The sequence below is a fragment of the Gobio gobio genome, assembly GCF_949357685.1.
Source record: "Gobio gobio genome assembly, chromosome: 19".
In the NCBI taxonomy this organism is placed as follows: Eukaryota; Metazoa; Chordata; class Actinopteri; order Cypriniformes; family Gobionidae; genus Gobio; species Gobio gobio.
Genome location: NC_137112.1, coordinates 7505705 through 7649883, shown reverse-complemented (window position 1 = coordinate 7649883; position 144179 = coordinate 7505705). Strand labels below are relative to the sequence as shown.

General features: G+C 40.0%; 6 protein-coding genes across 7 annotated transcripts in view; 4 read left to right on the top strand and 2 right to left on the bottom strand.

The window, feature by feature from the left end:
• ptprga (protein tyrosine phosphatase receptor type Ga) overlaps positions 1-22570 on the top strand; it is a 427225-nt gene extending 404655 nt beyond the window's left edge. The window contains exons 17-29 of the mRNA XM_079844385.1: positions 737-819; positions 918-1052; positions 1152-1286; positions 5127-5299; positions 5395-5530; positions 5627-5773; positions 6941-7034; positions 7870-7946; positions 8288-8416; positions 8638-8784; positions 10862-11004; positions 15727-15862; positions 20909-22570. Of these exons, the coding sequence (XP_079700511.1) occupies positions 737-819; positions 918-1052; positions 1152-1286; positions 5127-5299; positions 5395-5530; positions 5627-5773; positions 6941-7034; positions 7870-7946; positions 8288-8416; positions 8638-8784; positions 10862-11004; positions 15727-15862; positions 20909-21055 (1682 nt within the window). The 3' untranslated portion in view covers positions 21056-22570. The remainder of the gene's footprint in view (positions 1-736; positions 820-917; positions 1053-1151; positions 1287-5126; positions 5300-5394; positions 5531-5626; positions 5774-6940; positions 7035-7869; positions 7947-8287; positions 8417-8637; positions 8785-10861; positions 11005-15726; positions 15863-20908) is intronic.
• Positions 22571-34661: 12091 nt separating this feature from the next.
• Positions 34662-64746, top strand: cse1l (CSE1 chromosome segregation 1-like (yeast)). The gene is made up of 25 exons (XM_079843826.1): positions 34662-34755; positions 35605-35694; positions 40625-40767; positions 40856-40957; positions 42945-43090; positions 45172-45262; positions 45373-45480; positions 45570-45662; positions 45786-45953; positions 46108-46237; positions 46320-46385; positions 46464-46666; positions 48660-48744; positions 49674-49735; positions 49831-49967; positions 50059-50162; positions 50258-50355; positions 50822-50972; positions 54172-54380; positions 54463-54560; positions 54645-54730; positions 54841-54922; positions 55875-56021; positions 62510-62741; positions 62825-64746. Exons 2-25 carry the CDS (start codon positions 35610-35612, stop codon positions 62912-62914), a joined length of 2916 nt encoding a protein of 971 aa, XP_079699952.1. The 5' UTR covers positions 34662-34755; positions 35605-35609; the 3' UTR covers positions 62915-64746.
• A 552-nt stretch (positions 64747-65298) lies between these two features.
• LOC307142752 (retinol dehydrogenase 10-like) lies at positions 65299-77859 on the bottom strand. Of its 2 annotated transcripts, none has more exons than XM_079843822.1 (6): positions 77310-77859; positions 69780-69878; positions 69530-69678; positions 67383-67514; positions 65848-67266; positions 65299-65572 (listed from the first exon to the last, which is right to left on the bottom strand). In XM_079843822.1, the coding sequence occupies exons 1-5, from the start codon at positions 77757-77759 to the stop codon at positions 67143-67145; spliced, it is 954 nt and encodes a 317-aa protein (XP_079699948.1). In that variant the 5' UTR covers positions 77760-77859; the 3' UTR covers positions 65299-65572; positions 65848-67142. The 2 variants fall into 2 exon arrangements, with proteins under 2 accessions (XP_079699948.1, XP_079699949.1); XM_079843823.1 differs by having other exon boundaries at positions 66617-67266; positions 77310-77847.
• Positions 77860-83584: 5725 nt separating this feature from the next.
• On the top strand, positions 83585-89959 carry LOC307143144 (dual specificity tyrosine-phosphorylation-regulated kinase 4-like; the record flags this gene model as incomplete). The annotated part of the gene is made up of 12 exons (XM_079844448.1): positions 83585-83629; positions 85187-85288; positions 85506-85569; positions 85706-85842; positions 87277-87407; positions 87580-87720; positions 87854-87992; positions 88991-89072; positions 89199-89371; positions 89458-89518; positions 89624-89732; positions 89821-89959. 12 exons carry the CDS (start codon positions 83585-83587, stop codon positions 89957-89959), a joined length of 1323 nt encoding a protein of 440 aa, XP_079700574.1.
• A 7972-nt stretch (positions 89960-97931) lies between these two features.
• LOC307142754 (retinol dehydrogenase 10-A-like) lies at positions 97932-109226 on the bottom strand. Its single transcript, XM_079843825.1, has 2 exons — positions 108706-109226; positions 97932-99008 (listed from the first exon to the last, which is right to left on the bottom strand). Exons 1-2 carry the CDS (start codon positions 109153-109155, stop codon positions 99000-99002), a joined length of 459 nt encoding a protein of 152 aa, XP_079699951.1. The 5' UTR covers positions 109156-109226; the 3' UTR covers positions 97932-98999.
• Positions 109227-140158: 30932 nt separating this feature from the next.
• Positions 140159-143182, top strand: LOC307143153 (uncharacterized protein). Its single transcript, XM_079844457.1, has 2 exons — positions 140159-141831; positions 141929-143182. Exon 2 carries the CDS (start codon positions 141942-141944, stop codon positions 142914-142916), a length of 975 nt encoding a protein of 324 aa, XP_079700583.1. The 5' UTR covers positions 140159-141831; positions 141929-141941; the 3' UTR covers positions 142917-143182.
• The last annotated feature ends 997 nt before the right edge of the window (positions 143183-144179 follow it).

The following is a 144179-nucleotide window of genomic DNA, read 5'->3' as shown; positions in this document are numbered from 1 at the left end:
GACTGCATTGTGCCAAGTGTAAAGTTTGGTGGAGGGGGGGATTATGGTGTGGGTTGTTTTTCAGGGGTTGGGCTTGGCCCCCTTAGTTCCAGTGAAAGGAACTCTTAATGCTTCAGCATACCAAGACATTTTGGACAATTTCATGCTCCCAACTTTGTGGGAACAGTTTGGGGACGGCCCCTGCCTGTCCCAACATGACTGACCAGTGCACAAAGTGTCGGTCCATAAAGACATGGATGAGCGAGTTTGGTGTGGAGGAACTTTACTGGCCTGCACAGAGTCCTGACCTCAACCCAATAGAACACCTTTGGGATGAATTAGAGCGGAGACTGAGAGCCAGGCCTTCTCGTCCAACATCAGTGCCTGACCTCACAAATGCGCTTCTAGAAGAATGGTCAAAAATCCCATAAACACACACCTAAACCTTGTGGAAAGCCTTCCCAGAAGAGTTGAAGCTGTTAGAGCTGCAAAGGGAGGGCCAACTCCATATTAAACCCTACAGATTAAGAATGGGATGTCATTAAAGTTCATGTGCAATGTGGCAATATAGTGTATTTTGAGAATGTTCAAGTGAGCGTTTTGTGCTTCATTGAAGGTAATATTTTGTCATAATGTTTCCACAGTGTTTTAAAATCTTTTCGTTTGCATGTTTAAATGCAGATTTTCATTGTAGTCTCAGACTGTAGGTCAGACATCAGACGTGCCTCTCACTGACCATCTGTCTTTCTTCCTCCAGACGACCACAGTCGAGTGAAGCTCAGGCCTCTGGCAGGAAAAGACTCCAAACACAGTGACTACATCAATGCCAACTATGTGGATGTGAGTGATGTCTGAAGAACACATTGATGTGAGGGCTTTGGTGTGAATAGTAACTTGACTGTGTGTGATGTATATTTCTGTATCTCTCTCCGCTACAGGGCTACAATAAACCCAAGGCCTACGTCGCAGCTCAGGGTCCTCTCAAATCCACATTCGAGGACTTCTGGCGGATGGTGTGGGAACAGAACACCGGCGTTATAGTCATGATCACTAACCTGGTGGAGAAAGGCAGAGTGAGTTATGACAACCATTACAATTTCGAAATCATCAAGTAATCATTCATTTCATACGGCCTCTATAAACTTTGTCCTCTTTTTGTGTGCGTCTCACAGAGAAAATGCGACCAGTACTGGCCGACAGAGAACAGTGAGGAATATGGTAATATTGTGGTGACGCTGAAGAGAACCAAAGTAATGGCGTGCTACACACTCCGCATCTTCACTATCAGAAACACCAAAGTAAAGAAGGTAAACAGTTTTCATCTCGCCTCCCTCTCTCACGCTACTTAAACCAAAAAAACACTGAAAATGGATCATTCAACGAAACGAGTGCCATTATTTAATACATATATGTTAGAAATGACTTTAGCAATGAATAGCTGATGCCAACTTTTATTATGGTTAATATAGACATTCTTCGAAACACATTAAAGGTGCACTATGTAAAATTTTTGCAGTAAAATATCCAAAAACCATTATGCTGCGTTCACACCAAACGTGAATAGAGCGTCAGGAGCGAGTGATTTCAATGTTAAGTCAATGGAAAGTTGATTGGACGCGATTCCGCCTCATTCGCGCGCCCAGTTCGCGCAAATGACGCAAATTGGACACGAATTGAGCGTCTTGCGCGATACGCACGCATCACGTCACCTCAGCTCCGCCCACGTCCCGCCAAAACTGCTCTTCAGAATCCTATGGGTGACGTCACGGACACTACGTCCATATTTTTTTACAGTCTATGAATATGAATGAGTGCGTTGCTGTTGCGTTCAAGGAGCGGCGGGATCATCATCTCGGCGATTAAAAGATTAAGATCAACTCTGTTCTCTACATGAAGAAAACTCAACATGAATTAATACTTTTATATTGTTTTGGTCAGTTTTTTGCAATAAATACCTGTGACTGTACTTGTATTTGCCTGTTAGCCTACATGTTTTATATTGTTGAGAAGTGGATAGGTTTAGGGTAGGAGTCCTAGGGATGCCTTTAGCATCTTTAATGTGACGCGAAAGGCACTTGACCATGCTTTAAATTTTGACTCCTTGGGAGTGAGAACTGGTTGGGATTTAGTGTTTGATTTATAGTTTAATAAACCGTTTCTGTTTTGTAGTTCTTTTGAGTTCCCCTTATTAATCTCTTATTGTTCTCATCTGTGTCTTGCTAATCTAGGTCCCTGTGTATATAAGCCCCAGTGTTTTGTTGTGGGTTGTCAGTTGCTTGTTGTGTTCCTGCCCTTTGTGTTCCTTGGTTCCTGTTTGCTTCACTTAGTTCCTCTTCTCTTCCTGCCTTCCTTTCTTCCCTGTTACACAATGGCATTTATTAACACTTTGGTTAGTATTCAGAAAGACTCTCTTATGCTCATCCATTTTAAAATCACCTCATCAAACTGGAAAAGGCACTCGTGTAATAGAATGATCCATATATTAATAATGCATGGTTTGACCTGCTTTCCTTTACCTGTGTGAAGGATTGTGGCAGGGTTGAGCATTAAAAGCCAGAGGAAAAAGTCTTAAGGAGCTTATGCGAGGTCCTGGCCTTCACAGCGTCAGTGAGAGTGATCTGCTTTCTCCGTAAATCTCTTTCGTAATACACAGAGCCACACCAAGGCCTCTGGCGGCAAAGAAATGAGGCTCTTTTTATAGCAGCCAGTTAGATATGAGTTTTTGTGCGGCAAGGAAAAATGCATGTATGGTAATGTAAGCTTTAAAAAAGCTGACTCGCTTCTGTACTTCTCTACAGTAGTTTGAATGTCAAGTAAGGGTTATTTGAAGATATGCTGATTAATCAGGTGTTTGTCTGGTGCAATTGCGTTGTCTTTTTTTCCCCTGCTACTTGCCAGGGTTAAGTTTCTGAAAATATCCTCACAATTATAGTAAAAAAAAAACTGACTTGAGGACGGTTCTCACTAGTAAAAAAAAAATGTTAATAAATGGGTCAGTATTGCACATATATTACGCAGGGTTTCCTTGTGTCTTTAAAAAAAAGTCTTAATTTGACCTTCCTCAAGTTGAGGCCTTAAAAATGTCTTGATCACAGAGTCTTAAATTCTTAAAAAATCATGGTATTAAATCAGGGCCCTATGATTTCTGCCATGCGGACAGAATTGCAAAAGCCATTATTAAAATTAGAATTTACTGTATAATGCAGAATGTCACTTTTGTCAAAATTTGGATGAATAAATCAAAAGTAGGTCAGAACACTTAAAGGGACAGTTCACACAAAAAGGACAATTCTGTCATCATTTACTCGTGAATAAATGAATAAATCGCTTGATTCATATGGATTAGTTTTAGGATCTCTTTATGAACTTTTTGAAGCGTCAGAGTGGAAGCTGCTTAGACTGTCAATAGAGTGACAGTACAATTTAATCTAACCATTAAAGCAGAGTCCAGAAAACACACATTAACACATTTCATAGGGCCCTACATTTCATTGCAATGATTGTTCTTCCTCAGGATTTTTGTTTTCCAGTACAAATTGAAAACATCCTTAGATCAAGATACACTTGCAAACATGACAAATGCAAAATGAAGAAATTAAGTCTTGTTTTCTGAGAAACTGAACAAAATTAAGTGAGTTTGTGTTTAAAACAAGAACTAGTATCTGCACTTGGGTATGAAAATGACATTTGAATGAAGTTGATTTTTATGAAGACATTGGCAGATATTTGTGTTTTAATCATAAATCTTATCTCAAACTTTAAGCAATTTTTTATAAAAAATTAATCTGTTGGAAATTGTATTTTCAAACGTTGAAGTGTCACTAATACAACCCATTGTGTGCTTAGACATTTATATTTAGAGAACATATTGACGTGTTGTTCCCTTGAATTTATTCCTTACATTTTCTTTAATTGGTCTTAAAAAGGTCTTAAATTTACCTTCATAACACCTGCAGAAACCCTGTTAAGGCTTAGGTTAGTAAATGTGCAATAGAGTTTTTTAACTGTTTTTGTTTTGTATTTGTGTTGTTTTGCAGGTTTTTGTTTTGCTTTGTTTTGTGGGGGGGTTTTGCTTTACTTTGTTTTTTGTTTTGTATTTGTGTTGTTTTGCGGGGTTTTGTTTTTCTTTGTTTTTTGTTTTGTGTTTGTTTTGTATTTGTGTTGTTTTGCAGGTTTTTTGTTTTGTTTTTTGTTTTATTTTGTATCTGTGTTGTTTTATGGGTCTTTTGTTTAGTTTTTTGTTTTGCTTTGTTTTTTGTTTGTTTTGTATTTGTGTTGTTTTGCTTTGGGTTTTTTTTTTTTTTTTTTTTTGTATTTGTGTTGTTTTGCGGGTTTTTGTTTTGCTTTGGGGTTTTTTTTGTTTGTTTTTTTGTATTTGTGTTGTTTTGCGGGTTTTTTGTTTTGCTTTGTTTTTTGTTTTGTGTTTGTTTTGTATTTGTGTTGTTTTGCGGGGTTTTTTATTTAGTTTTTTGTTTTGTGTTTTTTTGTATTTGTGATGTTTTGCAGGTTTTTTGTTTTGTGTTTGTTTTGTATTTGTGTTGTTTTGCAGGTTTTTTGTTTTGCTTTTTGTTTTGCTTTGTTTTTTTGTTTGTTTTGTATTTGTGTTGTTTTGCGGGTTTTTTGTTTTGCTTTGTTTTTTTGTTTTGTGTTTGTTTTGTATTTGTGTTGTTTTGCGGGTTTTTTTGTTTTGCATTGTTTTTTTGTATTTGTGTTGTTTTGCGGGTTTTTTGTTTTGTTCTGTGTTTGTTTTGTATTTGTGTTGTTTTACAGATGTTTAGTTTAGTTTTTAGTTTTTTTGTTTGTTTTGTATTTACCGTATATTGTTTTGCTGGGTTTTTTGTTTGTTTTTCTTTGTTTTGTATTTGTGTTGTTTTGCGGGGTTTCGCTTTGTTTTTTGTTTTGCTTTGTTTTGTATGTGTGTTGTTTTGCAGGTTTTTGTTTTGTGTTTGTTTTGTATTTGTGTTGTTTTGCAGGTTGTTGTTGTTGTTTTTTTGCTTTGTTTTGCTTTTTGGGTCTCAAGTTGTTTTGTTTCTTGTTGTGGTTTAATTTAAAAACAGCAGACGTCTGTGCTTTTCTTCTTTGTCCTTTTATGTTGAAGAGTCATATATAGGCCTAGTTGTGAGAGTTTTGTCTGTGTATGTTTGCAGGGTCAGAAGGGTAACACTAAGGGCCGTCAGAGTGAGAGAACAGTCCTGCAGTATCACTACACTCAGTGGCCGGATATGGGTGTCCCTGAGTACACGTTACCTGTGCTCACCTTCGTCAGGAAGTCCTCTGCCGCACAGACTCCAGAGATGGGCCCCATGCTTGTACACTGCAGGTAGTACACACACACACACACACACTCTTCCACTGGCTAATTTATTGGCTAAAGAGAGCAAACAAAAACAGTTTTACATGTTGTGTTTTCCTCAGTGCTGGTGTGGGCAGGACAGGAACTTACATTGTGATCGACAGCATGCTACAGCAGCTGAAGGATAAAGGCTCAGTCAATGTGCTGGGCTTCCTCAAACATATACGAACTCAGAGAAACTACCTGGTCCAAACGGAGGTTAGTCACCGGTCCAAATCTGTCCTGTTTGTTTGTGTCATCTAGCATGTCTCATTAGCTCTCCGTTGCTTTGTTTGTCTGTCTCTGTGTGTTTAGGAGCAGTATATCTTCATCCACGATGCCTTGATGGAAGCCATTCTTGAGAAGGAAACAGAGGTGCCCTCCAGTCAGCTGCACAGTTACGTCAACAACATCCTGACGCCGGGCCCAGGGGGCAAAACACGACTAGAGAAGCAGTTCAAGGTGCGGACAATATCTTTCCTTATGCAAAGTCATTTCAACATGCAATTTCTGTCCAAACTGATTGCAGAACACATTCTCAGCATATCAGAGATATGCACATTTATGCGGAGAAGAACTTTTATCGCTTAATACTTTATCATTTCATACCTGCTTAGCACACTGTGACTTACAACCCAAGCCTGACAGGTTGTGTGGGTAAAATGTGTGATATGTGGTCTGCCTGAGTTTCATGAGTTTATAAAATGTTTTATTGAGCCCTGAAATCCTCACTTTTTATGGTTCCGTTTGGTTCGGCTCAAATACCTGAATATAAATCCAAATCACATTTTTTTAGTAGGCTACAACAACAACTGCATGACATATTTCATCCCTTTAAAGGAACACGCCACTATTTTTTGGAAAATAGGCTCATTTTCCAAGTCCCCTAGAGTTAAACAGTTGAGTTTTACCGTTTTCGAATCCATTCAGCCGATCTCCGGGTCTGGCGGTAGCACTTTTAGCATAGCTTAGCATAGATCATTGAATCTGATTAGACCGTTAGCATCTCGCTCAAAAATGACCAAAGAGTTTCAATATTTTTGACACAATGTAACTACAGAAGAGTGAAGTTTTAAATAGGAAAAATATCAAAACTCTTTGGTTATTTTTGAGCGAGATGCTAACGGTCTAATCAGATTCAATGATCTATGCTAAGCTATGCTAAAAGTGCTACCGCCAGACCCAGAAATCGGCTTATTGGATTCGAAAACTGTAAAACTCAACTGTTTAACTCTAGGGGACTTGGAAAATGAGCCTATTTTCAAAAAAAAGTGGAGTGCTGCTTTAAGTTTCAAAGATTGGAATTGCAGTACTTAATGTGATGAATCTTTAGTTTTGTGTTTGTTTTGTTTTAAGACATTTTTGTTAAAAATAAAAGGGTCCCAAACATTTTTCCATTGAGTTTTTTTTTGTGTTTTTTGTTTTATTTAGTTTTTTTGTATCATTTTCCTTGGGGTTTTTTCTTTTCTTTTGTTTATTGAGCTCTGAAATTCTCTATATGTATTGTTCATAAACAGCAACTGGACATATTTCATTCCTGTAGAATTCAAAAGGTTGGCTTTGTCTTATGTGATGTATTCATGCTACTGTAAAATAAAGCAAAAAATATTATTTTTCCTTTATGTACAGTTGGTGACTCAATGCAATGCAAGATTTGTGGAGTGCTTCAGTGCTCAGAAAGAATGCAACAAAGAGAAGAACCGCAACTCCTCTGTTGTCCCATGTGAGTAACATCAACTAAAATATTTCAGACAATTAAGGCTTATTAGCATTGAAGCATCAGGTGCCACTTAAAGGGTTAGTTCACCCAAAAATGAAAATTACCATATGATTTACTCCCCCTCAAGCCATCCTAGGTGTATACGGACGCCTTCCGTATTCAGTTTAAGAAGAAAGTGTAGCGCCTCTCGCAGTTTAAAACACTCACGCTATGTCCAACGTCATTATCGTGCCAGTTACGCTTTCTGTGTAAGTTGAATACGGAAGGCAGTCTGCCGGAGGCTAGATATTTTACTTTATAAAGTTTTAAATATGGATATTTTTCTTACACAAACCCATCGATTTGCTTTAGAAGGCTTTTATTAACCCCCTGGAGCCGTGTGGAGCACTTTTATAATGGATGGATGCACTTTTTTTGGACTTCAAATTTTGGGCTGCCATTATAAAGCTTGGAAAAGCCAGGACATTTTTAATATAACTCTGATTGTATTCATCTGAAAGAAGAATGTCATATACACCTAGGATGGCTTGAGGGTGAGCAAATCATTGGCTAATTTTCATTTTTGGGTGAACTATCCCTTTAAATGTAAATATAATAGCACATCCAATGTATTTATTGCGTATTGCTTACTGTGTACTGCTGTGTCTGTGGCCATTCTCTTTTCTGTTTTGTTCTTTTTCACATACCATGGCCCTTTATGACAATGATCTTTACAAATATTTTAGAATGCAACACATCTTTCAGAACGGTGCTTGCAGCACTGTTTGAGCTAATGAGATCACATCACTGACCTGCTCTCTTATTCTGCATCCTGATTGGCTGTTTTTGTTCCTCTCAGCGGAAAGAGCACGTGTTGGTCTCGCACCGTTGCCTGGAATGAAAGGCACTGATTACATCAACGCGTCTTATATAATGGTGAGCAGCCAACACCCCCACTGCAGTTAAACATTAACCTGTGCTGGATTTCAAACTAGCACTCGGTGTTCTGGGGAAAACTGTTGTTTTACAGTCGTTAGAGTGAACATTTGCACCTGTGCACTGGTTTTGAGCACACTTTTCTTTTCAAATGATACGTAGAAAAGGGTTTATGCATGGCTCAAAGGTGACAAGTCAATGAGGAAACATTAGGGAAACAAACTTCACATTGTAATTTTGCAGTTTTAACTACTACTAAGTGATATCCTAAGCCTTTTATATATGCTACCTGTTGTATACTGAAAGCCTAAATAATTTGAATGTTTTCTTACTACTACTAGGGCTACTACAGGAGCAATGAGTTCATCATTACCCAGCATCCCTTGCCTCACACCACTAAAGATTTCTGGAGGATGATCTGGGACCACAACGCTCAAATCATCGTCATGTTACCAGACAACCAGGGCCTGGTGGGTATTCAAGAGCATCCGCAAAGGTCCTTCTTGCCTTGAGTGATGTCCTGCCTCTAAGTAGGGAAGCTCGTGTAAATGTTATAGACTGTGCTCCTCGAGGTCAGCTGATGCCTTATTGTGAGCGGTGAATTATGGGAATTGGTTGTAAGAGCGTCAGTCTCTCTGAAATTACTCTTGAATTACTCTGTGTTGATGCTCACGCACGTTTGTTTCCGCAGGCGGAGGATGAGTTTGTGTATTGGCCGAGTCGAGAGGAAGCCATGAACTGTGAGGCGTTTACAGTCACCCTTATCAGTAAAGACAGACTCTGCCTCTCCAATGAGGAGCAAATCATCATTCATGACTTCATCCTGGAGGCCACACAGGTCTGTCTTTGGAGGAAAAGATGTGGATTGAAACTATGTAGAATATTTAAATAATTGTATGTACTTCATCTAATATTATGTTATAGAGATGCCACAAGTACATTTTGAAAATGTCACCACTGTTTCTGTAGTACTTGTAGTACCGAGTATATGCGTTTTGGTCGATCGGATCACAAGTAGACGAGGTAGACACGTCCCTTTACACCTAGTGTTTTAATCCATCTCTTTTGTCCACTTTCAACCCCTGATGTCCTGATTTCTTCGAGGGGAGGGTCTATGGGCGGGTAAATGTATGGGCTTTTTCAGATCTTAAGTTATCTGGCTATCACAAGACCAAGCTCAATCTTTTAAGATTGAACATTGGTCTGGGGAGTCTGCTCTGTATTTTCTACTGCACAAGAGGCGTGATCAATGGGCATAGTTCAAATGACTGCACGCAATTGGATAGTCCTTCAACCAATCAGACCTCAAGAGGCGTGATCAACGAGCAAAATTCAAATGACTGTGTACGCAATTGGATAGTCCTTCAACCAATCAGACCTCAAGAGGCGTGATCAACGAGCATAATTTAGGGCGTTTTCACACCTACCTTGTTTGGTCCGGATTTTCTGACTTTTCAGTTTGGTCCGAATCAAAATTGCAGGTGTGAAACCGCCCCCGTACGGTCCGGACCAAACAGACGAAATTTGGTCCGACGAAAAGAGGTCGTCTCGGTCCGGATCAAACTGAACAAAGGTTTGGTTCATTTCTAGTCTGAAAGCATTTTCTGTATGGTTCGGACTTTCAGACCATTTACAGGAAGTTCCTGTTTATGTTTAAATATTATAACGTTATTTTTAAATTCAATCTAGGCTACATTGATTATGAAAAGTGAAAATTTGCGCAATATGTCAGAAGACAGAAAGTCAGAAATAATTTTGAACGAAATTTTGTATGATTTTGCTTAGAAAGCATTTCTTTAATGGGAATTTCGTTTTGTATAAATTGTATCTTAATTTTAATCAACGTTTAATCAGATAATTGCCTGGATTTAATAAATAAGAAGCAAATAGTCTATAGCAGACAATAATCGCGGGAGCGATCACATGTGATTTACATATGAACAGGCCCGGAGATGATGGAAAAACATATGTAGAGCACCAGCTTTCGTTTCTGCTCTGACAGCCGCAAGACGAGCCGAGCGCTGTGAGTGTGTGTTAGAAACCAGGAATGGTGAGAGAACATTGTGCTTGGTACGTTTTTCCTCTTCAAACCAGACTTAGGTCTCCAGCCAACAACGTTTAAATCCTGTCTGGCTAGCGCGCTTCCCATAATGTTTAAGCGTTAAGGGCCCTATTTTAACGATATGAGCACATGGTCTGGTGCACTTAGTGCGTGTCCGAATCCACTTTTGCTAGTGTAAAGACGGGAAAAACAGCACGCCAGGCGCAAAGGGTTGTCCCTAGTCTGGGGCATGAGTCATGGGTGTGTTTTGGGCGTAATGTGCAATAAACCAGTCAGAGTCTCATCTCCCATTCCCTTTAAAAGCCAGTTGTGCTTGTGCAATTTCATCCGTCATTACTGCAAACATACTGCATAGGTCAGTAGGTGGAGAGTAGGTGTCTTTTGTGGCTGTTCGAACACATTTTCACTACCTCTGGAAGTGGTCTAAAGTCGACAAGCGCAAAACGTTTTAGAGCCCGTTTACACCTGTATTTAGCGTCGTCCGCTTGTGATCCGATCGACCAAAACGCATCTTATTACCAGAAGGAAACAGGGCCTATTATGGTCAACAAGGCTGCAGGCTTTATTTCATCAAAAATACAGTTCATACAGTAATTGTGAAATATTGTTACAATTTAAAATAACCGTTTTCTTTTTTTAATATATTTAAGAATGTAATTTTTTCCTTGATGGCATAGCTGCAGTGTCACATGATCCTTCAGAACTCCTTCTAATATGTGGATATGTTGTTCAAGAAACATTTATTATCATTATCCATGTTGAAAACAGTTGTGCTACTTAATATTTTTTGGTCGATTTTTTTTTTTTTAGGACTTATTTAAAACATTATCTGTCTCTTCCTTTCTCTCTTTAGGATGATTATGTTTTAGAAGTTCGTCATTTTCAGTGCCCAAAATGGCCAAACCCTGACGCCCCCATTAGCAGCACCTTTGAGCTCATCAATGTCATCAAAGAAGAGGCCATGACCAGAGATGGACCCACTATAGTGCATGATGAGTAAGTAATGCTCTTTTATTCAAAATGCCTCTGGCTTTAGGGGTTGGAATGAGAGAAACATTTGGTTCAATCACAGTTTTCACGATCTGATCGAATGGTCTGAAGCTCATGGCGCAGGTGCACAAATGGGAGGGGTGTCCAAAAAAGGGGGCCAGATTCGATGTTGTGGACACACCCGGGGGCCGGTTCCTTTTCTATTATATATATATATAGCATGTTTTGTTTCTTGGAAACATGACAGATTTGACAAAAGCTTGAGCTGACAGTAGAGTAGCTTGTGATAGGACACAGATGTAAATGTATAGATATTTAACAATATCTGTAAAACTTTCATCAACTAAAAAGTTTTAATGGGTGAAATTAAAATATTATTAGTGAATTAGAATAATCTTATTTAAATTAACGAGTACTCTATTTAGATCACCACAGGTAAAACCACAAACATGCTTTTCTTACTTAGTATTTGTCTTTTTTCCAGTCCAAATATCAAAAGATTCTTCAATCAAGATGCTTTTACTAAGGAAAATTACATATTGTGATGTACAAAATGAATTGAGTTTTTGCTTAAAACAAGCACAATTATCTGCCAATGGGGTAAGAAAAATAATATTGTTTCTGTTTGGGACAGAAACAAGACCCCATTGGCAGAAAAATTAGCTTGTTTTAAGCAAAAACTCACTTCAATTTTTTTTTTTTTTTCAGAAAACGAGAAAATATCTTATCATTTAACTTATCTAGTAAATGCATCTTGATTTAAGAATTTTTAGATTTATTTAGACTAGAAACAAGACAAAAATACTAAATAAGAGGATTTTTTGCAGTGCACACATGGCACCTCACTGCATGGTAAAAAGTTAAATATATATTATTTCTATATCTAGAATGGTCTTATGGTATTTAGTCTATAAACAAATAAATACAAATGCCTAAAACTGCAAGTTTATGACAAAAATAGTCTGTAATTTGGCCTTTATTACTCATTTAACACATGTCTACATTACAAATTAAATAAAATTAGATATTAACCTACATTTCTGACAAATTACCACGGTTACAGTTAGTGTTACCACAGTAAATCCATGATAAATGTTGGTGAATTATTGTTTGAAAAGTATTTTAACTGGATCGGCTCAGTGTTTCTCCTGATTTGCACGTTAGTATATGTTGATTAAGTCATCGCTGTTTAACTGGCTTTAAACTTTTTTGGAAAAGATTTTGATTATAAAGTACTTAAAATAAATGTTGTACTATGAAACATGACACCGCCCACTAGGGGAGGAGCCTGCTAGAAGAATTTAAAGTACCATTTCCATGGTAACGCAACGTCCAATTTCAAAACGGTTTTCACTGGATGAATTTTGAGTTCGTAAGCTTTTGAATGATACCCAATTTATGATAATTACTAAAATATATGATTCAAAAAAAGAGTGAAACTAGCAAAAGACACTTGCGTCGCGCTTGGCGTCGTATTGTGCCGGGTGTATGATAGTGCCTATAGTCTGTAGCATGTCAGAAATGGAACGTACTACAAAATTATTAATGTTTGGTGACTTGAGACTTCCTTCATACTTCATTTATGCGCTTACCATCGCCAACATAATACATATCTTTGTATAAATTCTCAAACATTCGCTCTTGGTACGTCCGCTTTTTGGCCATCCTTCATATTCAGCTCATTCGAGAAATTTGATGGAGGCTTCAATTCAGTTTCAATTTTCTGTGGAAATAAAAGGCCTTCCATTTAAGACTACAAAGAGTTCACATTCCTTCAAGCCAGAAGTATCTCTCTGTCGAACACCAGGGAGACGGTGAGCGCAGAAATAGCTCCACAGGAGAGCCAGATCTTCGCTTCTGTCAACAGCTTCTGCAGGAGGAGCATTTGACTGACTAGCGTATCTTCACCGCTAATGAACGCCATGCTAATTAAGACAGCCATCTTTTCGAAAGCTCTTGGGGTGATACCATAGTAACATTACATGTTTTGAAAAGCTCAATTAGTCTGCCGTGTTTATCAGATGAGGCAAGCAGGCCTCATTAACATAATGAATTAACATGAAGGGGCCATTCTTAGTCGATTTGTTGCAAAGTGATGTCTGCTAAAATTAAGGAATACTTGTTAGAGCTAATTGGATCACAGCACCTTAGTGTGGCAAACAATAGAAACGGTAATGGATTCAACTCCCATTGACTTAAATATAGTGTTTATGGTGGGAGACGTTGCACTGCTGTCAGAGAGAGAAGCAAGAACACGAGATGAAATGAGACAGAAAATGGCCTGTTCCATAATCTATAAAAATCTATACATATCAAATTAAAGTACAACTTTGGAATTTGGTGTATTGTGATACATTTTGCACTGTGTGTTTTATTGTAAATATGGTTATGGTTATACAGTGTAAAAAAACAAACAAAAGATCATTGTTATGACAACATATGTTTTTACATTGCTTCAACTCATCAAAATAAGTTAAGCAATTTTCAGCTTCTTTATAAGTTATACAAGATTCAATGCTTTTGTTTATAACCCTCATCCTTCCCTTGCGGGTCAAAATGACCCGAAGCCCTAAATTATACCTTTTTTCTTCTTTGTCCAGAAAGCTTATTTCATTTTGATAATATTTTTTTCTATTTTTTAAGTTATGACAACTAAATTTTAAGAGTTTTTTCGTTCTTTTTTATTTTATTTACCTTTAAATTACTAGATTCTATCAATAAATAATAAATAAATAAATAGTAATTTAAGCACACTCTTCAACACAATTTCATGCATAACCCTTTTAATTCAGCTCAAAATATCTAACATTGGGTGCCTTTACCGACCTCTTGTTGAAAAGTTATAATATAACATGATATTTCATGACCCTTGATGGCCATATTGTAGCCTGGCTCCGCCCTCCTACGTACTTCCACTCAATTTTCATTTTCCTTCAGTACTCCGTCTGGGATAGAGGTATATTCTCTGGTTTTCTCCGGTCAAATTTTAACCGGTCCAATCATCGAACAGAGGGAGTGGCTGAGAACGATGACGTTGATGTCGTGCGCTAGTTTGAGATGATATACGTCATGACCAAACGCTACCGGTTGGTTATGGCAGATCCAATAGTTTTAAACTTCAACAGTGTACCTAAAGTCAGTTTCCCTTCAGTATGCATTCACATACACATGTAGACATTATACAGTAATTTTTGGTAGCATTTGTTGTTTAAATTTTGAGCATTTTTAGGTTTTTCTATGTGTACTGAAGCAGTCCTCACATTCCATTCATTCCCATGGGGGTCAAATTGACCCGCGAGGGAAGGATTTATTACTTTTTTTTATTTCAACCACAAAACTCCTTGAATCCAGTCAATTGTTCGTGGTTGAAGTGATACACAAGTTCTAGTGTCTTGGACCACTCAGATGAACTCTCTCTTTTTTATTTTATTTTTTTTATTATTAGTTTCTCGCTCTATTATTAGAGGGAAGGATGATATTTAATTGAATGTATTAATGAGTCAGTTTAATGTAATTTAAGTTTAAATGACTTAAACATCCAAGTTGTTTGTACTTACAAAAAAAAAAAATATATATATATATATATATATATATATATATATATATATATATATATATATATATATATATATATATATATATATAAATAAAATATATATATATATATAATTTTTTTTTTCTACATCAAGTCAAAGCAACTTTTTTTTATAGTGTATTTATGGCCTGTTCATAATTTTTTTTTTTTTTTAAATAACAACCATAGTACCACACTGCCTTCATTTTTTTTATTCATTATTTATTTTTAATTTTTTTATTTAGAGGATTGGTTGAATTTCTTTTTTTATATAAATAAATACTTCACTACACTTTAAAACTACACTTTAAAGCAACCCTAATTTTCCAAGTCCCCTAGAGTTAAACAGTCGAGTTTTACCGTTTTCGAATCCATTCAGCCAATCTCTGGGTCTGGCGGATTCACTTTTAGCATAGCTTAGCATAGATCATTGAATCTGATTAGACCGTTAGCATCTCGCTCAAAAATGACCAAAGAGTTTCAATATTTTTCCTATTTAAAACTTGACTCTTCTGTAGTTACATTGTGTACTAAGACCGACTGAAAATTAAAAGTTGTGATTTTCTAGGCCGATATGGCTAGGAAATATTCTCTCATTCCTGCGTAATAATCAAGGAACTTTGCTGCTGTACCATGAGTGCAGCGGCGCAATGATATTGCACAGTGCCTGAAAATAGTCCCCAGCACGCTCCCTTTCAGGCGATCAGGAATATTGAAACTCTTTGGTAATTTTTTTGAGCAAGATGCTAACGGTCTAATCAGATTCAATTATCTATGCTAAGCTATGCTAAAAGTGCTACCGCCAGGTCATATTTTGCATGATTTTTTTGGCGAAAGAAATAAAAGGTTTGTCTTTGTAATCAAAATGAACAGAACGCGGGTCAAATATATTGTGTTTTTTATTAATTTGGTGCTATTATGCGCAGCTGAGTAAACGACACTTGGGTTTACTGTATGTGGCGGCTTTCTGCTGCCTGCAAACAGACTCTTTTGAGGAAACAGTGGATTGCCATTCATTTGCTGCCTTGTTTGCACTCGCTATGAGCGAATACACTGCAGGCTCACTCTCGCTCGTATCACGACAACAACACATACATATGTTTGTCCATTCAATTGATATAATATCATATACAGCTATGTTTGTGTGTGGACAGGTTTGGTGCAGTGTCTGCTGGGATGTTATGTGCTCTCACCACACTGTCACAGCAGCTGGAGAGTGAAGGAGCGGTGGGGGTCTATCAGGTGGCCAAGATGATCAACCTCATGAGACCAGGGGTCTTTACCGACATTGTAAGTGTTTATTATAGGTCAGATTTAAAGGTTTAGTTCACACACAAAAAAAACATCAAACCTAAATGACTTTATTTCTTCTACAAAAGGAACCTCTGGCTTGGTGAATTTAATTTGGTATTAAATTGACACTCACTTTAATGCCTAATAAGGCACCAAAATTCTTGCCAAAACTAAATTAAAACATTAATTTTTACAGAGCCCCACACATAACGTGGAGGAGGAAGAAATATGATTTGATTGACTAATTAGTTTGTTCCCGAATTAGAACAAATGAGTATAACGTTGCCACTATTTAACTAAAGTGAGGGAAATATTTCCACAAATTTTTTCCCACAACTTAATTCCCAAATTAGAACGAATTCATACAACTTGGCCTCAATTTAACTTTAACTTTTTCCCACAACGTATTAATTTGTTCCCAAATTGCAACAAATTAGTACAACACAGGGCTGTAAACACATGCTGTTTGTTGTTAGGATGGCAAACAGTTCAGATGGCAATGTACATTTTTAGGCTGTCAAAATTATGGCCAATCAGATCAAAGGCGAGGCTTAATGTTCACTGAAGGTGAACATTATGAGGTTTTTACAGTGAAAGAGAGGTACGATAAGCCTAGCTAATATTTGACAACTGTTTTTCGCAGGATATGTTTAATGACCAACAGAAACACATTCTGTGATGCAAACTACTGAACTTTTTTTCATGTAATTTAGCCATTTTGAATTGAAAATATGCAATCATTTAAACTAAAGGGTCATGAAACCCCCTGTTTCAGCAGCTGTCAGTTTTGAAAAATGTAAATAACTGTAAATAACTCAAATACATAAAGTACATATCCTGTGACAGCTATCATTTATTGCACTAATAAATGCACAGCCATCCGCATGTTCTCTGCATAGAAAATATACACGCTGTTGCATCATTGATAACTTTTGAGACTTATTTTGCAGCATTTTATGAGCCGTTTGATCGGTTAATGGTGTGGGTAGGGTTTAGGGGTGGGGTCGAGTGAAGGGGATACTTTTCATTGCATGGTTTATAAACACCCATCAGTTTGAAAACAACTACAAATTAAGAAACGCCCACTTTTGTTCTGCAGCGACCTCATACTTATCGTCTTCTCATAGGATAAGGACACGCAGTCTCATTAATAATTAAGCTATGCTTCTCATAGGATACGGACACCAGAGGTGGACAGTAACTAAGTACATTTACTTGAGTACTGTACTTAAGTACACTTTTTGAGTATCTGTACTTTACTGGAGTATTATTTTTTAGGGATACTTTTACTTTAACTTCACTACATTTGAAAGACAAATATCATACTTTTTACTCCACTACATTTCTATCAAAGTCCGCAAAGTCGAAAGTCGTTTCTGTAGCAGCTTTGAAAGTGGATGATTTTTTCTTCTTTAAAAGGTTTTTATTTATTTATGTAGGGTCATGTGAAGTTTCCTAACAATTTTTTGAACACTGATCAGTTTATAGCAAAATGGAAAAAGACGGTTCCTTGGCACAGTGTGAGTACCATGGCCATACTAAAAGTGTGTTTCAGTTTTCTCAAAAGATTAAAGATTAGTTTAGTTGGCATATACTTGACGCATGTCTCATAAAATGTAAAAAAATGTAAATGTCTGGGAGAAAGAGAAGAGTAAACAGTTGGGAGAATATCGGATGCAGTATCAGAGTATAGGGTCCATGCATTCTGCCTTAAAGTGACAGCAGCTTTGTAAAGAGCGTTGTTACTTTTATATAAGTATTGAAATTAGTTTAAGGTGGTCGTATGCTAGCATGTCGGATGGAGCATCACTGATTGGCTTAAACCACCATGGCATAGCGTGCATTTATACAACAATGCAACAGTAATAAAATAATGCATTGACATACAAAAGGAAATGTACTTTTGATACTTAAGTACTTTTAAAAACAAATACTTCTGTACTTTTACTTAAGTAAAAATCTGTTTTTAGAACTTTCACTTGTAAAGGAGTAATATTTGACCAGTAGTACTTTTACTTTTACTCAAGTAATAGAGTTGTGTACTTTGTCCACCTCTGACGGACACGCAGACTCATGAATAATTAAGCAAGGCCTCTTCTCATAGGATAAGGACACGCAGTCTCATGAATAATTAAGGACACGCAGTCTCATGAATAATTAAGCGAGACCTCTTCTCATAGGATAAGGACACGCAGTCTCATGAATAATTAAGCGAGGCCTCTTCTCATAGGATAAGGACACACAGTCTCGTGAATTATTACGCAAGGCCTCTTCTAATAGGATAAGGACACGTAGTCTCATGAATAATTAAGCGAGGCCTCTTCTCATAGGATAAGGACACAGTCTCATGAATAATTAAGCGAGGCCTCTTCTCATAGGATAAGGACACGCAGTCTCATGAATAATTACACCAGGCCTCTTCTCATAGGATAAGGACACGCAGTCTCATGAATAATTACGCCAGGCCTCTTCTCATAGGATAAGGACATGCGGTCTCATGAATAATTACGCGAGGCCTCTTCTCATAGGATAAGGACATGCGGTCTCATGAATAATTACGCGAGGCCTCTTCTCATAGGATAAGGACATGCGGTCTCATGAATAATTACGCGAGGCCTCTTCTCATAGGATAAGGACACGCAGACTCATGAATAATTACGCCAGGCCTCTTCTCATAGGATAAGGACACAGTCTCATGAATAATTAAGCGAGACCTCTTCTCATAGGATAAGGACACGCAGTCTCATGAATAATTACACCAGGCCTCTTCTCATAGGATAAGGACACGCAGTCTCATGAATAATTACGCCAGGCCTCTTCTCATAGGATAAGGACATGCGGTCTCATGAATAATTACGCGAGGCCTCTTCTCATAGGATAAGGACATGCGGTCTCATGAATAATTACGCCAGGCCTCTTCTCATAGGATAAGGACACGCAGACTCATGAATAATTACGCCAGGCCTCTTCTCATAGGATAAGGACACGCAGTCTCATGAATAATTACGCCAGGCCTCTTCTCATAGGATAAGGACACGCAGACTCATGAATAATTACGCCAGGCCTCTTCTCATAGGATAAGGACACGCTGACTCATGAATAATTACGGCAGGCCTCTTCTCATAGGATAAGGACATGCGGTCTCATGAATAATTACGCGAGGCCTCTTCTCATAGGATAAGGACACGCAGACTCATGAATAATTATGAGACACCGATGAGTCATCGCTGTACTATAGTACGAGAAATATAGTATAGTACACATTCTGTGACGTTGATACAAAGATGAATTTAAACCCAGAAGTTGAATATAGCGCAAAATAACTAGTGTTCTCCTACAATCAAAGCCGAATGGATGGTAACATTGACTTATATGATGCTCAACACTCATAACTCTGTTAAAATCTCAGAAAATTTGGTTTAGGGTTTCATGACCCTTTAAAGGATGTCATTCATAACTGAGTTTTTTTTTTTTTTACATTTTTTACATATTAGACATACATAAAAGAGTAAATGTGTCCATAATTATTAAATAAAATTTAAATGGATTACTTCACAACTATATGGGCTATAATTAGACCTAGAACTTATTTTACTGTTCTTATTTCTTCTTTATTCATTTAAATCCATTTTAATCTTTTAATTATTTAATTCCTAAAACAAAGGAAAGTTCTTGAATTAGAATTAGTACAACATTGTCACGAATGAACTAAAAATGAGAGAACAAACAAATAAAACATGGCCACAAATTAATCATGGGAACAAATTCGTAATTTGTGGTCACAGTATCTTTTTTCTTCTTCTGCATGTTATGTGTGGGATTATATTATTATTATTATTATATCCAGAGACCAGGGGTGCTTCTCATTTCTTATTTGTGCATCCTCGTTTCTCTCCTCGCGTCAGCTTCACACTCTTAGGATGCGAGGGAAGGATCACCTGTGTGTCCTCGCTCATGACTCCTCGTTCCTCACGGTGCAATTAGAGCACTGAGATGTCCTTCAAGATGGCTGAATTCGATCCGCAGGCCGATATTTCCCGCCACTATCCTCGGGCTGGGCCGGGCCCTTGATCAAGCATTTGTGTTTTTTTAATCTTTACTTTATTAGCCGGTGGGCAGAAAGCTATGCCATAATCAGAAATAAATATAGAAATATATATATATATATATATATATATATATATATATATATATATATATATATATATATATATATATATTTTTTTTTTTTAGCAAAGTAAGAACTAATACTACAACTAAGAATCAAATGTGAGAGCAATGCAAGTGATCACTCCGGTGCCTTCATGTCACGATTAGTGTCTGCTATCGTCTTTTTGCTTCTTATTTATTAAATCCAGGCAATTGGCTATTGAAACATTGATTAAAATTAATCAATTTATACAAAAACGAAATGCACTTTAAAGAAAGACTTTCTACAAAACAAAACTTAATGAAGTGGTCAAAATCCGTTTTGACCCACTCGCATCATTGCACTTTTCATAATCAGATGAAATTTAAAAATAACATTATAATATTTAAACATAAAAATGAAACAAAATACATAGTTTAAAGGCTACAACGGGTATATTAGGCTACAGTACAGATAAATGTCATGTCTGAGCGGGATTTGAGCGAGTGTTGTTCTCGTCAGAACGCCCACATATTAAAAAATGGACAGGTTTAAATCAGGCTCGGGCTCATAATTACAGTTACTGTGTCGAGCTGGGACGGGCTCGGACACGTGCATGGGCTCGGGTAGGGTCGGGCTTGATATTTTTTGGGCCTGATCTAAGCTCTAGTCACAGGCTGGAGGACAAAGGAGCGAGGAAACAAGGAAGCATCCATTTGAGTATTGAGAAGCACCTTAGAATTCCATTGAGAACATCCTAGTAAAATCATAGCGTTGTGGCAGCCAATTTTGCACTGCCAGCCATTATTTCAGAAAATGAAAAAATCGAGTTTTCTAAAGGTAACATTATTTGTCTTTAAACCTGTCCTCTGTGCCGCATTCTATAGTCACATTTATGTCTCCCTGTTTTTCAGGAACAGTACCAGTACCTTTACAAAGCTATGCTCAGCCTGATAAGCACGAAAGAGAACGGATCCAGCCCCATGTCCCTGGACAGAAACGGCAGTATGGCCATGTCTGACGAATCGGACCCGGCCGAAAGCATGGAGTCCCTCGTCTAAAGCCCCCGAAGAGGCACTTAATCTAACTTTGTAAAACTTCAAGGACTAAGACAGACTTTTTCTGAGGCCTTTTTTGCCAGAACTCTTGGTTAAAAGAATAACCTGATTACTTTTTTACACTGATAAAAAGTTTTTGATATTTATTTTTTCGCCATTTTATGTCTTAATGTTATCCTACTGAACATTTGCACCGACGTTTTTTGAGTTCACGACAAACGAAACAAAATGAAACACAGTTCTGTCTAGTTTGCACTATGAAACTATCAGTGTTACTGCCTACTCCACATCTCTCTCTCGCTCTCTTGAACCCTCACTGACACGCCCTTGTTTTGACATTCCACGGTTGCTCTCCGAAGCTTTCGCGATGACCGCCACAAACAAAAAGCGTTTTTTTTCCACGCACACCTCAGAAGCTGGAAAAAGAGATTAACCCCACGTCCGACTTCACCCGTTGAAGGACCATATGAGCAATATGGACTGTCAGTTTTGGTTTGTTTATTTGCCCTAATAGTAGACGTATTCATTCTGCTTCTAGTTAAACCCATATTTACTTTTCGAAAAGGTGGTATTAAAACAGCTACTGTGAACTTTTGTATGATTCATATTCTGCTTTTAATATATATAAATATATCGTATATCATGATAACTTGTGCTTTTGTAAATGTTAACTGTCACAGTCAGTGCGCTCGGTTGAAGGATCCGCAGAGCTCACGACTTCTCTAGCACCCCCTGCTGGTTTGATTTCGCCATTGCTTTATGCTGCAAGCTGCTACTTGTGTCACTCGAGTGCAACCGGACAGGTAACGCCATCATGTGACGCATTACCTATGGACTCATAATGTAGGAGTTCTGTTGTTTGCCCACTTCTTTTTGTAATTTTATACTGCTCTACTTTGTCCTTCCTTTTTCTTTAACAGTTCTCTGTCACAAGCCGTCCCATCACTTTGAGAATAATGTATACAAGTCTCTCGATGCCTTCTGTACAGTCTCATTTCACTTCGGCAGGTGTGTGTATGTGTGTGTGTGATATAGGTGTGTGTTGTGTTTGGTATTGACTGGTTTTACTAGAAACCTGTAGACTCCATCAAAGCATTTCTTCACTAAGCAGACTTCTTACAGCGAAGATCCTCAGATACGCTAGGAAAAACGGTTACTGTAATCTCATAAACGGTTCTCTCATGCCATACAGCACAAAGGCCTTGCTTACATAACATTAGAATCAGTCTTAAAAAAAACAAAAAACAGGGGACCCGTGATATCATTAATTTTTACCAAAGACTAAACTGTCATTCACGTGTGAGAAAGTTTTTATTTTTGTTATTGGGTAAAGCAGTTTTAAAAAGAATGTGTCTGGAAAAAAAACATGTTGAAAAGGATGATTCCACAGGCAAAATAATGTTGCTTTCTTTTTCGTTTGTTCGTCTTTGTCAAAATTGCTCCACTAAAAATGTTCGTTTCACAGGTCACCTTTATTTTTGTTCGTTTTCATGTTGTAATTAAAGTGAATGAGAATGTATACTATTACTGATTTATTTTGTAGAAGAAAGCTGTTGAATTTTCTTTTGAAATGCTTTGGAAAGATTGGAAACGTTATGCTGTTAAAGGGATAGTTCGCCCAAAATTCAAAATGATCCCATAATTTACTCCCCCTCAAGCCATCCTAGGTGTATATGACATTCTTCTTTCAGATGAATATCCCCATATTAAAGGTGGGGTGAGTGCTTTCTGGTAACCGTTGTCGATTTCAAATCACCAAAATAAACACGCCTCTATTTTGATAGCTCCGCCCCACACATGCGTAACCCAGGCGACGACTACGGCCGAGGGTATGATGACATCAATAAGTGAAAGCAATGTGTGTTACTATGGTAATCCAGGTCGAATGTTCAGTGAAAAACTCATTCCTTACATCCCAAAAACACAGACACAGTTCTCATGAACAACTCGATAGCACGAGCACGAACATGTTACAATTATGACAAGATTAGAGGGTTATATCGATCACCAAAAGAGGAAACAAACATTTATTATGAGTTTATTATCTTACTGTTCGGACGCACTGCGAGCTGACGCTTGAAACAGACAGCGGTTTAATGTTATCGGGTGTGGAAATTAATGGGTCTTTATCATCGCTGAAGTGAACGGCCACATGACACATGAGCATATTCAAGCAAAAGCCAGCATATATTAGTTCTGTGAAACTAAACTAAACCAATGTTACTCGCCTATCGAGAAGAAATAAAGCAACCTCGGCGTCCAATTGCAGGCCTTAGCGCTCCTTGAGTTCTCTCCTGTTCGTAAGCCTTCTTCTGTTCCTTAGACATCCTCCACATGTGTTTTTTATCTGCCATCTCTCTCTTTCTGTCGGCTTATGTCCGTCCTGTGTCGTGTGTTTTGAATAATGACGTGCACTGAGCGCTCTCTTCTCCCCGTCATTAGTAGACACGCCCCTTACTGCTGATTGGCTATAAGCAGTGTTGGGGGTAACGCCTTACAAGTAACTTGAGTTACGTAATAATATTACTTTTTCAAGTAACTAGTAAAGTAACGCATTACTTTTCAAATTTACAACAAAATATCTGAGTTACTTTTTCACATTTATTTGACTGACAGCTCTCCTGCCCCCATGTTGAGAAAAATCGAGAGTAAGTGCAGAGGCGTTATGATGGTTATTGTAGTTCTAGACTAAATGTGAGCATTTATTCATCTCACGTGCACAATAAAGATTCAGTACTCCTCAAAATGAATAAAATCAGTCAAATGCAAAATCAGAATCCTATGCAAACCTCTAATAATTAAATGTTAAATAAAACAAAAAATATTATGCATTTAATCTACCTTTATTGACCAATGTCCTGCTGCTGACCTTCTATGATTCAGTTAAACCATGAGCAAATATTACTAGATTTTCTTCCTATTCTTCCGTTATCCAGAATGGCCCTCTACTCATTATTTCAATTGTGATATGAAGAGGTCTTTACATTTGCACAAAAATAGAACTTTTTTGTTATAAAAAACAAGCCCAGCCCAGGTGAGAAAAAGTAACGTAAAAGTAATGTAACGCATTACTTTTCTTAAAAAGTAACTAAGTAACTCAATTAGTTACTTTTTAAGGGAGTAACGCAATATTGTAATGCATTACTTTTCAATGTAACTTTCCCCAACACTGGCTATACGTTTGTTTTGGTACTCGGCCTGAGACACTTTTATAAAGCAATTTTGAAATAACACTTACCCCACTTTTAAAAACTGTCCTGGCTCTTCCAAGCTTTATAATGGCAGTGAATTGCTGATCTGTTTTGAAGTCCATAAAAGTGCATCTATCCATCATATAACTGCTCCACACGGCTCCGGGGGGTTAAAAAAGGCTTTCTGAAGCGAAGCTATGTATTGCATTGTTCATAGCGATGCATTTGTGTGAGAAAAATATCCATATTTAAAACTTAAATAACTAGTTTCCGACAGACGGCCATACACATCGATTTACGGGCGAAAGAGAAACACTTGACCCCTTGACGTATGCATATTGATGAACGCGGAAGCATGAAGGATAGAACAAAACAAAACACTGGTCATGTCTAAAAGGAGAATTTTTAAAGAGAAATGGCGGAGGATTTCGATATAAAAGAGTTTGTTGCCCAGCACAATCAGCGAGAGGCGTCAAAGCTTCAGATGCTCCTGTACATTGTGTCAGGCGTTATTCTTCTACCGTAAGTCGACTTGGTAGGCCGCCTGCCGGAAGTTAGTTGTTTTAGTCTATAAAGTTTTAAATATGGATATTTTTCTTTCACAAACGCATCGCTTCGCTTCAGAAGGCCTTTATTAACCCCCCAGAGCCGTGCGGAGCAGTTATATGATGGATAGATGCACTTTTAATGGACTTCATAAACGAAACAACAATTCGCTGCCATTATAAAGCTTATAGCCAGGACTTTTTTAATATAAAGAAGAATGAAGAATGTCATATACGCGTAGGATGTGTGTAAATCATGGGCTAATTTTCACTTTTATGTGAACTAACCCTAAAAGATGGAGAAGACCAACATTGAAGATGTGTTTTTTTTTTCAGTTAATGTCTTGTTTCTCCTAAGAATGAGGCTTGAAAAATATGGTCACATTTGGGGTAATATTCTGACTTTGCCCGTACATCACACAAGGTCATTGGAGGTGACAAGTTGCATTTCTAAATCTTTTCTTACATTAATGTCCTGTGGTGTCCCCTTTTTTTCCTTGTCCCTAGCATTATTTGTGGGTTGCATTTGCATTATCATGTACATATCTTTTAGTGCTACATTAACCCATCGCTCTCTGAAAGCTTTGTATCCAATAGTCGCAACCTTTATATTTTCATATAAATCAACTTTGTTTGTTTTTAGTTTTGTGTTTAGTTCTCATATTGATGGTTAACACAAAATGTCCCCAGATCCTTCAGAAGGTGGCTGACATCACATTCCAAACACACACACAACAATCATAAACTAAGGCAGTGATTGCGGTATTTCTTCTTTTCCCCCCTTTGAATCTAAATCAAATGTTTCATTGCCCAGAAGTGCAATAGAACAGCTCTTATAAGGCAAAGAATAATCCTCCCATACAAAGCAGGTGGGTGTCGCCATCATATACTCTTTTTGTAATCTGGAATAACACACAAAGGAATTTTTTTTTTTTTTTTTCTTTCTTTTTTTGTTGTTGAAAGCTATATCAAAGCATTCTATTATAGTGTTATTTAATATGTAAATTGTATTGCTATACATAAAATAAAATATGAGTTTTGATGTACTTTAAGTAAATCTCCATGTTGTACATTGTGTGGACTGAGTATGATGATTGATATTTGTTATTTGTATTTAATTGCTTTGTTGTAGTCAAGAGACCAAGACCAGACCAGCACTCCTCAAATTCATCTGAAAGATCCACATTTACTGCCTGGGAAATCAATAAATACAGTTAGAATAATAAGACACTATATAGAGCTGGTGCCAATCAAATTAAATCACTAACAACAAAATTCATCTTTGCATTTTGGAGGTGGCACAGAAGCCGCAACCGATAATAATAATTTGTTACATTTATATAGCACTTTTCTAGACACTCAAAGCGCTTTACATAGAATGGGGTAATCTTGTGTGCAGCATCCACCTGGCGACGGCAGCCATATTGCGCCAGAACTCCCACCACACACCAGCTGATTGGTGGAGAGGAGACCGAATGATGAAGCCAATCATATATATATATACTCACCTAAAGGGTTATTAGGAACACCTGTTCAATTTCTCATTAATGCAATTATCTTATCAACCAATCACATGGCAGTTGCTTCAATGCATTTAGGGGTGTGGTCCTGGTCAAGACAATCTCCTGGACTGAAAGGTGATTTAAGCAATTTTGAGCGTGGCATGGTTGTTGGTGCCAGACGGGCCGGTCTGAGTATTTCACAATCTGCTCAGTTACTGGTATTTTCATGGCCAACCATTTCTAGGGTTTACAAAGAATGGTGTGAATGGGCTACAACAGCAGAAGACCCCACCGGGTACCACTTATCTCCACTACAAATAGGAAAAAGTTAGCTACAATTTGCACAAGCTCACCAAAATTGGACAGTTGAAGACTGGAAAAAATGTTGCCTGGTCTGATGAGTCTCGATTTCTGTTGAGACATTCAGATGGTAGAGTCAGAATTTGGCGTAAACAGAATGAGAACATGGATCCATCATGCCTTGTTACCACTGTGCAGGCTGGTGGTGGTGGTGTAATGGTGTGGGGGATGTTTTCTTGGCACACTTTAGGCCCCTTAGTGCCAATTGGGCATCGTTTAAATGCCACGGCCTACCTGAGCATTGTTTCTGACCATGTCCATCCCTTTATGACCACCATGTACCCATCCTCTGATGGCTACTTCCAGCAGGATAATGCACCATGTCACAAAGCTTGAATCATTTCAAATTGGTTTCTTGAACATGACAATGAGTTCACTGGACTAAAATGGCCCCCACAGTCACCAGATCTCAACCCAATAGAGCATCTTTGGGATGTGGTGGAACGGGAGCTTCGTGCCCTGGATGTGCATCCCACAAATCTCCATCAACTGCAAGATGCTTTCCTATCAATATGGGCCAACATTTCTAAAGAATGCTTTCAGCACCTTGTTGAATCAATGCCATGTAGAATTAAGGCCGTTCTGAAGGCGAAAGGGGGTCAAACACAGTATTAGTATGTGTTCCTAATAATCCTTTAGGTGAGTGTATATGGGGATGATTAGGAGGCCATGATGGACAGGGGCCAATGGGCAAATCTGGCCAGGATGCCGGGGTTACACCCCTACTATTTATCGAAGGACATCCTGTGATTTTTAATGACCACAGAGAATCAGGACCTCGGTTTAACGTCTCATCCCAAGGACGGTGCTTGTTAAGCTAGGAACACACCAAACCGACGCCGACCAACTAGTAGTGATGAAAGCTGACTTCAGAGTTGGCTCACGTCGGCAGCGTCTGGGTCCAAAGTTGCCCTGACACACCAAGCAGACGCTCGACATCTGACGGCCAAGTAGCACGTCCGTTCTGCGCCTGCGTTAGAGTAAATAGCTTTCTGTACCAGCTGGTGGCAGTCGTCTGTTTTCATTATTCAAAGCGGGAAACCGGAAGAGCTACCCTGTATACCCTACATAAACAAAGCACACCTTTAAAGGGCACCTATTATGCCCCTTGTCATATTGGTTTTGGGTGTCCCCAAAATGTGTCTGTGAATTTTCAGCACAAAATACCCCACAGATAATTTATTATAACGTGTTGAAAATGTCATTTTGAGTCCTGTCTATAAAAAGCGCTGTTTTGGTGTGTACCACTTTAAATGTAAATGAGCTGCATATCCCCGCCCTGTCTTTAGAAGAGGGTGTAGCAAATACATCTCTCCTGTGCATGGCAGATTGCATACAGGTCTCACAGGGCGGGTCTATGTTAAAATGGCAGTGTCAGTCACACCTTGCGGGCGGGCGTTTGCAGTGTGACGTCACACTGCAGAGAATCTGAGAACAGCTTGTTCTGAAACACTACTTATGATTTTTGGGGATTAAAAAAAAATACTGGGTGGATTTTTATCGATATAGGGTGGTTGTTTACACACACTGTCAACCCACATTTATGTTCAAACGTCATGTAAAAGTGGATTTTGCATAATAGGTGCCCTTTAAGGCCCTGTCCCAAATGGCACCCTAAACCCTCACGGTCTTGCTCTGAGTCCGTACTTTCCCGACGTAATGCCGCTTTGACTGCCGGGAAGAAGTCAGCTGTGTAATCTGCACCAGTGCGCATCGAGGGCGCATATCGACCTCAAAGGGGGCGCTCGTGAGCACCCTTCTGAGACCTAAAATGACAAATGGGACAGCCTGTGGTCTCGTGGACTTAACGGACACACGCACGCAGCAGCCATTGTAACATTCAACATGTCAAACCGGCTGAAAAATAGCCGATGAGGACCAGCGTCACCGAGAAAACTTAGTTGGTCGACGCATGAAAACGTCGTCGGCTTGGTGTGTTCCAGGCTTTACAGTATAGTGTCCCCATCACTATACTGGGGTGTTAGAACCCACACAGACCACAGGGTGAACGCCCCCTGCTGGCCTCACTAACCTCTTCCAGCAGCAACATAGTTTTTCCCATCCAGGTACTGACCACAGGCTCAGCCCTGCTTAGCTTCAGTGGGAAACCAGTCTTGGGCTTCAGGGTGATATGGCTGCTGACAATTGAATTGGTAAAGTCTCCATGAACTCAAGATGAAAGTTTTTTTGTCTTTTAGTATGAATATGTTAGCCTTACTGTTGTTATCTATGAGTTAGTGTGCTCCAAAACAATGACAAAAGCCTTTTGATGCTCTCTAGAATCTGAAGCCTCGCCCCTGCATTATAAATAGACGCTGAAGTTGCGTCGGAAATCTGTCACTTGTTCATACATTTACTATTTTCTACATGGTGCACTATATAGGGGATAGGGAATGATTCAGACAGTGCAAATATGTTTTCCATTTGGGTGAATGAAGTCTGGTTTCTCGTTAGTCTTATGTTAAAGCGATACGGAGGAGATTAGGAGGAAAAACGGTTTGATATTAGGAGGAAACTGCAGGTTTCCGACCAAGTTTAATGTCTCTGGCCGAGCTGTGATATAAACTAAATGCTATTGGCTATTTTAAAAAAGGGCAGGAGCTGTTCGATATGCCCCACCCTGTCTTCTGTCAACACATTGAATAATGTTGCGCATTTCATGGCACTTTCATGGGCCTGTAAATTTACAACGACAATAAATAATGTTGAGATTAATGTTTCAAAAAACACATTTTTATTTATTGAGATCAATGTTTGCAATCATGCTCATATTTGTGAAAACTCTAGCTCTTGTGATATTGCTTAATTATATAATCTGTTAAAATAATCCCAGTGAAGCCGTGGTTTACAGTGAATTTAAAACAGCTAAAGCCTGGAACACACCAAGCCGATGGTCGGCCGTCGGGCAGTTTTCTCTGTGTGTTCCGCACCGTTGGCGGACGTTGGTCCTTGTCGGCTATTTTTCAACCGATTCGGCTGTTCTGCTAGCGAACCAGTGCACGAGAAGAAAAAAAAACAGAAGTGACCGTCTGTGGTGAGCGAGATTATGAGGCACTTTGTTTATGTAGGGTATACAGGGTAGCTCTTCCGGTTTCCCGCTTTGAATAACGAAAACAGACGACTGCCACCAGCTGGGACGGAAAGATATTTACTCTTACACAGGCGCAGAACGGACGTGCTACTTGGCCGTCGGATGTCGAGCGTCTGCTTGGTGTGTCAGGGCAACTTTGGACCCAGATGCTGCAGACGTGAGCCAACTCTGCAGTCAGCTTTCGTCACTACTAGTTGGTCGGCGTCGGTTTGGTGTGTTCCTAGCTTAAAGGACAACTCCGGTGAAAATTTAACCTAGGAGTAATTAACACATGGTTACCGAGTAGATCGTTCTCTGGGATGCGTTTTCATGAAAATCAAATGTAAAGAGTTTTATCTCTAAAAACAGATTAACTTATAACGCTAGTATATGGGGCATAGAATACGTAAAATTGAGTCGCTAGTTAATACCACTAACAAGGCTCAAAATAGCCTCACACTAACACGGTAGCATAATGAGGGTCCCTACATACAAACCGAAGCATTGAGAACTTTGTAAGTGTACAAACATTTTAATAAGAAGATACTTTATAAAGACAGTACATTACGCGTATACAGACAGGAGCCATCTCGGAAAACAGTCTCGACAAGTCGAGCCACGAATGCTTTGCTAAGTGATGAACTGTGACTTGGAATCTCATATGGTCCGTTGTTTCCAGAAGAAAGCACTGAACGCAACAGAGAAAATAAATAAATAAAAATATTTTTTTTTTAAAAACTGAACGCAACAGAGACTAGTGCTTCCAAAGAATACACACTAAAGAGATGGCAGATTATTCAACCGTGGCTTGACTTGTCGAGACTGTTTTCCAAGATGGCTCCTGTCTGTATACGCGTAATGTACTGTCTTTATAAAGTATCTTCTTATTAAACTGTTTGTACACTTACAAAGTTCTCAATGCTTCGGTTTGTATGTAGGGACCCTCATTATGCTACCGTGTTAGTGTGAGGCTATTTTGAGCCTTGTTAGTGGTATTAACTAGCGATTTAATTTTACTTATTCTGTGCCCCATATACTAGCGTTATAAGCTAATCTGTTTTTAGAAATAAAACTCTTTACATTCGATTTTCATGAAAACGCATCCCAGAGAACGATCTACTCGGTAACCATGTGTTAATTACCCCTAGGTTCATTTTTCACCAGAGTTGTCCTTTAAGGGGCGAGTAAGGCCCTGATCCGACCAAGCGCTAACCTCCCCCAGTTTTTCTTGAAGCCAATACGGAAGGGACTTAAACTGCAATTCATCGACCAGCTCCAGAAGGTTTTGGTCTATACGGCTAATTTTGCCCTTCTTGACAACTCTGAGGGGGGTGAAATTTTCAGTTTTCAGTTATCCGGGAGTGACGCGCTGCCAAGATGGCAATGGCCGACTTTGAGGCTTCAAAAACTCTCTTCAGAACAGTCTCTTCAGGTGATGTCACGGACACTACGTCCATATTTTTTTCCGTCTATGGATCAAACAAAACGGGTTTTTTTGCAGTGAGAGGCGCCTTTTTTTAATTGTTTTCTATTGGCAGTGAGTCTTCTTAACTCTGAGACTGAGACAAGTTTGAGTAGGCTAGCCTACAAATGCAGTCAAGACCGAGGCAAGACCTTCAAAAAAATGGAGACAGACCAGTCTTAAGTTAACATTTTATATGAATCAAAATTGTGCTACAAGAATCTTTTCATATTTGAAATTCACATTTACTGTGCTTAAATGGTAGGGATCCAAAAGTATAACACTGCCTCCCAGCGTTCATATTTTAATGTTCTGTTTGATTCTGGCAGGTTTGTGTGCTGTTTTTCTTCTCTGACAGTAGTCTGAATGGTAATTGCTGTAATCATTACAATGCCTGATTTAGATTTTCACAACTATGGATTTAAATCAGAACAAATGCTGATGTCTGGGCATAAAAACAATAATCACGAGAAACCAGAAGCAATTATGTGTTGAGTTTCTGCTGGAACCCATAAACAGTACATGAGACAAAGCAAAGTAATTACAAAATGAAAGAATGGGGGTAAACGTACCTATTAAGCTTACCAAAGTCTACATTGAGAATATTTTATTTTATTTTAAATGACAAAAGCATTTAAATTAATATATACATCATTAAATGCAAAAAGTCTGGATGTGCTTAATGTGTACATGTTTGTACCCTTTACACCCCTGTTGCCATTAAGCTCACATGTTTTGTTTATTTTTGTGGAAAATTCTTGTTTATCTTAAACAACATTTTAAAGAATCATTTTATAAAGATTAACTTGAAGTGACAACCGTCAGTTAATATTTAAAGTCTGTTATGAAGTATTTACATAGACGTTCAAAGTGGATGAGCTTAAAGGGAGCACACTGAGCTTTATTGAAACGGCAACATTTTAATTAATAAATATTATTAAATTTAATTTAAATGACAATTTTGCTAAATAAATCATCTAGGCATTTGTAATTAAGTTCATATATATTTTAATATGAACAGCTATTACTGAAAATATCTATGAAATTATTCTTGATGCCACACTATTTTCATAGTAGTGCACCCTTTAAGCTGTTCTTTAAAAATTACAGCAGTGTAAATCCACAGAACATCAATAAACTGTAAATATAATATAATGTTAATATAGCATTTATTATAATATAATGGATTTAAAGCCAGTAATGCCTGTGAAGTAATACATTAGTGTAGCACCCAATCTTATACAGCTAGTAAGCTAACAATGATCTGTAGCATCTGCGCTATGTTGCTAAAACTATCTTTTGGATAGAACTGTAATTATTTCCCACATCCAGGTTGCAGGTTATAATATGCAAAGGTCTGAACAGTAATCTCTTAATTTTGCAATAAGATGTAATACTTATCAAAAATAAAGGCTTAAATGTCTAAACAAATGCACATTTAAGGGGCTACTCTTCTGGTGAAAGTTTTCAGACAGCTTTCAAAATGGCTGCCAGACAGTGTGAACACATGAATACCCATATCTCAGAGTGCAATGGTCTGATTAGTCTGAAATTACTGGAGGTATATAGTAACAAACACATCAATTGGTTAAGACATCAAGTAGGATGTTACATTATTTTTTTCTTTTTATAATCTGAGCTCAAAGATGGTAGTGTGCTTAATGGGTACTTGTCTTGAGCTATAGCCTATGTTTACCCTACACAGAAGGAAGGACAGTCAGACTGCATCGTCACACACTGTTATTATAACTAATAATACACCAAGGATATCCCAAAATTATGTAGGAACAGAAATGTATGAATCATGTATCTTTGTATTATGACTATTTTTAGACAGAAACGATTTATATATAGCTATAGCAGCTCTGTAAAACATTTCAAAACAACCAAACTGAAGTCGTAAAGCCTTGCCAATGTCATCATTATTTAAAATTTAATATTAATTTATTTTACATAATTTAATCTGTAATATTTTATATTGGGAAAATGGTGCACCAAATTAACCATAATCTACAAAATACTGTTCTTCTTCTGTCTTCTCTGTTATATTTAAACTATAGCTAGATAAGTGTTCAACACAAGTAGGTTGCATATGAAAGTTTAGCAGGCTGTTTGCAGTGATCAAGGATGGGTGCCAATAGGTTTGGTCTACTTGAAGGATCAATGATTCCGATTTTGAACCGTCGACATGCAGCAACATACAGTGGCAAGAAAAATGTGAACCACTTGCAGAATCTGTGAAAATGTGAATAATTTTAACTAAATAAAAGAGATCATACAAAATGCGTTATTTTTTATTTAGTGCTGTCATAAGATATTTTACATAAAAATGTTTACATATAGTCCACAAGACTAAAAAAATTGCTGAATTTGTTAAAATAACCCTTGTTCAAAAGTTAATGAACCATCCGATCCACGGCTGTTTTTGTGTTTTGTGATGGTTGTTCATGAGTCCCTTGTTTGTCCTGAGCAGCTAAACTGCCCAACGTTCTTCAGAAAACAACTCCAGGTCCTGCACATTCTTCAGTTTTCCAGCCTCTTTTGCATATTTGAACCCTCTCCAGCTGTGACTGTATGATTTTGAGATCCATCTTTTCACACTGAGGACGATTGAGGGACTCAAACACAACTATTAAAAAAGGTTCAAACATTCACTAATGCTCCAGAAGGAAACACAACGCATTAAGAGCCAGGGGGTGAAAACGTATTGAATTTGAAGATCCAGGTAAATTGTTCTCCATTTGTCTTCTGGGAAACATGCAAGTATCTTCTGTTGCTTCTGAAGGGCAGTACTAAATGAAAAAAAAGAAGATATTTAAACAAAATAAGAAACATTTGGACATCTTCATCCTGCTCAAAAGTTTTCACCGCCAGCTCTTAATGCGTCGTGTTTCCTTCTGGAGCATCAGATGCATAAAGTAAAGTCTATCCATTTTTTTTACCCTTTTGAATTTTCATCCTATTATGATCACATTCACACAACAAAGACTATTCTATTTGCATTTTTAGGCTGTGTGAGCAAATATTAAACACCAATGGCACCATTTTAAGCCACAACAGCTATTGCAAAAATATAGTTTTAAAGGAATTTCAGTTTGGGATGAATTTACAAGATACACTCATTTCAAGACAGTTTTGAACTGGATAGTTTAACTAACCAGCAAAGTCACTGCTAGAGAAAACAAGCATTTGTGTAATTAGACCAGGCCTGTTTACCTTTTTTTTGCTCAAATCCTTATACTTACTGAGATATAGCTAGTCTCTCAGCCTACGAGAACTGGGGTAAATATGCTTAACTGTCGTGAAAATAATCTCACAATGCAAAGAAAACACGTACTTGCTTTAAAATAGACTTAATTTGTATGCAAAATACGCTGCAAACCTTCCTTATCTATGCTGCAAATTCTCGTAACCTACACGAGGGGGCGGTATACGATAGATTCATGCGCTCCCACGTGTGCTCCTTTCTGTGTCTCATTAGTGCGCATGCGCCGAGTCGTGACCGCGCACTTGTGTGAGACGTTTGAAACTTCTCGCCGGTGATTAGCAGAGCACTTCAACGTACAGCTAACGGTAAGAGCCTATATATCAATTTATCTTCTCTTTATTAATAAACTCACTCTATATGGTCTACTAGTCGTTATTAAACAGTGAAATGCTGAATTAACTTGTTTGAATGTTAACGCACGCAGCACGCGCTGTTAAAGTGGGCTCGAGAGTTAACGTTAGCCCACGAAATAACCCCATAACGAAGTTTTCCGCCTTACTTTTACGAAATGAACCCCATTTGATGGTTTCTTCGGCGTTCACGTGTTGGTGAACAGAAATGCTGAAACGCTGTTTAATGTGACTATTAGGATGACTAGCATTTGAGCATGCTAACAGCTTTAGCGCGTGAATCATGGCCTGAGTTTCTGACTTTAAACTCTCTCAGAAACATTCAAACTGACACGGTGGACACCATAAACCAGCAATCTCACACACACAGATCATAATGTAGTGTTTATTAATAAATTCCAGAGAGATGCATGTCAGGCCGTGATGGTAAGCTCGGTCAGAGCAGGCCAAGGGTGTGTGTTGCCATCTGTCAAGATTATAAACATCAACAGTTTCCACTATCAAGATAAGGGATATGCAAAAGAAACATTAAATAGTATGCGATTCGCCAAAATATGCATTAAATCCAGGTCTTAATGTGTCAGATGCGTCCAAATACTTATGTTTAACTGTTACGTATATCATCAGCTGTTCTGTTCTTGAATGACTTGATTTTTAATAAGTATTTTAATGTGCAAGTTAGTGATTTAGTTAGCCTATGCGGAAAGTCCTTACTGTGGTTGAATACTTTATATAATCTTGTGAGTTATTACAGATTTTTTCAATCTCACTGCATCAAATCTCATATATGGTGTTTTTATTTAGCAATCATGGAGCTCAATGATGCAAATCTCCAAACCCTGACTGAGTACCTGCAGAAAACACTAAGCCCTGACCCAGCTGTGAGACGACCAGGTAACTTTCACATTTCAGAATAATAAAAAAATAATAATATTAAATTATTTGACCATGAGAACGAAGGTATGTTTGCATTTTTTTTCTACAGGCCTGATCTGTCTAGTGCATTTTTTTGTTTTTAACTTTTAATTTTAAGATCCCAAGGAAATTTCTATGGCTGCCCGCTAATAGTCAATTAAACATTAGTTGGCCAGAAAAGGCTTAGTCGACCAAGATTTAATTTGTCGGTTATCACTAGGGATGGGCATTTTTGTCAGTTTCTCATTTCGATCATCGACAGGTCTCAAAAACGAGTACTCGGGGGCGGGGCATGTGCAGGGGGCGGGGCATGTCCGTCTTTGAGATAATGAAAATACTGTTATGAAAATGGTTGTTGACAAATACAAACGTGACATGAAAACGGGTATATGAAAACATCAACATATAAAACAAAAAATAACTGAGATTGATGCATAAATGTCTTTGAAAAAGAAACATCTTTATAAAATGACCGTCTCAAATAACCAAGTCAATAATATCGAGCATTGCATTTGAGCTGAAACTGTGAAATAACACCACCCTGCAGAGCTTGCTAGCTGGTTAATAAACTCAACCAAACGCACCCTATATCAATATTAATATGAAGATTAATAGGAACCTATTACGACTTAAATCAACACAAAAGGACGTGAATGCGCACGTGAACTTCAGCGTGCTAGATTTGACAGGCTATGGTTTGAAACGGAACATTTTGAATGCGCTCTTCCCTTAACAACGCTGATACACGGACAACGAAAGCACAGAAACAACATTTTATTAAAATAGTGTTCTCATTTTAATGCTTTGACAGATTGACTCTGCACATCATGCACTTAATTGTATTATTCATGATCGAAGTGTTTACAGACATCACTGCGCGTTTTCGAACTCATAACGAAAAACAACTTCACATAAACTAGGTCTACTGTTAAAAAATATGAGAACAGTATAGCACTGCTGCATTACTAATATCAATGATTCTGAGAAAGAAATAGCCTATATCTAAAAATAATATGACGTCTCTAAACTATAATGTCGAGCATTAATGCATTTGAGCTGAAACTGAAGAGAATGAACAGCTGGAATAACGGCAGCGCTTATTAAGCTCAACCAAACGCTTCTTATATTAGATATTAATCAGATATAGACGACATAAAAGTAATCTTACAATGTGCATCTGCAGAAAAGGACGCGAATGCGCACATGAACTTCACGCGCTAGTCTGAGTGTTCTCGCTAGTTTCTCTGTGGATTTCCTTTAACAGCTGAAACACGGGGAACTATAAGCACAGAGAATTTACAGCATTTCCATCGTGTTCTCATTATAATGCTCTGTAGGCTATGACAGATTGGCGCATCTTGCACTAACCATTTAATGATCTCATGATTCCAGACATCACTGCAGTGCACGCCTCAGTTTCACTTTATTTTGCCGCGGTCTGGAGGCTGTATAACGCTAACCAATCAGACCTCGGGTACCGCGCAAAATGACGCAATAACCAATAAAAAAGAGACAAATATTTTTTTTTTAAAGTCAGGGCGATCATCGTTCTCATGATCGCTGTCACGTTCGAGTACTCGATTACTCGACCACTGTTGCCCATCCCTAGTTATCACTAGGGTTGGGTACCGTTCACATTTTAACTGGTACCGGTCCCTGAAATTCGGTACCGGTACCCAACAGTACCTTTTTTTTTGGTACTTTTAGGATGTTTACATAAATAACTGTAAAGAACCTGTAAGTCATTTATAAAAGTGTTAATGACATTATGCCAGAGTTGCCCTGGTCGCTGTCTGCCATTGTCTGTGATGTTTGATTACTGTAATATTTACTAGTAAATAGTAGGCTACTAGGTACTTAATTTAATTCATAAAAACTTATTTTGTCTTCATTTAATTTCTATGAAAAGATTTCCCTCAAATTATGTGTTATGTATTTTCTGGTAATCAAATGAAGGCATAAAACATTCATTTAATTTATCTTTTAATTTAATTAAACTTGTTTTTGTCAAACAAAGTGCTGCACAACTGAGCTTTATATGCTAAAAATTAAAACATGAAGAAAATAATATATTTAAATAAAAAAAATAAAGTTTTGATCATTTATTATTATTACATTGGTGTAAGTATTATTATTACATTGAGAATGATCTAAATTCTACTGTTCAACAGTAATTTATTTGTCAAGTTAGCCGAACTTTTATTTTGACGGGTTGCCGTGAATTTGGGTGTTTATGAAATGTTCGTTTTTCTCAAATTAAACGGTAAAATGCTCATGAAGTGGCTCTGGAGATGACGTTCGTGCGTGCATGTCCTCATATGAGAGGCAGAGATGGAAACATGCGACCGTCACGTGCGGTTCTGAGTGTGTGAGAGGTAAACCCATAGACTGTAAAGCGCACGTCTATGGAATTAATTAGACACGCATGATTCGTATTTAAATGGTCTTTTCGTGGTTTAATATTCACAGACACTAGTATATATCACAATATGCGTTCTCAGGTACCGAAATCTGGTACCGAAAAAAGTACAGAGTTCGGTACCCAACCCTAGTTATCACATCCAATTATACACGTGGAAGCTAAAGCATAGTTGTCTGGCTTTCAAGTTAAACGGGACTTTTATTTTTGACGGGTTGCCTTGAAGACATTAGAGTTTCTGTGTGTTTATGATATCATGATAGTTTTTGTCGGATGAAACAGTAAAATTCTGATGAAGTGTCTCAGAGCTTGTCTGGCTATCACCAGACCAAGCTCAATTTAAGATTGAACATCGGTCTGGGGAGTCTGCTCTGTATTTTCCAGAGGTCGACTGTTGCTCTGATTGGTTGTAGGTCTATCCAATTGAGTGCAGAGGCATTTTCTTTCCTGGTTTGGTTGAAACACGCCCCATAATCACAGCCCAATGGAGCAGTAACAGACTAGAATCTGAGTATGACGGCGTCAGGCTATAAAGACAGTAATAAAATAAGAATAAATAAACACATTTCAAAAAGCACAAATTCATGCAATAGAAGAGAAACACATATTATGAATTTATTTACAATAATAGGGCCCTTTGAAATGTAATTTTTTTACAGAAATTCTGTGTTGTATATTTAAGTTTTTCTGGTAATCAAATAAAGGCATAAAATGTAAAAAAAAAAATAATCAAATGAAATTTTAAACAAACCCTTCCTTTTTTTTTTAGCAAACAAAGTACTGCACAATAGATTTTTTGTTCAAATTAAAACATGGAAGAGAAATTGATTTATTCCTTTAAAAATCAACTTAATTATTGTTTTGTGGTTATAATTATAAGTAGGGCTGTGCTCAGAATATCGATTCAGCGATACATCATCATGAACTCCTGACGATGCGCGTATCGATATAGCAGCTGCCGTATCGATACTGTGTGCTTTTGAATGTAACCAACGCGACGCGAGCAGCACTGCAAGACATTCACAATGGAGAAGAGGTTCTCAGTTAATGAATGAACACTTTGGCTCAGCTCTAGAGAAGTGGCCGCGCACGTGAACAGATCTTTTCTTCCGCCTTAATACTTAATATCAGTTACAGCGCGAAATAAACATGAATGAACATCTGAACGTGTGTTAAAAGTGAGTACAACTTACCGAAATCCGTATCATGTCACATGGAATCACTCGATCAGTGTTTCAAACGCGGAAAGGCGGCAGTAAAATCTTGTAAACAATGTCATGTAATGGTTACCTCAGAAAAAATATATATCCAATGTCCATAAACTCGTTGGTCAGCTTGAAAAATTGACTCTAGAGAGGAGCATTTCGCTAAATATATGCACCATATTCCATATTCATTATCATTTGTAATGTCAGGGCTCCACGCTAACATTTTTCTTGAGGAGCACTTGTGCTCCTAATTAAAAAAAATTATTATTACATATGCCCGTTATTACAGTTAACTATGCGCAGTGATATGGAACTGTAATGCGGTCAAGAGAGCTGCCTGGAACTACGTTCGCTGTGCGTCTCCCAGAAAATAACTGCACACCTCAGAACGTTCATCAGCCAATCAGATTCAAGCATTCAACGGCCCCGTAGTATAAGAGCCTCTTATGCATCCACTGCGGGGGGAAAACTCCTGTACACTGGAGAAAAACATATGGATTGTCATATACATTTATTTAGAGAGAAGTATTTTTCCTATTTTTTTTTAACCAAAATAGGATGGAGTGAGCACTGCTGGGCACTAAACACACTCATGTTTCGTTCATACTGGAGGCCAGAGGGCGCCCTCATGCCTCCACTAATGCCTCAGAAGTAATATAATGCTGTAATATAAAGCTAACGCTGTAGCTGAATAAAAATAACTATATAAGAAACTATAAAATAATACATTGTCTGCCTCATTCTGTGATTAAAAAGCCACATCAGCTCACAAAAAGGACATTTCAAACACTCGACTGACGAATATGAAGTGAGTTAAAACGTTATTAAACATTCTTTTTTTTCTTCTTTTTTCAAGTGACTCAAACTCGCAGTGCTTTCAGATGGAGCAGCGTTTACTATTGATCACAGAGCCGCTCTTCACTGACCAGCTGGGCATATTTAATTAAAATAGCAGCCTTTACGCTTTCATAATCGCACTAAGCCAAATTACTGTTTGGTTTCGATTAATTCTGCAGCGCTAATTGTGATGCATGTATATGAAGAGGTGGTTTACAAGGATGAAGGAAATGAAATTCTAATAAATTGATAACACAGCCATAACAACATATTAAAAGAGCTGTACAATAATCTATTTATTAGAATTTGGGTATTTTGTGTGATTCCTTTGTCTGTAATGGTTTGGTGTTGTGTTAACTTATCCTTAAAGGGGTGAATAAATTATTCATCAATCGATCAACGTGTAATGTTTTCTTGTTCTTCTCATCGGCTTCTCCATCTTTAGCTGAGAAATTTCTGGAATCAGTGGAGGGAAACCAGAACTACCCCATTTTACTGCTTACTGTACTAGAGAAGTCCCAAGAAGATGTCATCCGTGTGTGTTCGGCCGTCACCTTCAAGAACTACATCAAGAGGAACTGGCGCGTAGTAAGTGTCCTGTTAAATATTATTAAAGCGGTCTGATGTGTTATAGGTGTATGTTTAATGTGGATATTCATGAAGATGTTCTCTTCAGGTTGAGGATGAACCAAACAAAATCTCTGATCCCGATCGGACTGCTATCAAAGCCAACATTGTAAATTTGATGCTGACCAGCCCAGAGCAAATACAAAAACAGGTACCCATTTCAGATAACTCATGAGAAGCAGTGGTTAGAATAAAGTTGCTTTACCTATGTACTTCTGCCGTTACTCTTCTGTTACTCTTTTAAATGAGTACTGCAGTTGTAAAATCCACATTACTGGGTTTTTATAAACCATATTGCTGTAGTCTCTTGATCTCAAAGTCAGCCTCAAGATTATGACTTTAAAATCAAACAAAACAAGCATTGAAATGAGCTGCAACAACTAAAAAAAACATCAAATATATACTTTTATCATACTTATTTTAGTTTACCCTCTCAACAACTGTTTCTGACGAACCAGAAATCCCTGGTACTTTCTCCTCTATGAGTCTTCAGGCCTCCTGTCTCTGGCCTGTGTTAACGTCCTGTTAACAGACTTGTAAAATTCACACATGACATTTCGGGAAATGATTGCAATGTAGTTTGTGTGCAAGTCTGGAGTAGAGATCAGACAGAATGAAACTTTAAACCGGCCTCTGCAGATCATGTGTTTGAAGCACAAACCAGCAGTTTGCAATTTTGGTCGACCGGTGCATATCTAGAAAAAAAGGTTGCACCATAACAATTATTTTCACTCAAACAAATGCTCCCAAATAAACTGAGGTCGCACAGATTCAATTTCGGGAGCGTATGCTACAAAAACATTTTTTTTGTTGTTGTTTTTTAGCCTTGCTCGCGCATTCAATGCAGGCATTCGTTAGATCTCTTACACAGACAAGCCATGTCAACGCCACATGAGCATAACCACGATTGAGACGATAGTCCAAAATCTCTATCAGTTGACAAATGTATACTGTTTAATTGTCTCTACTGGTATATCGCCCACCCCTATAAACTCTTATTATAGGCATACTGTAGTGATTCAAGATAAGACCAAAACAAGCTTTGTAAAGATGGATTCATGAGGGACTCACTCATATACATTGACAAAAGTTACATAGTGTACCTTTAACATTATTGCAATATAAATATTGCATATTTACATATGCCATGTAAATATCCTTTGCTAACATGCCGTTAAATTTTATAAACAAACAAACAAATATCACTAATACTCAATTTAAAGAAAAACTGAAATCAAAATCAAGTTTTTCAGCTTTTAATATGATTATCTTAGCCTTAAGGTTATGAATAAGCTGGAGTGTTCCAAAACAATGACACAATTTGCATGTAGGAGATATCAGCATTCAAAACTTAGTCTCTCACTTCCATTAAAACTAATCACAGATTTTGATGACATCATCGCAGACTTCACCATCTCATCACATCTTCTGTCCAATCAAACGCTCTCTAGAATCTGAAGTCCCGTCCCCTGCATTATAAATAGACCCTGAACTGCGTCTGAAAACAGTCAGTTGTTTACTATTTATTAAACGCATTTACTATTTTCTACATGGTGAACGGCACATAGCACACTATATATTCAATAGGAAACTATTCAGACAGTTTAAATATGCTTTCAGTTGAGGCGAATTAAGTCTGGGTTCACGATAGTTTCACGCACACCGCCGCAGCGCACACACACAGTCTAGAGCAGAGCCGTTGACTACAGACACGAGAGGGCAGAGCGGATCATATGCGCGAGTCGGCGCAGACAGCAAAACATATCGGACCCATTTAAATGCTGCACAGAATGCTGTATTTCAAAGAGATCTGGAAGAGATTATGATAAACGTTTAGATTCGGAGGAAACTGGCTTAAAAAAACTAGAAAGGCTAGTCAAACTGTGGTAATAACGGAACGTTATTGGCTGTTTAAAAAAAGGGGAGGAGCTGCTAACAGCTGGAGCCGTTTTAGGGGAAATTACGTCAACACATTGAATAATGCTGCGCGTTCCAAGGCACTTCAGTGGGCCTTTAACACCCAGCCCTAATTGTTGTTGTTCAAAAGTTGAGTACCATTGTCTCTAGGAACTGGGTTGGGGAACTCTACCCTAGTGTTCTGCTGATGCTGTAGATATAACTTGTTTTCTCTTCTGCAGCTGAGCGATGCGATCAGCATCATCGGACGAGAGGACTTTCCTCAGAAATGGCCGGATCTCCTGACTGAGATGGTGAATCGTTTTCAGAGCGGAGACTTCCACATCATCAACGGAATTCTTCGCACGGCTCATTCCCTTTTTAAAAGGTATTTGAGATGCATTAGAATAATATGAATGCAACATTGTACCGTAGTCCTTTTATATAGGGGTGCACCGATCCGATATTAGGATCGGATATCGGCCGCGATACTGACAAAATAGCTGGATCGGGGATCGGAAAAATTAACAGATCCACAAGCCGATCCAGGTGGGTTTTTTTTTTTCGTCGCAGCAGAACCTACGTCATTCGTCAGCTTCACGTGTGTCGCATGCTAGCGAGCCAGAGAGTCGGCTGTGTGGAGGAGATATTTCACGCTTGCCACGCCAACTAGTTCTTCGGCTGTTTACAATAATTGCAAAGTAACTTAAATGTTTCGAGGGGAGGTGGTATTACTGCAAAGTCAGGGTTTTTCCTGCATTGAAATTTTTTTGCCGGCAGCCAAAATGAATTTTTGTCCCGCCAAAACCTAATTTGATGAGTTATTGTGATTTATGAGTGATGTAGAATAGATGCTGCGCTTGTGACAGAGCGAACGTTCAGAGAGCTCCTCCCCGCGCACACTCTCTGGGTCTTATTTCTCTGACCAGCTGACATAAAGCATACTTTCAATAAACGGGAAACAAATTATATTCAGTTATGAAGTGTTTTCTGTGTGTTGACATCTTTCGCAATGTTCTAACAGACGGGATTCGCACACAATGCGTCTGCTAATGTCCGATTTGCGACCTATATGACTCCTTTGAACTGAATCATTTTAACGATCTGTCCAACACTGAACTCACAAATCAGTTTATTAATTTACTCAGAACACATCTGAAATGAGAACACAAGTGTGCTTACCCAATTTAGCATTGGGTAAGCACCATAGCAATTTAGTAAGAATTATTTTTAATTATCAACAGTATTTCAGCTGATTTCTGTTGACAATGTGTAGTAAAATAAATAGGCCTAGCCTACAATCATTTAGACTGGAGTGAGGTGAAACCAGAACAAAGTGGTTATTAGCTAGCTGATAATTTTTATTAAATTGTATATGGCAGAAAATTTGGCTATTTGTTAATTTGTAATGCTACTTTTTAATATTGATATGATTATATACCAAAACAATTATCTGTAGTGTAAAAATGTTTGGTAACTGTCAGATTACTATTGTATGTTTGACCAATACACTGTTTTTTGTTTCCACTGCTACATTTTATTTATTTAAAGAAGTTTGATTACAATCTATTTTAGATTTGAATGCACAATTGTTTTTTAAATAAATAAGAATTTAACACTTTACATACGTTATTTTGTCTTAGTTATGTTTAGTTAGTAAAGTCTGGTGCCTTTAGTCTCTTCAAGGAAGGTATAAGGTGGAAGATATACAGTTTATTGTTAATTCAACAATAGTATCGGGTATCGACAGATACACAAAGCCCAGGCATCGGTATCGGGACTGAAAAAGTCGGATCGGTGCACCCCTACTTTTATATAATGTGTTTAGAGGTCAAACGATTCATCGGTTTTGCCGAATCATCGGTTTTGCCGAATAATCGGCACTGATAGCTGATTGGTGGAACAATCAGTTATCTGCAAAAATCCATTCTGATAGTTTTCTGGGTTGCGTCTGTTGCACCATAGTGGACGTTATTGAATGCACTCATTCAATCCCACAATGCACCGCAATAACGAGTGTAAGCTTGCTAATACATCCATGTTAACAAATGGGACTTGCAAAGTGTTACCTATAAAATGTACATGTTTCTAGGTTAGAGCTAAAGAAACATTTATTTAAAATAGTATTTTAATGAAAATGTGTTCTCTTAGAACTTCTCATTTTAATATATTTACATATGCATTTAATTTAGCACATTTTCATGGGTTCAGCACTGTTTTGCTTAGACTAGAGTGTTATGGTTTTATTTACTTATTTTTATCCAGCATCCATTTTAAAAACTATTGTTTGATTAATCGGTTATCGGCAAGTGCGGTCCAACCTATTTATCGGTATCAGTAAAATTCACTATCGGTCGACCTCTAAATGTGTTTGTTTTAATTATGTACGTTTTTAGACCTTTTTGTACTCGACCTTTACTTAAGTTTGATGTCTTGAATATTTTGTGCATTATCTCTGTTGTCTTTCAGATACCGCCATGAGTTTAAGTCCAATGAGCTGTGGTCCGAGATCAAGTTGGTACTGGACACTTTTGCACAGCCTCTCACTGAACTTTTCAAGGTGAGTCAATGAGCGGTTGTAATCTTGTGATTTATTCATTTCTGTATATGATATAATTGTTAAAACAAAAGACATTTGAATTTCCATATCGCGTTATGTTTTTCTTTTAGGCTACAATTGATTTGTGTCAAACTCATGCAACAGATGTCAACGCCCTGAAAGTGCTCTTCTCTTCTCTAACGCTCATTTCAAAACTTTTCTACAGCCTTAACTTCCAGGTAAGTCTGCACTCATTCCTCTCATGACACCTTTTTCACTTTTGTATGTTCCCTGTATGTTTTTGCAAGTAACTTTTCGATCTCTTCAGGATCTTCCAGAGTTCTTCGAGGATAACATGGAGACTTGGATGACAAATTTTCATAACTTATTGACCTTGGATAACAAGTTGTTGCAAACAGATGTGAGTTTTTGTTCATGGTAAAATATGACGACAGTTGCAGAGTAGTGCTCATAAATCAGATTTCTTGAACAACGAGTTCAAATAACCCAAGATTAAGTAACTAACATGTAACTTTTGCTGTAGGATGAGGAGGAGGCTGGTCTGTTGGAATTGTTGAAATCTCAAATATGTGATAACGCAGCACTTTATGCTCAAAAATACGATGAAGAGTTCCAACCTTACTTGCCTCGCTTCGTCACAGCTATCTGGAACCTGCTGGTCACAACAGGCCAGGAGGTCAAATATGACTTGGTAAGTGTATAAACAAAATGCATGTAAAATACAATCCATGTTGCGGATTGAAAAGTTTGAAGACTTTAAAATGTCTGCCTCTAGATTCTTTTTAGTGTTCATAGTGCTGTTGATTTTCTCTTAATAGTGCTTGATAATATTATGTCTGTTGTAGCTTGTGAGCAATGCTATCCAGTTTTTGGCGTCAGTGTGTGAGAGGCCGCACTATAAACATCTCTTTGAAGACCAGAATGTTCTCACCAGTATCTGTGAGAAAGTCATCGTTCCCAACATGGAGTTCAGAAGTATGTGTCAATGGGAATGTTGTCAAGGTCTTCTGTATTCAGGATTTTGACGTGTTGTAAATTGATATTTGTATGTGAACAGGTGCAGATGAAGAGGCTTTTGAAGATAACTCAGAGGAGTACATCATCAGAGACCTTGAAGGCTCAGGTGTGTTGATGCTACACTACATTGTTCAGGCTCTTGGATTTCCTGATGTCCGTACTAAATGATGCCTTCTGTCATTAGACATCGACACAAGGCGTAGAGCAGCCTGTGATTTGGTGCGAGGCCTCTGTAAGTTTTTCGAGGGCCCGGTGACGGGCATCTTCTCTGGCTATGTGAACTCCATGCTGGCAGAGTATGCCAAGAACCCTGGTGTGAACTGGAAGCACAAAGATGCTGCTATTTACCTGGTGACCTCTCTGGCCTCCAAAGCTCATACACAAAAGGTGAGATGCGTGTGTTTGAGATAGCTGTTTTACTTGGATTGCTAATTTTTCTATTCACAAACATCTCTACATTGTTTCATCTGAATTTCCCCTCCAGTTGTGCAGGTGTTCACCGCAGCATCGCCGTTTTTCTTGTGGCTCACTTACTGCAAATTGTATTTTTATAGTTTAGCTTATATTTTACAAGTACAACTTTCACAGTGCTTGTCTTTTATCACAAATAGTTGTCGACCGTTATAGATATCAGCATCGCCGTCAATGTTTGTTTGTGTGTGCAGGGCTCGACGTTAACATTTGTCTGGGACAAGTGGATTTTTTTGAAGGGGCAAATGAAAGAGAATTGAACTTGCCCGACCGGACAAGTATCCTGATTAAAACGTCAATAACAAAAAATAACTAGGGAATCACCAAAATGCAAGAATGATTCTGCATTCATTTGGTGTAAGCGGCGATCGATAGTGAACAATAATATATAATGTAATGTTTAATGAACTGACGGTAACAAGGTTGTGCTGTTGAGGCTCGGCGCTGCCTTTCGAGGAGAAGTAGAAAACAAATGAGCACCGCTCGCACAGAAACTCAGTTAACATACACGGTTAAAATGACAAATTGTGGAGATTTTATATTTATAACACATCATACAGTTAAACAACATCACAACCAAGAGTGCTGTTTTCCTGAATACCATCACATCTGAAAATGTGACACTGATTTCATATGACGGTTCCATAAACAATGAATTAACATTAAGTCACTTACATTTTAGATGCAATATGATGCAACATTTTACATGTAAATGTAAAATGTAAATGCAATATTGACAGTTTTTGTAAAACCATAAAAGTGAACAAGTGTAGCTCTAAATCTGGTAAAGTGTTGTAAAATACATTCATGAAAAACAAGTAAATATATTGATAGATATAGGGCCTATACTAAGAAATTAAAAGACATTTATTTTAAATGTATAACGCAACTTTTTAATGAGGCAGCAACATATAGATGGGTCAGAACAAGAAAGGCTATTAATAATCTTTCATAGCGTAAAGGTATTATAATACTAATGGCTCCAATAGAGAGCGCCGCGTATGCGCAGGAGGATGCACTTGAAGCAACAGAGTCACAGTGTGCCGCTCCGTCCGCATTGAAAAGTTCAACTTTAAAACTCAAAGGGAAGATCTATGCGTAGTGGATCTATCTATGCAACATTTTACTGAGGCGTTTCTTTTAACAGTTAACACTTCAGTTACTGTGTGTGAAGAACAACACAATCTCTAGTCCAGTGTTGTGATCTAACAGACACCCGGTAGAAAGTAATGTTAACACGTTTACAGCAATAAACTCCAGCAAGATAAAGTCAAGTTATGCGAAACCATAGAGCGCTATATACAGATCAAGCGTAATAACAGGAACACTGAATCATCTTGGAGAGAGTTTCATCGTGTTGTCTGTCGTAACCGAACGCGACACACAGTTTAAAGCTGAATGGAGAATTATACGCACAGTATCAGATTTGGATCTGTCCTGTCTGATCGATACCCGATCTGGCTAATAATGGTGGATCGGAGCCGATACTTAGTATCGAATCGGTGCATCCCTAGTGCAAATGTTTTAATTAATGCCACTTTTTTTAAAAAGTGTCATTTGTCTTTGCCTTTTTTGTGTTTGTTTTGTGATTGTGTGATCTAATTTGTTCTGCTATCTTGGCCAGGTTTCTCTTGAAAAAGAGATTCTATATCTCAATGAGACTAACCTGGTTAAATAAAGGTTAAATAAAAAAAAATTATCCAAAATCGTGCAGCTCTATCATATATGCTGATATATCTGTTGACCACGAGCGGGAGCTCCAAAGCATCCGAAATGAATCGGAGTAATCAAGAGCCTTACTTGCATGTTGTTCAAAATGTCTCGCACCTTAATATGAATTTTTAGAATATGAACTGTAATTGTGTTGGTCTGAGGTCCGGTCTGACAAACTTGTGCTTCTGTTTTACAGCATGGAATAACACAAGCCAATGAGTTGGTGAACCTGTCTGAATTTTTTGTCAACCACATTCTAGTAGACCTGAAGTCTCCCAACGGTAATTGACATTTAATTTAACGGTAACACATTAATATGGGGAACACACAACTACGACTTCTGCCTCAAACTCCTAGTTACTACGGTAGTTTTTGTAGCGTTCATGTATAGGTAGGATTAAAGGATTAGTTCACTTCAAAATGAATTTCCTAATAATTTACTCACCCCATCTCAAGATGTTCATGTCTGTTTCTTCAGTGGAAAAGAAATGAAGTTTTTTTGAGGAAAACATTCCAGGATTTTTCTCCACACAATGGACTTGTTCATTGCACAAGGTCCAAATCAATGCAGTTTCAAAGGAAGGGCTTCAGAGGCTCTGCACAATCCCAGACGAAGAATGGGGTATTATCTAGACAAGCCATCGGCCATTTTCAAGAGAAAAAAAAAACGTATATATACGTTTTAACCTAAATTGCTCATCTTGTGCTGCTCTGCGGCAAGGATTACGTAATCACGTTGGAAAGGTCACGTCAGACAAAGACTAATACAAACGTCCTTCAGCAAAAAAAGGTAAAACAACGATGTTGGATGAGTTTGAAGTTGGAGATAAAGGCTGTTTGTATTAGTCTTTGCACGTTCGCTTGGGGCGGTACTTCCGCCTACATCTAGCGTGACCTTTTTAATTTTAAAAGTGAACTAATCCTTGAAAGGATGTAGAATAAGGTCATCAATGCATGCTAATAGGCAACTAGATAATAGCCAGAATTGAACCCTAAAATAGTGTTACCCATTTATCTCTTCAGACAAATTCATATACGTGCATGCATATATACTGCCGAAGTTTAAGGCACGGTACTATTTTCACTTTTTAAAAAATGGCTTTGAGCCAGGTATTTATATATTTTGCTGTAATCTATCAGTAGGAAATATCAGTTTACATTTCCAAATGATGGTGTTGCTTAGAATGGGTTGTTTACTTCATTCCCTCAGTGAACGAGTTCCCAGTTTTGAAAGCAGATGCCATCAAGTACGTTATGACCTTCAGAAGTCAGGTAAACACTTTCTTTTCCATTACATTGTGTGCTTATCATTACACAAGTGTACTTCATTGTGTGTGTGATGGTGTGGCTTCTGTCTGGTCCTCCAGCTCCCTAAAGAGCAGCTGTTGCTGGCGGTTCCTCTTCTGGTGTCCCACCTGCAGGCAGAGAGCATCGTTCAGCACACCTATGCTGCACATGCACTCGAGAGACTCTTCACCATGAGAGGAGCCAACAACACCACCCTGTGAGTATATCCAGTACAAGACACGAGAAGACTGATCATGCTCCCATTTTGTGTCATTTGTTTTTGTTCTAAACTAATCCTGTTGTTTTAGCATCACACCTACTGAAATGGCACCGTTCACAGAGCAGTTACTCAACCATCTGTTCAAAGCTTTAGCAATCCCTGGCTCCTCTGAGAACGAGTACATCATGAAAGGTAATTGGCTGTTTCGTTTTCACAAACAATATTTGTCAGCTTTATTTTGTTTACTTTAATATTGTCTTTTTTACCTCTGTTTGTCATCTATCCAGCCATCATGAGGAGTTTCTCCCTCTTGCAGGATGCCATTGTGCCCTACATCCCCACTCTCATTGGCCAGCTCACCCACAAGCTCCTCCTTGTCAGCAAGGTAAGCCAGTCACTAAATCTGCTGTCCTCCAAAGGCGGCTCTAATTCAGGTTGGTGTCCAGTCAATGTGGTCCTTGTCTCAGTCCATGGCATTGGATTCACTGGCAGGACACACAGAAATATCCGTCCAATAAAGGGGACACTTCCCAAGCAGGACTTGATCCTAAAGGCAGGACGGAACACCTCCATGCAAGTTTCACACATAGGGTGTGTTCAGCATGGCACACTACCATACTTTTCAGAATTACAGAATTATCTGTATCCAGAGAAAAGCCACTCGCTGAATAAAACTTGCAGTAGTGAGATCCTTTGTCAAATGTAAAACTTAATTGAATCATTTAAATAAACTGTAGTAAGCAATATATGCGTTTTTGGTTTTAAACAGCCAGAACATTGACTGCTTTTTGGATATATGGGCACCCCATTAAAAGATGAAAAATAAAATAAGCGTCTCATTCTCTCTACAGAATCCCAGTAAGCCACATTTCAACCATTACCTGTTCGAGTCGCTGTGCCTGTCCATCAGGGTCACCTGCAAGGCAAATCCAGACACCGTGAGCAGCTTTGAGGAGGCCCTGTTTCCTGTGTTTACAGAGATCCTCCAGAATGATGTACAGGGTGCGTTACACTCTTATAAAGTAACTGTTTTCACACAATTGTTTGTTGACTTACGCAACCATTCAAAGGTTTAGGGTCAGCATTTATTTGACCCCCAAATACAGTAAAAACCGCAATATTGGGATATTATAATTTTGGTACTCAAGAAACATTTATTATTATCAGTTTTGAAAACCGTGATCAACTTAATTTTGTAGAAACTAGGGATGTCACAAGTACCGGTGCTTCGGTACCAAGTCGGTACTGAAATTATAAAAATGTGGTGATGCCTACATTTCTGTAGTACCGACTCCCGAGTGTATTCGTTACCCGCAGCTGCACTCAGTCGCGTCAGTGTTTATCCAAGCGCAGGGCTCTAGACTGTAGCCATATATATATATATATATATATATATATATATATATATATATATATATATATATATATATATATATATATATATATATATATATATATATATATATATATATATATATATATATATATATATATATATATATATATATATATAATATACACTAGTGTCTGTGGATATTAAACTGCAAAATACTATTTAAATATTACTCCTGCATGTTCTGCGTCTCTGTGTGAATGACGAGGCGTGGGCGGCCGCGAGTGACACTCGCTCGCTGTCTTTGTAGTATCTGCCGTGTCACTATATGAGTACACGAACACACAACGGTTTACCGTATCATTTGAGAAAACTGTCTGTCATATCATGAACACAGACACTCAAGGGTCACGGCAACCCGTCAAAATAAAAGTTTGGTTTAAAAAATTTAAATTGACAGAATATATCAGGCTACTGTTGTAGCCTACAGTAGATTTAGCTATATGTAATAATAATGGGTCTCTACTCTAATAATAATAATTATGCCTAGATGGTTAATTATCTTTCACTTGATCTTTTTTTATAAGCAATGTTTACTTTTAAACAGCATACAGCCTTTAAATGTTTGTATTATTTACTTATAATGATTATCATCTTAAATATTAAACATAATACATTTAATATGTATTTTTTTAAATAGGTAAATAAAATAAAAAAACATTTAGCTGTGGTACCGAAATTGGTACCGAGTACCGTACAATTTTTATGGTATTGGTACCGACTTCTGGAATTTTGGTACCGTGGCATCCCTAGTAGAAACCATAATACATTTCTTTCAAGATTCTTTGAATGAAAAGTTGTTGTTGTTATTTGAGTTTTGTTTTGTTTTGGTTTTTGAAAGCACATATGGACTTAGCAGTTTTTTCAGAAAAACATTTGTTAAATACCAATGAATTAGCTAGTGACATTTTTTAAAATAAGGCATTTTCAACTATTAACATTAGGGCTGCACGATTTGGGGAAAATATCTAATTGCGATTTATTCTGGTTAATTCCGATTGCGTTTTTACCTTTTTTTTTTAATTTTTTTATTTTTTAACAAATAGTGTCTATATAACATTTTGTGTTCCTATATTAATATGACTAATGATTGATTATTATTGCTAAATAAAAATAAGAAATATTACTATTACAATAACATTAATTATTAAAAAATTTAAATGGAGCATTTAGAAATAATAATAATATTTATAGTTTAAAAAGGATGGGTTACCTGTTAAAATGCAGACAGCCTATGATTAAAAATCATTAGAAAGGTCTAAGGATTTATTGTAAAAAAAAAATATATATATATATATATTATATTAATTTTAAAAATCTGTTGTTTTTATCCGTGATATCAATTTCTTAAAGTCCATGTCTTTAATATGAAATATGAGCCTCTTATGCATCCACTGTGCGGATTTAAAACTCCTGTACATTGTAGAAAAACATGGATTGTCATATACATTTATTTAGAAGAATTCTTTTTCGATGCACCGATCATGATTTTACATGGCCGATACAGATTTCCCTTTTCTTTTTTCTTTTTTTACACACAATGAAAGTATACATGAACAAGATGTTTATTTGGTATTTAACAGGCTAAAGTGGCTTTTGTCCAATGAAAACAAGTCTGCAATCTGAAATCAACGGGAAATTGAATTGGGTTGAACTTATGTGAAATTAAAGGCAACAACTGCATATTCTGCAATCCAAACAACACAATCAACACGCATTCAACAATCCAAACAATGTTACTTAAATCTGCATTTGTTTTTAAATTCAGTGTAAAGAAAAAAAGTATTTACCAGTGAAATTTAAATAAAACCAAAGTATATAAGTACATTGTTCCAAAATGTAAAATCAAATAATGTTTAGTGCAACGAAAAAAACAAAGATGCTTTTCAAATAAAATTAAGTCAATGTAATTTTACCGTAAATAAAAATCATCATCCTATACAGAACTGATAGTATTTCATTTCAAAAGTGCATGCATGTTCTTCTTTACAAAAAGAAGCATTTCGGCTTTGTCACAAGTTAGTCTGTTTCGTTTCTCATCCGATCCAACACGCGAGAAGCTGAGCTGAACAAATCTATGCTTGTTCCGGGCGCGGAGAGGTTAGTGCCTCGTCTCTTCCCTCAGTTCTCCAGTTTCCATTTGTAACACACAAGTGACATGTTCGCGAATGATTGCAATATAGGCGCATGTGCACGCGGGCACACTTCTGGAAAAATCGGCAGAAAAATGCAAAGAAAACCGCCCGGTTGCCGATTGTGCGCTAGATGCGAAAACCGGCCGTTTATGATTTTCGGCCGGTCAACAGGTGCATCCCTACTTTGCATTACTAGTTTGTTAAGATGTTTGACATGTGTTGCGTTTTCAAACGCACGTTATAAGCGACTCAAACTCGCAGTCTTTCAGACGGAGAACTCCTGATCACAGAGCCGTTCTTCTCACACACTGCGCATATATTTATTTCATTAAAATCGCAGCCTTTGCGCTTTCATTATCGCACATAAGCCAAATTGCGGTTCGATTTCGATTAATCGTGCAGCGCCAATTAACATTTTCATTGCCATTTAAAGTGAAATTACTGAATCTAAAAATGGGAGCCTGTTTAAAAAGAAGCTAATAAGCTAATTTTAAAGAAAACATGTCAGATGGACTTGGAGGCTTTTGCCGTGTTTGTCCCCTTTTTCACCCCTGATGAGTTTGCACCCCTGATATGTGCTTCCTGCGCTTATTGATGTGTGTATAGTTTGAATACACACTCCTGAAGTCATGTTTTTATGAGCCCTCCCTCTTGTGTGCCCCTCGCCCTGCAGAGTTTGTGCCGTACGTCTTCCAGGTGATGTCTCTGTTGCTAGAGATCCACAACAACTCCATTCCCTCCACCTACATGGCTCTGTTTCCTCACCTCCTGCAGCCCATCCTGTGGGAACGCACAGGAAACATCCCTCCACTCGTCCGGCTGCTGCAGGCCTACCTGGAGAAAGGAGCCGCCACCATCGCCAGCGCAGCCGCTGACAAGATTGTGAGCGTCTTTTTGCTAGATTAATATCTAGATCACGTGAATACCCTCCCATTAAAACTTTTTTTTGTATCCTTCCCTCCAGCCTGGTCTTCTTGGAGTGTTCCAGAAACTCATCGCATCCAAGGCTAATGACCATCAAGGCTTCTATCTGCTCAACAGTATAGTGGAGCACATGCCTCCGTAAGTGATGCATTGAGGATGCATGAAGAAAAAAGTTGACATGTTGCTGTGCTCTATTGATTTTTTTTTTCTGTTTGTATGCAGAGATTCCATCACCCAGTACAGGAAACAGATCTTTATTCTGCTCTTTCAGAGGCTCCAGAGCTCCAAGACAACCAAATTTGTTAAGAGTGAGTGATTTTTGTCATTCTGGTAGTTCACTTGCCTCATATTTCGGTGGCCCCAGTGAACACTACAAATCGCTCATTATACTGAACCATCACCCTTTCTCTCTTCACAGGTTTCCTCGTCTTTATCAACCTTTATTCTGTGAAATATGGCGCCATTGCATTGCAGGAGATATTTGATAGCATCCAGCCAAAGTAAGTTGTTTGTTATTCTAAATGTGTTTAGTCATAATTTTGCAGTGCTGATATTAAAGGGTTAGTTCACCCAAAAGTGAATTACTTACCCTCGTTCGACACCCGTAAGACCTTTGTTCATCTTCAGAACACAAATGAAGATATTTTTGTTGAAATCCGATGGCTCTGAAAGTCCTCCATTGGCAGCAATGTATTTTGCATTCACAAGACACATAAAAGGTACTAAAGACATCGTTACGAAGTCCATCTCACTACAGTGGTTCTACAATCAGCACCATGACGCATGCGCGAGAATAGAGCCGGCGTTCTGACACATGACCCGGAAGCGAGGAGCTTTGTTTACAAGCAGAGGAAGACGCGTAGTATCCAAGCTGTTGGATTCTACATTGATCGTGCTTTAGGTCTTGGCGTAGTGCTCAAAATGGGGCTAAAGAGTGCATTTCATGGATGCCTGAACCATGAGAGAAGAACAAGTGCACGTAAAAGTGCCTTATCAAAGCCTCGAAATGAAAGTCATATTCTCGTGCACGTGTCGTGGTGCTTCGTGAGTTCATGTCAAAGGCCCAGGCGGAAGACAGAAACTTGTTGAATAAAGTCGTTATTTAGATTTTTTTGTGCAAATTATTGTAGAACCACTGTAGTGAGATGCACTTTGTAACGTCTTTAGTACCTTTTATGGGTCTTGAGAGGGGAAGTGTCATTGCTGTCATCCGATGGCCTTTCTGAGCCATCGAATTTCGACAAAAATATCTTCATTTGTGTTCTGAAGATGAACAAAGGTCTTACGGGAACGACATGAGGGTAAATAATAAATTACAGAATTTTCATTTTTGGGTGAACTAACCCTTTAAGGTCTGCTTGCTTTTTTTTTTATTACTCACATTATCCCCACCTAAGCATCTTTGATAAAAGGTTTGCTTAACTTTTTATTTATATTTTTCCGTCTCCTCAGGATGTTTGGCATGGTTGTGGAGAAGATCATGATTCCTGAGGTGCAGAAGGTCTCAGGGCAGGTGGAGAAGAAGATCTGTGCTGTGGGCATCACGAAGATCCTCACTGAGTGTCCTGCTATGATGGACACAGAGTACACCAAACTCTGGTAAGACATGACACAGGACAGAGTCCTGCGCGGGTCCTGTTTGATAAACCTGCACCCGCTTTATTAACAGCACACCGACTCAATAATAGCCGACAGAAACACTCATTTAATTCCGAGAGCGACATCTGTCGTGTAAATTATATTGTATTGTGTGTGTATATATGTTCACTCTGCATTTAAACGCCACTCTTCTTAAAGGTCCCATGGCATGAAATTTTCATTTTATGAGGTTTTTCAACATTAATATGAGTTCCCCTAGCCTGAATATTGTCCCCAAGTGGATAGAAATGTTGATCGGTGTAAAACCGAGTTGTGGCTGTCTTTCTCTGCCTTTGAGAAAATGACAGGCCAGACTAGCCAATCCTGAAGTCTCCTGGTTTGACGTCCAAGCAGGCACGGTTTCCTCCCTTTCCTCCGCCCAGAGAATCTGGCACGCCCATGCAAACGCTCGTCGAGAGATCATTGCATCATTGCTTGTGAACGAGTGAACGCTGGCAGTTTCTCAGTGTTTGGATGTACAAATGAAAACAGAAGTCTTTTTTCAGTTCCTTCTGATCTGTGATCAGTGATTTCTGATGTGTAGCTAATTATTTATTATTCGTGCACACAATGCGGCTTCTCTCTCTCCAGACAGAACGGTGTTTTCGTGTTTTATATCTTGTGAGTCAGTGTTTTTGTACGTCCTCGTCGCGTCTATCGGTTCTAAAATGTGCATACAGTCATGAGTTTCTGCTCAACATCAGCAGAGATAAACCTCACACACGCCGAAGCTCGGCCTTCAACATCCCCGACCCACAGTACTGCATCTGGCCCACAGCGGAGGCACCAAACGCGGCGTGAGATTAAGCAGAAGGGGGGTAAGCTTGAGCATATCCGGGCTAGCCAGCCTAGCCCCACAATAAACTGGATTACATCCGATTACTGCTGTTGTGTCTTTGTTTGCGCTGTGTACACAACGCGCGTCACTGACGCTTTTATTTTATTTTAAAAATAATGCTATTATCAACACTTACTTTTAACTCGTTCATCTCGACAGCTGTAATGGTACTTTGCATGTGTTACAAAGTTGGTAGAATAATGATGAAGAGACGGACTCGGTGTGACTGTTTATTCAGAACTCTCAGATACAAACACAATAAACTCGCGCTGACTGACAGCGCTCTCACAGCTCAGTAGTTACTATAAATAACTTTGTTAGCAATCGCTGAGCTCAGTCTCTGATACATTAGTGATGTCCGGTTCGCGAACGATCTTTCTTTTGAACCAGTTCTTTTTAGTGAACCGAATCAGTTCACCAAATCGGACTGAATCGTTCTAAACGGTTCGCGTCTCCAGTCAGCGCTGATCCATAATTTACTAAAGTTACTAACTTTCTGACATGAGTGACAGTCCCTCCGACTAGAAATAGACTAATAACCTAAAGTATATGCTGTAACTACAACAGTTCAGACATGCTGAGAACTGATGTGAAGTGAACTCAGGTCCATCCGTCTCCCTGGCAGACTCGTGCCTGCTCGTGCCTCGATAAACCACGCCCCCTCCGCTCATATAAAATGCAAAGATGTCAGCCAATCACAACAGTGGGCGTTTTTCCTGAAGTCTCACAGCAGACACGCCTCTTGAAGCAGGGCATTCAGCCACAGGGCAAACAGCAGTATAGAAAAAATGCCTTTTATTTCTAAATTATGACATTTTATGATGTAAAAGTCATACTAACAATATAAGTACAGCTCAGGAAACATTATAAAATAATAGAAAAATGCCATGCCATGGGACCTTTAAACTCATCAGTGTATATGTGGCCATTGGTCCTCTTTTTACCAGCATGAAAAATAGGCTAAAACATTTATTCATATTGTGAATAGATTAAATGAAGAAAGCAAGCAAAGTGCGCTCCTTTTAATATAATCATTATAGCTGTCAATCAGATGCAGCGGTGGTCTGTGTAGTATTTGTCCCGCCCCCTCCTCCACTGTGATTGGATGGCTGGGTAAAAAAGTGACCGTGAGGAGCACTGTCCAAAGTTGAACTGTTTAAAAAAAAGGGGAAAAAAGACCAGGCAAATCAACTGTCAATCGTAATGCAATATCATCGGTTTTCCTAAATTAGAACACAGAACGTTTAAATGTTGGTTTGGAGCAGATTTGTCTGGTAAAAATAGTATTTTTGTATTCTAAATATCACTTATTCTGAAGCAATATTCTCACCAGTGTTCTACCAGTCTATCATAGCCTATTTAAATCTGCATATTTGCATTTTTTTTTTTTTTTGAATATACAAATAAGAAATGTTGGAAAGAATGATGCTTTAAACATGACACTAAACCGCCAGTAGGTGGCGGCAGGTGACAGTCTTAATGAGTGAGTCATTGAGTCGTTCATTCAAACGATTCATTCAAATCACTGATTCATTCAAGAATGAGACTGGCCCTGTCCCAAATGGCACACTTCATATGCACTTTCGTTCTTGTGGACTTACAATGGCTGCCGTGTGCGGGTGTCCGGTAAGTCCACGTGACCGTAGGGTGTCCCATTTGTCATTTAAGGTCTCAGAAGGGAAACGTCATGAAAGTGCGGACTCGTAGGAAGACAGCGAGGGTGCAGGGTGCCATTTGGGACAGCACCCCCCCCCCCCCCCGCGGTTGTTAATGACCGAATCGTTTGAATGAACAACTCAATGACTCAAGAAAGAGGCAGTTGTTAATGAGTCATTTAATCTTTGACTCAACTGATTCGTTCAAAACGCTGAAATATTCAGTTATGGAAGAGTGTTGCTGTGAGATGCGCTGTGGATCTTTGTTTGACTTGATTTGAACTATTTCAGCAGCGAAAATATTTCCACTTAGATGCAATATTGATTGTTATTGTTTTGTTTATTGAACTGTTGTATGAAATGTTACATTTTCAATCTTTGTATGTGCTGCTGTTTTGATTTCTCCTCATGAGGCTGCACGAGCCTCAACAGCGCAACCTTGTTACCGTCAGTACATAATAGTACATACGTTATCCACCATCAATCACCACTTACACTAAATGAAATCAGAATCGTTCTTGCATTTTTGGTGATTCCTTGGGTTTTTATTGTTTGTTGTTATTGACGTTTTAATCAGGCTACTTAAAGGAACACGCCGACTTAAGCTTATTCGCCGTATCCCCCAGAGTTAGATAAGTCCATACTAGGTCTGTCAAAATGGCTGAAAAGCTAAATTCGAAATTCTTTCTTAAATATTATCAAAATTCGAATCATCTTTGAATTCTAAAGGCAATACTTAATTTTAGAGGGGAAAAGTACTGTATCCTATGCCCTCAAGAGGGCTCAAGCGAGCGCAACAAGCAAATGCATTTTGCTTTTATTGAAATGAAATGACATTCACTTTTTACAGTCCATTTTCAAACAATTGTTATTAAATTAAATATAATTTCATTAATGAGCATGTAAGGAAAATTAGGTAACAAAAGTGCATCAGTGACCTGAGAAAACACACTTCAACAGACAACGTGATGAACACAAAATAGCAAACGGACATTCAGAAACAATCCATTCCCACTCACTAAACATCTACATATTGTTGGTGAAAAACACCAAACGGTCAACTTGACCTGCAGCGAGTGCTGAGCGTTTTTGCTGAGGTATGATCAAGTATGTCTTTGTCAGCTGCGCAATATGTGGATATATATAACGCTATACTGCATGATTTTGCCACCAACTGAGAGGATTTTCGTCAGCCGGTATAGTGTATCTAATCTTTTATTTATATCCATCTCATGCTCCAAAGCCCTGATTGCCTTGTTGTGCACTGCTGTGTCTGACTGAATACGCCGTCGCCCATTTTCCCTCTGACTCCGAGTCCTCACTGTTTTTTCCGCCTTTTTCAAATGAACGCGCGCGCCGCTGTACTGGATAAACAAACCGCGTCAGTTCCGTCATGTCTCGTGCACCTCTACCAAAAATTTGAATGCACGGTTTTTGCTGTCGAATGTGCTTTTTTTTTTTTTTTTTTGTAAATTCAACGAATATTCGAAATTTGAATTTTTATTTGACAGCCCTACACGGTACCAAAATTCCAGTAGTCGGTACCAATACCATCAATTTTACGGTATTAAAAAAAATAATTAAATGTATGATAATCATTATAAGTAAATAATACATAAACATTTAAAGGCTGTATGCTGTTTAAAAGTAAACATTGTTTAAAAAAAAAAAAGATCTAGTTAAAAATAATGAACCATCTAGGCATAATTATTATTATTGTAGAAACATATTATTATTACATAGAGACATGGCTAAATCTACTGTAGGCTACAACAGTAGCCTAATATATTGCCAATTTAAATTTTTTAAACCAAACTTTTATTTTGACAGGTTGCCGTGACCTTTGAGTGTCTGTGTTCATGATATGACCGGTTTCTCAAATGAAACGGTAAATTCTCATGAAGTGATGGTTTATGCGTTCGTGTCCTCATATAGTGACACACGGCAGAGACTACAAAGACAGCGAGCGAGCGAGTGTCACACGCGTGTGCGCATCGCCCAACCGCCCGTCATTCACACAGAGACGCAGAACATGCAGGAGAAATATTTAAATAGTATTTTGCATTTTAATATTCAGACACTAGTATATATTCGGCTTGGATAAACACGGAAGCCACTGAGCGCAGCTGCGAGTACCGAATATACTCGGGCGTCAGTCCTACCGGTACTACAGAAATGCAGGTATCGTCACATTTTTATAATTTCAGTACCGAAGTACCAGTACTTGTGACTAGGGATGGGCATTTTTGTCAATTTCTCATTTCGATCATCGACAGGTCTCAAAAACGAGTACTCGGGGGCGGGGCATGTGCAGGGGGCGGGGCATGTCCGTCATTGAGATAATGAAAATACTGTTATGAAAATGGTTGTTGACAAATACAAACGTGACATGAAAACGGGTATATGAAAACATCAACATATAAAACAAAAAATAACTGAGATTATGATGCATAAATGTCTTTGAAAAAGAAACATCTTTATAAAATGACCGTCTCAAATAACCAAGTCAATAATATCGAGCATTGCCTTTGAGCTGAAACTGTGAAGTAACACCACCCTGCAGAGCTTGCTAGCGGGTTAATAAACTCAACCAAACGCACCCTATATCAATATTAATATGAAGATTAATAGGAACCTATTACAACTCAAATCAACACAAAAGGACGTGAATGCGCACGTGAACTTCAGCGTGCTAGATTTTACAGGCTATGGTTTGAAACGGAACATTTTGAATGCGCTCTTCCCTTAACACCGCTGATACACGGACAGCGAAAGCACACAGAAACAACATTTTATTAAAATAGTGTTCTCATTTTAATGCTTTGACAGATTGACTGTGCACATCATGCACTTAATTTTATTATTCATGATCGAAGTGTTTACAGACATCACTGCGCGTTTTCAAACTCATAACGAAAAACAACTTTACATAAACTAGGTCTACTGTTAAAAAATATGAGAACAGTATAGCACTGCTGCATTACTAATATCAATGATTCTGAGAAATAAATAGCCTATATCTAAAAATAATATGACGTCTCTAAACTATAATGTCGAGCATTAATGCATTTGAGCTGAAACTGAAGAGAATGAACAGCTGGAATAACGGCAGCGCTTAAGCTCAACCAAACGCTTCTTATTTTAGATTAATCAGATATAGACGACATAAAAGTAATCTTACAATGTGCATCTGCAGAAAAGGACGCGAATGCGCACATGAACTTCACGTGCTAGTCTGAGTGTTCTCGCTAGTTTCTCTGTGGATTTCCTTTAACAGCTGAAACACGGGGAACTATAAGCACAGAGAATTTACAGCATTTCCATCGTGTTCTCATTATAATGCTATGTAGGCTATGACAGATTGGCGCATCTTGCACTAACCATTTAATGATCACAGTGATTCCAGACATCACTGCAGTGCACGCCTCAGTTTCACCTTATTTCGCCGCGGTCTGGAGGCTGTATAACGCTAACCAATCAGACCTCGGGTACCGCGCAAAATGACGCAATAACCAATAAAAAAGAGACAAATAATTTTTTTTAAAGTCAGGGCGATCATCGTTCTCATGATCGATGATCGCTGTCACGTTCGAGGACTCGATTACTCGACCACTGTTGCCCATCCCTACTTGTGACATCCCTAGTCCATACATGCCATTCTCATCTCCGTGCGTGCCATAACTCTGATGCACCCACCGCTAGCCTAGCTTAGCACAAAGACTGGAGGTAAATGGCTCCAGCTAGCCTACTGCTCAATAAGTGACAAAATAACGCCAACATTTTCCTATTTATATGTTGTGATGTGTATAGTTACATCGTGTACTAAGACCGACGGAAAATGAAAAGTTGTGATTTTCTAGACCGATATGGCTCGGAAATGTGTGTTTTAAAACACTTCTGATTTCTTTGAGGACAATTTTATTGCCATTAACCCAAACCGGTGTCATGTTCTTTAGGACTCCTTTGCTGCAGGCTCTGATTGGTCTGTTTGAGTTACCAGAAGACGACAGCATCCCAGATGACGAGCATTTCATAGATATAGAGGACACTCCAGGATACCAGACCGCTTTCTCCCAGCTTGCTTTTGCAGGCAAAAAAGAACATGACCCCATCGGAGAGGCTGTCAACAATCCCAAAATCCTCCTAGCGCAGTCCTTACACAAACTCTCCACCGCCTGTCCTGGAAGGGTGAGTATCCCTCATGAAAAGATGTCATCACTAAAATGATGCCCTACCCAGAATACCTGCTAATTGAACGTGTTGTGTAACAGGTGCCCTCCATGTTGAGCACCAGTCTGCCAGCAGAAGCTCTTCAGTACCTGCAGGGTTACCTCCAGGCTGCCACTGTACAGCTGGTGTAGACACACACACCCCGGACTCCTTATCGCAGAGAAAGGGGACCTCCTCTGGCACCCTCAAGACACCCAAACTGAGACGACCAATGGACTCAACATGAGTGGAGAGGTACCGCCCAGTGATGCATGGCCAAACAGAAGGGGTTTTTAAGGGTTTGTTTTAATGGATTGAATTGGAGCGAGCAGGGAATGATGGGTATGCTCATGTGGAGAGGGCTGATCGACTCACTGGGTGGCCTCTGCTGATGTTGGCTTTTTCCCATATGTATTAATTGAAGTCCATTCAACATTTTCTCGTATTGTTTATTTTGACGTCTCGCCCAACCGTACATTTGGCAGTATTTTGAAGTGTCGCCTTTTACAAACATTTAACAGCATTTGGGAGTTGGCAGACATTTGGTGGCGTCTCTAAAATCAACGGGAAAAGCATTTTCCATGTTTTGTTTTTTTCCCCCTGTAGTTTTGGAGATGTTTTTACTGTATAAACGAGTTTTTGCAACGCAGAAAATGTCTTTTGTTGCGTGTCCTTTACCATGTTTTGTCTTCATGTCTTAGTTTTGCTGCTCTAGTTGTTAATAAATAAAATGAAGCACTTGTTTAACATGTTGGTCACGTTTTGCTTCAGAAACAGGTTTATGTGCCTGCGCTGGGGGGCTGAAGACCTCAATCAGTGTATTGTGCTCGGCTGTTCATTACATCACACACACACTCTAAAGCTGATCTACCGTGTTTCACACATCGCCGTGTTTCAGGAAAGACTGGCATGTATTGATCTTCCAGAATGTAAAGTCAAGTTTTCAATTAACAAAATGAGTTTGTGACATGCTAGATTTACCACTCTCTTACTGCAGTTCATGTAAGTTTCTGCTTGATAAAAGCCATCTAATCAGATTTATTTTTAGCCCATTGATGACTTAACGTGGATTACATATTTTCCAACACCACATGTCACATGTAATCCCTCACAGGCCTCGTAGTACTATAGTTATAACAGTCCTGGATATACACGCATACCAAACTTGAACTATACAGTAAGTACATGTAGTTAATACATTTTACACCGCACTTATTTACACGATATCAAATGCACTTAAAACAAAGTGAACAACATTAATCACTGATTTAATATCCCGCCCTGTTAGTGCTGATGTCAGCGTGACTATTTTAAGCTGTTTTAGTAAATGCATATCTTTAACATTAAAAATTAATTGAAAATGTAATGCATTAAAATGCAACAATGATGTCTTACAGCAAATAATCTAATAAATTGCTCTGAAAGAGGTCTTTTGCTCATATATGAACAAATTCATTCCACTGTTACAATGCAGTACGTTTTTAATAAACTATATTACATTTAGGGTCCAATTCTCACTATTAACTACAATGTTTGCCTCTATAAACTCCTAATTATGGCTTATTAATAATAGTGAGGTAGTTAAGTTTAGGTATAGGGTAGTATTAACCCTTCCTAGGCCTTTGTTTGGGAATTACACTCAGGGGCTTTGGGGTCACCACAGGCAACAAAATGTAATTTTGTAACAATAGTTTGTTTGTTTTTTTAGAACAAATGTAATTTTACTGTTTATTAATGTTTTTACTCAAGATCTGTGCAGTTTTTGGAGTGTTTATAATAGTTTTTAAATTTATATAAATACATTTTTTTTTGTTTTAATGGATTTTCACACAATCAGTTTTTTTAATGTAAAATTTACTTTATAAAAGACCCACATTTCTAACTTTCATTCGTGGGGATAACATGGATAATTTGACGTGGTATAGTGTAAGATTTTTGCCCATGTTTTGGAAAATATAGTTTTAAAATAAAAAACTTTTACCAGTAAATGGCTGCAGAGCTCCATGTGCTATTTGACTGACTGAAAGACATCTTGTCACAAGTATTTTTCAGTTGGATTCATATCTGAATGTTAAGTTTAGCATTTTTTTTTGTACTGAATTATTTTTTTTCAATGTTACATTATGATTACAATCAAAACTGAGCAAGAGAAAAGTTGGAGTCTTTAGAGTTTCTCATTATTTCAAACATCTGATTTTCTTATAATTCTACAAATTGAATCTACACTTCAGTTACTAACTGTAACAGAACAAAACTTTACAGAAATGAACAGTTATATTACATATTGAGTAAAAAATACACAACATGAACATCAAAATGCAATGAACTGAACAGCAATAACAAATGTATTCCTGTGTGTGTGTGCGTGTGTGTAAGCATGATCATTTTGCATTGTGGATGTTTTATGCATTGTTGGAAGTGTGCCACTTAATTTCTGTATGACGTGTTGTTTCTGTTTTTGAGGATGAATTTTGTCCATTTCCTAAGCGACCCCCGAGTGCGACTTTTTTTGTCACACGAACATAAAAACAGATTTCAATCCAATAATTTTTATTTGTAGATCGAGAGTGTTGACCACCGTACAAATTCAAAAAACATTTTATTTGAGCAAACATCCTTTGGGGTCAGAAAAGACCCAGAACACCGCAGAAAGGTTAAGGCATGCAGAACAATACATTAATATGTGCTTTATAATTACTAATAAGCAGCCAATATCCTAGTAATATGCATGCTAATAAACAACTAGCTAATAGCGAGACCTAAAGTGTTACCGTTTTTGGTACAGAAACATATATATAGAGATATTAGTGCTGTCAAATCGATTAATCACATCCAAAATAAAAGTTTGTTTACATGGTGTACCGTTTATAATTATGTATATTTTGAATACACACACATACATGTATATATTTAATATATATTTGCATGTATATATTCTGCATATATATTTATATTATATATAAATATAATGCTTGTGTGTGTATTTATATATGCATAATAATTATACACAGTACACACACATATATTATGTAAACAAACTTTTATTTTGGATGCAAGTAATCGCGATTAATCGATTTGACAGCACTCAGTGTATATGTATATGTATATGCAGGGTTTTTCCTACATTGAAAATTTTTTGGCGGCCGCCAAAACAAATTTTTGTCCCGCCAAAGCTTTATTTGTTGAGTTATTGTGATTTATGAATGATGTAGAATAGATGCTGCGCTTGTGACTGAGTGACAGAGAGAACGATCAGAGCTCCTCCCCCGCTCACACGCTCTCTGTCTTCAAAATAAGCATTCTTAGCTTTCTAATATTTCACATATTAGCTACGTTAATCAAAATCAAAAGGTCGGAAGACCGAATCCATGTTGCACGTGGCGCTATAAGACAATGTTTTCCTTTAATTACCGCTGGGTGTGAAATGCGCTCAAAAAACATTGACTGATTCTCTGACCAGCTGACATAAAGCATACTTTCAATAAACGGGAAACAAATCCTATCCGGTTATGAAGTGTTTTCTGTGTGTTGACAAATCTTTCGCGATGTTCTAACAGACGGGATTCGCACACAAAGCGTCTGCTAATGTCCGATTCGCCACCTAATGACTCCTTTGAACCGAATCATTTTAACAACTGGTTAGAACTGCACTTTGTTAATTTACTGTAGTATATTTACTATAGTACGGTTCAAAAACACTATAGTATTTACTAGAGTAATTTTACTATATTTTTTCATGTGGGATCAAAATAAGATAAGCAAAAGTTACAAACTTTCTTTGAATTTATTTAAAATGTATTGTCAGTATTGCGCTTGCAGATCACGTGGGTAGGGTACTTTTTTACTGTGCGTGCGTGTGTGTGTATGGATGACCATGTCTTTCAGCCACCACCGAAGACCATTTTTGACCCAGGAAAAACCCTGGTATATGTGACCCTGGAAATTGGAAATAGCTCTCCATTGATGTATGGTTTGGATTGGACAATATTTGGAATCTGAGGGTGCAAAAAAAAATCTAAATATTGAGAAAATCTCCTTTAAAGTTGTCCAAATGAAGTCCTTAGCAATGCATATTACTATTATTAATAAATGTTGGATATATTTACGGTTGGACGTTTACTAAATATCTTAATGGAACATGATCTTTACTTATCCTATTGATTTTTGGCATAAAAGAAAAATTAATAATTTTGACCCCTTCAATGTATTGTTGGCTATTGCCACAAATACACCCGTGAGACGCATGACTGGTTTTGTGCTCCAGGGTCACATGTATATTTCTGTTGGTCCCCATGAAGTACATTTGAAATGTTATAGCAGGAACAATGCTTTACATTCTGCCTTGGAATGTGGATGATCTGTGGACGTATAACTGGAGAGCTAAGAGGATTTCGCGTGACCGTTCACATCCTGCTGGTGTTGTTTGGTCTTAATGAAGGAATACATGCACTTGTCGCCCCCCATAAAACGATATGTTGCAACATTAGCGTCCCAGGGGAGCAACCTAAAGAAAAGACATGACATAGAACAATTAAAGCATATGCTTGAGTTTTGTGTACGCCATCTCAGTTAATCCGAGTGTAAGCAAACTGGACTTTTTAGGACGGTGGAGGTACTCACGCCCGCGAGAGGAAAGCGAAGTACATTACGCGGGGGATGCAGAGCATTTGCTGCTCAGCCAGAATGGCCTTCATCGACTCCTGAACACAGTACAGAGGATCCAGGGGTGGAATCAGGCCTTGGAGTTCCTTCCTGTGAATGGAGACACACTAGCGTGAACATAAGGAGAACAACACGGACAGACATCCGTTGTGCTGTAGACAAATAGTTTTCAAAGAATAGCAACCAAAAACAAAACAAAAATCATTGTGAATTCATCATCATGTTGTTCAACTAGGATCATCAACCATAACTCCGTCCAGGACAGCCAGGAACCTTGGGGTTGTGATTGATGATCAGCTAAAATTCACTGACCACATTCCTGCAACAACCCGGTCCTGCAGATTTGCGTTATACAACATTAGGAAGATTAGACCCTTCCTATCAGATCATGCCACACAAAATTGCTTCAAAAAGTGCTTCAAAATTGGACGCAAATTGAGCGTCTTGCGCGAGTGGTGCCTTTTGTGCATTCACGCGTTTGAAGCGCTGAAATCTGAACTTTGCCGTCTATTCGCGCCGCGTTAACCAATCAGGAGCCTGCTCGCTGCTGTCACGTGGTAAAGTGACGTGATGAGAAACCCTGCATCATTTAAAAATACTACTATTGTCACAAAATGTAGTTTTAGGACCTTTTCAGGTGAGAATGTAGTTGTTTAAAGCTCAAATCTGTTGTTTATTTATAAAGAGAGTGTCTATTTAAAAAAAATTATCTTGCGTTTTTGGAGTTGTGAGATCCAGGCGATCACGCTCAGCGCTCATTAACCCCGGCGAGAGCAGCCTTTCCTCGGCCAGTCCTTCTGACGTTTGCCGCTGGCTCTGATGTCCTGTAGTGGCTCGTTTTGTGTGGATCTAACGGCCGATCTTTGGTGTCATGAATCATCATTTATTGTCTGCCAAATCGACTGAGGGCAAAGAGAAGTTTCATAACTTTATTTTTAAATATACATGCAGTGAAGATAATGTAGGAGTTTCCTGGACCACATTTGTGTGCCTATTAATGCTAAATATATATTTTTAATGAAAATGAAAAGAGGCAGAGTGGTGTTTTATGACATATTTCTCCTGGAGCGCCATGAACGCGCGTCTATTTAGCTTCAAACGCTCGATTTATACGCGCGTCCAATTCACTGTGGAAGTGCGAATGGATTCAAAATGTTCAAGCGTCAAACTAGACGCGGTAGACGTAATTTTGACGCTCTATTCGCGTTTGGTGTGAACGCAGCATAAGAATCATAGACTGTAAAAAAATATGGACGGAGCTTCCGAGTTTTGATCGTCATTTTTAGGAAAACCTTAAGTCCGATCAGTTAGAAAAGATATAGCACACTAAGTCAGAACATTCTGAAGAGCAGTTTTGAAGCGTAAAGTAGGGTCGAGCTGGCCGTTGCCATCTTGGCAGCGCGTCATCGCGCGTCACTCCCGGATAACAGAAAATGGGCAAAGAGGCGGGACGTGGGCGGAGCTGAGGTGACGTGATGACTAAAAGACAGCAGATAAACGGCTATCCACCTGTCACTCAAAGTGGCCACGCCCCCTAATTATGCAGAACTTTAAGGCTTTATATAATGTAAACGAATGAGTTATAAAATAATTCACCCCCTCACAGTCGTCATGAAGGGCAAAATTAGCCGTGTAGACCAAAACCATAATTTGTACTAGACTGTAAAAATGTTTTTTTCTGCTGTAAAGTTGGGCATTTTAACATGAGGTCCAATGAGATTCTGCTCCTTCTGGAGTCTGTCCCTAGTGGCCAGTCGATGAAGTGCAGTTTAAGTCACTTCCGTATTGGCTTCAAGAGAAACTGGGGGAGGTTGTCGCTTGGTAAGAACATCGTTCGGGTTGTACTTCTGCTCTGTGTGACTGCGGATGAAAATGATCCTTCACAATAGATAATGCTTAATAATACAGTAAACTCTGTATGAAAACTGCATATGGCAATTCATCTCTTCTATAAAATACCTTACCTGTTAAGTAATAAAAACGGCATCTCAGCGTCACTTTTACAACATTTCAAATGTTTTACTAGAAACAATTTTTTTAAATATCACTATTTAGTCTGCTTTGTTTTTATTTGAGTTTTAGTAACTTATTTACAGGTTTCTCACCTGATTTGGCATCCAGCAAACATGCCAGTGTTGACGATGTAGGGGCAGATCAGGGTGGTTTTCACCCCATCCACACCTTCCTCTGTTAACAAACTATGAGTCAGAGATTCGTGGAAACCTACAGCTCCAAATTTACTAGCACAATAGTCCTAAAACAGGGAAGATAGCACGCGCAGTCAGTCAGTCAACAAGCTTTTAATGTCATTGAAGGTATGCAGACCTTTGAAAACTGTATATTTGTTTAACTTACCTCTACACAAGCAGTGCTGAACAGACCAAGAGTGCTGGCAACAGTAACGATATGCCCGTGGTTCTTGGCTTTCATCTGTGGCAGAAAGGCTTTGGTCATCTGTCAAAACGGGAAAACAGTACGATTACCCTTGTGAAAAACAAGCGCGCTTAATTTCATTGAATGTGCACTTGTAGAGTTCTTCCAATCTTAAAAGTATATATTTAAAAAAAACTATACTTAAAGATAAAATAACTATTTAAAGTTCACTTTGTAATAATGTTGAATGAAAAATTCTACTTGAAAGTACATTTTAAATCATTGTTTAAATAATCTTTTTATTTGACTGCACCTATTATACACCCGGTGCAATGTGACGCCAGGCGCGACGCAAGTGTTTTTTGCTAGCTTCAGTCTGACGCAGTTTTCATTTTCACGTCCAGCGCCACGTTGTTTAAATAGCAAATGCACTTGCGCCCATCTGTCCGCCCATGGGCGTCCGGTCTGAAAACCAGGTGTGTTCAGGCGCATTGTTGGCGTTGCTATTTTGAGGAACTGAAAACGACTGCAAAATTGAAAGGGCGCGTTAGTATGTGCACTCTTATTACACACAGGAACATGCAGCAGCACACAAACATTTTTAAATATTACAAATAAAAGGATTCCTCTCTGCGTTCAGTCTTTCAGCTCGCAAATTCCTCCATGTAAATAGAGAATACACCATGGTGCGAGTGCAACTGGCTTTTAAAGGGAATGGGAGATGAGACTCTGATTGGTTTATTGCACGTTACACCCAAAACACACCCATGACTCATTAAGACAATGGGTACAACCCTTTTGGACCATGCGCCTGCCGGCGTCCCAACCGTTTTTTCTGTCGTTAAACTAGCAAAAGTGGATTCGGACATGCCCTAAGAGCACCTGCGTCATGACCATCGACCATGCGATCAGATCGTTAAAATAGGGCCCTAAGTCTTCATGATATTCTGGTCTTTAGATATGACTTGTCTTGGGTCTCTACTTCAATGTTAAGTATATAGGACATACTAACATTGAACAATTCGTATGTCAGATTTCTTAAATTTTTTTAAATAAACTTCTCTAAAGGCTATGCAATTTGATGTATAATTCATGCCCTTAACACAAACAGTGTGGGGTGAGTTATGTAACTACAGGGTTCCCACTCTTTCATGAACACCAGATTCAAGGACTTTTTAAAGCACCTTTTATTTTAAATCAAGCACAATAAATACGATAAAGGTGGGTGTGTTACTGCCAATATATCAGATCCCTACTGTACCTGTGTCTATCATTAATGCAGTAACACTAAGGCATATACTGACAACTAAAATACAATTTCCAACGAGAAAAAATGTCCAATTTTACAAAATCCAATGAGGAAAGAAGCTGGTGTACAAGATGCAGTTTGCAGCTCTCTTATTCCTGCTTTTAACATTTATTTCACAGTAGTTTTCTTTTTCTTTTTTATTAATCATTACTTAATTAAAACATCAAAATATAGAGATAATATTGTATACTTGAATTGTCCAATTAAAAAGATATGGACAAGTTAATTGTTAGGCATTAAAAATATGCAAAATGATTTATTAAATCACCTGTACCTTTTCAAAAATCAATTTGAAGGCTTTTAAGACCTGCACATTTATTATATTTAACAGATATAATTGCTGCTGTAATAACGGCCCAATTCAAATGTTTACGTGCTTTTCTTCTTTTTATTTTTGAGCGGTGATGAAATATTGCTCTTGCAAATACTTGCCAGCATTTCAGTGATGAAAGCAATGATCTTTAAAATGCATCCAAAGTACAGCAAAGCGCAACCGTACGGTGGCCTCCAGTGGTCAAAAAGGATATAAACAGTGAATTTTTAAGTGATATATTCTAGAAAACCCTGAGATGTGGATTTGGACGGCAATTAAATGACCACACGACCTTGGTGTTTGTCTAAAAACAGTAGGACAATTCGGAGAGCGATTTTTACACAGGTGGTGGGAGAAAAACACTGACATTCTGGATTTGGGCGGCAATAAAATCACTGACTAGCCCCTGTCAATGATGAAAATACCTTACGACCCCACGGGAAACAATTACCATCCGAATAGGGCTTTTGACAGTAGATGGCGCTTATGGAACAGCAGAAATATATTGAAATTAGGGCTGTCAAAAGATTAATCGCGATTAATTGCATCCAAAATAAAAGTTTGTGATTACATAATATATGTGTGTGTACTCTGTTAATTATTATTTATATTTAAATACACACACATTCATGTTTATATTTAATAAATATTTGCATGTATATACTGTATATACATTTATATAATCTATAATATATATAAATGTTTTATATATAAAAATTATATTTTTTTCTTAAATATGTACATGCTTGTGTGTGTATTTATATATAAATAATAATTAACAGAGTACACACACATATATTATGTAAACACAAACTTTTATTTTGGATGCTATTAATCGCGATTAATCTTTTGACAGCCCTAATTGAAATAGCTTCCTCCCGTAATGCTGTTTTGTTCTGGCTTTGGCAGCGCATGAAGGCCAATTTTTGTAATAGCGCCATGCTACTCTAACAAACGCAGTTCATGTTTAATTCTAGCACTTTCAAGGACCTATGTTTGTTTTCAAGTACTTTCCAGGCCTTGAATCCATGTGTCTGAAATTCAAGAACTTTCAAGAAGAGTGGGAACCCTGTAACTAAAGTTGGGGTTAAATGTGTGTTCATATGCCTCAGCAAGCATCATTTCACATGACTGACAGTTTATATAATAACACTTACGCAGACTTCTGAGCTGCTGTCATGATGAGTGATAATCTGCTGCATAATGTCCTGTTCCTCATTGTACATGTGATTTATGGTCATATGCACAATAAGGCATTATTGCGAACCTTTTAAAGGTGAACTATGTAGGATTTTTGCAGAAAAATATCCAGAAACCACTAGGCCAGTGTTATATATTTTGTTCAGTTGAGTACTTAGAATATCCCAAATGTTTTAAACTATTTGTAAATCGTGAGAAAATTGCTATTTTAACCAAGGAACCGGGACGTGTGAGCTATGCGTGTGAGGGAGTCGCCTGTCGATTGCGTCATATCTGCGTCACCCTCGGTCTCCGGTTTTATTCAGTGAAACACTTTACTCTCACTGCAGTGTGAACAAGTGTCATAGCAGCCGCCGAGCGAACGTCATAACTTCCTTTTCAACACACTCAGATATATCTAATACGATAAACAGAGTTGGGTTACCTCAGACTCATGACTGGAGAAGAGGAAGTGCCGCCGGCGACCGTGTTATAATAAAAGTCCCGCCAGCGACTATGCCATAATAACAGTCCCGCTCTTCAATCGCTCCTGCGGCCTTGCTCAGCTCCACAACACTCGCTCCTGCTCTACTTCATACTACAGTAATGCTAATAATCGCATCCATGAACATGATTTCTGCCCGAGTCCTATCCTGACTGTTTCCCACCGGCTGTGAGGTGAAGACCACATGTCCCGAGATTCTGCGCTCAAACGTGCCGTCATCAAACTACGCCTTTGTTTTGAACAGGCGACCTCTAGTGGACGGAAAAGTTACATAGTGTAGCTTTAAATCAAGCAGATTACAGTCACTGCACTTTTTCACTCCAGCTTTAGAGTGCAATTCAATATCTCCTTAACTTTCAACAGCATGGAAACATCACGCACAATCACGGGCAGATGTACTGCGAGGCGGCGAGAAATGCTGTCCGTCATTCAGACGCCTGAGGCGCTCATTCCTCATGGACATCAACCTTCCTGGAAAATAATCAAACACTGAACCAGCTATATAAGATCTTTTAAGTTTACTTGGAAATTACTGACAGTCCTTACAAATAAAAGTACTTTGGCGGTCGCATAGTACACTAAAAAGAAACTCAGGGGACCTGTTAACACAACTTAAATAAATGCATGGTAGCAAGTTAAAATTCAAATGTATTGATTCAATTAAGCCTTTTAAGTCCCAAACATTATTTTGATGTTGACCTAATAATGTTGGACATTATGTCAACTTTAAACTGTATTTTCAACTGTTAAATGAGAAAAATATATATACTGTGTTGTAATTACTTGATGAAATTGACAATTAATAGGGCAGTGGATTTCTAGTGCCCACTCTCAAAAAAAGTACAAAATTGTACCTTTTAAGGTACAAGTGGCCATCACTGGGGTACATTTTTGTACCTCTAAGTCAGGGGTAAGCAAGTTCGGTCCTAGAAAGCTGATGTCCTGCAGAGTTTAGCTCCAAGCCTACTAAGCCAACACAGTATAAAACTCATGGCTCCCAGCATGCATTGCAGCATTAAGTATGTCGCCATTGTTGAGATTCATATGCCGATTCTTGATATCTGTGTGCATCAAAACTTTTTCCCCCTAGAATGTATTTAAATTCAGAATGTCTGACCCGGGGCAAGAAAATATTGTTAGTGAATATTATTTATTAATATTTTTAGTCTGTGATGAGTTTAGTCAAACATTTTTCTTCATGATAATTCTTGTTTATGGTTGGCTTCTTTTGATTTGAACAGATTATGTGTTTTGTTAACACTGCAACAAAAACCACAAACTCACATAAAAAGCCAAGAGTCAAACTGCCCAACTAAAGGAAACACTGATCCCCACAATGGTGACCAAACATTTTCAATAAAACATCAACATCTAAACCTGCAGGACAGCGGCTCTCTAGGACCGAACTTGCCTTGCTCTACATAGAGGAAAACTATGGAATAATTGTACCCTAAGGACCAATTGTGTACCTTTAAAGGTACAGTTATACATCTCCATTCTCCATAGCTGCTCCGAAACTTTGGAATAGCTTGCCTTTGCAAATCAGAACTGCTCCCACATTATCCATTTTTAAACCAAAGTTAAAATAATTTTAAATTGTTAAGTTATCTGTCTTGCATGTTGCGTTGTTGTTTCTCGTGGCTTGTCTTTCCTCATGATTCCTATGGTTATTTATTTTTTTGTACAGCACATTGGTCAACATACATTGTTTTTAATTGTACTATGAAATAAATTGAAAATATTTTATGTGTTTTTAGAACTGCTGTTAAGTTTGAGATTTAAAGGTTTACCATTGTCCTGAAGAGCGCTCATGGTTAGGTTGTGGGTGGCTACATGAAGGTATTATATGGATCAAATGAGAAATAATTGTGCTAATGCTATGCAATATGACTTCATTGCATTACAATTCAATTCATTAAATGTCCAAGCAATATTAATAACATTAACCCATTTAATCCCATCGGTCACAATAGTGACCGTAAAAAAATGTTTCATTTCTAAGGCTATAAAAATGTTACTGAATGATCTATCAATGCATTTCCAGCAGATATTGAAATTATAAAGAGTCTCAATGAAATATGTAGTGTTGCATGTTTACTGTAAATTGTCACATGACCAGAGCTGTTTACTTCCTGTTTGCGTCAAGAGAAGAGGATGGCAGCAAGAAAGCTCCCAAAGAAAAGATTAGTAAAGTATGTTAACATAAGGATGGAACATAGATTTTTGGTACACTTCATGTTTAAGGTGTCTAGTATTGATATATGCATTTGCAATTACTCAACTTTGTTTAATGTGGTCATAGAACTCACAAACATGTCACCGGCAACAATAGTGACCGGTGGGATAACCCATTGTATCTACATGCTAATACACATAGGCTAACTGTTCTACCTTACTTTCTGCTGCTATCTAACTTTCTACCTAATTTTACACAGACACACACACAGAAACACACACACGCACATGGACCCAAGGAAGACTAGCTAGCTAGCTAATTCTGCTAGCTAATTCTGCTGCCACCTAACTTCCTACCTACTGCAACTGTCCACACACACACATACACACACACACACACACACACACACAAAGACTAGCTAGCTAACTAATTCTACTTAACTTTCCACACACACACACACACACACACGCAATTACAGGTAGGCACGCACACCACACACACACACACACACACATGCACACACACGCAATTACAGGTAGGCACACACACGCACGCAATTACAGGTAGGCACACACACCACACACACATGCACACACACACGGACCCCAGGAAGACTAGCTAGCTAACACGATGCACCGGTTCCAGAGATGTCGCCATTGTGAGAAACGCACTACCTATGCATGTGAGAAATGTAAAGTACCACTGCACATTGAGTGCTTAAAGCTGTACCATGGAGTGTAGAAAAGGAAAAGAGAAAGACAGGAGAATGCAGTCGGACATAGAGTTCACAAGCATGCACACACACGCAATGGTTTTTATACCGTACATGCCGTATATTCTATCCCCCTACACTGCCCCTGCCCCTAAACCTACCCATCACACACACACACACACACACACATGTTGGGTTTTCATGTTTTATGGGGACTTTCCATAGGCGCAATGGTTTTTATACCGTACATACTGTATATTCTATCCCCCTACACTGCCCCTGCCCCTAAACCTACCCATCACACACACACACACACACACTGCCCCTGCCCCTAAACTTACCATCACACACACACACACACTGCCCCTAAACCTGCCCATCACAGGAGACATTCTGCATTTTTACATTTTCAAAAAAAAAAACTTAGTCTGATTTATAAGATGTTTTCCTCATGGGGACCTAAAAATGTCCCCACAAGGACGAGGATTTCGGATATTGCCATCTTTGTTTGTGGGGACATCTTGTCCCCATAACGTAGGGATTACCAGTCCACACACACACACACACACACACACACACACACACACACACACACACACAGAGAGAGACAGAAACACACTCACAGACCTATTAGTATACACAATAGACCTATTCAGTCTGTCCAATGGTTGATACAACACAGTATCCCACCGGTCACAATTGTGACCGATCATAAAACACACTTTTTCACACACTTTTCCATGAAAATTTCAAAAAATTATGATTGATTGTTTCAAAGGGATACTAATGACACATGATTTGGATATTTTTGTGTCTGGGAAAAATTTAGGATTAAATGGGTTAAGAATGCACTAGCAGTCCATTTGACCTGAAATAGACTATATGTTCCGGACACTTTGTTAAGTTGTTTCAAATAATTTTAACATAATTGAGTATTCGTTTTAAAAATGCGTTTCTAACTCAATGTAGTCTGTTGATTAAAAATATTTAAGGCACTTCAGTTCAAAGAATATTATAGTTTGATTACCTAAAACCAGGACACTCAGCCCGGCAATGAGATAATCAAATGATACTCGAAGTTTACTCAACGATGCCTTATTAATTTTTTTAGTATGCCACCTCTATATGGATAGAAAATTGTTATATTAGGGCCAGGACAGGACTTGAAGACAGGGCATGTCCTGGGAAGACAGGGCATGTCCTGGGAAAACAGGACGTTTGGTCACCCTATTATAGTGGTGTCATGTCCAAAATACATGACACTACCATGGTAGGGCAGGGCTACTATTTCAGCACCCCTGATTTAGAAAGGTCTTACCCAGAACAGCGCGTGGCAGTTGACCTCCAGGGTCCTCTCCAGCAGTTCATCCGGGCACTCCAGCAGCCTTCGCCCTGCAACGACTCCCGCGTTGTTGACCAATATGTTGACGTCGCCTACCTCTTCCCGCACGCGGACAGCCGTCTGATAGATGCTCTCGCGCTTGGACAGATCCACTGTGTACGCGTGCGCTTCGCGGCCAAGTTCCCTCACTAGCCTGGCCGTGTGCTCGTTGGCTTCAGTGTTGCAGTCCCACAGCACTAGCTCGGCCCCTTCTCTGGCGAACTCCAGCGCGAAGAGTCGGCCGAGCCCTCCGCCGGCGCCCGTGATCAGACACACCTCCCCGTCCACTGATTTGAGACGCGGCCGGAGAATAGTGCGAACCACCGCACAGATGATGGTGTATGTCAGATCCAAGAGCATCAACAGTAGATCTATTAACACTATCATGTTTCCTTTTATTACAATAATAACATAGAACACAACTTCTATAAGCTCCTTTGGTCCTGTTGAGCAGATCCAAATGCATGTGACTTGTTGTGCCTGTGGTTTATATAATCACTGCTGGATTAACTACTGGGTTTAAACGGCACCTCCAATTGAAATCCTTGCTCTGCTCTTTGTTCTTCACATGAATATAATAAGATACCTTGCTACTAGTTTGTATGATAATAAATTACCCCATCATTTACTCAACCTCGCCTTCTGACAGAATAGCATTTAAAAAAACTTACATTGTGAAAACTCAGAACTCTAAAGCTTTCCAGATCTTTCTTTCTTTCTTCAAGGTCTTGTCTATTTTGATTCAAATGGTCCATCTATGTTAATTTCCTTGAGGAAGGGAAGCCCACATTTATTGTGCTACATTTTAATATCTACATTCAATATTGGTAAGAATGTGCACTGATTTAAAACAATTAAATCTAGAAAATGGATATGAAATGTTATGTTTGTCTGTCAAATTTCTGGGTCATGTAATAGTTCGCAATAGCGTAACAGGAAAAAGACTGCCGAAAGTGACCAGCAGCAAAAATGTATGTCACAAATCTGACAATATAATTTTAATGTAAACGAACAAAAAAAAAAATGTAATGCCAATATTTAAATACCAAAAACTCTTTGCTTGACTTAGTAATATATAGTTATATCAGCCTAAAACTTAGGCTACCATCAAGCACATCCAGGTAAACAAAGACACCTGAACTAGTGTGGACGATTATTTTTGTTATTTTTATTTATCTTTGTTATTAAAAATATATATTAAATATACAATAATAAGGTCATTCAGCCAAGAGCACTGAGTGATTTTCTCTTGTTCTTTAGTTGTTTGACAGACAGCGGCAGGTTTACTGTACAGGTTTACTGTATTAGCGTTACTGTATTAGCAGGTTTGCTGTATTAGCAGGTTTACTGTACGTAGGCCTATTAGCATTAGCCTACTGTATTAGCAGGTTTTCTGTATTAGCAGGTTTACTGTATTAGCATTACTGTATTAGCAGGTTTACTGTATTAGCAGGTTTGCTGTATTAGCAGGTTTACTGTATTAGCAGGTTTGCTCTATTAGCAGGTTTGCTCTATTAGCAGGTTAGCTGTAATTAGCAGGTTTGCTGTATTAGCAGGTTTACTGTACTAGCGGGTTTGCTGTATTAGCAGGTTTACTGTACAGTATTAGCAGGTTTACTGTACTAGCGGGTTTACTCTATTAGCGGGTTTACTGTATTAGCAGGTTTTTTCTATTAGCAGGTTTGCTCTATTAGCAGGTTTGCTGTATTAGCAGGTTTACTATATTAGCAGGTTTACTGTACTAGCGGGTTTACTCTATTAGCGGGTTTACTGTATTAGCGAGTTTGCTCTATTAGCAGGTTTGCTCTATTAGCAGGTTTGCTCTATTAGCAGGTTTACTGTATTTGCAGGTTTACTGTACTAGCGGGTTTACTGTATTAGCGGGTTTACTGTATTAGCGGGTTTACTGTATTAGCAGGTTTACTGTATTAGCAGGTTTACTGTATTAGCAGGTTTACTGTACTAGTAGGTTTATTGTATTAGCAGGTTTACTGTATTAGCAGGTTTACTGTATTAGCAGGTTTACTGTATTAGCGGGTGTGCTGTATTAGCAGGTTTAGCAGGTTTACTGTATTAGCAGGTTTACTGTACTAGTAGGTTTATTGTATTAGCAGGTTTACTGTATTAGCGGGTGTGCTGTATTAGCAGGTTTACTGTATTATCAGGCTGTCACTTTAAGTTTAACCTAATGCACGGATCCTCGTGACACGCATTCGGTTTCTTTCCCCAACTGATATCGTTCACTTAAAGCATAACCGACTGTGTTTACATGAATACTCGTCAAGACAACTGCGTGTATTTGACAGTTTGAGTGTGTAACAAGACACGAAACAGAACTGAAGGGATCACACGCTTTCAGAGAGGCGGCTTGTGCAAACGTTTCCGTGTGTGTCAGACATCGCGAGACTGCAAGGAGTTGTTTTTCACAAGTTATTGCATATAATAACTATTTTTAACATCACGGAAGTCACATAAATAACAGTCGTGTGCCCAGTCTATTCTCTGCTATATGCGTCGACCTAAAACGGACACTTTTCACAATGTTGAAGTAGCCTATTAAAATCATTCAGATATTGCGTGCTATTGCAATATGCATATCGCGATATGTACATTTGCGATATTTCGATATATTGTGCAGCCCTAGAGCATAGTAACATTTATATAGTCTGTAGTAGTGTTGTAGTACTTGAGACCACTCATTTTTCGAAGGTCTTGTCTAGGTCTCAGACTCGAGGACTCTGGATTTTGTTTCAAGACCGGTCACAACTGCTGGGATATTTCTAAATTGCCAGTGCATTGTCTTTGTGATTTATTATTAATATCATTAATGTGATTGGATGTAAAACTTACTGCTTCAGATGCAATCAATACCTTAAATAACATAACTTAAAGCTGCTGTCCGTAACTGTGTTTTGTGTTCAAGATTTACAAACATTATATAATGAGAATGTACAAAATGAATCCATTTTCCAAACCGTGTCTTTGTCTTACCCTGAATCATTATGGTACACTTATAATAAGTGTTTACTGGTATATTGGGACTATTTCAGACCGGTCTGGCAGAAACCGCTGCGGAGGAGCACCGTCCCTGTGTGACTCGCCATAGACATAAACAGAGAGAAGTAGATCCGGCTGAAATGTTCTTCGGCAAAACGCATGCAGTTCTGTTTATTAACCGTGAGAGCGTAAAAAGTTACGGACTGCAGCTTTAAATACTCTAATTTGATTTATTTATTGTGCCAGTTCAGAAATTAATGAGAGATTGTGTCAAAAATGTCACCAAAATTAATACAAATTCTCACAAAATTCAAGCTATATTGTTGCAAAAAAAGTACTTGTATGAGATCTGGATTTTTGTGGCATTCCTAAACGTAATTTAGGGAAAAGCGAGCCCATCTAATCTTCCAATCAACAGCCAGAGTATATAAGCAGCTGCTTACCGCTCCTCAGTCTCAGCTGTTCCAGCATCCCACCACCTCCCTAACTCCATATTTATCTTAGGTACCTTGCCCTACATAATCATATCCTATATTTAGTCACTGTGGGTGGGGGTGTATCAGAGCTCGAGTTGAAGCTGCTTCATCCAGCCCCTCATCAGGTGACAGCAAGCCAAATAAGTTTAACCTAATATCTTTTTCATTTGATTGGTAATGTAACGGAGGCCAGCTAGTAGTTTCTGTGCGAGTAAACCTCACTCCTCTGATCTCAAGTGATGTTCTAGCAACTGACGCTAGAGGTTGCAGCCTTTAGCCTCCTTGTTAGAGCGTCCGACTCTCATGCCAGCGGACCCGGGGTTCGAGTGCCACTTGGAGCAGGGCGGTTTGAACAGTTCTCCAAAGGGGTTACAGTCACGTCCTATTCTAATTATATTTATTAATTAAAAATAATAAATTTCTCAGGCGGTAATGTGGATCTTAATTCATGTAAAGCTACACTGTGTGATATTTTCCCCCATCTAGCGGTGAAAAGGTATATGATCATCCAGTGAATATTAGTTTCTCTTCCTCTCAATTCCGATTTCGTTTTAACTCCTACGGTGGCCGATTTAGTCCAAGATTAACATGGCTTCCAGTTCGACCTCATCCACATTCGACACGGTGCCATCGAGTGTTAAAACGCGAAAGCCGAAGCTTGAATTTACGGGTATGTCCCTCTTTGGCTAATGTACTTTCAAGATGGAGGGGCAACATGGCGACCTGCATTCGAACCCCTCACCCGTATGTATTTTCAATGGAGTATTATAAACTTACAAGAATACTTTATTACTTGAAAGAAGTAAATATACATTAATGAGCACATATTTTTGAAAGAACTAAGTGTTTTATGCTAAGAATAAACTAAAAAAGTTACACAGTGTAGCTTTAAGGAGTGCTGGTTTGGTCTTGACTCTTGTCTCGCCCTGCTTTGGACTTGGTTTTGTCTTTGTCTGCAGTTTATAATACCTAGAATATCAAAATCAACTGCAGGCGGTCGATCCTTTTCCTATTTAGCACCGAAACTCTGGAATAGTCTTCCTAGCATTGTTCGGGAAGCAGACACACTCTGTCAGTTTAAATAAAAACACATCTCTTTACTATGGCATACACATAAAACATTGTTAATTTATATTATTCAAAAAGCTGGGGAAAAAAAGATGGCGTCCGATAGTTGCTGGTCAGTTTGTGTGTAAATGTACATTTGTTACCAGCATTTTCCACTTCTGATGTCATTTCTAGCGAGAAATTACTAATGTAGTAATTCAATATTTGTTTAGTTCTCACCAAAGCTCTCTCTATTTTGCTGTAGATCATCAAACTGTTACACTGTCTAAGAAGTCTGTCCGAAATCAGTTTCTTGAGCCGCCTTCATGCACAAACGCTGCCTTACAAGCCATTGTTTTAACGAGTCACTGCCTAGGTTTTCGGACGCAGCAAACGAAAGTTGCCTGATTATATATGAGGGATGGTCGAATTGAAATGTCAAAAAAGACAGAAGCCCTCTGAAGCAGGGAAGATAAGGGATAAAGACAGAGGTAAAGTGATGTAGGCTAATGTTTACTAGCTATCTAATTGCATAGTAGTAAAATACTAATGTTCGCTAATTCATTCCAGTAATTTTTACCTTAAACTTTATGCAAGCAGCTCTTCTGGGTTCTCCAGAGGCCACAGACAGTGTGATTTTGATTTAAAAACCATATCCGTTTTTTAAACGCATGTAATATCACTTTTTTAATAGCCTATAATGTTTTTACTTTGCAGTTGTGCAGTTTTAAGGGGACATATGGCAATTTTAAAATGTATTTGCCGACATTGGTAATGATATATATATACAGATTTTTTTTAAATAGCAACATTTAATGTAAAATTCACATTAAATATCTAAATTTCTCAGTTTAATTCATGGTGAAAACATGACTGTGCATAGTTTAGTGGAAGATTGCTGCCATCTACTGGAAAACAAACACATTTGCTAGATCTCAGTAGTTTGTGCATGAATGCTAGATGCAGTTGCTCTTTGTGTTTTGGCTGCTGTATGCGCTATTTTTGTATAGTTTAACTATCATCAGCCTTTTTAAAAATAAATAAATATATAATGAACGTATAGAATGGGACTGGACATCATATAAAACAACACATAAAACAAAACAAAAAAATATGAATTAATAAACATCAGTGCATTACAAAAATAAAACAGTACCAGTATTTCCACAACCTTGACAAGGGGCGCCAAGTAAAATCTTGCTAGGGCAGCGAATTGGCCTAACCCTGATTTGGCCATTGATTTAAACCCCACTTGTTAACCTCGACTTGTCTCTCTTTAACACTTTTTTGCTTCAGTACATTCATTACATTGCAATCATTTTCCAGTGAAGTGACGTGTGACGTCACTTAGAATATCTAGATCCGCGCTCACTGTGACGCCATCGTTCTAAAGTGTATTCTCTGTCAACGACTCAGATAAGTCTAAACTTTACCTGCGATTCACATCGATTTATACTGACTCAGATAAGTCTAAACTTTACCTGCGATTCACATCGATTTATACTGACTCAGATAAGTCTAAACTTTACCTGCGATTCACATCGATTTACCGACGATACTTTGAATACATTTCAGCCTTTACAGACATTTCGAAACCCTTCAATTGCCTTCAACGACTTTGGTTTACTCGTTTAACTCTTGAAGAAAACGCTCGTTGCTCGGCCACCGGCCAACGGACCAAAAGAGAAGCCAATGTCGGGTTTAAGGAAGACGCGGGACCGGCCGAAACCGGATCAGGTTTGTAATGTTATATTCTAAAGTAAGTTTGAGTAAAACATGTTTACAGACTTCCAGAATCACTGGATATGATAAAGACACAGGGGTAAACATGCTCAACTAAGTCTACATTGAGACATTTTAGTGCACAGGGTATTTGTTTCGGTACAAGAAGTTGTTTAAATAAAATAGGAATCTCTCAGATAATAATATTTTATTTTAAATTACAAAAGCATTTCAATTAATATATACATCATTAAAGTCTGGCTGTGCTTAAGTTACATGTTTGTACCCTTTACACCCCTGTTGCCATTAAGCTCACAACATGTTTTTTTTGGGGGGGGGGGGGGGGGGGGGGGGGCAAATTATTTTATAAAGATTAACTTGAAGTGACAACCATCAGTTAATATTTAAAGTCTGTTATGAAGTATTTACATTGACGTTCAATGTGGATGAGCTTAAAGGGAGCACACTGAGCTTTATTGGAACAGCAAACCGTTTTTTAATGAATAAATATTATTACATTTAAAGGGACAATTTCGCTAAATAAATAATCTAGGTCATGTATTAAGTTCATACATATTTTAATATGAACAGCTATTATTGAGAATTAGGGCTGTCAAATAAAAATTCGAATTCCGAATATTCGTGGAATTTACACAACAACAAAAAAGCACATTCAAATGCAAAAACCGTGCATTCGAATTTTTGTAGGTCACTGATGCACTTTTGTTTCCTAATTTTCCTTACATGCTCATTAATTAAATCATATTTACACAACAAAAAAAGAGTGAGAGGTAGAGGTAGAGCAGCTAGCATGCAAATATATCTGTTGTGCATATGTTGCACTGACTTGTTTACCGTAGTGGAAAAAAAAATTGTTTCAACAGCATGTGTGTGTATCTGCAAATATGCATGTGAACATTTTGATAAAAATTGAAGTATTATGGCAAAGCATACTAAAGATGAGGGTGCTTTTCATTATGCCCAACAGTGTGTAGTTGGTTAGACACAATTCTGGTAATATGAATGAAGTGTGCGCCATTTCGTGCAAAAGTTTGATTTTGATAATGCTATGTGTAGTTTCGGTTGCAGTGCTTCATTTTGTAGGATATATGAGGTATTTTGCAGTTTCGGTGTGTGGTTTTGTAAAATGTGTTAAGTATTTTGATAAAACCAGAATAGTTTGAAAAATTGTGTTAGCAATTGGAAAAAACTGTAATAGGTACGTCGTTTTCACAGGCAGTGTATTTACGTGCATAATTATTTGTTTGGTCTTTTAGATTGACATGATTTTGCAGTCAACAGGAACTGTAGTGTTTATACTATATTGATATTAATCCAGTGGTCAAATGTTGTATGGCCTCTCCATTTTCCCTGTAATTAGTAACCTGACTAGCGGCTGGTCTGCATGTGCAATTCCACAAAAAAACTGAAAAGTAAATATATGCAAGCGGTGGGGAAATGTAAAAGCAATCATTTTTGGTGTAATTTCTTTGATGATTACAGCACTGGTCATACCTTAAGTGGACAATGACATGTTATTGAGGTTAACTTTGGTTATCTCCTCTTCTTTAGGTGCTTCCAGCCAATGCTCCAGTGGTTGCACAGACTGGACGATTGTTAAACCGGCCCTCCGAGCCTCTGCCCAAACTCAGCCCAGGCACCTCTCAAAAGAGTGTGAGTTCTTTTGCAATTATTTCAAACACACAATAGATTAGAATCCCTGCCTGCCATCGGTAATACAGTCACAGATCATTTCATTCATTAGATAAGACATTTTAGTGAGAGATACATTAACTCTTTAGAAAGCTAATGTACTTACAAAATATGAAAAAATAAAAGTTGGCTATAGCACTTGAATGACAGGTTTTTTTGTTGTTGTTTGTTTTTTCAGCAGGAAAAGAAAAAGCACAAGCAAAAGCCGAGGGAAAAGAAGAGAGAACCTCTTGGTGTCACAGGTATCAGATTAATAATGTTTCACCTTTAGATCATATGCATTTCAAAAAAGTTGACTTAAAGAGTGTACAACTGATGTGTTCAATTACATGATAAATATGGTAAACTCTTTTTTTTTTTTGTCCTGTCCTTTGTCAGAGGCCATTGAAAAATATGGCAGCTGTCTGACTGAGTTTGAGAAGTCGGAGATTCTGGGATACTCCGAGATCTGGTTTCTCGGCCTGAAAGCTACAAAGACCCAAAAATATGATGACCCGAATGGCTATTATAAGATGGTATGTATTGTCATTCATGTTAAATAGCCCCTATTTTGGATTTTTGAATGTTACCTTTCATGTGGTGTGTAACATAGATAAATGAATGAAAACCACTGATCTATTTAAATCTATATAGATCAGTGATGAAAACATCCTGCAAAAATTTTTATCTGAAAGAGCAATGTATAGAAAGTTATTATCTCAAAGTAAGAGTCGACTAGTTTTTCAAACAAATCACCACGAAACGATTTTTTCTTCCCGCCATATCAGCCTCACCCATGGTTTCCTCTATTCTTTAAGTGTCAGGAAACGGTAAAATCTGCAATGCATTAGACACACACACACACACACACACACACACACACACACACACACACACACACACACACACACACACACACACACACACACACACACACACAGGTTTGTGGATGGAAGCACACTTTCTAATGCTGATGTTGTGGAATTACAGTTGAAACATCTCAAACTGAGTAGCAACACTGAGAAACGCCCTGCTCAAGGTTTGGGTTGAATAACCAGTTCTTCCAATGTTTCATCATCGATTCGGACTCGCGCTGGGATTGGTGTAAAGTCAACGACATCATTATTGTGTTTACAGTGCGTAGCTTTCGGTAGCCTCAGCTGAAGTTCAGTTATGGTAATATGGGCGTTTGTTTCCGAAATACGCGGTAGACCAATCACAACAGACTGGGCCATCTGACCAATCAGAGCAGGCTTGTGTAAATGAGGGCTTTAGAGAGACTGATCCGTCGAGTCGTTTGAGAATCATTGAACATTGGTGGTGTGCAATGTATCTTATGAGAAAATGAAGCTGTTTTTTGACCTTTGATGTAAACCTGTTGTTGGAGATCTCCAAAACTAAATTAGGAAACTTTAAAATAGCATAATACTTTAAATGTTCAACATATTAGTTTAAGGGATAATGTGCAGCCAGTTAGATGTTATTGATTAATGATAAGTTAACTGTGTGGATGTACATTATTCCAATTATTACACAGCTTGGCACATTTGGACAGAAATATTTACATATTTTAGTACACTTGTAATAAACTCCAAGTCAGCATCTTTTAGCCAAGATGAACAAACAAGTTCAAGCACCAGCGCAAACCCTCTTTTGGCGTCAAAAAACTATTGTCAGGATTTACTAAAGACACGCAGTGATAAATTAGAGCTGAAAAGGCGTCAAGTTGTAGGAGTTCCCCTTTAAGGCGCAAAATGTATTTGAAATTGTTTTAAAATCATACTTGTATATTATCCTAAGTAAAAATAAAAAAAGCTATTCGCGTCACCGTGGCAACAAAACAAAAATAACAATATTACGGTCATATTAATGCTGAAGATTTGCTTTTTCAAAACATGTAGTCCATAACTGAGATGCAGCTGTGAGCTTCTGTTTCTGGATGGTAAATGTGTCTCTTGTGTTGTTCACAGGTTGCTCATGACCACATTGCCTATCGATATGAGGTGCTTCAAGTGATGGGTCAAGGTTCATTTGGTCAGGTGCTCAGATGTCAGGACCACAAGACCAATGAGATTGTTGCAATTAAAATACTGCGCAACATGTAAGAGTCTGTTGCATTCCATAATTTAAATGTACAAATGATTTGTATTTGGTTTTATGTACATTTGAACTAAATATGGTTTCATTTCAAATAGACTTGTAACACAAAACTGTTGCTGCTGTTTGGCTGGAACTCTTCAGGTTTAACCCAGTATGTCTTTGTTGTGTAACAGAAAAGATGAAATTGACATGACAGAGGTCAAGATTTTGACGGCTTTGCGCAAGAAAGAAAAAGACACCAGCACCAGCACCGTCCAAATGAAAGATCACTTCATCTTTCGCAAACATCTCTGCATCACCTTCGAGATTTTGGGGTGAGTGTGAATGAGAGTATAGATTTCAGCAGTTTCTAGTTGCAGCGATTTTTTTCGAAATACTAAAGATCTGCTACATGTACCAATGCATAATCAGTTTCTAAAGGACATGTGTGTTTTTATCTCTGCATAGATCAAATCTGGATGACATTCTCGATCAGCAACACCGCCGGGGCTTTCCCAAGAAGCTGATCCATCATTATGCTCGCTCAATGCTGAAGTGTCTGCTGGTGCTTCACGATGAGAAGATCATTCATGCTGACCTCAAGCCTGTAAGTTAACTAACAATCAACATTGTCTTAACCCTTGTGCATCATTAGGAACATTTTTGGCTTTTTCAGTTTTGTTTTTTTTGATAACTTTGCCTGTGGTAATGCTAACTGCATAACATTTGCCACGGGTTTGTAGTCTATTGGAATTTTACCCGTTTCCTTTAAAAAAAATTAAAAAATTTGCACTAGGTACACAAAATACTTCCTCTTAGCATCATTTGGACAAAAAGGTCCCCATTGAAACCCATTAAAACTGCAATTTTCAATTCCATTGCCATTTAACTATAAAATGAGGCTATCTTTGTGAATAGGCTTTTATTCTGTTGGCAAAGCTTCAAAATGTAAATTTTTACTATTTTTTACCTGATGGTGCCATTTTTTCTTCTTCAGGTTTGCCGTGTAAAGCAAATACTCACTTTATTCCTGTTTTCTGTTTATGCATATTATAAAGCCAATTTGATAAATTATGCAGCTGTAACTGTGTTGGTGTGCTGTTGGTATGGATGTCAGAGTGGTGTGTGTATGTATGTAATAACAAAATGTGTGTGTGTGCTTGTAATATTTGAGAGACAACAAAATCTTACTGAGAGCTCATTTTTTGAGATATCAACCTCACATTTGGAACACAGCTTGTTTAGATGGATGGCTTTGATAGCAGTTTTAGAGTTCAACATATTTCAAATATTTCAAAATATATATATATTTTTATAAAAAATTATTCATAAATCGTTTTCATAAATATAAACCTCTAACTTTATTTGGTTTTTAAACTTTTTTGACTTCAACAATAATCTGCCAAGGGTCTTCTTTAAAATGATACCAAACTTTAGTCTGTGCTCCCAAGATTATTTTTTTTATTAGTTACATTTTTGTCCTCTGTGTAACTTTTTTAAATTGCACAAGGGTTAAGAATACAGATTTGTTTGTCTTTGGTCTGATGCACTGTTAGAAGATCTACAGTGAAATAATTTGTTCTATACTGCTTTTGCTCTGTATAGGAAAACATCCTGGCGATCGACAAAGAGCTCTCTGACATCAAGGTGGCTGATTTTGGATTGAGCTGCTATGAGGATGAGCAAGGTGAGTTAAGTTATAGAGGCTTTGAATGGGAAAGAGTAAGTGTTTAAATATGTGCGAGATTTGGTTTTATTTGAGATTATTCTTGCATTTTCATGACCCTCCCCTCTCTCTCTTCATCCATTGTAGTTTACCGCTGCATGGGAACTCGATGGTACCGTGCACCTGAGATGCTGATAGGACAACCCTACAGCACTGCCATAGATATGTGGAGCTTTGGCTGTGTCCTAGTAGAGCTTTACACTGGGAAGCCCCTCTTTACCGGCAAAAATGAGTTTGATCAGCTGTCCTGTTTAATAGAGGTAAAGGCAGTGTATGAAAGTCTACATCAGAAACATGAATATTAATTTAATGTCCGAGTTTATATTATTTGTGTTTTATTGTTTAGGTGCTTGGAATGCCTCCCATTGATGACATGGAACAATTAAAATTTTGGTCTGTGTTCTTTGGTGAGCTCAAAACACACACATGATGTGAATTATTATTTTTTTTTTCTGTTGTTTTTAGTCTGCTATATGTGCTGAACTAGTATTGTGTGTTTTGTTCTATTATAGATCAAAAGTGGAAACTCAAGACTGAAGTCAAACCCTTTTCTAGACAAGTGTCCAGTATTCTGGGGAACTGTGATCCAGACTTTTTGTATTTTGTGAGACGCTGCCTGACGTATGTTCATTTTGATTACTATACAAGAGATTTGTTTATTTGTCTGATGAATGTAAATGTACTGACCATGTATTACTAACCTTTTCAGGTGGGACCCCAAAAAACGCATGACACCACAGCAAGCCATGCAGGAAAAATGGATCATAGAGGGTCACAAGATTCATGAGCAGCCGAAGGACAGAACTGGGCAACCATCTCAGGTCCCAGGTCCCTCACGCTACTTATAAGCTGAAGGACAGCACTGGGGAACCATGTCATGACCATCTCAGGACTCGAGTTCTGAGATGGTTCCCCAGTGCAGAATGAGTGTGAAAGGAGATGGTTCCCCAGTGCAGAATGAGTGTGAAAGGAGATGGTTCCCCAGTGCAGAATGAGTGTGAAAGGAGATGGTTCCCCAGTGCAGAATGAGTGTGAAAGGAGATGGTTCCCCAGTGCAGAATGAGTGTGAAAGGCTGGCACGTCTACAAAACCTGTACAATCCAAAGAAAATATCAAGCCTCAAGCCATCAGTGAAGCGCATACAATGAAGTCGTGACAAGGAGGGAGATGTTTATAGTGCTTTTATTATGTACTGTTGTACATCCAAGGTGCTCTAAAATCATATCAGGAGCCTCTCCTCACCCACCTGCTGTGTGCAGCATCCACCTGGATGACCTAGTCCAAACTACAAACACAAGAGTTTACACCCCCCCCCGTTATGACACCTCCTTGCCTGATGAGTTGAACCACTTCTATGGCCACTTTGATAGGGTCAACAAGAAGGTGGCCATCAAGGCTGTGGTCTCTTCAGATCACCAGCCCCTCACACTCTCCACCATCGAAGTGTGTGCAGCACTGAGCAGGACTAATGCACGTAAGGCTGCTGGTCCTGATGGTATCCCCGGACGAGTACTCAAGGCCTGTGCTGTGCAGCTGAGTGAGGTTTGGACTGACATATTTAATCTGTCGCAAGACAAGGAAGTTGTCCCTGCGTGCTTTAAAACCACCTTCGAGATTATGGGGTGAGTGTGAATGAGAGGATAGATTTTAGCAGTTTCTAGTTGCAGCGATTTTTCGAAATACTAATGCATTGGTACATGTAGCAGAAACTCAGATCTTAATCAGTTTCTAAAGGACGTGTGTTTTTATCTCTGCATAGATCAAATCTGGAGGACATTCTCGATCAGCAACACCGCCGGGGCTTTCCCAAGAAGCTGATCCATCATTATGCTCGCTCAATGCTGAAGTGTCTGCAGGTGCTTCACCATGAGAAGATCATTCATGCTGACCTCAAGCCTGTAAGTTAACTAACAATCAACATTGTCTTAACCCTTGTGCATCATTAGGAACATTTTTGGCTTTTTCAGTTTTGTTTTTTTGATAACTTTGCCTGTGGTAATGCTAACTGCATAACATTTGCCACAGGTTTGTATTTTATTGGAATTTTACCCGTTTCCTTTAAAAAAATAAATTTTGCACTAGGTACACAAAATACTTCCTCTTAGCATCATTTGGACAAAAATGTCCCCATTGAAACCCATTAAAACTGAAATTTTCAATCCCATTGCCATTTAACTATAAAATGATGCTATCTTTGTGAATAGGCTTTTATTCTGTTGGCAAGGCTTCAAATGTTTAATTAAAAAAAAAAAATTACCACATGGTGCCATTTTTTTCCAGGTTTGCCGTATAAAGCAAATACTTTATTCCTGTTTTCTGTTTATGCATATTATAAAGCCAAATTGATAAATTATGCAGTTGTAACTGTGTGGGTGTGTTGGTATGGATGTCAGAGTGGTGTGTGTATGTATGTAATAAAATTGTGTGTGTGTGCTTGTAATATTTGAGAGACAACAAAATCTTACTGAGCGCTCATTTTTTGAGATATCAACCTCACATTTGGAACATAGCTTGTTCAGATGGATGGCTTTGATAGCAGTTTTAGAGTTCAAAATATTTCAAATTATATATATTTTTTTATAAAATATTAATCATAAATCGTTTTCATTAATATAAACCTCTATAATCTGCCAAGGGTCTTCTTTAAATTGAGACCAAACTTTAGTCTGTGCTCCCAAGATTATTTTTTTTATTACAGTTACATTTTTGTCCTCTATGTGTAACTTTTTTAAATTGATGCACAAGGGTTAAGTATACAGATTTGTTTGTCTTTGGTCTGATGCACTGTTAGAAGATCTACAGTGAAATAATTTGTTCTATACTGCTTTTGCTCTGTATAGGAAAACATCCTGGCGATCGACAAAGAGCTCTCTGACATCAAGGTGGCTGATTTTGGATTGAGCTGCTATGAGGATGAGCAAGGTGAGTTAAGTTATAGAGGCTTTGAATATGAGAGTAAGTGTTTAAATATGTGCGAGATTTGGTTTTATTTGAGATTATTCTTGCATTTTCATGACCCTCCCCTCTCTCTCTTCATCCATTGTAGTTTACCGCTGCATGGGAACTCGATGGTACCGTGCACCTGAGATGCTGATAGGACAACCCTACAGCACTGCCATAGATATGTGGAGCTTTGGCTGTGTCCTAGTAGAGCTTTACACTGGGAAGCCCCTCTTTACCGGCAAAAATGAGTTTGATCAGCTGTCCTGTATAATGGAGGTAAAGGCAGTGTATGAAAGTTGTTTTCAGAAACATGAATATTAATTTAATGTCCGAGTTTATATTGATTGTGTTTTATTGTTTAGGTGCTTGGAATGTCTCCCATTGATGACCTAGAAAAATATGAATTTTGGACTGTGTTCTTTGGTGAGCTCAAAACACACATGATGTGATTTTTTTTTTTTCTGTAGTTTTTAGTCTGCTATATGTGCTGAACTAGTATTGTGTGTTTTGTTCTATTATAGCTCATAAGTGGAAACTCAAGACTGAAGCCAAACCCATATCTAGACCTCTGGCCAGTATTCTGGGGCACTGTGATCCAGACTTTTTGTATTTTGTGAGATGCTGCCTGACATATGTTCATTTTGATTACGATACAAGAGATTTGTTTATTTGTCTGATGAATGTAAATGTACTGACTATGTATTACTAACCTTTTCAGGTGGGACCCCAAGATGCGCATGACACCACAGCAAGCCATGCAGCATAAATGGATCATGGAGGGTCACAGGACTCATGTCCCTCACAAAACTCATGAGCAGCCGAAGGACAGCACTGGGGAACCATCTCATGACCATCTCAGGACTCATGCCCCTCACATACCCCTTTTCCACCAAGGCAGTGCTAGAGCTAGTTCAGAGCCAGAGCTAGTCCCAGTTCATAGTTGGTTCAACTGAGGAGCCTTCTAAGAACCGTTTGCTTTTCCACATGCTGAGAGCCACAACAGAGCCATGTTACGTCACTGTATACGTCTCATCTCTCTCAGCAACGCTAGCGAGGCAGCGGCAGTGTTGCCAGGTCCGTGGTTTTGCCCCGGGCAGTTTTTCATGTCTGTGGTTTTGCCGCGGGCAGTTTTTCATGTCCGCGGGTTGAAGCGACTCCAATTATGTGATATTTAGCCCCGGGAATGCGAATTTTAGTAGGCAACCATGCCAAAAAAAAACATATTTTACCCCCAAATGTGATTTTTACCGGGGAAGCCCCTCTGAAATGCGATTGGGCTTGTTTTGAGTAGCAATTGGGCGGGTTTTGTTGTGAAAACCTGGCAACCCTGGGCAGCGGGAAACACAAACACACCAGGCTTGTTCGAGATGCATCAGCGCTGCGCAGACCGATCCACGTATGATATATAAAAAATGAAAAAAGTGAATCAAAAGCATAAGGAGTCATATGCTCTCGCTGGACTCGTTATCATACGGCAATCGGTCTGCACAGCACCGCTGCGAACAAGCCTTCCATCAACAATTCACAACTAAAACACAGCGAATCCAACGCATTCATGCAGTTCGCCGTAATTTGTATAGACGGAGATTACTCTTGTTGGTCTTGTTGACCCCGCCCCCAGCGCCTGACGTAATTGGTTCTTACTTCTAGCCCTGTTCTAGCCCAGCAATGTTTTGGTTCTACTTAAGAACCACTTTTCCTGGCTCTGAGCTGGGGCTTTGGGTGTGGAAACACCAAGAACCGATTTGAAACTAGGCTCTGGCTCCGATCTAGCTCTAGCACTGCCTTGGTGGAAAAGGGGTAACAGTACTCAAATAGCAGAAACTCAGATTTTAATCAGTTTCTAAAGTACATGTGTGTTTTTATCTCTGCTTAGATCAAATCTGGATGACATTCTCGATCAGCAACACCTACAGGGCTTTTCCAAGAAGCTGATCCGTCATTATGCTCGCTCAAGTCTGAAGTGTCTGCTGGTGCTTCACGATGAGAAGATCTTTCATGCTGACCTCAAGCCTGTAAGTTAACTAACAATCAACATTGTCTTAACCCTTGTGCATCCTTAGAATTTTTTTTGGCTTTTTCAGTTTAGTTTTTTTGATAACTTTGCCTGTGGTAATGCTAACTGCATAACATTTGCCACAGGTGTGTGTTTTATTGGAATTGTACCCATTTCCTTTAAAAAAATAAATTTTGCACTAGATACACAAAATACTTCCTCTTAGCATCATTTGGACAAAGATGTCCCCATTGAAACCCATTAAAACTGCAATTTTCAATCCCATTGCCATTTAACTATAAAATGATGCTATCTTTGTGAATAGGCTTTTATTCTGTTGGCAAGGCTTCAACATTTAAATGTTTACAATTTTTTTACCAGATGGTGCCTTTTTTTTTTCTTCAGGTTTGGCGTATAAGGAACACAGCTCGTTTAGATGGATGGCTTTGATAGCAGTTTTAGAGTTTAACATATTTCAAATATTTCAAAATATATATTTTTTTATAAAATATTATTCATAAATTATTTTGTCTTCGGTCTGATGCACTGTTAGAAGACCTACAGTGAAATAATTTGTTCTATACTGCTTTTGCTCTGTTTAGGAAAACGTCTCAGGTTATGACTATAACCCTTGATCCCTGAGAAGGGAACGAGACACTGCGTTGGAAAGACACTTTTGGGAACGCCCTCAGCGTTGCGCGTCTGAAGCATGAATGAAACTAAGACCGATCTTGATTGGTGCTACGTCATGACGTAGTATGTGACGGCATACCCGGAAGTATAAAGGGACGCCGGATCACAACAGCGCTAGCTTTTTTCGCGATGAAGCAGTCGCTCCCCGGCATGGAGAGGCATGGCAAGGTGACGCATAGTCTTGTTCCCTATACAAAAACAGCCGACTCTCGTCTTTTTAACCTTTTTAAAAGCAGATCATAAACCCCTTTGTTTTTCCACCTCCAGGAACGTAAGTGCTCCATTATTTAATTATTTTTTTACCTAAATGCCACTCATTTCCTTGCTTTACCTGAGAAAAAAGCCATGTGTTGACTTTGAAACAGAGTATATTTTAAATTATATGCATCTGTGGTAAAATTACTAGATTTTCGCATCAGTACATGTTTATTTTAAAGCGAACAATGTGCTGTCACTTTAATTCCGCAGTGCAGCACAGCAAAAAATAGACTTGGTACAGAAACGATCGCCGCACTGCTGCAGACGCACTGCTGCAGACGCACTGCTGCAGACGCACTGCACCTGGAACGGACTGACGGACAGCATCCGCGTGCAGTGTGAAAGCTGTAATCCGTTAACACGGGTACGGAAATAAATACGCACCGCATACGCACTGCAAACGGAGTATGTGTTAAACGGGCGTAACAGCTGGTCTGATCTTCTCCACTGCGAAGACTTCTGCAGATAAATTTGCAGAGCTCTGACCGGGCAGAGCAAATGAAGTCTCCCCTCTTCAGCCGACACATGAGGTGGAAGATGAAACGCCTGCAGAACCATAGGCCGTGCCACATTAGATGGCACCTTGAGCACATAGCCCGGCCTAGGATGAAGGATGGCTTTAACTCCGCCAGGGGCAAACTCCAGGCAAGTTGGTGCGATAGCCAAGGCCTGAAGGTCCCCCACTCTCCTCAGAGAAGTGATAGCCAGGAGCAGCGCCACCTTTAGCGACAGAACTCGATCTGTCGCAGACTCGAGCGGTTCGAAGGGGGCCGAAGCCAATCCCTTGTCCTTTTTGCAGACCCCCGTCCTTTTTGGGAACTATAAAGTACCGGCTGTAGCACCCCGACTCCCTGTCTGGTGGAGGAAAACGTTCTATGGCCTCCTTTACCAACAGGGATTGTACTTCCTGTTCCATTACCCGAGCCCGCTCTGGGACCACTGCAGTCCAGACCACCCCACTGAATCTTGGTGGGCTGTGGCCGAACTGCAGTCTGTACCCTTTTTCTACAGTGCGCAGGACCCATGGCGACACTTCTGCTGAGCCAGCATTGGGCGAGAACGCCGCCTCTGTTGCCAAGCTCCCTGAGGAGGGACTCTAGAGGCGACGCTCTCTTTATGTACCTGCCGGTACAAGGAGCTCGATGACGGCTGTGGATTAATTATCGCGGACGTATCGCCTGCGATAATTAATGCGATATGGCTCAGCTTGTCAGTGAACTACGGCTCTGTGTAGTAAATGACGCTCTATCTGAAAGCAGGTGATGGCGATTTTCTACTAATCAAGGAACCGGCTTTACTGACGAGATGCGCCTAACAATGTCATGCGATATATCGCCCAGCCCTAGGACCAGCCCCTTTAGACTTGGAGCGGCGAGAGATAAACTGCTGGAACAACGTGGCCCACAGCATAGGCCGTCTCCTTGGTGACATGGAGAGACAAATCTGTCGCTCTGCGGAGTTCTGCCACATCCTCAGGTGTGGGTCCCTCGCTTTCATCCAAGTCTTTTAACACCTGCCGCCATATATGGCAGCACCGGGGTTTTCAGGGAGGACGCCGTATCGGGAGACAGATAACCGGCCAAAGCCTCCTCCACCCACGGCATCCTCCCATAGCCATTCTCTCCCGCCCCCATAATATTACTGTACTCCAACACCGTTGGATTAGAGAGGCGGGAGGAGTGTGGTTTGTTCCAGGATTTACACAACTCGTTATGTAAATCCGGAAAAAATGGCAAACCACGGCGTTGAAGTTGTGCTCTGTGCTGCAGGAAGCGCTCATCAAGTTTACTTCTCACTACAGTCGCTTCCTGCATTTCTGATGGCCAGCTGATGTTTAGTCTGGCCACCGCACGAGTCACAACCTCGACAAGCTCCTCATAAGCGGGCACGTGAGGTGACGAGTGAGCCTCAACGTCACCCGCCTCGATGCTGAGCAGATCCACATCTTCAGATGCGGATAGCTCAAACACCGGACCCTCCTCCCGAGCAGAAGAAGCCGCAGCGCGGGCTTCTGCACGGGGAGGAAGGGCATCAGAACTGTCTGATGATGATTGGGAAAGTGCCTCAGCAGTCCCAATCTCACCAACCCAGTTCCCGTTGCGATCCCCACGATCTATGCCGCCGCGCCGCCTCAACGGCCGCAGGACCTGAACAGTGGGGAACGTGAGCCTGGCCGGCCTCGTCAAACACGGCCAGGCGGGAGCGCAGCACTCTGATGGGGAGTGCTTCACAGTGCTCACACCTAGCTCCCTCGAGAGCTAACCTAGCGTGCTGCGCTCCCAAACAGTTCACACACATAGAGTGTGTCCCCACCCGTGATGAAACAAGGGCAGGGGTGCACACACTGCTTGAACTGTTGACTCGTCATTTTGCTTTCACTCGTTTTACTTTACTGAACTAGAAAACTCTCAGTCTCAGAAACACACACACACAACAGAGTGCTGCTGAAGAGCGAAAAAAGCTAGTGCTGTTATGATCTGGTGTCCCTTTATACTTCTGGGTATGCCGTCACATACTACGTAATGACGTAGCACCAATCAAGATTGGTCTTAGTTTCATTCATGCTTCAGACTCGCAACGCTGAGGGCGTTCCCAAAAGTGTCTTTCCGATGCAGTGCGATTTCCCTCGAAAGGGAACGTCCTGGCGATCGACAAAGAGCACTCTGACATCAAGGTGGCTGATTTTGAATTGAGCTGCTATGAGGATGAGCAAGGTGAGTTAAGTTATAGAGGCTTTGAATGTGAGAGTAAGGTTTTAAATATGTGCGAGATTTGGTTTTATTTGAGATTATTCTTGCATTTTCATGACCCTCCCCTCTCTCTCTTCATCCATTGTAGTTTACAGCTACATAGGAACTCGATGGTAGTGTTGGGGTAACAGTTTTGGACCCAGGACCAGTAGTGAAAAATGAAGACCAGGAGTCAGATTAATTAAAGAAAATTTTACTGAAGAAAAGTTTGCAGTTTCATCAGCAGAAGCCAGCTCAAGAGGAGTTCGTAGGCCACGCTCCCTCTAACACTCTCCCCGCCTCCGTCTAACGTACATACAATTTTCTGAACAGTTATTATAGTTTTCAAGGTCTAGCCACGTCATTACTGCCATGTGGAATGATTCTGATTGGTTCTAACAACATGCAATGTAAGCAACTTTCCACACATAGACAGATAGGAGCATATATCTCTAAAAATGCGTAGACTTGATGTCGCCCAGGCCCAGATTAGTCCCCAGTGACCTCGGAGGTCATAGAAAAGACGCCTCCAAGTCTAGAATCGTCTACCGAAATGACCATCTCCAATACTGGATCTGCACAGAATCATGAGACGCACACACAAAGCTCCGCAGAATAGCAGTTTCCATCATGGTTGGGAACATCTTAACTAACTATCAACAAAGCACTTCTCCAAAACATGCTGATACTACATTTAGTACAGGAGTGAATTTATTCTATTCTATTAAGAAAGAAAAGTATATCAAAGAGGTACATTTCTCTGAGTCCCCAAAGAGTCCCATAGCTGTGACATAGATGACCCCAGGGGTCACTTTAATAAGACATACAGTTAACACATGCTGAGCACTCTTCACTCCCTGGGGTGTTATTACAAACACCAAGGACATTTGCCTGTCAGCACGTCTTGACACAGACTCAGAGCAGCACCTAAAGAATGTGGGTTCAAAAGCACACAGCAACTAAAACACTACAATATCCAAAATCACTCCTTGAATATAGAGAACTGATTTATCAAATGTAGGAAATGGTTATAACTTGATTATCATTAATTCTTATTTTAATATTGAACATAAAATCATTCTTGAAGGATATGTGTCTGATGAAGAGACAAGTGATGTTTGGCTTGACCCTTGACCCTTCAGTACCGTGCACCTGAGTTGCTGATAGGACATCCCTACGGCACTGCCATAGATATGTGGAGCTTTGGCTCCTAGCAAAAGCAGAGCTTCACACTGGGAAGTCCATCATTTTCGGCAAAAATGAGCTTGATCAGCTGTTCTGTATAATGGAGGTAAAGGCAGTGTATGAAAGTCTGCTTTCAGAAACATAAATACTCATTTAATGTCCGAGTTTATATTGATTGTGTTTTATTGTTTAGGTGCTTGGAATGCCTCCCATTGATGATATAGAAAAATCTGAACTTTGTTTGTTTACCAAAGAGAGGATCCAGTGAAAGCTTGATGGGGCAACGAGGGACGAAAAAGTATATCAAGAAGTCTCCGAACTGCTGTCCACACATGGCTACAACAGGACTTTCCAGCAATGTAGGGAAAAGTAAAAAAAACTGAAAAGTGATTACAGAGCTGTAAAGGACCACAACAGGCTCAGTGGTTCTAACCGAAAAAGCTGGAAGTGGTATGAACAGATGGACGGTATCTACGGCCATAGACCGGCGAGCAACATGAGGTAGGGTGGAGTTGACTCGGCCACCAGTTTGTTAGAGTCGCTGATGGAGGACAGTAAGTGTTTTAAGTTTACATTACATTAACCCTGTAGGCGCCATCTGCTTGAGGTTTTTTTTGTTGGCTTGCTTGTGGAAAGCTGAAGCTCATTAATAACAACGAAGACTGTAAACTTGTGTCGCAGATAACAATTGCTGCTAGTTCTAACTAGTTGCTAGCTGCCATTGCTATTTCGTAGTGTGTTGACTTTTGTATGATCTTTCTATTTAAGATTCCTTTTCGACGAGCGAGAATGGTTCAGTGACTCCCACTGATGCCACGTCGGCACCGGGATCAACAACGACTTATGAATATTAATCATTAATCGTATCAATTACTCATTAATATATCATATATTATTATTAATATAACGTAAACTTGCTTGCATAACAACAGGAAGCATTCCTAGTTATGGGAATCAAGGATTCATTAATAAACCTGTTCAGTATTTTTAAAACTTTCCAGACACAATGTACACCCACACATGGTCATTTAAAGTTGACATTTACTAAAATAGTGTGCTCAGATGTTAAGTCGTTATACTGTTATATACTATATATGTAATAGTAAGTTGTGGGCTTGTCTGTTTTTATGTAGCAGATGTAGTGATAATACATGTGAACAATTTAAAACACACACAACCTTTGGATGCAACGTGAGTTGTCCGTTTTTCTTTATTGTAACTCATTCATTGTAATAATTTTTTGTCCAGGACAGAGGAAACGACAGAGGGAACAGGAGCATCTGACTGTCCTGAGGGAGATGCAGACATCTGATGTTGAGCAGCAGGAGTTGAACCGGGCACAGCGCGAGCGTCATTTACAGATGGCACTCGGATGATGCAGCACGTGCAAGAGAACTAGAAGCGGCTTTGAGGAGGGAGGAGATTGCTGCAATGTCATCCTTCAACCAGGCCTTTCTGGGAATCCTGAGCCAGCTTGTACAGGCACTGAACCAGCGGGACGCTGGTCCACCGCCCCTGGACTGAAACCCCATAGTTCGCTCATGTAGCGACTATGAGTCAGATAAAATAATAACTCAACGGCGAATTGAATTAAAATGAAAGAGACTGGAATTACATTATAATTTATAAATAATTCAGAATGAATGTTTACACCTTAACTTATTCGTCCACCGATATGTAAGAACTTAAAGGGACTCTGTTAAAGGAAAACAGGTCTATTTAGCTCAAATGAATGAATTAATGAATTCATAGGGAATTTTGAGAGAGTATTTACACCCGGGCAAATGACTCTTCCAGCGTTCATTTGAACGGGCCGTAAATATCAACTCTGCAGCGGATATTAATATCTGAACAATAGTGAAACACTATTTAACAGCCAGGTAACTTAGATCGGCAGTTCAAGACATTAAATTCGTAAGCACATAACACAAGAACAGTTATCTTTGAATACAATCTGAACTTTATTGATTACTCTAACACATCTGTGGCGAGGGGGGCGTGGTTTAGCGAAGTCTGTGACGGGAGAGAGAGTCAGAGGACGAGCGGCACGTAAGTGAATCAAGGCCAAATGAGAAACACCTGTCTCTTGTTTCAGTGATTGGCATGGGGAGACAGGATATAAGCCACCCAGGAAATGGGACTGGGAGAGAGAGGAGCTGGACAGACACATACTGGGACACGAGAGAGGAGAGAGCTGCAGAGAGGAACTGCCAGAACCAAACCGTTGACAGAGAGAGAGAACATTTACTTTGAGTTGTGCGATGTGCACATTGTTTATTATCTAAGTTACCACGAAATAAAAGTGAGTTCGTGTCCCAGTAAGCCGACCCCTTGTCTTCTTCCTTGTCCCTTTACGAACTTTGTTACACTGGTGCCGAAACCCGGGAGGAAGAAGACAGAGCCGCTGCCATGCAAACCCCGTCAGCGACGCCATTTGCGGACGTCATCCAGCCGCTCGCGGGCCTGCATCGGGAGCAACATCAGTCGATGCTGGAGATCCGGGAGGAGCAGGAGCGGCGTTTCCAGGCACTCCTCCTGGCCCAGCAGCAGGACCGTGAGCTGTTCCGGAGCTGCATCGACCGGGAGGTTCCGGCCGGGGACACCTCATCTGCCCCGGCCAAATCCACCCACATGCAGCTCACAAAGATGGGGCCACAAGATGACCCGGAAGCGTTCCTGGACTTGTTCGAGCGCTCCGCGGAGGCATGTGGGTGGCAGCGACTGGACTGGCCGGTACGCCTCATCCCGCTGCTGTCCGGAGAGGCGCAGCTAGCCGCCCAACAACTGCCAGTCCAGAACCTCCTGGTCTATGACGACCTGCGACGGGCCATTCTCCAGCGGGTCGGGCTCTCCCCTGAACAACATCGTCAGCGGTTCCGGTCGCTGACACTAGGGGAGAACACCCGGCCCTTCGTGTTGGCCCAGCAGCTCCGGGACGCCTGCCGCAGATGGCTGATGTTTGGCCAGTCGACAGTCGACCAAGTCATCGATCAAGTGGCACTGGAGCAGTTTATTGCGCGGTTGCCCAGGAAGACCGCGCAATGGGTCCAGTGCCACCGGCAGGCGTCGCTGGACCAAGCCATCCAGCTGGCGGAGGATCAAATGGTGGCGTGCCCAGGGGTCGGCGAACCCCTGCCGGCGGCTTCTCTCTCTCTCCCCTCTTCTTCTGCTTCCTTTTCTTTTAGGCCGGTGCCAGCTCCCCGGATGAGGGGAGGGTTCCAGTCCCGAGGGCCGCCCCGAGGACGGGTCGAGGAACGCCAGGGTGGAGCATCGGGCTCGCGGGTGGCCTCTAGGGGCAGGGAGCCGGCCGGGTTCCCTCCAGCCTCTGGTCCCATTTCCCCTTTCTCTCCACGCCAATCCCTTGATTCCCTTCCTGCCACTGGGGTGGCGGGGAAGTCTGGGCCGGCCTGTTGGCGGTGCGGGGACCCGGGTCACTTTATAGATCGCTGCCCAGTGATGGAGATGGGAACGCTGATCCGGGTCCCCAATGCGCCTCAGGCTGCCCCTGATCGAGCCGGGCTGTACCAAATACCAGTCAGTATTCAGGGGGGTACCTATCCGGCTTTGGTGGATTCAGGGTGTAACCAGACCTCTATCCATCAAAGCCTGATACAGTCGTTGGCATTGGATAATAGCCGCATGGTTAAGGTACGGTGTGTGCACGGGGATGTGGTGAGTTATCCGCTGGTGACGGTTATAATTCAATTTCAGGGACAAAAGCATAGAGTGGAGGTGGCAGTTAACCCGCACCTCCGACATCCGCTAATTTTGGGTACGAATTGGCCAGCATTTGGTAGTTTATTGGGGTATCTATGTGCGGATGTCTCTGGGGAAAAGAAGGGGCGGGGAGAGAAAGCGGCTGTGCAGGTTGGGGAGACTGAGCCGGGACCATCGGGTACTGTTGCAGAGGAACGGAGTGGTGTAGAGAGGCTGATCCTCACTGACCGCGATGATTTTCCTCTGGAGCAGTCCCAAGATGAGTCGCTGAAAAATGCGTTTGCCCAGGTCCGAGCGATCGACGGGCAGCTCCTCCATCCTGAGCAGCCACTCTCTTATCCTTATTTTGCCATATTAAAAGACAGGTTGTATCGAGTGACCCAGGACACTCAGTCAAACCAAGATACAACCCAGTTGTTAGTACCAAAAAGCCGTCGGGAAATGCTTTTCCAGGCGGCTCATTCTAATCCTATGGCCGGTCATTTAGGTCAAGCGGCCACACTGAATCGTTTAATGGTCCGGTTTTTTTGGCCGGGCATTCACGAGAACGTGCGCAGATGGTGCGCGTCGTGTCGTGAATGTCAGCTGGTAAATCCACCGGCCGTTTCAAAAGCGCCATTGCGCCCTCTTCCGCTTATGCAGGTCCCCTTCGAGAGAATTGGCATGGACCTCATCGGACCATTAGAGCGATCCGCACGGGGGCATCGTTTTGCATTGGTCCTGGTGGACTATGCAACACGATACCCCGAAGCAATTGCTCTCCGTACCATTTCTGCGAAGAGTGTTGCGGAGGCTTTGTTTAGTTTAATCTCCCGGGTGGGGATCCCGAAAGAGATCCTCACCGATCAAGGCACGGCGTTTATGTCACGTACATTACGCAAACTTTATGGATTATTGGGCGTTAAATCGATCCGCACCAGCGTCTATCACCCACAGACGGATGGTTTAATGGAGCGGTTTAATCGCACTTTGAAGACAATGATCCGAAAGTTCGTACAGGAAGACGCCAAAAATTGGGATAAATGGTTGGAACCCCTGTTGTTCGCTGTACGTGAGGTCCCGCAAGCCTCCACTGGGTTTTCCCCGTTCGAGCTTCTCTATGGACGTCAGCCCCGGGGGGTGTTGGACGTCCTCAGAGAGGCTTGGGAGGACGGACCATCGCAGGGCAAAAACGAAATTCAGTATGTCATGGACCTGAGAACAAAACTCCACACATTGGGGCGGCTATCCATGGAGAATTTGTTACAGGCTCAAGACAAACAGAGCCGGCTATACAATAGGGGAACGAAACTGCGTGAATTTTCACAGGGAGATAAAGTGCTTGTATTACTCCCAACTTCTAGCTCAAAATTGCTCGCCAAGTGGCAAGGGCCGTTTGTGGTCACACGGCGAATAGGAGATCTCGATTATGAGGTGGTTCGATCGGATAGGGGTGGGGCACATCAAATATACCACCTTAACCTCCTTAAAAAATGGAGTGAGGCGGAGTCAGTGATGTTGGCAGCGGCCGTGAGCGGAGAGGAGGATCTCGGGCCAGAGGTAAGCACAAAAAGTACATCCCTCGCCCTGGCTCCAGGGGGAGACCACCTCTCGCCGCTGCAGCTCACTGACATAGCCCAGTTGCAGGAACTTTTTGCGGATGTGTTCTCGCCCATACCCGGTCGGACAAACCTCATTCAGCACCATATCGAGACAGAGCCGGGCGTGGTGGTTCGCAGTCGGCCTTATCGGTTACCAGAACACAAAAAAAAAGTGGTTCAAGAAGAATTAGAGGCGATGTTAGACATGGGAGTAATAGAAGAATCCTACAGTGATTGGGCCAGCCCGATAGTTTTAGTTCCTAAAACAGACGGCTCGGTACGGTTCTGTGTGGATTATCGCAAGGTGAACGCTGTGTCGAAATTCGACGCATATCCAATGCCAAGGGTTGACGAGTTGCTCGATCGGCTAGGCACGGCTCGGTTTTATTCGACGCTGGATTTAACAAAGGGATATTGGCAGATCCCCTTAACGCCTTTGTCTAAAGAAAAAACAGCCTTTACGACGCCGTTTGGATTACACCAATTTGTGACACTTCCGTTCGGGTTGTTCGGGGCACCGGCCACGTTTCAGCGTCTCATGGATAAAATTCTACGGCCGCATGCTGCATATGCCGCTGCATACTTGGATGATATCATCATCTATAGTAATGATTGGCAGCGGCATGTGGAGCATGTGCGCGCCGTCCTGAGGTCGCTGAGACTGGCTGGGCTGACGGCCAACCCGAAGAAGTGTGCGATTGGGCGCGTAGAGGTCAGGTATCTGGGTTTCCACTTGGGTCATGGGCAGGTGCGTCCCCAAATTGACAAAACAGCAGCAGTTGCAACCTGCCCGAGACCCAAGACCAAGAAGGAGGTGAGGCAGTTCCTTGGGCTAGCGGGATATTATAGGAGATTTGTTCCTAATTATTCGGACCTCACTAGCCCACTGACTGACCTCACTAAAAAGGAAGCACCAGACCCGGTCCAGTGGTCAGAGCTGTGCCAGCAGGCTTTTACCCAGGTGAAGGCTGCTCTGTGTGGCGGGCCGCTCTTACAATCACCTGATTTTTCTCTCCCTTTTGTGTTACAGACGGACGCGTCGGACAGGGGGCTGGGGGCAGTCCTGACCCAGGAGAGGGAGGGGGAGGAGCGGCCGGTGCTGTACATCAGTCGCAAGCTCTCTAAGAGAGAGACGATGTACAGCACCATTGAGAAGGAGTGTTTGGCAATCCGGTGGGCCGTTCTTACCCTCCGTTACTATCTCCTGGGGAGGGAGTTCACCCTCTGTTCGGACCACGCCCCTCTCCAGTGGCTCCACCGCATGAAGGATACCAACGCGCGGATCACCCGTTGGTATCTAGCTTTACAGCCATTTAAGTTCAAGGTGATCCACAGGCCGGGGGCGCAGATGGTTGTGGCTGACTTCCTTTCCAGAAATGGGGGGGGGGAGGCTGCAGGCCGGATGGCTCCCCGGCCTGAGTCGGGCGGTGGGGGTATGTGGCGAGGGGGGCGTGGTTTAGCGAAGTCTGTGACGGGAGAGAGAGTCAGAGGACGAGCGGCACGTAAGTGAATCAAGGCCAAATGAGAAACACCTGTCTCTTGTTTCAGTGATTGGCATGGGGAGACAGGATATAAGCCACCCAGGAAATGGGACTGGGAGAGAGAGGAGCTGGACAGACACATACTGGGACACGAGAGAGGAGAGAGCTGCAGAGAGGAACTGCCAGAACCAAACCGTTGACAGAGAGAGAGAACATTTACTTTGAGTTGTGCGATGTGCACATTGTTTATTATCTAAGTTACCACGAAATAAAAGTGAGTTCGTGTCCCAGTAAGCCGACCCCTTGTCTTCTTCCTTGTCCCTTTACGAACTTTGTTACAACATCAAACTAATATCTAACATAAACACACGCACTCGCACATTCACACACGTTGCAGAAAGGAAGAAGTTGAGGAAAAGAATAAGTTTTAAGAGAGGGAAAATATGAAATCCCAAGCAATATATGCATTTATGACACATGACCTGAAGAAACCATTGATCAGTAATTTAACCTCCTATCGTTTCTTAGGCAGGGTTATTAAATTTGATCTAATGCACCAGTTCAGCTCGGAATCTAGAGGTATTACTTGCGTTTGTGTCTCTTGTGTCGTCTCAGACAGGGGATTCTCTTTCCCCGCTGGAGAGGGGTTTTCCTCGGTCTTTGATTTGCTGAAGGTCTAGTCGTGTCTTCGATCGACGTCTTGGGAAGCCAATCACGTGGCGTGTTGGTGGCTGGATGGAAGTCTTGTGGGCGTTGTTTGAAGTTGAAGCGCGCGGATGGAGACTTGTTGAGAAACTTTTGCGGCAAAACTTGACAGAACCCGAGACTTAACGGAAAGAAAATTAAACTTTAAGTAAAAGAAAGGAAAGTGAGAGAAGAGCAGATGGCCTGAATGAAATCGTTGTTAACCCATTTTCTCTGATCTTGGTCTGCCACGATCGTCAGATCGTCTCCTGGGAGCTCTCGGTTCAGAACTCAACTCTGGTCAACTGCTAGGACTCAACCCAACTGAACATCTCTGAGCTGGCTGCGAACAGGCCTCGAACTGGCCGCGAACAGCTGGCTCTGAACTAGCGTGTTCGTCCGTGTTCTGAGATTAAAACTCAAATATTTGCCCATCCCCTGGATGGGTTCTGGCCAATTAGGGTTCAGGGGTGACTGTGTTTCCACCCCTCCCATAAAATTGGGTTATCTATGGTAATTTAGTTTCCTGCTCTTAAGCAGAGAGTAAATTTAGACCTAATTTCTTACTATAAGGACATGAACAATTCTATAAAGATTTCATTCAGCTCATCTGTTGGATTATATCCATACGAACAAAAAGATATCAAACACGGTGTCTTTTCATCCACTCATTCAATAGTTACATAATTGCATGAATTGGGAGTGATTTACATGCATAATAGTCACGTGTATCAGTTGTAAACACACTAACAAGCTAAGTCGAAGGCTATTTGAATGCAAGTCCAATAATCAATGATTTGATGCATTTTGTAATGGGGCTCAACTGGTTATGAAAATTAGTCACCAATATGGGGTGTCTAGTCAGGGCATGGAAGGCAGGGATATTCATTGAAGGGTTTAATATATATCATTTAAAATACAGATGCACAGGCACTATTCTCTTTGGTGCTTTACAGTGTAAGTATGGTTCTAAAGGAAAGGAATAAACATTCATGTCTGAAAGGGGGCGTGGTCTGAGCGAACACTCGCTGTACATGCTCCGTATCGATTCACATCACTTGAGCCTTTTGCACAGCCGCCCCATAGTTCACGATGTGAATTATCTTCTAGAAAGGCTCAACTATCCACAGGAACTGTTGTCGAAGCATTATCCGGGATGGCGGGCAGCTCAATGAGCTTGGCCACTGGTCTGGTGTAGGTCCTCTTGTCCACCTGCACCTCAGCAGTCCTAACTTTACCATCAACACTCCTAATGGTCTTTGTGACCCGTCCCACGGGCCACAACGCACGAGGTAACCTTTGGTCAATTACCATCACCACTGTACCAACAGTGAGGTTCTTTGTATCCTTTACCCATTTCTGCCTCTACTGCAAGAAAGGTAAGTAGTTCCGTATGAAATGGGTCCAAAACTGGTCAGCTAACACCTGTGCCGCCATCTTCTCCGACTGAGAATCTCAGACTCAGGGTACACCACTTGAGGAAGTGAAGAGTCGGGCCGCCCCAAGCAATAGATAGAATGTGCTAGCAGTCCATTTGAACTGAAATAGACTTCTGACCATGTCCTGACCACTTAGTTAAGTTGTTTCAAATAATTTTAACATAACTGAGTATTCGATTTAAAAATGTGCTCCTAACTCAATGTAGTCTGTCACCTGATGGGGTTTTGGTTTCCTTGCCACTGTTGCCTCTGGCTTGGCGTGCTCAGTTGGGGACACCACATTTTTCTAAATTTTTCAACTAAATATCGAAATAAATCTAATTATTAAACTAAATTAACCATATCAACTAAATTACTGATCTAATTACTGATCTAAAGCCCACACAAAGTCACTGTATGATAATTTAAATGAACTGATGAAATCACCGTTTTCTCCAGAATGGCTAGACGGCTGAATAAAATTATGCTGCATTATTTTCCTGTTTAACCCTGTAAAGCTGCTTTGAAACAATCTGTATTGTTAAAAGCGCTATATAAATAAAGTTGACTTGACTTGACTTGTTGATTAAAAATATTTAAGGCACTTCAGTTCAAAGAATATCATAGTGTAGGGTGACCATATTTTGATTACCTAAAACCAGGACACTCAGCCCGGCAATGAGATTCTCAAATGATACTCAAAGATGCCTTATTAATTTCAATACATTTAAAGTATGCCCCCTTTGTATGGATAGAACATTATGTTAGGGCCAGGACAGGACTTGAAAACAGGACATGTCCTGGGAAAACAGGACGTTTGGTCACCCTACTTGTCATGTCCAAAATACATGACACTACCATGGTAGGGCAGGGCTACTATTTCAGTACCCCTGATTTAGAAAGGTCTTACCCAGAACAGCGCGTGGCAGTTGACCTCCAGGGTCCTCTCCAGCAGTTCATCCGGGCACTCCAGCAGCCTTCGCCCTGCAACGACTCCCGCGTTGTTGACCAATATGTTGACGTCGCCTACCTCTTCCCGCACGCGGACAGCCGTCTGATAGATGCTCTCGCGCTTGGACAGATCCACTGTGTACGCGTGCGCTTCGCGGCCAAGTTCCCTCACTAGCCTGGCCGTGTGCTCGTTGGCTTCAGTGTTGCAGTCCCACAGCACTAGCTCGGCCCCTTCTCTGGCGAACTCCAGCGCGAAGAGTCGGCCGAGCCCTCCGCCGGCGCCCGTGATCAGACACACCTCCCCGTCCACTGATTTGAGACGCGGCCGGAGAATAGTGCGAACCACCGCACAGATGATGGTGTATGTCAGATCCAAGAGCATCAACAGTAGATCTATTAGCACTATCATGTTTCCTTTTATTACAATAATAACATAGAACACAACTTCTATAAGCTCCTTTGGTCCTGTTGAGCAGATCCAAATGCATGCGACTTGTTGTGCCTGTGGTTTATATAATCACTGCTGGATTAACTACTGGGTTTAAACGGCACCTCCAATTGAAATCCTTGCTCTGCTCTTTGTTCTTCACATGAATATAATAAGATACCTTGCTACTAGTTTGTATGATAATAAATTACCCCATCATTTACTCAACCTCGCCTTCTGACAGAAAAGCATTTAAAAAACTTACATTGTGAAAACTCAGAACTCTAAAGCTTTCCAGATCTTTCTTTCTTTCTTCAAGGTCTTGTCTATTTTGATTCAAATTATCCATCTATGTTAATTTCCTTGAGGAAGGGAAGCCCACATTTATTGTGCTACATTTTAATATCTACATTCAATATTGGTAAGAATGTGCACTGATTCAAAACAATTAAATCTAGAAAATGGATATTAAATATTATATTTGTCTGTCAAATTTCTGGGTCATGTAATAGTTCGCAATAGCGTAACAGGAAAAAGACTGCCGAAAGTGACCAGCAGCAAAAATGTATGTCACAAATCTGACAATATAATTTTAATGTAAACGAACAAAAAAAAAAATTAAATGCCAATATTTAAATACCAAAAACTCTTCGATTGACTTGGTAATTTATAGTTATATCAGCCTAAAACTTAGGCTACCATCAAGCACATCCATGTAAACAAAGACACCTGAACTAGTGTGGACGATTATTTTTGTTATTTTTATTCATCTTTGTTATTAAAAATATATATTAAAATGTAAAGTATGGAATAGGGGTTCGTTTTAGGATGGGAGCACTACAGAAAGATTCCGGCCAGAGAATCCTTTATCAGCTTTATTTCAAGATCAGGATGCCAATATACAAGTTCAAGTGTATGTGGTCTAAACAGGGAGAAAGAAAAAGAAATAATGCAATGGTAATAATAACTGATTAATAAACAAATAAAGGAATACTATACTATGCTCATTGTCATCACTCACAACAGTACAGTACATAAATTAATAATTTACGTTAATACAGTGCAACAAAATATGTCACTATATGCCCTTTAATATCTGTACTGCTGCACCTTTAAGTGGCTATGCAGACTGACACTGTATCACTATAACACTCGATGCAGGTAGCACAAAATAAACAGTAAATGCACTGTACTCGAACACAGAAGCATATTTCTAAATAACTAACATGAATAAGGTCTAAATCGACATATAGAGGGCTAATTATTGCATACAGCAAACATGTTGCGCGATCAACAACACGATCTGACATCATGACTACACTAATTAGTCACGCAGTTCAACAAATAGGCCTAAAACTAGTTTGCGTGAACATACATACATTTCACAATATTCATCGCAACGCAGTACAAACATGCAACAGTAGTAGGAACTTACTTGCTTTTCATAGAACGCACACTAATTAAAGAAAAGGGTCTCTGAATCTTCTCTCATCATCCCTGAACACAAACCGTCTGAGCAGCGCGCTGTATTACCTGTCCAGGCGCAGTTCACGTGATGGAGCGTTCAAACGCACTTAGAAAACCTCAGCGCTGAACAAATAGGCTTTCAGACATAAACACTGTTTCAATAATGATGCATAATAAACACTGTAATTCAACACTGATACATAATAAAGATACAAAGGTCATTCAGCCAAGAGCACTGATTTTCTCTTGTTCTTTTGTTGTTTGACAGACAGCGGCAGGTTTACTGTATTAGCAAGTTTACTGTATGTAGGCCTATTAGCATTACTGTATTAGCAGGTTTGCTGTATAAGCAGGTTTACTGTATTAGCATTACTGTATTAGCAGGTTTACTATATTTGCAGGTTTGCTGTCTTAGCAGGTTTACTGTACTAACGGGTTTGCTGTATTAGCATTACTGTATTAGCAGGTTTACTGTACAGGTTTACTGTATTAGAAGGTTTGCTCTATTAGCAGATTTGCTCTATTAGCAGGTTTGCTGTATTAGCAGGTTTACTGTATTAGCGGGTTTACTGTACTAGGGGGTTTGCTGTATTAGCAGGTTTACTGTACTAGTGGGTTTACTGTATTAGCGGGTTTACTGTATTAGCGGGTTTGCTGTATTAGCAGGTTTGCTCTATAAGCAGGTTTGCTCTATTAGTAGGTTTACTGTATTAGCAGGTTTACTGTATTAGCGGGTTTGCTGTATTAGCAGGTTTACTGTATTAGCAGGTTTAGCACGTTTACTGTATTAGCAGGTTTACTGTACTAGCGGGTTTGCTGTATTAGCAGGTTTACTGTACTAGTGGGTTTACTGTATTAGCGGGTTTACTGTATTAGCGGGTTTGCTGTATTAGCAGGTTTGCTCTATTAGCAGGTTTACTGTATTAGCAGGTTTACTGTATTAGCGGGTTTACTGTATTAGCTGGTTTACTGTACTAGTAGGTTTATTGTATTAGCAGGTTTACTGTATTAGCGGGTGTGCTGTATTAGCAGGTTTAGCAGGTTTACTGTATTAGCAGGTTTACTGTACTAGTAGGTTTATTGTATTAGCAGGTTTACTGTATTAGCGGGTGTGCTGTATTAGCAGGTTTAGCAGGTTTACTGTATTATCAGGCTGTCACTTTAAGTTTAACCTAATGCACGGATCCTCGTGACACGCATTCGGTTTCTTTCCCCAACTGATATCATTCACTTAAAGCATAACCGACTGTGACATGAATTTACATGAATACTTGTCAAGACAGCCATTTTGACACAACTGTGTGTATTTGACAGTTTGAGTGTGTAACAAGACACGAAACAGAACTGAAGGGATTACACGCTTTCAGAGAGGCGGCTTGTGCAAACGTTTCCGTGTGTGTCAGACATCGCGAGACTGCAAGGAGTTGTTTTTCACAAGTTATTGCATTTTAATAACTATTTTTAACATCACGGAAGTCACATAAATAACAGTCGTGTGCCCAGTCTATTCTCTGCTATATGCGTCGACCTAAAACGGACACTTTTCACAATGTTGAAGTAGCCTATTAAAATCATTTAGATATTGCGTGCTATTGCAATATGCATATCGCGATATGTACATTTGCGATATTTCGATATATTGTGCAGCCCTAGAGCATAGTAACATTTATATAGTCTGTAGTAGTGTTGTAGTACTTGAGACCACTCATTTTTCTAAGGTCTTGTCTAGGTCTCAGACTCGAGGACTCTGGATTTTGTTTCAAGACCGGTCACAACTGCTGGGTTATTGCTAAATTGCCAGTGCATTGTCTTTGTGATTTATTATTAATATCATTAATGTGATTGGATGTAAAACTTACTGCTTCAGATGCAATCAATACCTTAAATAACATAACTTAAAGCTACTGTCCGTAACTGTGTTTTGTGTTCAAGATTTACAAACATTATATAATGAGAATGTACAAAATGAATCCATTTTCCAAACTGTGTCTTTGTCTTACCCTGAATCATTATGGTACACTTATAATAAGTGTTTACTGGTATATTGGGACTATTTCAGACCGGTCTGGCAGAAACCGCTGCGGAGGAGCACCGTCCCTGTGTGACTCGCCATAGACATAAACAGAGCGAAGTAGATCCGGCTGAAATGTTCTTCGGCAAGACGCATGCAGTTCTGTTTATTAACCGTGAGAGCGCAAAAAGTTACGGACTGCAGCTTTAAATACTCTAATTTGATTTATTTATTGTGCCAGTTCAGAAATTAATGAGAGATTGTGTCAAAAATGTCACCAAAATTAAAACAAATTCTCACAAAATTCAAGCTATATTGTTGCAAAAAAAGGTACTTGTATGAGATCTGGGCCCGTATCCCTAAAGATTCTGAGAATCCTCTCAGAGAGCTCCTAACTTAACCTAAAAATTCCTTGCCAGGAGTTTTAGCTTAGAAGTGATTCCAGAAAATTTTCAGTGAACTCTGAGCAAGGAATGGATGGAAAATCCTATTTTAGTGAGGAGGTGTGGTTGACCCCGTTGCTAGGTATGACTCATCATTTCAAAAGCCGTGATTGGTTGATCCTACAAGTTTGATGAAAATGAACTTTTGGTGATAATGAGCAAAGGATGTACCCTCAAATCAATAAACATAATTATACACTCTAATCTTATGCAGACTGTAATTGTAAATAATATTTCACATTCAAAAAAATATCTGGAAAATGAATAGTAAGCTGTAGCCTAACATTAGAATCTAAAATATGTGAAAACTTAAGCTCATTACACCCTGTTCAAATAATGATTTGTGTCTTATTTGCTCATATTAATATCCTAGCTGGCATATTTTGTACTTTCACTCCCATATGGACCCCATTGAAAACAAGATGGCCTATCTCAAGGGGCTGTCCTTAATGAAGTAGAAATTACAACGTTACAACTCAGTGTGGTCTTAACGAGGGTAACACGGCTCAGCTTTTATCAATGTCTGTGATTGCTGGCTGGTCTATTTATGAAGGCTTGTTAACAAATATCCTACAAAACACAGAAAATGGAGAAAAAAAGGAATCGCAAGCCGAACTGGACTGAGGAGCAAGGTTTGTTGCATGCCCTGTTGGTGAACGAATATAAAGGTGTTACGAGGAAAATTTGGCCCAACTGTCACTAGCCAAGGCAAGAGGCGCGCCTGGGACACAATATCCCAAACAATCAATGCCTCTTTTCCACTGGTGGTGCGGACAGGCGACGATTGTGAGAAAAGGTGGTATGTGCTGCAGTCCAAGGCAAAAGATGAGATTGCAGCACACAAGCGGGAATCCTCACTCACAGGTGAGCAAAATACTATAGCCTACCACATAATCTGGCAACTTGCTCCTGCTGGCAAAGTTAATTTACATGCCTAAGTACTGTGTTCATTGACTGTTTCTTTCTGGGGGGTGGACCACCTGCAAAGCGGCTGTCCCAGGTGGCCGACACTGTCTTTCAAGTCCTGGGACACTCTGAGGTCAGTGTCACCGGGCTGCCAACAGGCAATGATGCAGGCCCTTGAAATGCAGCAAAGGTAGGACACAGGGTTATTCATATCAACAGTGTTTATTCATTGCAGAAGCCATTTCATGTGTTATCCATGCTCATTGTATTAAATTAATTGAATCAAAACAATAATTAAACTAGGCCTATGTATTTCTGTAGCATGGAGCCGGGCCCATCAAGTTTGCCGACAAGATTACCGCCTGAACCATCTGCCTCTGCTACTCAGGATAGCCTGGCGGATCAAACACCATTCCCATCCAAAGCACCTGCTCCGTCAGCATCCCTGCAGGAGAGAAGATTGCAACTCACAATTGATGTGTTTGAACAACAAAAAAAAGTCCTTTCCCTTCAGGAGGAGTACTACCGCCTTAAAATTGAACACCTAAAAAATAAACCATTCACAGATTGTGTTCTGTGTTTTGCATTTAACAATTGCAGGTGATGTGCAGTAAAACTGTGGTAGTTCTTAATACCATCACAAGTTCTCAAATGACATGGGGCTACAGCTTGCCTGAAATGTAAATTTGTGAAGTTTGCCCTGTAAGGCAGTCCACTCTGGGCTAGGTTCCCCTGTGGAATGTGAATATCTTCTTCACCACCATCCTCATCGTTGTCTTCATCCTCATCCTCATCGCCATCCTCCAGAGGTTCTGCAATCTGTCTAACCTTGCAAATATTGTGTAATATTACACAGGCTATGATGACTTTGCTGACTTTTTCAGGCCTCAGCCGCACCTCTCCATGGAGAACATGAAAGCGCCTCTTAAGCTGGCCTATGCCACGCTCCACCACCGCTCTTGTTGTCTTGTGGGCCCTACAATAGAATACAGGACCTTTCATTATTTGATGGAAATATTGCACTACTTGGATGCTCTTAACATATTGTTTGCATTTCATTTCCATGATTTTTGTATTGTTTGGCTTACCTGTTATTGTTTAGTTGGGGCCCTTGGCGTAAGGTGTAAGGAGCCATGGTTTGCATGGGTAGCCACTGTCCCCTAACAAGTGGCAATTAGCTGGCACATAGCGTCTCTCAAAAAGGTGTCTGATGCCACTCTCGGAGAGCATTCTCGCATCATGTGTGGAGCCTGGCCATTTAGCCACAATGTCCAAAATCTTACAGGCCGCATTGAACACTATTTGCACATTGATGCTGTGGAAATTCTTCCTGTTAACAAAGACAGCCTCGTCCTCTGATGGCGCAATTATTCTCACATGTGTTCCATCAATTACACCCACAACGCCAGGGAATCCTGCAATGTCCATAAATGCCCTTTTATGTGTGTGTAAAGTGCGGGCATCCAGCGGGAATGAAACAAATTGTGTCAGAATATTAGGTTGTGACAAAGCTGTCAGTGTTTGGGTGATGACTCTGCTGATGGAGGATTGGGACAGACCCAAGTCATCACTGCTGCATTGTTGCATTTTTCCTGTTGCCAAATACCTCAGGGTTGTGATTACTTTCTTCTCCGGTGTAATAGCGTTGTGGCGTCGAGTTGGTGAAGTAATTGCATCTCTAAGGAGATCCACCACAAACATGATTCCTGCACGATCCAATCTGTAGCGTCTCAATAATTCCCTGTCATCCAGTGTTTGCAGGACATCTCTCCTGCCTCCTCTGTTGGCCATTTTGTGCAGCTGCTTAGGGGAACTCCTAAGCCACTAAAAGTCCTCTTCCCTGCTCTTAGCAGATCTCGCCTTAGGAGCCCTTTTAAGCGCTAGGAATCTTGAATGCTTTTATATTAACTGGGATTTTCGTGTCACTTTTAGGGGAAATTCTAAGAAAACGTCATGACTCTGAGAATTTTCTTCGAATTTGGCCGCTAGGAGCCACTTTTTGCACAAAAATTCTTTAGGGATACGGGCCCTGGATTTTTGTGACATTCCTAAACGTAATTTAGGGAGAAGCGAGCCCATCTAATCTTCCAATCAACAGCCAGAGTATATAAGCAGCTGCTTACCGCTCCTCAGTCTCAGCTGTTCCAGCATCCCACCACCTCCCTAACTCCATCTTTATCTTAGGTACCTTGCCCTACATAATCATATCCTATATTTAGTCACTGTGGGTGGGGGTGTATCAGAGCTCGAGTTGAAGCTGCTTCATCCAGCCCCTCATCAGGTGACAGCAAGCCAAATAAGTTTAACCTAATATCTTTTTCATTTGATTGGTAATGTAACGGAGGCCAGCTAGTAGTTTCTGTGCGAGTAAACCTCACTCCTCTGATCTCAAGTGATGTTCTAGCAACTGACGCTAGAGGTTGCATTATATTTATTATTATATAATATATAAATTAATTATTTAATTAATTAATTAATTAAATTATTATATAATTAATAAATTATATTTATTAATTAAAAATAATGAATTTCTCAGGCTGTAATGTGGATCTTTATTCATTTAAGGAGTGCTGGTTTGGTCTTGACTCTTGTCTCGCCCTGCTTTGGACTTGGTTTTGTCTTTGTCTGCAGTTGATAATACTTAGAATATCAAAATCAACTGCAGGCGGTCGATCCTTTTCCTATTTAGCACCGAAACTCTGGAATAGTCTTCCTAGCATTGTTCGGGAAGCAGACACACTCTGTCAGTTTAAATAAAAACACATCTCTTTACTATGGCATACACATAAAACATTTTTAATTTATATTATTCAAAAATCTGGGGAAAAAATGGTGGTGTCCGATAGTTGCTGGTCAGTTTGTGTGTAAATGTACTTTTTTTTGCTACCAACATTTTCCACTTCTGATGTCATTTCTAGCGAGAAATTACTAATGTAGTAATTCAATATTTGTTTAGTTCTCACCAAAGCTCTCTCTATTTTGCTGTAGATCATCAAACTGTTACACTGTCTAAGAAGTCTGTCCGAAATCAGTTTCGTGAGCCGCCTTCATGCACAAACGCTGCCTTACAAGCCATTGTTTTAACGAGTCACTGCCTAGGTTTTCGGACGCAGCAAACGAAAGTTGCCTGATTATATATGAGAGATGGTCGAATTGTAGTGTCAAAATAGACAGAAGCCCTCTGAAGCAGGGAAGATAAGGGATAAAGACAGAGGTAAAGTGATGTAGGCTAATGTTTACTAGCTATCTAATTGCATAGTAGTAAAATACTAATGTTCGCTAATTCATTCCAGTCATTTTTACCTTAAACTTTATGCAAGCAGCTCTTCTGGGTTCTGCAGAGGCCACAGACAGTGTGATTTTGATTTAAAAACCATATCGGTTTTTTAAACGCATGTAATATCACTTTTTGAATAGCCTATAATGTTTTTACTTTGCAGTTGTGCAGTTTTAAGGGGACATATGGCAATATTAAAATGTATTTGCCGACATTAGTAATGATATTTATATATAGATTTATTTTTTTTAAATGGCAACATTTAATGTAAAATTCACATTAAATATCTAAATTTCTCAGTTTAATTCATGGTGAAAACATGAATGTGCATAGTTTAGTGGAAGATTGCTGCCATCTACTGGAAAATAAACACATTTGCTAGATCTCAGTAGTTTGTGCATGAATGCTAGATGCAGTTGCTCTTTGTGTTTTGGCTGCTGTATGCGCTATTTTTGTATAGTTTAACTATCATCAGCCTTTTAAAAAAGAAATAAATATATAATGAACATATAGAATGGGACTGGACATCATATAAAACAACATATGAAACAAAACAAAAATATGAATGAATAAACATCAATTCATTACAAAAATAAAACAGTACCAGATGCAAGGGGCGCCAAGTAAAATCTTGCTAGGGCACCTAACCCTGATTTGGCCATTGATTTAAACCCCACTTGTTAACCTCGACTTGTATCTCTTTAACACTTTTTTGCTTCAGTACATTCATTACATTCCAATCAGTTTCCAGTGAAGTGACGTGTGACGTCACTTAGAATTGATAGATCCGCGCTCACTGTGACGCCATCGTTCTAAAGTGTATTCTCTGTCAACGACTCAGATAAGTCTAAACTTTACCTGCGATTCACATCGATTTACCGACGATACTTTGAATACATTTCAGCCTTTACAGACATTTCGAAACCCTTCAATTGCCTTCAACGACTTTGGTTTACTCGTTTAACTCTTGAAGAAAACGCTCGTTGCTCGGCCACCGGCCAACGGACCAAAAGAGAAGCCAATGTCGGGTTTAAGGAAGACGCGGGACCGGCCGAAACCGGATCAGGTTTGTAATGTTATTTTCTCTAAAGTAAGTTTGAGTAAAACATGTTTACAGACTTCCAGAATCACTGGATATGATAAAGACACAGGGGTAAACATGCTCAACTAAGTCTACATTGAGACATTTTAGTGCACAGGGTATTTGTTTCGGTACAAGAAGTCGTTTAAAATAAAATATGAATCTCTCACCCAATAAATTTAATTTTATTTTAAATTATAAAAGCATTTAAATTAATATATACATCATTGAAGTCTGGCTGTGCTTACATGTTTGTACCCTTTACATCCCTGTTGCCATTAAGCTCACAACATGTTTTTTTGGGGGGAACAAATTATTTTATAAAGATTAACTTGAAGTGACAACCATCAGTTAATATTTAAAGTCTGTTATGAAGTATTTACATAGACGTTCAATGTGGATGAGCTTAAAGGGAGCACACTGAGCTTTATTGGAACAGCAAACCGTTTTTTAATGAATAAATATTATTACATTTAAAGGGACAATTTCGCTAAATAATCTAGGTCATGTATTAAGTTCATACATATTTTAATATGAACAGCTATTATTGAGAATTAGGGCTTTCAAATAAAAATTCGAATTTACAACAACAACAAAAGCACATTCGAATGCAAAACCGTGCATTCGAATTTTTGTATGTGCATGAATTTTGTATATCCACATATTGCGCAGCTGACAAAGACATACTTGATCATACCTCAGCAAAAACGCTCAGCACTCGCTGCAGGTCAAGTTGACCGTTTGGTGTTTTTCACCAACAATATGTAGATGTTTAGTGAGTGGGAATGGATTGTTTCTGAATGTCCGTTTGCTATTTTGTGTTCATCACGTTGTCTGTTGAAGTGTGTTTTCTCAGGTTACTGATGCACTTTTGTTACCTAATTTTCCTTACATGCTCATTAATGAAATTATATTTCATTTAATAACAATTGTTTGAAAATGTAATGCACTTTAACGTAATGATTGATTTGGTTTGCCTTTGCGCATCATTGGATATTATTGTATCATAGGATACAATACAGTACTTTTCCCCTCTAAAATGAAGTATTGCCTTTAGAATTCGAAGATAATTCAAATTTTGATAATATTTAAGAAAAAAATTCGAATTTAGCTTTTCAGCCATTTTGACAGCCCTATTGAGAATATCTATGAAATTATACTTGACGCATGAAATGTATACATAGCACACCCTTTAAGCTGTTCTTTAAAAGTTACAGCAGTGTAAAACCACAGAACATCAATAAACTATAAATGTATAATATAATGGATTTAAAAGTACAAGCCAGTAATGCCTGTGAAGTAATACATTAGTGTAGCACCCAATCTTATACAGCTAGTAAGCTAACAATGATCTGTAGCATCTGCGCTGTGTTGCTAAAACTATCTTTTGGATCGAACTGTAATTATTTCCCACAACCAGGTTCCAGGTTATAATATGCAAAAGTCTAAACATCAATCTCTTAAGTTTTGCAGTAAGAATTTATACTTATCCAAAATAAAGGCTTAAACATCTAAACAAATGCACATTTAAGGGGCTACTCTTCTGGTAAAAGTTTTCAGACAGCTTTCAAAATGGCCGCTAGACAGTGTGAACACATGAATACCCATATCTCAGAGTGCAATGGTCTGATTAGCTTGAAATTATAGGAAGTATATAGTAACAAACACATTAATTGGTTTAGACATCAAGAAGGATGATAAATAATTTGTTCTTTTTATAATCTGAGCTTGAAAGATGTAAGTGTGCTTAATGGGTACTTGAGCTTAATAGGTACGTCGTTTATCCTAGTATTTCACAGGCAGTGTATTTACGTGCATAATTATTTGTTTGGTCTTTTAGATTGACATGATTTTGCAGTCAACAGGAACTGTAGTGTTTATACTATATAGATATTAATCCAGTGGTCAAATGTTGTATGGCCTCTCCATTTTCCCTGTAATTAGTAACCTGACTAGCGGCTGGTCTGCATGTGCAATTCCACAAAAAAACTGAAATTGTGAAAGCAATCATTTTTGGTGTAATTTCTTTGATGATTACAGCACTGGTCATACCTTAAGTGGACAATGACATGTTATTGAGGTTAACTTTGGTTATCTCCTCTTCTTTAGGTGCTTCCAGCCAATGCTCCAGTGGTTGCACAGACTGGACGATTGTTAAACCGGCCCTCCGAGCCTCTGCCCAAACTCAGCCCAGGCACCTCTCAAAAGAGTGTGAGTTCTTTTGCAATTATTTCAAACACACAATAGATTAGAATCCCTGCCTGCCATCGGTAATACAGTCACAGATCATTTCATTCATTAGATAAGACATTTTAGTGAGAGATACATTAACTCATTAGAAAGCTAATGTACTTACAAAATATGAAAAAAAAGTATAGCACTTGAATGACAGTTTTTGTTTTTGTTTTCCAGGAGGAAAAAAAAAAGCACATGCGAAAGCCGGGGAAAAAGAAGAGAGAACCTCTTGGTGTCATAGGTATCAGATTAATAATGTTTCACCTTTAGATCATATGCATTTCAAAAAAGTTGATTTAAAGAGTGTACAACTGATGTGTTCAATTACATGATAAATATGGTAAACTCTTTTTTCCTGTCACCTTTGTCAGAGGCCATTGGAAAATATGGCAGCTGTCTGACTGAGTTTGAGAAGACGGAGATTCTGGGATACTCCGAGATCTGGTTTCTCGGCCTGAAAGCTATGAAGGCCCAAAAATATGATGACCAGCATGGCTATTATAAGATGGTATGTATTGTCATTCATGTTAAATAGCCCCTATTATGGATTTTTGAATGTTACCTTTCATGTGGTGTGTAACATAGATAAATGAATGAAAACCACTGATCTATTTAAATCTATATAGATCAGTGATGAAAACATCCTGCAAAAATTTTAATCTGAAAGAGCAATGTATAGAAAGTTATTATCTCAAAGTAAGAGTCGACTAGTTTTTCAAACAAATCGCAAGCCGTTTCGTTGTAACATCATGACGAAACATTAGCATTATTGCCTGTCCACTTATTGCGCGCGCAGACACCAGGGAAAACTTGAACCGCCTCCAACACTGCACCGGATACTGGATAGCATCATGTCGAGAAGACGCTGTGCTCTACAATGTGTTTATAGGCCTTTATCACAGAGGAATTGAATACCGGAAGTGCGCGTCGAAATAGTGTATCGAATCTTCCGGTTTTGCATGTTTTCAATGTGTTGTGAACACCTAGCTGAACAAACGTCCCTTAAAATATCATCTGGAGGATGATTTAAAAATCCGTACATTTTCAGAGACAGGAGAAGAGATAAACTGATCATTACTGTGTACAGGATTTTCCAAACTCTGCTGAATTTGTAGTTTTTAAATCCAACATAAGCCGAGGGTCGTAAACATGCGTGATTATTTCACCACACGTGTCAGTGCTCGTCTAAATAGTGGCCGGGATGAAGTGTGTGTGAGACCTGACGAATAAGATCGGAATGAACATATTTATTTATTTTTATTAAATATTTTAGTCATTATTCTGTCATTTTTCATTGACAATCATTTCACTGTATATGTAATTCACACATTTATGCCAAAATTCAGTTAACGAATTACTGTTTAAGATTAATGAAATGTAGCCTGGTCCTACCAGACTCTCTTACATTTCATTTGTACAGAGAGTCTGGCCGCTCTCCATTGACAAGCGTTAACTTCCTTAAAGGCGGGTCCTCTGTTGAAGTTTAAAACTATTGGATCTGCCAAGAGCCACTCTGGATCTACCATAACCAATCACTAACGTTTAGTTGTGACGTATGTCATGCGCCGTTCGCCTCTGTTTCTCACATGGAAGTCCGTAAAAATAAATGTGCAGCCACCTCAGTGATAAAACGTCGTGCATGCGGATTGTGATTCATTCACGGTGAGGGGAGAGTTTTGTGATCGGGAACGCGCCGCTCACGTGGTGAGGGCCCTATAAAATCCATTTTATTTTTTCCCAAATTCTGTTTTTCCGTTAAAATGTTTTGCTAATTCTGTAAATGTTTTCATTTTTTTCTGTAAATAATCATGATTAATTGCAAATAAAAAACATTGGCGTTTTTAATATTTTGATATTTTAATAATTTCAGTTACTCTCCAAATTAATGAAGAAACAACTTAAAGACAGCATATTTTAAATATGTGTTGTAATGGCATCTTTTTATGAATGAAGGCCAGTATCACTGATACTGATGTCTCTATGAAACATTAATGACGTTAAATTACATTACAGTATAACTGAAAGCTACCAATTTCAACATTTATTAGGCTTTAAAAAACAACTTTTAATTTAAGTGAACTTAAAACAATCTTTACATAAACCCATTATAATAAATGTTATATTTACCGATTGCCTTCCCTGTTAGACATAGCCTACACAGAAATTGAATAAAGTGATCAACATCTTTCTTAACTGCATAAATGATAAGTGAAATATAGATTAATCATCATTAAAGCTTCAGAACATGATGCGGATCTCACGCGTTCTCCCACGCATTTCATTTTCTCTCAAGTTAATTTAAGACGTTATTTTGAATACGGTACATCAAAGTGCATTAAAAACAAGGCAAAATACAGCAAGTACTCCCCGAGGGAGCTGCTCGGCTCGGTACTGAGGGCTTAGCGTTGAGTTTCTTAATCTTTTCGCCGACGAAAGCAGAGCTGTGGTGAGCCGCTTCGCCATACTTTCATTGAAGGGGGAGCTGAAATGACGGGACAGGTTGTGTCGCCCAGATTTGCTTCCCCCGGTCTGCATTTTCCCCAGACATTCGTTCTTCTCCCACACAAAACAGCATTTCATTCCAAATATGTAAAATTCCACGAAATGCCGCCTTAACACTAGATTCGTGTTAATATGCCAATTCCGCGATTTCGTGAACGCGGAAATTATAGGGCCCTACGTGGTCCATAACATGATTGTATACTGTAAATAAAATATCATATGCTTGGTATGATAAGAATAAGTGTTGCCGTAAATAGCGGCCCAATTCGAATATTTACATGCTTTTCTTCCTTTTATTTTTTGAGCGGTGATGAAATATATTGCTCTTGAAAATACTTGCCAGCATTTAAAGAAATACAAGTCTAGAAATGCATCCAAATTACAGCGAAGCGCAACCGCACGGTGCTGAAATTTTTGAAGTGATATATTCTTGAAAACTCAGAGATGTGGATTCGGAGAGCAATTCAATGACCACACGACCTTGGTGTTTGTCAAAAGCAGTAGGTAATTCGGCCGGGGATTTTTACGCGGGTGCTGGGAGACGGACGGCAATAAAATCACTGACTAGCCCGTGTAAATGATGACAATACTTCCGACCGCACGAGAAACAATTACCGGGGCTTCAGCCAACTCCTTCACCACTAACGGAGTGGGCTGGAAAATCGAACTTTTCCCGCGACACAACATCATGGCCACCAAAAAAACTCAGCAAAGATTGTTCTTGCTCCGGCTTTAACTTCTGGATATTCGGCAGCGGAGCCACAACGGAATGAATGGCTTCGCTCGCATCTTTCCTCCACCCCCATTACTGAACTACAACTCAAACTAGCGCACGATATCAACGTCATCGTTCTCAGCCACTCCCTCTGTTCGCTGATTGGACCGGTAAAAATTTGTTCGGAGAAAACCTAAGACTATACCGCAGTCCCAGACGGAGTACTGAAGGAAAATGAAAATTGAGCGGAAGTACATAAGAGGGCGGAGCCAGGCTAAATTAAATGTTTAAAAGGCAGTTAACACGCATTCATCCATCTATTTAATACTGTGAATTTAATCATGAAAATTAACCATGGTTTTATTACAAATAAAATATTTGTAGTTTAACCATGGTATTTGTAGTAAAACGAATACAAATGGTAGTAAATTCACGAAAAACTACTACATTCTTACTATAATAAAACCATGTTTAACTTTCGTAAGGGTGTTTATCAGTCAAATTCATTTAAAAATGTTAATTTAACAGGTATGAAATATGATAGTAAGAGATGGGCTATAGTATGCACTGTTATTGATACAGTTCCCACATGTGCACCGCAATGCATTAGAGACACACACACACACACACACACACACACACACACACACACACACACACACACACACACACACACACACACACACACACACACACACACACACACACACACACACACAGGTTTGTTGATGGAAGCACACTTTCTAATGCTGATGTTGAGGAATTACAGTTGAAACATCTCAAACTGAGTAGCAACACTGAGAAACGCCCTGCTCAAGGTTTGGGTTGAATAACCAGTTCTTCCAATGTTTCATCATCGATTCGGACTCGCGCTGGGATTGGTGTAAAGTCAACGACATCATTATTGTCTTTAGAGTGCGTAGCTTTAGGAAGCCTCAGCTGAAGTTCAGTTATGGTAATATGGGCGTTTGTTTCCGAAATACGCTGTAGACCAATCACAACAGACTGGGCCATCTGACCAATCAGAGCAGGCTCGTGTAAATGAGGGCTTTAGAGAGACTGATCCGTCGAGTCGTTTGAGAATCATTGAACATTGGTGGTGTGCAATGTATCTTATGAGAAAATGAAGCTGTTTTTTGACCTTTGATGTAAACCTGTTGTTGGAGACCTCCAAAACTAAATTAGGAAACTTTAAAATAGCATAATACTTTAAATGTTCAACATATTAGTTTAAGGGATAATGTGCAGCCAGTTAGATGTTATTGATTAATGATAAGTTAACTGTGTGGATGTACATTATTCCAATTATTACACAGCTTGGCACATTTGGACAGAAATATTTACATATTTTAGTACACTTGTAATAAACTCCAAGTCAGCATCTTTTAGCCAAGATGAACAAACAAGTTCAAGCACCAGCGCAAACCCTCTTTTGGCGTCAAAAAACTATTGTCAGGATTTACTAAAGACACGCAGTGATAAATTAGAGCTGAAAAGGCGTCAAGTTGTAGGAGTTCCCCTTTAAGGCGCAAAATGTATTTGAAATTGTTTTAAAATCATACTTGTATATTATTCTAAGTAAAAATAAAAAAACTATTAGCGTCACCGTGGCAACAAAACAAAAATAACAATATTACGGTCATATTAATGCTGAAGATTTGCTTTTTCAAAACATGTAGTCCATAACTGAGATGCAGCTGTGAGCTTCTGTTTCTGGATGGTAAATGTGTCTCTTGTGTTGTTCACAGGTTGCTCATGACCACATTGCCTATCGATATGAGGTGCTTCAAGTGATGGGTCAAGGTTCATTTGGTCAGGTGCTCAGATGTCAGGACCACAAGACCAATGAGATTGTTGCAATTAAAATACTGCGCAACATGTAAGAGTCTGTTGCATTCCATAATTTAAATGTACAAATGATTTGTATTTGGTTTTATGTACATTTGAACTAAATATGGTTTCATTTCAAATAGACTTGTAACACAAAACTGTTGCTGCTGTTTGGCTGGAACTCTTCAGGTTTAACCCAGTATGTCTTTGTTGTGTAACAGAAAAGATGAAATTGACATGTCAGAGGTCAAGATTTTGACGGCTCTGCGCAAGAAAGAAAAAGACACCAGCACCAGCACCGTCCAAATGAAAGATCACTTCATCTTTCGCAAACATCTCTGCATCACCTTCGAGATTATGGGGTGAGTGTGAATGAGAGTATAGATTTCAGCAGTTTCTAGTTGCAGCGATTTTTTTCGAAATACTAATGCATTGGTACATGTAGCAGAAACTCAGATCTTAATCAGTTTCTAAAGGACGTGTGTTTTTATCTCTGCATAGATCAAATCTGGATGACATTCTCGATCAGCAACACCGCCGGGGCTTTCCCAAGAAGCTGATCCGTCATTATGCTCGCTCAATGCTGAAGTGTCTGCTGGTGCTTTACCATGAGAAGATCATTCATGCTGACCTCAAGCCTGTAAGTTAACTAACAATCAACATTGTCTTAACCCTTGTGCATCCTTAGGAACATTTTTGGCTTTTTCAGTTTTGTTTTTTTGATAACTTTGCCTGTGGTAATGCTAACTGCATAAAATTGGGCATGGGTTTGTATTTTATTGGAATTTTACCCGTTTCCTTTAAAAAAATAATTTTGCACTAGATACACAAAATACTTCCTCTTAGCATCATTTGGACAAAAATGTCCCCATTGAAACCCATTAAAACTGCAATTTTCAATCCCATTGCCATTTAACTATAAAATGATGCTATCTTTGTGAATAGGCTTTTATTCTGTTGGCAAGGCTTCAAATTTAAATTTTTACTATTTTTTACCTGATGGTGCCATTTTTTTTCTTCAGGTTTGCCGTATAAAGCAAATTCTCAATTTATTCCTGTTTTCTGTTTATGCATATTATAAAGCCAATTTGGTAAATTATGCAGCTGTAACTGTGTGGGTGTGTTGGTATGGATGTCAGAGTGGTGTGTGTATGTATGTAATAAAATTGTGTGTGTGTGCTTGTAATATTTGAGAGACAACAAAATCTTACTGAGCGCTCATTTTTTGAGATATCAACCTCACATTTGGAACAAAGCTTGTTTAGATGGATGGCTTTGATAGCAGTTTTAGAGTTCAAAATATTTCAAAATATATATATTTTTTGTAAAATATTATTCATAAATCGTTTTCATAAATATAAACCTCTATAACTTTTTTTGGTTTTTAAACTTTTTTGACTTCAACAATAATCTGCCACGGGTCTTCTTTAAAATGAGACCAAACTTTAGTCTGTGCTCCCAAGATATTTTTTTTTATTACAGTTACATTTTTGTCCTCTGTGTAACTTTTTTAAATTGATGCACAAGGGTTAAGTATACAGATGTGTTTGTCTTTGTTCTGATGCACTGTTAGAAGATTTACAGTGAAATAATTTGTTCTATACTGCTTTTGCTCTGTATAGGAAAACATCCTGGCGATCGACAAAGAGCACTCTGACATCAAGGTGGCTGATTTTGGATTGAGCTGCTATGAGGATGAGCAAGGTGAGTTAAGTTATAGAGGCTTTGAATATGAGAGAGTAAGTGTTTAAATATGTGTGAGATTTGGTTTTATTTGAGATTATTCTTGCATTTTCATGACCCTCCCCTCTCTCTCTTCATCCATTGTAGTTTACAGCTGCATGGGAACTCGATGGTACCGTGCACCTGAGATGCTGATAGGACAACCCTACAGCACTGACATAGATATGTGGAGCTTTGGCTGTGTCCTAGTAGAGCTTTACACTGGGAAGCCCCTCTTTACCGGCAAAAATACGTTTGATCAGCTGTCCTGTATAATAGAGGTAAAGGCAGTGTATGAAAGTCTACATCAGAAACATGAATATTAATTTAATGTCCGAGTTTATATTATTTGTGTTTTATTGTTTAGGTGCTTGGAATGCCTCCCATTGATGACCTAGAAAAATATGAATTTTGGACTTCGTTCTTTGGTGAGCTCAAAAAACACACATGATGTGAATAAAACATTTTTTTTCCTGTTGTTTTTAGTCTGCTATATGTGCTGAACTAGTATTGTGTGTTTTGTTCTATTATAGCTCAAAAGTCGAAACTCAAGACTGAAGTCAAACCCTTTTCTAGACCAGTGTCCAGTATTCTGGGGCACTGTGATCCAGACTTTTTGTATTTTGTGAGACGCTGCCTGACGTATGTTCATTTTGATTACTATACTAGAGATTTGTTTATTTGTCTGATGAATGTAAATGTACTGACCATGTATTACTAACCTTTTCAGGTGGGACCCCAAAAGACGCATGACACCACAGCAAGCCATGCAGGAAAGATGGATCATGAAGGGTCACAAGATTCATGAGCAGCCGAAGGACAGAACTGGGCAACCATCTCAGGTCTCAGGTCCCTCACGTTACTTATAAGCTGAAGGACAGCACTGGGGAACCATGTCATGACCATCTCAGGACTCGAGTTCTGAGATGGTTCCCCAGTGCAGAATGAGTGTGAAAGGAGATGGTTCCCCAGTGCAGAATGAGTGTGAAAGGCTGGCACGTCTACAAAACCTGTACAATCCAAAGAAAATATCAAGCCTCAAGCCATCAGTGAAGCGCATACAATGAAGTCGTGACAAGGAGGAGATGTTTATAGTGCTTTTATTATGTACTGTTGTACATCCAAATTGCTCTAAAATCATATCAGGAGCCTCTCCTCACCCACCTGCTGTGTGCAGCATCCACCTGGATGACCTAGTCCAAACTACAAACAAAAGAGTTTACACCACCCCCCCCCCCCCCCCCCCCCGTTATGACACCTCCTTGCCTGATGAGTTGAACCACTTCTATGGCCACTTTGATAGGGTCAACAAGAAGGTGGCCATCAAGGCTGTGGTCTCTTCAGATCACCAGCCCCTCACACTCTCCACCATCGAAGTGTGTGCAGCACTGAGCAGGACTAATGCACGTAAGGCTGCTGGTCCTGATGGTATCCCCGGATGAGTACTCAAGGCCTGTGCTGTGCAGCTGAGTGAGGTTTGGACTGACATATTTAATCTGTCACTAGCCCAGGAAGTTGTCCCTGCGTGCTTTAAAACCACCTTCGAGATTATGGGGTGAGTGTGAATGAGAGGATAGATTTTAGCAGTTTCTAGTTGCAGCGATTTGGTGAGCTCAAAACACACATGATGTGATTTTTTTTTTTTCTGTAGTTTTTAGTCTGCTATATGTGCTGAACTAGTATTGTGTGTTTTGTTCTATTATAGCTCATAAGTGGAAACTCAAGACTGAAGCCAAACCCATATCTAGACCTCTGGCCAGTATTCTGGGGCACTGTGATCCAGACTTTTTGTATTTTGTGAGATGCTGCCTGACATATGTTAATTTTGATTACGATACAAGAGATTTGTTTATTTGTCTGATGAATGTAAATGTACTGACCATGTATTACTAACCTTTTCAGGTGGGACCCCAAGATGCGCATGACACCACAGCAAGCCATGCAGCATAAATGGATCATGGAGGGTCACAGGACTCATGTCCCTCACAAAACTCATGAGCAGCCGAAGGACAGCACTGGGGAACCATCTCATGACCATCTCAGGACTCATGCCCCTCACATACCCCTTTTCCACCAAGGCAGTGCTAGAGCTAGTTCAGAGCCAGAGCTAGTCCCAGTTCATAGTTGGTTCAACTGAGGAGCCTTCTAAGAACCGTTTGCTTTTCCACATGCTGAGAGCCACAACAGAGCCATGTTACGTCACTGTATACGTCTCATCTCTCTCAGCAACGCTAGCGAGGCAGCGGCAGTGTTGTCAGGTCCGCGGTTTTGCCGCGGGCAGTTTTTCATGTCTGTGGTTTTGCCGCGGGCAGTTTTTCATGTCCGCGGGTTGAAGCGACTCCAATTATGTGATATTTAGCCCCGGGAATGCGAATTTTAGTAGGCAACCATGCCAAAAAAAAAACATATTTTACCCCCAAATGTGATTTTTACCGGGGAAGCCCCTCTGAAACGCGATTGGGCTTGTTTTGAGTAGCAATTGGGCGGGTTTTGTTGTGAAAACCTGGCAACCCTGGGCAGCGGGAAACACAAACACACCAGGCTTGTTCGAGATGAATCAGCGCTGCGCAGACCGATCCACGTATGATATATAAAAAATGAAAAAAGTGAATCAAAAGCATAAGGAGTCATATGCTCTCGCTGGACTCGTTATCATACGGCAATCGGTCTGCACAGCACCGCTGCGAACAAGCCTTCCATCAACAATTCACAACTAAAACACAGCGAATCCAACGCATTCATGCAGTTCGCCGTAATTTGTATATACGGAGATTACTCTTGTTGGTCTTGTTGACCCCGCCCCCAGCGCCTGACGTAATTGGTTCTTACTTTTAGCCCTGTTCTAGCCCAGCAATGTTTTGGTTCTACTTAAGAACCACTTTTCCTGGCTCTGAGCTGGGGCTTTGGGTGTGGAAACACCAAGAACCGATTTGAAACTAGGCTCTGGCTCCGATCTAACTCTAGCACTGCCTTGGTGGAAAAGGGGTAACAGTACTCAAATAGCAGAAACTCAGATTTTAATCAGTTTCTAAAGTACATGTGTGTTTTTATCTCTGCTTAGATCAAATCTGGATGACATTCTCGATCAGCAACACCGCCAGGGCTTTTCCAAGAAGCTGATCCGTCATTATGCTCGCTCAAGTCTGAAGTGTCTGCTGGTGCTTCACGATGAGAAGATCATTCATGCTGACCTCAAGCCTGTAAGTTAACTAACAATCAACATTGTCTTAACCCTTGTGCATCCTTAGAATTTTTTTTGGCTTTTTCAGTTTAGTTTTTTTGATAACTTTGCCTGTGGTAATGCTAACTGCATAACATTTGCCACAGGTGTGTGTTTTATTGGAATTGTACCCGTTTCCTTTAAAAAATTAAATTTTGCACTAGATACACAAAATACTTCCTCTTAGCATCATTTGGACAAAGATGTCCCCATTGAAACCCATTAAAACTGCAATTTTCAATCCCATTGCCATTTAACTATAAAATGATGCTATCTTTGTGAATAGGCTTTTATTCTGTTGGCAAGGCTTCAACATTTAAATGTTTACAATTTTTTTACCAGATGGTGCCTTTTTTTTTTTTTCAGGTTTGGCGTATAAGGAACACAGCTCGTTTAGATGGATGGCTTTGATAGCAGTTTTAGAGTTTAACATATTTCAAATATTTCAAAATATATATTTTTTTATAAAATATTATTCATAAATTGTTTTGTCTTTGGTCTGATGCACTGTTAGAAGACCTACAGTGAAATAATTTGTTCTATACTGCTTTTGCTCTGTTTAGGAAAACGTCTCGGGTTATGACTATAACCCTTGATCCCTGAGAAGGGAACGAGACACTGCGTTGGAAAGACACTTTTGGGAACGCCCTCAGCGTTGCGCGTCTGAAGCATGAATGAAACTAAGACCGATCTTGATTGGTGCTACGTCATGACGTAGTATGTGACGGCATACCCGGAAGTATAAAGGGACGCCGGATCACAACAGCGCTAGCTTTTTTCGCGATGAAGCAGTCGCTCCCCGGCATGGAGAGGCATGGCAAGGTGACGCATAGTCTTGTTCCCTATACAAAAACAGCCGACTCTCGTCTTTTTAATCCTTTTAAAAGCAGATCATAAACCCCTTTGTTTTTCCACCTCCAGGAACGTAAGTGCTCTCCATTATTTAATTTTTTTTTTACCTAAATGCCACTCATTTCCTTGCTCTACCTGAGAAAAAAGCCATGTGTTGACTTTGAAACAGAGTATATTTTAAATTATATGCATCTGTGGTAAAATTACTAGATTTTCGCATCAGTACATGTTTATTTTAAAGCGAACAATGTGCTGTCACTTTAATTCTGCAGTGCAGCACAGCAAAAAATAGACTTGGTACAGAAACGATCGCCGCACTGCTGCAGACGCACTGCACCTGGAACGGACTGACGGACAGCATCCGCGTGCAGTGTGAAAGCTGTAATCCGTTAACACGGGTACGGAAATAAATACGCACCGCATACGCACTGCAAACGGAGTATGTGTTAAACGGGCGTAACAGCTGGTCTGATCTTCTCCACTGCGAAGACTTCTGCAGATAAATTTGCAGAGCTCTGACCGGGCAGAGCAAATGAAGTCTCCCCTCTTCAGCCGACACATGAGGTGGAAGATGAAACGCCTGCAGAACCGTAGGCCGTGCCACATTAGATGGCACCTTGAGCACATAGCCCAGCCTAGGATGAAGGATGGCTTTAACTCCGCCAGGGGCAAACTCCAGGCAAGTTGGTGCGATAGCCAAGGCCTGAAGGTCCCCCACTCTCCTCAGAGAAGTGATAGCCAGGAGCAGCGCTACCTTTAGCGACAGAACTCGATCTGTCGCAGACTCGAGCGGTTCGAAGGGGGCCGAAGCCAATCCCTTGTCCTTTTTGCAGACCCCCGTCCTTTTTGGGAACCATAAAGTACCGGCTGTAGAACCCCGACTCCCTGTCTGGTGGAGGAAAACGTTCTATGGCCTCCTTTACCAACAGGGATTGTACTTCCTGTTCCATTACCCGAGCCCGCTCTGGGACCACTGCAGTCCAGACCACCCCACTGAATCTTGGTGGGCTGTGGCCGAACCGCAGTCTGTACCCTTTCTCTACAGTGCGCAGGACCCATGGCGACACTTCTGCTGAGCCAGCATTGGGCGAGAACGCCGCCTCTGTTGCCAAGCTCCCTGAGGAGGGGCTCTAGAGGCGACGCTCTCTTTATGTACCTGCCGGTACAAGGAGCTCGATGACGGCTGGGGATTAATTATCGCGGACGTATCGCCTGCGATAATTAATGAGATATGGCTCAGCTTGTCAGTGAACTACGGCTCTGTGTAGTAAATGACGCTCTATCTGAAAGCAGGTGATGGCGATTTACTACTAATCAAGGAACCGGCTTTACTGACGAGATGCGCCTAACAATGTCATGCGATATATCGCCCAGCCCTAGGACCAGCCCCTTTAGACTTGGAGCGGCGAGAGATAAACTGCTGGAACAACGTGGCCCACAGCGTGGGCCGTCTCCTTGGTGACATGGAGAGACAAATCTGTCGCTCTGCGGAGTTCTGCCACATCCTCAGGTGTGGGTCCCTCGCCTTCATCCAAGTCTTTTAACACCTGCCGCCATATATGTCCTGCCCACCATCGCCGATGTATCTCTACATAGTTTGGTGGGCAGCACCGGGGTTTTCAGGGAGGACGCCGTATCGGGAGACAGATAACCGGCCAAAGCCTCCTCCACCCACGGCATCCTCCCATAGCCATTCTCTCCCGCCCCCATAATATTACTGTACTCCAACACCGTTGGATTAGAGAGGCGGGAGGAGTGTGGTTTGTTCCAGGATTTCCACAACTCGTTATGTAAATCCGGAAAAAATGGCAAACCACGGCGTTGAAGTTGTGCTCTGTGCTGCAGGAAGCGCTCATCAAGTTTACTTCTCACTACAGTCGCTTCCTGCATTTCTGATGGCCAGCTGATGTTTAGTCTGGCCACCGCACGAGTCACAACCTCGACAAGCTCCTCATAAGCGGGCACGTGAGGTGACGAGTGAGCCTCAACGTCACCCGCCTCGATGCTGAGCACATCCACATACTCAGATGCGGATAGCTCAAACATCGGACCCTCCTCCCGAGCAGAAGAAGCCGCAGCGCGGGCAATTCTGCACGGGGAGGAAGGGCATCAGAACTGTCTAATGATGATTGGGAAAGTGCCTCAGCAGTCCCAATCTCACCAGCCAGTTCCCGTTGCGATCCCCACGATCTATGCCGCCGCGCCGCCTCAACGGCCGCAGGACCTGAACAGTGGGGAACGTGAGCCTGGCCGGCCTCGTCAAACACGGCCAGGCGGGAGCGCAGCACTCTGATGGGGAGTGCTTCACAGTGCTCACAGCTAGCTCCCTCGAGAGCTAACCTAGCGTGCTGCGCTCCCAAACAGTTCACACACATAGAGTGTGTGTCCCCACCCATGATGAAACAAGGGCAGGGGTGCACACACCTCTTGAACTGTTGACTCGTCATTTTGCTTTCACTCGTTTTACTTTACTGAACTAGAAAACTCTCAGTCTCAGAAACACACACACACAACAGAGCGCTGCTGAAGAGCGAAAAAAGCTAGTGCTGTTATGATCCGGTGTCCCTTTATACTTCTGGGTATGCCGTCACATACTACGTAATGACGTTGCACCAATCAAGATTGCTCTTAGTTTCATTCATGCTTCAGACTCGCAACGCTGAGGGCGTTCCCAAAAGTGTCTTTCCGATGCAGTGCGATTTCCCTCGAAAGGGAACGTCCTGGCGATCGACAAAGAGCACTCTGACATCAAGGTGGCTGATTTTGAATTGAGCTGCTATGAGGATGAGCAAGGTGAGTTAAGTTATAGAGGCTTTGAATGTGAGAGTAAGGTTTTAAATATGTGCGAGATTTGGTTTTATTTGAGATTATTCTTGCATTTTCATGACCCTCCCCTCTCTCTCTTCATCCATTGTAGTTTACAGCTACATAGGAACTCGATGGTAGTGTTGGGGTAACAGTTTTGGACCCAGGACCAGTATTGAAAAATGAAGACCAGGAGTCAGATTAATTAAAGAAAATTTTACTGAAGAATAGTTTGCAGTTTCATCAGCAGAAGCCAGCTCAAGAGGAGTTCGTAGGCCGCGCTCCCTCTAACACTCTCCCCGCCTCCGTCTAACGTACATACAATTTTCTGAACAGTTATACTGTTTTCAAGGTCTAGCCACGTCATTACTGCCATGTGGAATGATTCTGATTGGTTCTAACAACATGCAATGTAAGCAACTTTCCACACATAGACAGATAGGAGCATATATCTCTAAAAATGCGTAGACTTGATGTCGCCCAGGCCCAGATTAGTCCCCAGTGACCTCGGAGGTCATAGAAAAGACGCCTCCAAGTCTAGAATCGTCTACTGAAATGACCATCTCCAATACTGGATCTGCACAGAATCATGAGACGCACACACAAAGCTCCGCAGAATAGCAGTTTCCATTATGGTTGGGAACATCTTAACTAACTATCAACAAAGCACTTCTCCAAAACATGCTGATACTACATTTAGTACAGGAGTGAATTTATTCTATTCTATTAAGAAAGAAAAGTATATCAAAGAGGTACATTTCTCTGAGTCCCCAAAGAGTCCCATAGCTGTGACATAGATGACCCCAGGGGTCACTTTAATAAGACATACAGTTAACACATGCTGAGCACTCTTCACTCCCTGGGGTGTTATTACAAACACCAAGGACATTTGCCTGTCAGCACGTTTTGACACAGACTCAGAGCAGCACCTAAAGAATGTGGGTTCAAAAGCACACAGCAACTAAAACACTACAATATCCAAAATCACTCCTTGAATATAGAGAACTGATTTATCAAATGTAGGAAATGGTTATAACTTGATTATCATTAATTCTTATTTTAATATTGAACATAAAATCATTCTTGAAGGATATGTGTCTGATGAAGAGACAAGTGATGTTTGGCTTGACCCTTGACCCTTCAGTACCGTGCACCTGAGTTGCTGATAGGACATCCCTACGGCACTGCCATAGATATGTGGAGCTTTGGCTCCTAGCAAAAGCAGAGCTTCACACTGGGAAGTCCATCATTTTCGGCAAAAATGAGCTTGATCAGCTGTTCTGTATAATGGAGGTAAAGGCAGTGTATGAAAGTCTGCTTTCAGAAACATAAATACTCATTTAATGTCCGAGTTTATATTGATTGTGTTTTATTGTTTAGGTGCTTGGAATGCCTCCCATTGATGATATAGAAAAATCTGAACTTTGTTTGTTTACCAAAGAGAGGATCCAGTGAAAGCTTGATGGGGCAACGAGGGACGAAAAAGTATATCAAGAAGTCTCCGAACTGCTGTCCACACATGGCTACAACAGGACTTTCCAGCAATGTAGGGAAAAGTTAAAAAAACTGAAAAGTGATTACAGAGCTGTAAAGGACCACAACAGGCTCAGTGGTTCTAACCGAAAAAGCTGGAAGTGGTATGAACAGATGGACGGTATCTACGGCCATAGACCGGCGAGCAACATGAGGTAGGGTGGAGTTGACTCGGCCACCAGTTTGTTAGAGTCGCTGATGGAGGACAGTAAGTGTTTTAAGTTTACATTACATTAACCCTGTAGGCGCCATCTGCTTGAGGTTTTTTTTGTTGGCTTGCTTGTGGAAAGCTGAAGCTCATTAATAACAACGAAGACTGTAAACTTGTGTCGCAGATAACAATTGCTGCTAGCTCTAACTAGTTGCTAGCTGCCATTGCTATTTCGTAGTGTGTTGACTTTTGTATGATCTTTCTATTTAAGATTCCTTTTCGACGAGCGAGAATGGTTCAGTGACTCCCACTGATGCCACGTCGGCACCGGGATCAACAACGACTTATGAATATTAATCATTAATCGTATCAATTACTCATTAATATATCATATATTATTATTAATATAACGTAAACTTGCTTGCATAACAACAGGAAGCATTCCTAGTTATGGGAATCAAGGATTCATTAATAAACCTGTTCAGTATTTTTAAAACTTTCCAGACACAATGTACACCCACACATGGTCATTTAAAGTTGACATTTACTAAAATAGTGTGCTCAGATGTTAAGTCGTTATACTGTTATATACTATATATGTAATAGTAAGTTGTGGGCTTGTCTGTTTTTATGTAGCAGATGTAGTGATTAAATTTAAAACACACACAACCTTTGGATGCAACGTGAGTTGTCCGTTTTTCTTTATTGTAACTCATTCATTGTAATAATTTTTTGTCCAGGACAGAGGAAACGACAGAGGGAACAGGAGCATCTGACTGTCCTGAGGGAGATGCAGACATCTGATGTTGAGCAGCAGGAGTTGAACCGGGCACAGCGCGAGCGTCATTTACAGATGGCACTCGATGATGCAGCACGAGCAAGAGAACTAGAAGCGGCTTTGAGGAGGGAGGAGATTGCTGCAATGTCATCCTTCAACCAGGCCTTTCTGGGAACCCTGAGCCAGCTTGTACAGGCACTGAACCAGCGGGACGCTGGTCCACCGCCCCTGGACTGAAACCCCATAGTTCACTCATGTAGCGACTATGAGTCAGATAAAATAATAACTCAACGGCGAAATTGAATTAAAATGGAAGAGACTCGAATTACATTATAATTTATAAATAATTCAGAATTAATGTTTACACCTTAACTTATTCGTCCACCGATATGTAAGAACTTAAAGGGACTCTGTTAAAGGAAAACAGGTCTATTTAGCTTAAATGAATGAATTAATGAATTCATAGGGAATTTTGAGAGAGTATTTACACCCGGGCAAATGACTCTTCCAGCGTTCATTTGAACGGGCTGTAAATATCAACTCTGAAGCGGATATTAATATCTGAACAATAGTGAAACACTATTTAACAGCCAGGTAACTTAGATCGGCAGTTCAAGACATTAAATTCGTAAGCACATAACACAAGAACAGTTTTTCCCCGGTCTTTGATTTGCTGAAGGTCTGGTCGTGTCTTCGATCGACGTCTTGGGAAGCCAATCACGTGGCGTGTTGGTGCCTGGATGGAAGTCTTGTGGGCGTTGTTTGAAGTTGAAGCGCGCGGTTGGAGACTCGTTGAGAAACTTTTGCGGCGAAACTTGACAGAACCCGAGACTTAACAGAAAGAAAATTAAACTTTAAGTAAAAGAAAGGAAAGTGAGAGAAGAGCAGATGGCCTGAATGAAATCGTTGTTTAACCCATTTTCTCTGATCTTGGTCTGCCACGATCGTCAGATCGTCTCCTGGGAGCTCTCGGTTCAGAACTCAACTCTGGTCAACTGCTAGGACTCAACCCAACTGAACATCTCTGAGCTGGCTGCGAACAGGCCTCGAACTGGCCGCGAACAGCTGGCTCTGAACTAGCGTGTTCGTCCGTGTTCTGAGATTAAAACTCAAATATTTGCCCATCCCCTAGATGGGTTCTGGCCAATTAGGGTTCAGGGGTGACTGTGTTTCCAGCCCTCCCATAAAATTGGGTTATCTATTGTAATTTAGTTTCCTGCTCTTAAGCAGAGAGTAAATTTAGACCTAATTTCTTACTATAAGGACATGAACAATTCTATAAAGATTTCATTCAGCTCATCTGTTGGATTATACCCATACGAACAAAAAGATATCAAACACAGGTTCTTTTCATCCACTCATTCAATAGTTACATAATTGCATGAATTGGGAGTGATATACATGCATAATAGTCACGTGTATCAGTTGTAAACACACTAACAAGCTATGTCGAAGGCTATTTGAATGCAAGTCCAATAATCAATGATTTGATGCATTTAATATGTAACAGTTTCTGTGAGTGTGAGTTTTCTTGGAGTTTTAGCTGTGTCACGTGGAGTTCATTTACCGGTCATTGAAAAGACAGAGATCTGGTTTGTTTCTTTGTCTTGTGATCACACCGAGTCTTTTGTCTTCTTTGTCTAAGTTTTGGTCAAAAGTCCATAGACAATCGAGTAATTATTATCTAAAAGTAGTAGCTCCGGGCAGAATGGAGCCTCCGTCTCTCTGGTGATAGATGGTCGATTTCCTGGGGTCTGGAGCTGAATTGGGCTTTGTAAAGGGGTAATTTCTGATCGAATCATTTGGAAGATTCATTAAACTATGTGTCTGCGCCCACAATTCCTACAGACGCTACACTCATGTGAACTTCATGTTTGCACTACATGTAACATATGTAAGGGATATTCGGATCAAATAACTCTTTGGGGGAATTGATTCAAAATTAAAAGAACTGATTCACCTATATGAATAATTCAGAATTAATATTTAACACCTCATCAACTATTCGTCCAGCGATACATCGATATTAGAGTTATCTTATCAATTCTGGTCAGAATATTATTCCCTGGCCATCGGAAATAATATCATTAATTTTATGTTCATTGATATGATTCATATCAATGAACATATGGGCACGGTAACTTACGATCGACAGTTTAATGCAACAACTTATGAGCATGAAGCACAAGACACGTTTAGATGAAAAATGAATACAAGGGTATACAAGCCCGGGTATACTTCACTTACCGCGCCCGGACGCGTCCCGCGCGCAGCCCTGTCCGTGCGTCTTTCAAAGCATACTACACAACGGATGCGCGCGGATGATCGCGTTCGACGCATGCGCAGTAAAAAAGTGTCTATGCTCCACCAGACATCGGAGGGCAGCACTGAGTCCTGTCATCAACGGGACATTCGCTGGGCATGATCGGAGAAGAACTGTAGTGCATCCACCATTGCAACATAGTTTGGAAGAAACACTGAAGAATCAAAAATTCTCTCTTTTTTTTCAAGCGAAAATTACGTCATGCGGGCGGTGCACGAACACGGACGGCCGAAGTATACCCGGGCCTTTAGACATATAATCTAAACTAATGAAAACACACACATACTCATTCATACAGTTTGCAGGAAAAGGGTGATATTTGTTAGAGGAGTTGAGTCCCAACCTTCTAGCTTTAGCAGCTATTTCTTAAACCATGACCTGAGAGAATCAAGTTATTAAACCCTTAGTGTGTCTGCTCGACCCAATTTCCATCAGCTCGGCCAGAAATGAAAGTTGTACCTACGTTGTCTGACTGCTCTCTGAAGCGTGTGCTCTTTTCGTGAGGAAGGGCTGCGGCGCTGATTGGCTGGCGGGCGGTCGTTGCGTTTGCAGGCTGGGCGCTCTGGTTGTCGAGGGTGGCTCCGCCGGGAGGAGCTTGTCTCCGGTTCCGGGTTGCGTTGAGTAAGGCTTCGTCGTTGCTACGCAACCGGCTTTCTCTGCGTCTCGTGGCGCAACTGCTGGAGCCTCCATATTCTCCACACTGCAAAATCCTTGTGTGTTTATTGAACTATGTGTGGACCTATGTAAAATACGGAACAAATCGCGTCAGTATTTTACGGGACGGGTGGCAACCCTAGCTGGAGGCGCTCGCTGAAGTTTGTCGGCGAGGTTCAGACGGAGTCGTTGAGTTCGGAAAGAGCTTTGGTGGTTCTTAGTGCTGGTGAAACGTGCAGGCAAGAAGATGATGAAGCCAGCACGAGTCAGCTGCAGCGTTGCTACTGCAAACAGTGGCTAGACGCACAAAACAAAGATGTCTCAAGCAAAAAGCAAAGTATCAACTGTTGATCACTGTCTTAAAGGGTTAGTTCACCCAAAAATGAAAATTCTGTCATTAATTACTCAACCTCATGTCGTTCGACACCCGTAAGACCTTTGTTCATATTCGGAACACAAATGAAGATATTTTTGTTGAAAGCTGATGGCTGAGAAAGGCTTCAGATAGGCCTCCATTGGCATTCAGTACATTAATACTCCCAAGACCCATAAAAGGCACTTAAAACGTCGTTACGAAGTCCATCTCACCACAGTGACTCTACAATCATTTTACGATGCGACGACAATAGTTTTTGTGCGCAAAAAAAAATCTAAATAACACCTTTATCCAACTTGTTCTTGTCTTCCGTGTGTGCCTCCATAACACATGCGCGAGAATATTACGCAGATCCGGCGTTCGGACGCATGACCCAGAAGCGATTTGTTTATAAGCAGAGGAAGACGCGCGTGTCTAAGCTGTTGAATTCTACATTGATCGTGCTTTAGGTCTCGGCGTAGTTCTCAAAATCGGGCTAGAGTGTGCATTTCATGGATTCCCGAACCCCGGCGCTACATCATATTCTCGCGCATGCGGGACCACACTGTGGTGAGATGGACTTTGTATCGACGTTGTAAGTGCCTTTTATGGGTCTTGGGAGTGTAAATGTACTGAATGCCAATGGAGTATGCCAAAGCCTTTCTCAGCCATCAGCTTTCAACAAAAATATCTTCATTTGTGTTCCGAATATGAACGGAGGTCTTACGAGTGTCGAACGACATGAGGGTGAGTAATTAATGACAGAATTTTCATTTTTGGGTGAACTAACTCTTTAACAGGTCCATTTGGTCCGCCCCTGGAGGTGTTCCAGGCAATCAGATATTGTGCTCCCGTTCTCGCATATCATAAGCGTTTTGCCTCATGTGATAAGTGATAGCAGATTCCGCTGGCTTCCGACGAGCATTTCAAACGCATCATTTTCATATTGCAAATATGGTACATTATACAGAAATGTGCTCTACAGAAATGTGCTTCATGAGACAACGCCACCTTCCATTCAGTCTACCAAAAGCGTTTTCAACCACTACCCGTGCTCGACATATTTTCTTGAACACACCGGCAAACCGTTGTTATGCTTACTCCGAAAAGATGGCCGACAGTTCTGTACTCTGAACCGGTTGCAAGCTTCCATAGTGCGATGGCCACTCTCTTCTTTAGAGGAACACACTTGTGGAAGCTTGTGTCCTGTCTCTCCATCACTGGACGCAGTTTGTTGCACAAGTATATAAATGTTTCTTCGGACATTCTGAAGTTCTGAACCCACTGCGCGTTTGTGAAACCGGGAACAATAACATCCCACCACTCGGTAGCTCAGTTGAAAGCCCAAACAGCCGGTCTGCCGTGGCGACTTTGCAAAGCGAAACAGATCTGAAACACATAAAGCATACACATTTTAGTACGTAATACTGGTAGCTATAAAGTTGATTAAATACTTTGTAAATAGTATAGTATTTACACATATGCAAACGTTAGCATAACTTACCCTCTTGTGTCGGCTTTGAACAACCAGATTCGTCTCGTAGTCTGAACTCTGTAGTAATTCCCAAACTCTCCTGTTTTTGTCAGCAGTGTTTCGTTTTGCTGCCCTCAGCCTCTCCTGAAATAACATTTGTCTTCTTGCTGTGAGAAAAAGCCACATCCCGAGGATCAAAAAAAGCATACACTCGATTTCCTCCATTGTCCTGTGTGTGTGGGTAGCGGGTGTGTGTCACGTAGAAGATTACGTCCATGGCAGTTTCCTGTGGTGTCGCTATGACGACTAGGTACTATTGTGGAGGTACTATCTGCTTGAGTTGAGTCGAGTCGAGTCGAGCTGGTCCTGGTAATGGAAAAGCGCCATAAATGTACTGACCATGTATTACTAACCTTTCCAGGTGGGACCCCAAGATGCGCATGACTCCACTGGAAGCCATGCAACATAAATGGATCATGGAGGGTCACAGGACTCATGTCCCTCACAAGACTCATAAGCAGCCGAAGGACAGCACTGGGCAACCATCTCATGACCATCTCAGGACTCATGACCCTCACAGGACTCATGAGCAGCCAAAGGACAGCACTGGGGAACCATCTCATGACCATCTCAGGACTCAGATCCCTCACAGGACTAATAAGCAGCCAAAGGACAGCACTGGGGAACCATCTCATGACCATCTCAGGACTCATGACCCTCACAGGACTCATGAGCAGCCAAAGGACAGCACTGGGGAACCATCTCATGACCATCTCAGGACTCAGGTCCCTCACAGTACTCATGAGCAGCCGAAGGACAGCACTGGACAACCATCTCATGACTATCTCAGGACTCATGACCCTCACAGTACTCATGAGCAGCCGAAGGACAGCACTGGGCAACCATCTCATGACTATCTCAGGACTCATGACCCTCACAGTACTCATGAGCAGCCGAAGGACAGCACTGGGCAACCATCTCATGACTATCTCAGGACTCATGACCCTCACAGTACTCATGAGCAGCCGAAGGACAGCACTGGGCAACCATCTCATGACTATCTCAGGACTCATGACCCTCACAGTACTCATGAGCAGCCGAAGGACAGCACTGGGCAACCATCTCATGACCATCTCAGGACTCATGACCCTCACAGTACTCATGAGCAGCTGAAGGTCAGCAATGGGGAACCATCTCATGACCATCTCAGGACTCATGACCCTCACAGTACTCATGAGCAGCTGAAGGTCAGCAATGGGGAACCATCTCATGACCATCTCAAGACTCATGACCAGCTGAAGGACAGCAATGGGGAACCATCTTATGACCACCTCAGGACTCATGACCCTCACAGTACTCATGAGCAGCCTTACTCTTACACTGAATGTTTGCTGCTTAAATCCAGATGAGTAGGGTAATCTTAGTATAGGGTGTGAATATTGTACAGCTGTGGTATTTAGGTTTAGCTCAATTTAGGTTTAGCCATATATTTGTATTTTAGCTCAAAAATGGGTTGAATACATGCGGTTCATGTATGTCTTCTTTAGTCTGTTGGCTCTTTAGGTGTTTTACTGGCACACATCACGTGTACATGTTGAGACTGTTTACATATTTGTGCCCATATGTACATTTTATGTACTGGTTTTATTTTTGAATGAATATTTTCTCAAATTGTATGATGTTTTTGTTGAGTTATTATTACACAATTTTTTTCTGACCTTTTTGAATCTTGCACCTGACAAATAACCCAAATTACAAAAAAAGACTAAAACTAACACTAAAAACTAAACTAAAACTAAGCATTTTCAAAAAATACAAACTAAACTAAACTAGCAAACCCACTTTAAAAACGAATCAAAACTAAACTGAATTTGAAAACAAAAAGTCAAAACGAAATAAAATAAAAACGAATGAAAAACTATAATAACCTTGGTATGGACTTATCTAACTCTGGGGGATAGGGTGAATAAGCTAAAGTCCCAATTTGTGTTTCTTTAACTCTATAGGGGAGTTGGAAAATGAGCCTATTTTCAAAAAAACTTTCCTTTATGGAAAGTGCGGTTTTTAGGTCCTGTAAAATCACAATTAAGATTTCATTATTTGAATTGCATTTTAAGTTTTTACAGTCGTGGCCTAATGTTACGAGAGTCAGACTTGTAACCCGAAGGTTGGAGGTTCGATTTTCAATACCAGCAGGAAAGTATAGTTGGGAGGAGCGAATGAACAGCAATCTCTTCCACCCTCAATATCCACGACTGAGGGGTAAACCCAACTCCCCGGCTGGGCACCACAGCAAAATGGCTGCCCACTGCTCTGGGTGTGTGTGTTCACTACTCCTAATGTGTGTGCACTAAGTTGGATGGGTTAAAGGACAAATTCAGAGTATGGTTATACTTGGCCTTCAAATCACATCAATTAGTTCACTTGTAGTCGTGTAGTGTGAAAAATTAAAAGTATTTTAAGAGGTTTAAAAGTATTCTTTAGTCTCTCAGTGAATATGAGCTCATAAAAATTGTATATGTACACAATCTCTGTAGGTCTATATGAAAACAGAATTGCACCTGTTGGACACTTTTTGGGACAGTTTAGTCATTTGCCTGTATGCGTTGACACGCATAGTTGAGCTCAAATGGGGTTGGCTGTAAAGTGGTTTCATACGAGTGACGTGTGCA

What these genes read in the sequence shown, in the direction of transcription:
- cse1l (XM_079843826.1), top strand. Translation starts at nt 35,610, where the DNA reads ATGGAGCTCAATGATGCAAATCTCCAAACCCTGACTGAGTACCTGCAG. An exon ending in AGGAGGTCAAATATGACTTG is followed by an intron (nt 45,954 to 46,107) that starts GTAAGTGTATAA and finishes TGTCTGTTGTAG; the next exon opens with CTTGTGAGCAATGCTATCCA. An exon ending in TCCCAACATGGAGTTCAGAA is followed by an intron (nt 46,238 to 46,319) that starts GTATGTGTCAAT and finishes GTATGTGAACAG; the next exon opens with GTGCAGATGAAGAGGCTTTT.
- LOC307142752 (XM_079843822.1), bottom strand. Translation starts at nt 77,759, where the DNA reads ATGATAGTGTTAATAGATCTACTGTTGATGCTCTTGGATCTGACATAC. An exon ending in ACTGCCACGCGCTGTTCTGG is followed by an intron (nt 69,879 to 77,309) that starts GTAAGACCTTTC and finishes CCGTTTTGACAG; the next exon opens with ATGACCAAAGCCTTTCTGCC. An exon ending in TTTGCTGGATGCCAAATCAG is followed by an intron (nt 67,515 to 69,529) that starts GTGAGAAACCTG and finishes CTCCATTCACAG; the next exon opens with GAAGGAACTCCAAGGCCTGA.
- LOC307142754 (XM_079843825.1), bottom strand. Translation starts at nt 109,155, where the DNA reads ATGATAGTGCTAATAGATCTACTGTTGATGCTCTTGGATCTGACATAC.
- LOC307143153 (XM_079844457.1), top strand. Translation starts at nt 141,942, where the DNA reads ATGCGCATGACTCCACTGGAAGCCATGCAACATAAATGGATCATGGAG.